This window comes from Netta rufina (genome assembly GCF_964035555.1).
Source record: "Netta rufina genome assembly, chromosome: 3".
NCBI lineage: Eukaryota > Metazoa > Chordata > Aves > Anseriformes > Anatidae > Netta > Netta rufina.
Genome location: NC_140125.1, coordinates 63564400 through 63708578, shown reverse-complemented (window position 1 = coordinate 63708578; position 144179 = coordinate 63564400). Strand labels below are relative to the sequence as shown.

The 144179-nt window shown below is 42.8% G+C and overlaps 3 protein-coding genes across 5 annotated transcripts; all 3 read left to right on the top strand.

The window, feature by feature from the left end:
* The first annotated feature begins 41482 nt into the window (after positions 1–41482).
* Positions 41483–60678, top strand: RRAGD (Ras related GTP binding D). Of its 2 annotated transcripts, XR_014618317.1 has the most exons (8): positions 41483–41754; positions 46605–46900; positions 47319–47518; positions 48537–48651; positions 53581–53723; positions 55367–55515; positions 57370–58570; positions 59465–60678. XR_014618317.1 is itself a non-coding variant. In XM_084284847.1 (7 exons), the coding sequence occupies exons 1-7, from the start codon at positions 41580–41582 to the stop codon at positions 57519–57521; spliced, it is 1230 nt and encodes a 409-aa protein (XP_084140973.1). In that variant the 5' UTR covers positions 41483–41579; the 3' UTR covers positions 57522–60678. The 2 variants fall into 2 exon arrangements, 1 of the variants encoding a protein (XP_084140973.1); XM_084284847.1 differs by having other exon boundaries at positions 57370–60678.
* An 8995-nt stretch (positions 60679–69673) lies between these two features.
* On the top strand, positions 69674–95194 carry UBE2J1 (ubiquitin conjugating enzyme E2 J1). Of its 2 annotated transcripts, none has more exons than XM_084284311.1 (8): positions 69674–69755; positions 78534–78607; positions 79719–79850; positions 80531–80615; positions 81439–81544; positions 83830–83959; positions 87670–87801; positions 92906–95193. In XM_084284311.1, exons 1-8 carry the CDS (start codon positions 69725–69727, stop codon positions 93173–93175), a joined length of 960 nt encoding a protein of 319 aa, XP_084140437.1. In that variant the 5' UTR covers positions 69674–69724; the 3' UTR covers positions 93176–95193. The 2 variants fall into 2 exon arrangements, with proteins under 2 accessions (XP_084140437.1, XP_084140436.1); XM_084284310.1 differs by lacking the exon at positions 69674–69755 and adding an exon at positions 77080–77268 and having other exon boundaries at positions 92906–95194.
* Positions 95195–96025: 831 nt separating this feature from the next.
* LOC311207533 (gamma-aminobutyric acid receptor subunit rho-2) lies at positions 96026–120137 on the top strand (the record flags this gene model as incomplete). The annotated part of the gene is made up of 9 exons (XM_084283628.1): positions 96026–96138; positions 100120–100226; positions 108889–108956; positions 111788–112011; positions 114142–114224; positions 115730–115870; positions 116152–116304; positions 117839–118035; positions 119829–120137. 9 exons carry the CDS (start codon positions 96026–96028, stop codon positions 120135–120137), a joined length of 1395 nt encoding a protein of 464 aa, XP_084139754.1.
* Positions 120138–144179: the final 24042 nt, after the last annotated feature.

Genomic DNA, 144179 nt, shown 5'->3' with positions numbered 1-144179 from the left:
CTGCTTTAGACCTCACGAAGGAAACCCAGCCCACCTGGAGCTTTTAGGTCCAAAACCAGGATTCCTTAGAGATCTTTGAACAGCAGGCGCAGAGGCACTGGGAGGAACCGATGTCATTTAGTGAACTCCTTTTGTCTGTGATTTAAGAAAGGTGAAATCGCAGCATCTGGTGACAATGAAGGCACAGCAATTTGCAACAAAATCTACACTTTAGGGTAAAGTTAGAAATATCTATTTTAGCATATTAGATTTTCATAAAAGTGTATTCAGTAGAAAGTATTAGGAAATAGTGAAATGTTGGGTATATTCTTTGACATAACACAATCACTACTACTCGTGATTGTGCAGAGGTGCTTTTAGAGGTACATGACATTTCAATTACAATGTTGAAATATGGTGGTTTTAAATAGTTTTGTTCATTATTTCAACATCACTTTAAACATTGGTTGACTCCTCCTTGAATTAGCTTCTCCATTCTGGATTACTTGGATATGAAACTGAACTAAGCTGAACAAACTTAAAACAAAGAGTCCATCCGTGTATCTGCAGGAAAGAATATAGTTCCCTGAAGCTTATTCCTTTTACAACGTCGACATCCATATCTATAGTCTCCAATTTTCACCACTCATGGCCTGTCTTTAAAACTTCAGCAGCAATTTGACATTGCTTCAACATTTATACTTGAATTGTCATTACCAAATTACAAGAAATTCAGGTTTTAAAATAGATTGCAAATTCACACTGACCTATATTTATTCTTCTGAAATTATAACCAAATTTTAGAAATACTGACTTTTAATAAACAAGTAAGATTCAGCTACCCTGTGAAGGATAACTCCTCTTTTCCTAATACACATTTTCCTGAAGGAGTCCTTGTGGAGCTGAGACATTTTACCACAAGTGCTGAGTGAACCTGGGGAAAATCATTGCTGCTGCTGTTAGAGTGCTCTACACAGTACACCCACATGTATTTGATTGGTTATCCTTCTTGTAAAAATGGCTAAGTCCAACATCAACTGAATCCCCAAGTAACAGCTATTTTGTGAAATGAATCAAAACCATACATACCAACTGACCAAAATCTTCCATACCCCGATTAATCAATATTTTTTTTTGACTGCACTAGGAACCTCAAAAGAACTAGTAGAAAAAGTAGTGAAAACCCATTGAGGCCTTTGAAATGCCTTTTTTTTTTTTTTTTTTCCCCTTAAAGGTTATATTTTGCTTTGAGTTTTGGTGTGTTTTAGGTGGACTGGTAGTTTACTTTTAACTGTGAGTACCCCCCTGCATATCAAAGTACCCTGTGAAGAAACGCGGTACCAGTTCCATTTTGCCACGCTGTCTTTGAAACGCAAGCCCAGCATATACGGTTTGAAGCCCTTTTTTCCCACACAGTAGCTTCTGACACTCTAAACAAAAAACATTCTTATTAAACTGAGCAGACACATACTAACATCAGAGATGTTAACATCAGAGATCAGAGAGCAGGTGTCATGCCCTCTACTAATTACCTACTATGGAGCAAAACCATCTTCTCACCAGAAAAAAGGAAAAAAAAATATAAATATATATATTTATGTATATAAATGCATACATATCTGTTCCACTAGATCAGGCTGCCCAAAGGCCCATCCTACCTGGCCCTGAACACTGCCAGGGAAGAGATATCCACAGCTTCTCTGGGCAGCTTCCCTTGGGGAACCTGGGAGCAGCTGCTCCATCAGTGGGAGCTCTGCTCTTCACTTCTGGGAGGTTTCGTACCTCTCTGTCTTCCATTTGATTTCCAAACAGGTCCGTAATGCCTCCGTATTTCTCCATCCTGCAACCCAGGCGAGGGCAGGAGGGGGAAGGAACCCTTTTTGTGGGATTGTAGAGGATTATATTTAGACACGAGAGCCCCAGTTTGATCCTATTGTTGGGAATTTGGGTTAAAAAAAAGCTTCAGCCCTGCTGGGGGCAGGGAAGAAGGGAGCATCTCCCAGTGTGTCCAATTCTGTTCTAAGTAAACCAAGTAATCCCCTTCTGTACTATTTTAGGCCCCCTGAGCAATTATTTTAGATGCTGGGCTAGGACATCAGCCAGTCTTTATTTTGACTCTGGGGGGAGGAAGGCAAAGGCGAACAAACACCTACTGACTGCTTATGCCTCTGTACATGTGCTCTTGGTCATATTCAGCAGGCTCTTGGATAAACTCTCGTATTTCTTTCATGTCCTCACTGATACCACTAATGTGCAGGGTCACCTCTAAGTGAATCTCCACATGAATATAAAATTGGTAATGGTCCAGAAAGCCTAACCTTGTCATTTATGCCATGACACTGACAGGGAGAAGGAGAATTACAGGGGAACAACACAATATAAAGGGCATTAGGGGCTCCTGATAAACCTAAGGCAACTTAAGAGTCCAGAGGCAAGAGATGTACACTGATCAGCTTGTCAAAACCTACAGTACAGCCAGGATTGTCAAAAGGCAGATGAGAAATCAGGTTAGAGCTGGGAGTCCACCCACGGTGCATCGCCTACCCCTGCTCTTATTCCCAAAAGAGCAGAGAAAAGGTGACAAAAAAAGCCCTACTGGGTCACTCCATCTGGCCAAAGTACAGCGGAGTAAGCTAAAGACAAAGTTCAAAACCCAACTTACATTTTGTTTTCTAAATTCAGACTTTTCTCATAAAACAATTCAGCTGCCAAAAGCTTGCCTCATTAGCTGGAGTTTGTTTGCCTTATGTTTCTTTAATTCCTTTCTCTTTGCAAGACAATCAGCTATGAAATACCCCTTTCCTCAAGAAAAGCACTCAGGCAGAATAAGTAGAACAACTAATATAAACTGGCAGCTGTAAATTAATCTATATAGTAGGCAGTCCGGAAGGCTTTGTTCATCCTGACGGCTTTGTTGGCTACAAACCAGAGGAAACAAAAACAACCTGAAATATTCTCTCACATCCGCAAATGAAACATTCGTGCTGTTCATTAAACAGCAGCGCTAATGCTTAATCTCACCAGATGCTGGCATGGAACAGGCATTACGGTCTCAGTGCACCAAACGGCTCCAGTGCCAGCCCAGTGTCACTGCCACAGCCGTAGGACAAACACGCACACAAGAAGGCAAACAAGTAAAACAGTTCTTCAGTCACTGCTTCAGTCATTTCCTTCCAAGTCTCTCATGCTTCTTAAACTGGCATCACTTGAGTCTGCTACACACAGATTCCAGGCTACATTTATATTCTATTTCTCCAAATACACCTAATTCACGCTCTTGGGTTCTTAATGCAGAATCCTTAAGTGTTTATACATATTTTTGTCAAATTTATGTTCATGTTCTTATAAACATAAGTAAAGTTGAACACACACAAAAAAAAAGAACCGGGTTTGCACAGTACACCACCCTAATTTATAACCTCTCCACTATGTAAAGCAAAAATACAGCTGTTCTGTAATGGCTAGTATAGCACTCTGTTATTAAGTGCTTTGTATTCAAGCCTATCTCAAACACATTATTACACCTTAATTACTCAGAAACCTACAGGAAAAAATGTTTATCATTTATCAAAGCTCTGATGAAGAGTTTTATAACTACTACTTTAACACAGAGCTAGGAATGAGAATAAAAGAAGGCTTATTCTAAGAGTTTCCTATATTGAGGTGGCATAGATATATTACCCAACACAAAAATATATTGTTCTACTCAAAGATAATAATGCACTCATTTGGAGCATCCAGATCTAAGCTCCTCCTGGGTTCTTCAGAGAAGAAGGTGATGTTACTAAGAGAACTTTTTTTTTTTTTTTTTAAACCTCCCTCTTGATTTATGGTGTCATATGAAGAAAACAACCCATTATAAATAGCTGCTCATCTTACATACTGCAGGATGCAAATATCATGGGGATAAACGAACAAAATAAATCACAGTCCTCTCCTTCACTGCAGTTTAAATGTATTTCATCCAGGAAAGTAACCTCTAGCTGATTACTTGCAGTATCATTATGAGTAAGAGCATGCCACAGCTCATTTGGCAAAGCTGCAAGAATTTAGCTCATCCTATGCTGGAGGTCTATCTCCCTAAATAAAGGGAAGCAGCACTCATGCAAATACCCTCTCTCTGAGGTCTGACTTTTGTTTTCTTGATCCACAGCATCACTGCCAAAGAAAGATCCCAGTTTCAGATAGCCATAGAGTTTAAAGCATTAAAAATAAATAAATCTTGAAATGGACTTGTAATTCCTAACCACACCAATTCATAAAGCAGTAGTGTAAGTTTTGCTGGGAGATGCTGGGATGATAAGAGCTTGCATTACCATGCTTAAGGATTAAAACAGAAGTAAGATGAACTGAAGGGTAAAGGCAGGCATTTATGGCCACTGCTACCTTGTGATTTGGGGTGAAACCAGTACATTTCGAAGGCAGTGCAATGCCAAGGCAGTGGACACACAGGTGCCTTTCATGAAGAAAGCGATCGCATGTAAGCTGTTCTTCAAGTACATGTCCTCTTACTCAGATTCTTCATGTCACCTGCGCTGATCTTCAGCCAGAGGATCTTTTTCTTTATCCTTGCTTCTGTCAGACACTTGATTCACAAAAGCAAAAGTCTGTCAAGGCTAAGCAAGAAGGAAATGCAGAACCACAGCCAGCGCAGCTACGCTCAAAACAGGCATTAGGCAGGAGCCAGCTCCAGCCATGCTGCATGGGACTGAGCAGTCGAGTCCCTGATATCTGTGCAGGCTGGTAAGGTACATAGCAGCTCAAAGTATTTCTGGATGTTTCTTAAGAAGATTCTGGTTTGTATTTTTAAGGAATGAACTAAAATCAGAACAACCTATTTCCGCGGTGCAGTTCAGAAAGTCCCTGATATAATCACTTGTCTAAACAGGTGTATTTTGCTGTCGCGGCTTTTATAAGGAAATGTTGGTGCTCATGCTGAATTGGTTAAGCCATGAAAAACACTCTGATATTTTAGCAAGTTTCAGACACAGAGTTTGGCAGGGATTCAGCATCAAGGTTTGTTTCTGTGCCAACACAGACCAAAGGCCTGCTGTAGCTGATGATCCACCAACTGTGTCAGGTGAAGAGCACAGGCTTCTGGTGCCAGCACAGCACACCGAAGGGAAGTGGTTACCACCTCACAGATGCTTGAAATCTGTGATCACACTTTCTGCCAGTGAGGAAGGTGACAAGAAAAAGCTGCCTCAGCTCCACAGGGAGATGGTTTGGGAGATGTGAAGGCACTACATAAAGCCAGGGTTTATTTTTTTCCACAGAAGATCTGAAGAACATCAAGACATCTACTTACCTGCACCCTCAGCCTCTCTACTTCAAGGGCCACAAGAGCTTTTCCTAAGAAAGCCCATCCCTAACCCCAACACCTTGCCCAGGTGCAAGATAAGCCCACCACCAGGGCACATAACCATCTCATCGTAGCAGAAAAAAAAAAGGCTTCTGCTCCCCACCAGCTCACAGCTGGACCCAAGTTGTCTCTCCTCAGAGCAACTTCCACCTCAGCTTATTTTCTTGGGCTTTCCACCACACCTCACATGATTGTCCTCCCACCCAGCGAGGTGCACCTCAACTGAAGGGAGCTGCAGAAAGAAAGCATCAAACGCCAGCTCTGGCATGGCCACCAGCAGCTCAGCAGGGAGGGGACATCGGGACTGTCCTCTACAAGCTCTAACCCTAGGACAACCACTGCAAATACTCTGTGTCTGGAAGGATTCAATCACAAAAAAGCAGAGAAAACTCAGGATAAACATTTCTGACACTTGACTAGCGACTCTGTTATCTAACAGCAGTGGCAAGCAGTTATCTCCTTAAAGACATCAGGAAAAATTGTCAAAAATTGCTTAGTGATGAAGTCAGCACAAAATGTTTCATTTTAGTACAGAACATTCATATCAAATTAGTTTGCATGACCAAACTGAAGTGAGAAACATTCATTTGTCACCACCTTGCCTATGTGAAGTACGGCTGACTACCTGATACCCTTTCCCTTTCTAACCAGGCTTCTCTGATGGACTCTACCTCCTGGGAGAAGCACAGCTTCCCCCTTTTCTGACTTAGTACCACCTAAATGTGTGATGAGAACTATGTTCTAACTAAGAATTTAGTTATGGTTGGAGATAGGAAATTATATTAAATGGGAAAATACATTTGGCATCATGAAGATGATGAACAAACCATCTAAAACAAAACTCCCAAAGACACGCTGGCAACTCGGAACTAGTTCAGTATCTGATCAAAAAATCAGGAGGATTTTGATTGCGTATGACAAATTAAAAGGCATCTTCCTGGTTGAGTCTTCTTTATATGAAATGGCCTCAAGTTGCACCAGGGGAGGTTTAGGCTGGGTATTAGGAAAAATTTCCTCACTGAAAGGGTTGTGAGGCACTGGAACAGGCTGCCCAGGGAAGCGGTTGAGTCACCATCCTGAGGTCTTCAAAATACGTGTAGATGGGGTGCTGAGGGACCTGGTTTAGTGGTGGACATGGCAGTGCTAGGTTAACGGCTGGACTTTATGACCACAGAGGTCTTTTCCAACCTAAATGATTCTGTGTTTTTATGGTTCTAATGGTTACAGCACACTACCAGCATACCCACGTCTAACTGAGTAAATTGTGCAATTTCCTACAGCAAGGATTGTGTCTCGAGGGCATCACGCCCTGGCCAAAAAACACCTACACACATTTCCTTGCACTGCTTCTTCCCTGGACAAACCACAGTGAATAAATACTCTCTCTGCTGACAGTGTGCTGTCGATGTGCTAGTGGAAACGCTCCGTAGCTCTTCACAGCAAAACCATTCAAACCTTCAGAGGGAAAAAAAAAAAAATAATTGCAGACTGCCGTGTGACTTTACCAAAACACAGAAACAAAACAAAATCATACACAAACAGCAACCAAGACCAGTTATTTTGCGCTCATGTGTACATGCACACGTGTGTATATATTTCACTGCTGTCTGTCAAAGGCTTCCCATAGCAGCTGCAGAAGGCAAATACATAGCCTGCTTAATCCCCCCTCCACGTGGGAAAATAGCTCATTTTACCAGCTGAATGCATGCTCTACATTTTATTTATCTGCGTACACGTCTGCTGCAGCATTAGGCATTCTCTTCTCAGTGCCATGAATGAATCGGTGAAGAGTCACTGGTTTTTAATGGGGAGGAGCAGAAAGGCAGAATGACAATGAATTGGCCCTGTATTAAGCAGACGTCCAGCCCAGACAGCTCTGTTGTTGAAGCTTTGGTTGAAGCTTTCACTCAGAAGAGAGAGATTTCACGTAGCAGGTGTTCCACTTGCTGTTGAAGTGAAAAACTCTGTTATCTCAGGCACTGGGTGAGTGTTAGGAAAGAAAGAGCAAAAAGTAAAAAGTGAACAATACAGACAGCAGCCTCAATACAGAAGGAAGCAGGAGAAAAAAAGGATCTCTTGCTAAATTTTTGCATTTTTATGCATTAACAAATTTAAAAGAGACTAAATAACACGATGGGCCAAAACACCTGTTCTTGCCTGTAAGCAAATCAGATGAGCCAGCTACAGAAATAGGTCTGACAGTCTTATCCTAGCCTCTGAGTGAAGCTTTGTCTGCCATGTTGCATTTTGGCACTGCTTTCCAGAATCGTGTTGTCACTGCTGGCACAAAACTCTTCTTTTTGCAGCTCGTATCATCTGGATGAGCCTTCATGCATCTCTCTACGTCGCTGAGTTTCCAAGTCATTTTAAACCCCAGGTGAAAATGTATCTTTCTTGCCTGAGCTTTTTAATTTCTCTTTTATTAATTATCTCTGCGACATTATTAGTAAAGTCACTGAAGCATTTTGGCACAATTATGTGAAAGACTCTAAAAATGACCTGCTACAAAAAAACTATCCTGTGACTCTATCATATTAATATATATATTTAGGTAAGGAAAGGGAAAATTCCTGTTGATTATTTACACTAGAAATTCAGTCTTGTCTCTGTCACTCTTTTAGGATGTCCCATGAAAGACTGGCAATGCCATATCAGAGTAATAAGCATCACTGAAAAAGTGGCAAAGGAAAGGAAAAATCCATCCTGCTATTTCCTTTGTTTTTGGATAATGTTCAGGAAGATGCATCACTATGGTGCAACTGCCCATTGCACTCCTTGCATTATTGCAGCTTGCAGTTTAGAACTGGGTAAACTCCCACCCTAACCATGCTGGTCCTCTCCATGGGGACCTCCAACACAGGCAGAAAATACAAGCTTTGGCATTTGAAATACTGCTATGGCAGATAGCAAAGCAGCCAGGATAAACAGCAGAGCCTTTGGGGCTTATTGCATGCATCACTGCCACAAAATACATTTTTTTTTTCCCTTCACAGAGTACGTAAAGCGGCACGATTCCTAGAGCTGCTGAGTACTTCGCAGAGCCTAACTTTCCCCGTCACCGGTTTCACCTCCTTTATAAAAGCACAGAAGCAACGCTGACATTTACATCTCGCAGCCTCATCTCTAAGACCTGTACAGACACACAGCTCTCTCCTCAGCACACAGCGCCGTGCCTTCAGTGCTGTCACACAGCTCTCCTGAGCGTGCACGCCGCGCCTTGTACTTCTTCCCTTCCACCCAAATCTGTCACCGCTCTGTCATCACTCTTCCCTAAAAGCTGACTATTAACCACGGCTCATTTGAAATATAAGCAGTGCTCCTTAACCATTTTAGATATGTTCATATCCCCCAAATAACGTTTCAGTCATTCAGTTCACATACAATATATAAGTGTTTGCATCAGCTCTCTAGGCCGGATACACTTCCAAAATAATGCCACAGTTTGTAAGAAAAAATATGACCCACAGCTACAGCACTGCGAGTGTCACAAAAGGAAGATCACAAGCAGGTTCTGCTGGAGACATAAACAATTGTGTGAATATAGCCTGACAAAATATTCAGCATCAACTACACTGCAGTAAAAAACTGGTTCACCTTAAGAAATTAACACAAACATCTGCTTGTGAAATTTAGGAAATAGAGACTAGGCCATTGCTGATTGTTCTTTTGGCCAGTTCCCATCACCATGTGCAGTCCAGTGCCCAGGGAAGACTCACGTACAGCTGAGGCTGTGCACGAGCAGAAGCTGTGGACGTGGAGGGAGGAAGGCAAGGGCAGGAGGGTGTTTCCCAGAGCTCTGTTTCGAGGACAGAAGGGTAATATCTAATGATTAAACACCTCTCTGGCCAGCAGTGGTCCTTGAGGTGCAAATGTGTTTAGCCAGACAGCCATCGATTTCGACTGCCAAGTGCTTTTTCATTCTCCAGACCCTAAAAGCTGAAGAAAAGCATGCAAAAGGCACCAGGTGCAGGTTGCAGGCAGCCCACCCCTCAGGAGCTGGGGATGGCCCTCTCTGCCTGGGGCTGGGCTAAAGCCACATTTTAAGATTTCCATCCAGCGAATAGGGCACAAAGCTTTCAGGAAACCTGAAGTGAAAGAGAAGCCAGCTGGGTGAACGTGATAACAAAACAACAGGACTCGCCGTGCTAGGAAATCAGAGTGACAGCCAAACCCTGCAAGCACATACCTCAAATCCTGCGTGCAGCCCCAGGCTCCCCACCCAAAGGAGAGACAGCAGCTCCCATACACCGAGTGTCTAAATGAGCCAGAGCTCCTCAGAAAGGGACGGAGGAAACTTGGCAGGGAGCTGACAGCTCAGTGCAAGTGGCACATGGATGAACTGTTCACTATGCCCTTTCCGACATAAATAAAATAAATAAATAATGAGAGGAAGCTGGGAGAAGCCTGTTTTAAAAGCAAACAAGAAGAGGGTGAGACCTTTGCAACTCTTTGACTATGGACACTGAAAGATTATATGGGGACAAGGAAGAGAGGTCAAGTACGAGGAAAAGAAATCTACCGAGGGATGACAAACACACAAAACCACGTGTGTCTCTGAAAGTCCCTGAACTGATAATATTCTGGAGAGAGTTGGGAGGAAATAACACTTCTGCTGTTCTTTCTTCTTTCTCTTTCTCTTCCCTAGCCATCCACTTCTGGTTACTGTCTGAGACAAGGTAAGAGAGAAGCTTTTGGTCCTTCTGAGCATGCCCAGACCCTCATTTTCCTGCCTTGTCTTGCTGACCCTAGGGAACACACAAGAGAAAAGCTGGCAAAGGTCAGGAGCAAGGACAGAGGCAGGAACTGCCCAGATGATGTTTTGGGGAAGCACACAGAAAGCGCAGAGATCTGCAAACGGGGCAGGACCACTGCTGCAGGGAAGCTGCTGGTGGACAGGCAGCTGGTGCTTATCCTGCAGGTCTGGCACAGCCCTCGCTGCCCTTCAGGAAAGGTACACAGCCTGCTCCTCGGAAATGGTGGGGCAGCGCTGATTTTGCATGTAAAAGGGAGAATAAATGCAGTGGTTACTGAAAGCGGCCCTATTTATTAACGTAACGCCAAACCCATCCCGACAGGTACAGAAGGCACGGAGCAGAAATGAACTTTCAGGATCTCTGTAGATGGAAATCAGAAATGAATCATACGAAATACAAAGACAAGGACAAGCACAGTCATGCTGGGATAAAAATCAGACAAGGATCAAGTTCAGAAGAGGCTCAAAAACCAAGTATCTAATCAATGCTTTAGAACTAAGAGGAGGAAGTACAAGAGATGATGCAAGCAGGCCCATACAATCTCATGCTTTATTCACTAACATCTGTAGAGTATCAACTGCAACCAAAGACTTAACAATTAATTCAGGTAAGGATTAGCTATAGGAACAGCAAAGATAAAGAACAGGTCCAAGAATAATTAACTTTACTACACACTACCACATCGGCAGGGCTTAATGAAATCCACCTTAGCGTACCTACAGAACATCCCACTCAGAGGAACTCACTGACAAGAGGGGAGACAAAGTCTGCAAGGGTAGGTTAGTGCTGTCACTGAGAATGTGGAGAAACTAAAAGAACTACAATTTGCCATCCTACCTTAACTGACCACAAAAAATTGCTGAGCAGCTGCAATGTGAATACAGAAGTGGCAATAAGGTAACAAAAACCAAACTGCACAGGAGTTGTCAAAAGATTAAGCCTGATCTAATGCTCTCCTTTGACAGCGTAATCTGACAGGAGGCAAGAATAAAAGCAGTGTCTGTATCCTGACGGTTAAACTTTTGACACTGACACATGAACTAAGGAAATAAAACGTATACATGCAAGATAGGTACACAAGTGGTTTAAATCTGTACTTGGTAGCTATCAGTGCTTCCTTATCAAGCTGTCTGGCCATTTCTAACAGGGTCCCACATGCATCACATCTGTTCTGGGTTGAGTTTTCTTCAGTAGTCCCATTTGTGACCTAGGGAACAGAAATCACACTTCTAAACTCTGTGGGTGACACTGGAATGGGCAAGGTTTCAACTCCTTTGGAGAGAGACAGGATCCACAATTCAGAGTGATTTCAAATTGCAGAACTGGTCTGAAATAGAGGATGCAGTCAATGAAGTGCAAGTTCCGTATTTAGACGGGGATAATCAACGGTACAAATGCAAAAATAGGAATGAACTGACTAAGCGGCATGACCGGAGGCAACTACCAGTCGGGCACAGTGAATCACAAACAAAATGCAAATAAAGAATACAAAGCTGAATGATAAAATATACCTTTCAGGCTGGGACACGTTACCAGTGGATAGAGGACTGTGGATTTTAGTAGGCAAAGCAAAAAAATACAGAGGCTCGTTTTTGTGAACAAGATATGCCGGTATGACTTAGGCTGTGATTTAAAACCCCCTTAATTAAGCTGATGTACAAAGTAAAGCACTGCTATTGTAAAGTAGGCCATGTTTAATTCATTTAGCATAGCTTAATAAAGAAACCTTAGGCTATTTATTCAAGTTACTCGTGTTCCTCCAGATCTCTCCACCTCAACAGGGGACAAAGTGACATATGAACACTGATATTTGTATTTTCAATTTAAATAACTTTGCATATGATCACGAGAATTAAATTACAGTAAACCTCAGCAGGGTATTTCTCCTCTAAGAGAAGTAACTACTACATCACCCCATTTCGGGTAACCAAATTACTTTACAAATAAGCATTAAAAACTGAGCATTTGCAGCTGCTTTTCAAATCCTTTAAGCTGTCTGTAGAGGACTAGTAGAGAAGTACGGCAATTTACATCAGAAAATGTTTGTTAACATAAATATAAAAATCTGTATCGATGATCCAGCACGAAAAAGCAACGTTTTTCTCCAGCACCTATCAGTGTTGGCTCCACCATAGACATAATCACAGAATTGTAGGGGTTGAAAGGGACCTCCAGAGATCATCGGGTCCAACCCCCCTGCCAAAGCCTTTTCCTCAGAGCAGGCTGCCCAGGCAGGCGTCCAGACAGGCCTTGAGTATCTCCAGAGAAGGAGACTGCACAACCTCCCTGGGCAGCCTGTCCCAGTGCTCCGTCACCCTCACCATGAAGAACTTCTTTCACATGTTGGTGCAGAACTTCCTGGGCTCCATCTTGTGGCCATTGCCCCTTGTCCTGTCCCCACAGACCACTGAAAGGAGGTTGGCCAAATCTCTGGATGCACCTGCTCCTTCTGCAGGCACGGGATTACAGCTCCCAAGATGTCAGCACCTTCTTGAAGAAAGACAAGAGCTGAATTTTACCACGGAGATAGGTGATGCCTGAATTCACTGTCAAACCCACCAGAACTGGAGTGAAGAGAAACAGCCTCAGGCAAGTACTGAACCTCTCCTGCGTCTGCTCCAAAACAGCACAGGTCTCACTGCTTTCAGAAGAGCTGAACAAACATTTTTATTTCTGGGAGAAATTGTGACCATCTTCACCAGAGAAAACTGGGTTTAGTGTGCTTTTTGTCTTATAATTAGAAGCATTCAGCATACACAATTATTATATTTATTACTGACCACAAAAACTTTAAGTTAATCCCTTTGGCAAAGGGATTATCAACATGAGGGAATTTGCAACAAAATGCCAAAAACACTCTTTCAAGAAACATTAATTCTCTAAATATAATAGTGCACATAATTCTTCCCACAAATTGGAAAAAATCCCAAAACTCCTATTCTCCATGGTCAATAATAGATCTGTGTTCTATAATCTTCCTTAATAGGTATTTTGTCTAAAATCACACTATATTATTATCGAGCATATTTATGCTATCAGAAAAAAAAAAAAAACACAAGACAGCATCCTGCCTGTGTTATTACCACCATGGAAAGCATCATGGAGAGCCAAGTGAAGAGGCTCTTCTGTGCGTACCTCCAAGCAATTGCAGAGTGCCCAGGCCTGAAGCAACCTTTATCGAGCTCAAAGTACGAAAAGAAAAAGGACAAAAAGCTGAAAAGGTCAGACAAAGAAGTAAAGCAGTAATTAGACACAGAGGTCGCAGGGTCCAGTGATGTGACCAGAATACCTGTATTCCATTCTTAGGCTCGATGGCGACTTTCTCTGTGCTGTTAAGAAATTAATTTAATTTCTTTATGCTTCTGTTTTACAAGCTATAAAGATTCCGGCTCCAGATTTACTGTGACATACAATGGCACTTTGAAAGGCAATTCGGTACTGTTTGCACCTAGCTATGGTTCTTAAAAGGAAATATAAAAGATGAAAGAGTCAGAGAAAGTAGCTTAAGGAACAAAAAAAGGACAAAATGAAGAAGAGCAGAAGAAAAAATGGAAACAGGGACAGAAGTTTGAAATTGACTCTTTAACTCAAGCTTAAAATAATGAAAAAATACTAATGTTTCTGAAATACAGACTTATTTTTAGTATGTGTAACATTATAGCCTAGGGCAAAAGCTCTGAAACCTAGGGCAAAGCAAGCTGCCCTCTTTGTACAGGCTATACAAACAAATATGTAAAAACACAGAGTGCGTTTAAGTTGTATTATACAGGATCCTTGTACTGACTGATCACAATGAGTCAGGACTCATGTTCTAGGAAAAGAGTGTATTGAAAAAAAAAATAATCAAATAAACTAAAGGCAGTACAAAAATTGCTGATTTGCTTTTTGAAGATTTATTTAGGATACATTATCAAATTAGCCCTGTGGCAAAGATTTCTCCTTGCCATAAGACATCTCCACTCCCCCAAACTTCAGGCATATTTTCAGGAAGAAGGAACACTGTGTGAATGTCCTGAAAATGGGCCTCGCTGGCGCAGTCTTCTACCCTGAACGGAGCAAAGGCTCCTCCAGAAAATAATATCAGAAATGACTAATGCTACTCACAGTAGCATATGCCTCTATTTTTACACTGTCCTCTGTTGTTCTGCCAGATGCTTCTTTTTGTTCATCTCCTTAATGAAGCTCAGCTATTTAGCCCCGGTGCTTTGATTTTAGAAAATGACGTAAGAAAATACACTGTCATTTTTATTAAGACCGATGGCCTCAATGGAAAAAAAATATAAATTAAAAAAAGGAAGAAGGAAAAAGAAAACAAACAAAAAACCAACCTAAGTAACATTGAATTTTTCTGTTCAGAGACTTGCCAATACCCCAGCCTCCAGAGGCTGAAACCAGCAGCAAATCTCCAGAATTAAAACCAGCACAAGGTACTTACTCGTTCCAGATATGATCATATGCATAGGAGCGTGCACGATGTTTTGTCTCCATTTGGGTGGGGGTCTTCTGCACTGGCAAAGAAGTTTCCTGAAGAAGCCAGAAAAGGTTGGAAGTTCTCATTTGGGTATTTCCTGGCATAATGAGGAACGCTTTGATAAAAACAGAGCATGGCAGCCACCAGAAGCTGTCCTGCTTTGGGTACAGGAGCAGGAGGCATGGTGCAGATGCAGCCTGCATAAGGAATCCTCCCAGCCACCAGCTCTCTCTTCAAGAAGATACTACCAGCACTTCCACGAGGGAAGAGGCAGGGCTGGAAGTAACCCACATCTGTAGCTGCTCAGGATCCAGAGCCAGCAGCTGCTGTTACCCCTGTGGGGTTGGAAAAAACAGTCCGAAACTGGACCCAGTGCCCACCTCATGGCTGAAATCCCTAGGACCACACAACAGCTCAGGTTTGATAGCATCTTCTAATGCCCCAGGCAGCTCCCGGGTTGTACAGGGGATGTGCTCAGGAGAAGAGAAGAGCTATGGAAGTTGAAATAGCTACAGTTATTAGGGTTTCAGAGCTACCTACTCATTCCTGATAGGCAGACAGGTTGCACTTCTAATACTGTGCCATACTATTCTATATATAGGGTAAAATAATACATATATATATATATATTATTAGGTGAGATAGGCTTTCATATTTCAGAGCCTGGCTGTTTTTAGTGACAACTGGGATCATAAAGACAAACTAAGTTTCCTGTATACAATAACACAGGTAAGAGAAACGAGGTCCCTGAGGGCAGCAGGGAGCAGAAATCGCACACCTCTCCAGACGCTGCTCAGCGTCGGTCTGTTTACTTTATGTTTAATAAACCATGGAGCAGCCAGCAACTCTGGCAACACTTAATACTTCCACCCAGCACATACCTGAAACAGAAATAGCACAGGGAACAGGTTTACTCCCAAGGTCAATCTAACAAGGGGAAAAAAAAAAAAAAAAAAAAAGTTAGGCATGCGTTTGCATTGCTCTGGTCCGGGTGTAGCACAGAGCTGGGCCTGCACGAATGGTGCCTGCGCAGATGTGCCCAGAGGGGCAGCGAGCAGGTGCTACAAAGGCCAGAAAAAAAAAATAAATTAATAAAGAGCCTGCTAACAGGAGGCTGTGGGAGAGGTTTCACAGCACGCAGTGACCTTCCTTCCTGCCGCTCCTTCCGCTGCCCAGCTGGATGTCGGGAACAGGCACGAACAGAAAAAGCGCCGTGCAGGACACCGAGCAAAAACTGCAGAAGGCTGTAATGCCTTTCTGGTCTGTTGGCTAAATATGGGAATTCAGCAATTTGTTTTCGAGAGGAATCTGTTTTGAATACCTCATAACGTCGGTACTGCAGATAAAGGGTATTGCAAGAAGTCCCCTTAGCACGTGGGAATTCGTCAGGGCTCTTCCCCTCTCACTCAAGGCTAATGCAAAGGTTCCCTAATCCCAATCCACAGACTGCGTCCAATTCATATCTAAAAGCAAATAATCTCAAGCACTTGCCTTGAGGGTCTGTAAAATACCTCAGACTATTACAGTTATTATTTCAGCTCTCATATGCCCATGGTGATGTTTACCATCAGACCATGCAGCTCTCTTCACTGGCCGCATGGATTCAAAGCATCTCTCCTCTGCTGGATCCAAATGAATTTACCATACCATAGGCAAAAAGATACACAGGACAGGCTGTAAAATCATTAATGAAGTAACAACAACCCAGATTAACACCCCTGGTTACACATATGAGCACAGGTGTGCTGACGAGCCCATTTTTGGGGGACATCCTGCACCTCCTGCTAGTCCTGAGCAAGTCAAGTTTTGTGATTTACCACCCCAAGCTTTCTGGTCCTGGAGAAAGGAACACAGAGCAAGCTGTGGTTGCAAGACCGCACCAACCTTTTCCTTTAAAGGGCACGGAAGGAGAATGGGAATCCTAGATTTAACCCCCTTACAGCTTGAGGGAGTGGAAATGTACACCTTCTACACTAGCCTTCAGGATGCTGGCATTGAAAACTCATGAAATAAAACATGTAAGCACTGTCAGAAGCTCTTGTGTGAAAAGTCTGGATATGGCTGGCACCCCACCTGTCACCCTACTCCTCTCACCAAATTTATGCTTCACTATCCCAATAATTCTTTTTTCCTTAAAAAAAATATTAGGAAAAGAATTTGCACCTCCTTGCCAATATACGAATGGAAAGTGAGAAATTTCAAGCTGGATAACTTGGATTTCAAGCCGGATAACTGTACTACTGATCTGCATTTGTGTCTGTGCCATGATTTAGAGATAAGCTGTTGGTCTGGTGTCTGATACACGCCCTGAGCCCGTAACTTGGCATGGTTGCCTTAAGCCCTCACAATCCTTCGAGGGCTTACTTCTTAACAGCACGACCATTAGTGATCTGACAGATAGCAAAGCAACTAACACGAGACAGGAGGGAAGCCCTACAGTGACCTGAGATTCACACACAGTTTCAAGCACAAATGGCTCATAGATTTGCTTCACCTGTGAAGCTGAATCCACAACATCAACCTTTTGGTGCAAGCATCCCTGCTGCCTCCTTCTGAACATTTTCACTGCTGTCATCACCTTCACCAGATGCTCAGCGCTCCAAAGCTCGATCAAGGGTGACAGACAAAGAAAGGACAATGATGTGAGGGTAGCTCTGAAATGATGACTGGACACGAAATCAATAGTGGCGTGTTACTATTTGGGGATCAGCAGCGCATTTGAAAGCTTCTGAACCAAAAGTGGTTTCCCTTTCAGTCAGCACAGCACAGCGTACGAGGATGTAATTCCCTCCAGGTATTTAATGTGCTGTTCTAATATGCGGCGTGCAGCCTCCTCAGATCTCCAGAGGTCCCTCCCAAACTCAACTACTCTGTGAAAGAATGAGGTTAGAGAATATTAATAAGCGTGTATGTCAGTAGATTATGAGAAAAGAGCCACTTTTTAAATAAATTAATTTGTACTACGAATGTAGCAAGAATTCACTTCTGAGACATGAGTCGCATATCATCTTCTTGACAGAAGAAACACAAGATACCAGTGAGCCAGAGGCTGGTTTCATACGGGAATACGATTACATCCAATGATGGTGGAATCCTTCTTCAGCAAGGGAATATTTGGAATAAATCTTTATAAATATACCTACATACCATTTGACAGAAGAAGAAAGCCACACAGATGTATTTCTCTGAGAGAACGGTATGCTGAGGCTGCTAACTCATTTTGAGAAAGCTTTCCAAATCCCAACTCCTTAAGTGGCTTAACTGTTCAAGGCAACCACTGGCAGCGCCTTATTTTAATCATATTTTTGGAGAGGAGCTCCAAGATGAAACCAATCTTTAAAGACGGGAGAATGAAGCTACTTTTCCCCGTGTTATGCATGTGTTTGTCAGACTTTCCCTGTGCATTAAAACACGCTTTACTTCCAAAGAACAACACATGCTTCACAAGCCACACTTCCAAAAATGAAGACAACGTGTTCTGGTCATTGAATTTGCCCACAAAATGATGGATGTGTCTTCCAAAAGGCAGCTATGAAGAAATAATTAGATCAGTCCTGCTTTATTTTTCCATCCGCCACAAAAGACAAGGCTGTAATCAGTTCAGGCTCACTTTGTGTAAAACAGAGGCGAAATAAAACCAGCAGGAACACCCACCTCAGATGACCTGACCAGCAAACTAAAAGCTCATGCTACAGTAAAACCTTACCTTCCACCTTCCTAAGGGGTCAAAGACAAAATGGCCCTGATTATTTTATACAGCAAGAGACCTGTCAACATCATTTTTCCTCATGAAAAAAAAAAAAAAAAAAAAAAAAAAAAAAAAAGTGGTCAAAATTGGGTCTGGAGGTTCTTTATGAGATTTCTTACCTAGACAGTTGGCCAAATCAACTTGTTGTGAGACCCAGCTCCACATGCAGCTGTGTGTGAGCAGCAGGCATCACTCCTCCCCAGGAGGTTTAGAAGAACATTTCTCACAGCACCAGTCCCATCCACTTGTGGTCCCTGGGAATGCACGTGGCTGCATGTCCAGACTTAAAAACATACAAAGCTTTAGCTTGGGCAGAGAATTCCTCCCCTCTGCACTGCAGAAATTGCAGCTTGGGGCTGTAACCTTTCCTGGGCAGCTGCACGCTGTGATTTTCACAACATTTGTTTTTTTTTTGACTTGAAAGAATACTTTCTACAATTCCATAATAAACAAGGGCAAGGTCTGAAGAGAACCTCCTCCACCCTGCCTGGAGATCAGAGGGTCCATCTTACAGTAATGTTATCAATTTGATTCAGGTTGAAGGAGTCTCCTCGCTGGGAGGAGAGCAAGTCACCTGCTGGCACAGGAGAAAAGGGTATCTCAGCTCACCTGTGGGGAACCTCCCGTGTCCACAGCTCCTTTTTCTGCAACCATCTGTGGTCTGCTTCTTCCCTAAAACTCGGTGCTGTGCTCCCCAGCTAGAGGAGTGGGCATTGCAGTGGATTCTCCAAGTGAGCAAAAGCAGCACTGCTGGTTCATGACACATCATTCATTCCCTTCAAAGCATTTTATCCCTGCAGTATCAGCTTCAGTAGGGCAGAGGACAAACCAAGCCATGGAAAGTGTTCTGAGGAGAGGAGCCATCATCTCCCCTCAGCAGGAGAGGAGGCTGCTTTGCCTCTGAATCCTTTCACATCCACTTCTGGTTTCTCTCCTTTCTTGCTTGGGAAGGAAGAAAAGAGGGAAGAAGGTCTCACCTAGCCAGCCCACAGACCTTGCTAAGCTCCCCAGCAAGCCCCCTGCCAGGGCAGGTTCCTCCAGGACTGAAAAATGATGAGATATTTGCCTGTTAAGTGTGTTACTGGGTCTCCCCCTGAGATCTGAAGGGCTGTCAGCTGCTGCAACCAGTCAGAAGAACAAACAGCACAGAGGGGCAAACTTCCCAGCCAAATCCCTCACACATCACAAAGTCAAAGGCTGAACTTGGACGCAGGATGGAAAGAAGCAGCCTAATTGCCGAGTTAGACATTTTGTCCAAAAAAAAATTTAATAGGAAATATGGGTTAGAGCCTTCTAAAAAGCTCTCCCAGGTGAGAGTGCCTGCCAAGCAAACACGCCAGCAGCCAACACAGAAAGCTGGCAGCAGCCTGTGCAGACAGGGCAGCCCCCTTGAAGCAAGGGACTGGCAGATGCTGCAGCGTTTGCTGTAATGGAGCTGCAGAATTTCACTTAAAAAGATGGAAACATCTCGCATCACACCATAGGAGCTCTTGTAGGGCCAGAAGCACTGAACTATTAAGAAAGGGAACTTCTTCCTTTATGTGTTTACCACCACAGGAATTCCATTTGATGGATTAATATCCTTGTCAGCATTACTCCCCAAGAGATATTATGCATGACAACAGGTCATACCTAAGGAAAAACTGAAGTTTATAGACAACTTTATGAGGCTTATTCTGCTAACTGCAAGCTTTCACAAGCGAGGACTCCTACAACAAGCAAACCGCAGGCAGCTCCTTCACACAGTTCCTCCACTGCATCAAGTTTCCCGGTGTATTCTGGAAGTTACAACCCCCATGTCTGTGTTTGTGTGTTAATTATTACCTATTAGTAATCAGCTGTTATTATTTAAAGTGTGATGCATCATTTTCCCAAGGTGTATGTGTGGGATACAGCACAGCTCCCCAGCCTTGACCATGCACCCCTTATCGCCTTGTTCTCTGGGAACTGCCAGGGTTGTTCTCCAGCTGTAATTACCAGGAAGACTGTAAGAAATGTGCTGTCTTCAGCAGGGGGAGACTGTATATTTGGGGTTCTGACAGCCTAGATAAAAATACACACACAATCCAAATTCACCATGGAGGAAGCTCCAACTGATGTACTGACAAAATAAATCTTCAAACAACATTGTTGGGAAATAGCTTACTAGTGAAAAAAACAACAACACACACACACACACACACACACACACAACAAAACAAAACACTCAGTTTCAAGAGATTTATTCCAAGGGACTGGGAGTCAACAGGACCTGAATGTCTATTAAATAACAATTTTAAAACTGAAGGTTTTCTTTATCATCTCTTAGCCCAGTATAGATCAAAAGCAAACTTTCAATGTAAATTTAAATTTCCCAAACCAGGTAGTTTTAATAGTGAAGTAATACCACTGATGTATCTACAGATTTAAAACAAGCAAACAAAACCAGAGTGAATCAACCTCCTCTGCGTTTTCCCCCATTCCTCTCCCAGCCCCAGTCAAAACAACCCATCCCTCCGGCAGTTCAGGTAGGCTAGAGGCAAGTGTCACAGGACAACACTGAGCATCTCCTCCTCTCCCCTCTGCTTCAAAAGAAGGCAACAAAGAACTCAGTAATGGAGATTCACTCTCTGAATGAAAAGGTCCAATTTTACAAGATTCATTACAAAGCCTTTTATTCATCAGCAACCTTGGCATGCTTTTTCTTCTCCCTTGCACAGACATTTCTGGAACGTGTTTCAGGCTACTGAAAAAAATGGTAGTTCAGCAGGAAACAGCTAAGGCTATATAGAAATGCAGAACCTAAACCCAATCCTGCTCCAGTCTTAAGGAACAGAATTTCTGCCAGAACCATCCAGCAGACTGTACTCTTAATGAGCAGTTTTCTTTCTACTTTGATATACACAGAAATGTTGAAAAGCTACTTATAGAAGAGAAGGGTGTTTGTGGTTTTAAATCATCAGGCTTGTAGATCTTCTCTTAGGCATTTGTGATTTTACGTTAAACAGATTTGGGGGCTGAGACCTACTAATCTGTATTTTCATCTCCTTAGGAAAAGTTCTGCTTGCAAAGCTTTCTCCTTGCCAGAACACATGTTGGTTTAATAACAGGCCCGATATGATGAGGACAAACAGAAATTCACTTCAGAAGTTTCAGAAGGTTTTACTGTCATTATGATGAGAAGGATGTTGCTCTTGCTTGTGCTGATTCAAAGCTCACAAAAATCAATTAAGAGATTGAAACGAAGTCTGCAGAGCTAACAGAAGCAAGAAATTCCTTAATCAAGTATTGGACTTGGCACGTTGGCAACTCTTGTAGAAGAGCACTGGTCTCTTCTCTATTAATACCTTCTCTGCACTTCCAGAGGACAGTTCTGTTCAGTATCAGACAAGGGACACAATCTGGTTATTATTCCGTTCTCCTGATTTAAATTGATGTGAATTGACTATCATTAGTCTTGCCCCCCAAAATTTCCCCAGTCATCTAACCTCTCTATTGTGGTAGTTATTAAAATGAGAAATTTTAAGAAAATTTTAAGAAAGTAAAAAAAAAAAAATAAAAAAAATTCCAGATTTATGTGATGTAGATTCACACAATAGAAAAAGAAAATGGCAGGCAGAAAATGATCCTGATCTTGGTGGATTTGTTGGCTTAGAACTGCAACAAGAAACCAGCGGAAATGCTTGCCCTGAAGGAGTTAATAGGACACCAAAGTTGAAAAGTAAATCATAGGCCAGGAACTACCCCAATTAGTCATCCATTGTTTCTAAGGGTGCCAGCTTGCTCTTGGGTTCCAGTTCATGGCTTCTGCACAAAAACACATTCCTACCTCTCCAGAGCTCTGCCCCATTCAGTTTATCCTGTACACACACAAGGCAGGTCTCCCACTGAGCGACACGTAGATGATCATGTCTTGAAGATTTGCTCCACACCATTCTTTTCTTAGTTTTTCATGTTTAATTTCCTTTTTAAATAAAAGCCAAGTATCCAGCAGCACCCCATGCCTCCACATTCTCTCTTGCTGCTTGCCTATGCTAATAATCCACAAGATTTGTATTGGGAAATTTAAAACCACAGTACACACCTCCTCCACTACTTGAATTACAGGGGTAAGTGCTAGAAGAAATACGCATACAAGACAGGAGAAGTGGACCGGCCAGTGGTGAGGAACACAATAAGCTTCTTGCCAAGGTACACAGGTATTTGCAAGACATGAGAGGAATGTTGGGAGTCAAGGTTTTTTTTTTGGAGGGAGGGAGGAGAAAGGGAGGTGCTATCAAACAGTGAGAAATGATGTCTGCTGGCTGGGTTGAGCGTAAATGAGAACAGGTTTGGCACTTTCTGGAAGGCAACGTAGATGCAGATAAGACTTAGGGCACCTGGCGTAATAGGTGTCCTCAGCACAGGCTGGAGTGGCTTTTGATATCAATAAACTGCAGAAAGATAGCACATGGAGTGGCATTCGATATCCAGAAAGATAGCACAGGCAGTGCTTCTGTGGCTGTAATATAAAGTCTAGCTCAAAAATGGAACCAAAAAAAGTGAAATTCATACATTAATACAGGGTTGAGGAATGGGGACTGAAAGTGAAGACCTGTTACCTTGTTCTTCTTGCTTTGTAAAAGTTACAGAAACGAAGGAGTGAAGCAAACTGCTCAAAACATTTTCAGTGTTACTTCTGACAGATAAGTTACAGGAAGAGTTTACAGAAGACATCCAATGCTGAAGTCCTGGCTGCTTATTTCTTCCAAAATTTAAAACAAAGACCTCTAATCCTATAGCTTTCCACTTCTCTCCCTCTGGAACTGTAAAGAAAGAGTCTACAGTTGTAAGCAGAAAACAGGCAAGCATTTGGCTGTTCAATTTGCATCTGCAAAAGTTAAGCAGATATCACCATTAAGTAGAATGCAAACACTTTAATAGGTAAGAGGATACTGTCTCTGTGATACATATATTTTTCTCTTTCCTTCATCAATCAAGCCAGGAATTCTGAAGCTGTTCTCATTAAAAATGCCCCTCGGGTTCTCCGAAGACATGTGCTGACACGACAGGAGGATTTTTACAATTGCAGACTTCGGGGGGAGAAAGGAGGGGTTATGCTTGAGAAAGTTGTTGGCTGGGACAGAATGCACAACAACAGCAGCAGGTTTTTGGTACGAGATCTTGTCTTCATCGAAATGTACTGGGCTGAGTATATTAGCAAGAAACATTTGCTGACTCAGACGTTACAAGCTGGGAGTCCAGGAATGACTTCAATTTATGCATTACATGCTGATTTCTGAAGACAGTCCCAAGGCGTGGGGGAATAATCCTGTTGACAGAGGTCTTTAGACCCACCTGCAAAAGCCCTTAGGCTGCACTGACCTGCCTCATACCACGCTGCCCCTGCTACGCTTTCAGAATAGGATCAGCAAAGGTTTAAGTGTTTGCCAAGGTCCCGGTCCTTTCAAACTCCTTAACACTCAAATACTTTAGATACCAAGCATTAAGCAACATCCTAAACCCCCAAAACACACACAGTGTGTAGAGTCATTTCTTGAGACACTCTCCCCCATGCCCTCCAGCCCCATTCTTTTAAGCCATACTTATGAACCCACCTTTTAAATCAAACCATCCGCGTACCCATTAGCTGCAGTATTTACAGACTGTACAGTACCAAAATTGACATACGATCTTGCCTAATGGAGCACTGTTTATTGCAAAAACTTGCCATGATTTTGCATCCAAAAAGACGTTAAAATATACTTCTTAAGCACTATAAAACCTTGAGATATGGGTACCTGGATTCCTTTAAAGATGCAGAACATTGAAACATTTAGATATATAACCCCAGTGTAAAACACAGACAAGAAACTGAGGCTGCTGGGCAGCCTGCTCTGGGCGGCCCTGCTTAAGCAGGGCCCTGGACAAGATGGCCTCCAGCGGTCCCTTCCGACCTCAGCTGTTCTGTCCTCCATCCTCAATACATCCAGTGACTTTACACAGTACAGATTCAGGATTTTTAGTTAAGCATATCAAAATGAATAAAATGCGTAGCTATGTCAGAAATCAGAGATTTGTAAAAATGTATTCAAACCTTTATTCTCGTGACTAAACAAAGACAGTCACCAGGTAAATAAGGACCAGTCCAAAGAGTCCCACACAGGTAACCTGAACCATTTAACTGCCTCAATTCATTCTGATTTAACTATTGACAGAGAAATGGTACAAAACTGGATGAAAATGTTCTGTTATTTTGGGTGAAGTTCTTTTGTTTGGCTACTGAAGAAGACCACAAGCCTTTAAATGACTGCTTAGTTAACTATCAGACAAGCAGGTCCACACATACTTATTTATTGGCATGTTCCCATAAGCAGGTTGTTTTGGGTCAGTTTGCCTTTGACAAAGGAGAAATGTACACACTGAAAACATCTCCAAGTGTTTTTATCTGTTTCCACCTCCCTGCTGAAGGCCACAAGACAGTCAGGTGGCAGCAGCAATGGTATCTTCAAAGCACACACCCCACCTGTCCCAGAGCAAGGCAATCTCCTTGCAGCAAACACAACCAAATCAATAATTTGAGTAGGCATAAAGTTTATTTTCCTCATGAACCGTTCTCATGCCAAGATGCAACACCATGATGCTTAGATCTGTGTTACACAGGGTTTTTGGTGGTGCTTTACAAGACAAAAAAACACAGGGAGGTTAGAACAGGGGAACTGGTCTATGACTTTGCCCTGCTTATACATTCATTTTGTAAGTGAGGTTTCCAAAGCGTCAGCCTAAGGGACCTAGGAATGAATGACAGGACCACAGTAGGTATAAAAGGGTTACATTTGCCTTTGTAATTCCTAACGGATTTGTTACTGAAACAAAGAGGTGGCACAAGTGATGCAAAGAAGCAGAAGACTGAAACTGAAAGGGGATTTATCCCTTAAGCTGCAAGGGCAGACTACCACCATGGGCATTATCCTATGCTTAGAGATAAACTTTGCAATTACTACCTGAAATATCGGTTCTGATTTTCTAAGTTGGTGGATAATTTGCTTTGGTGTAGAAAATCACCTATCTGGGTGGTTGAAATGATCCAGTAAAAACATACCCTTTCAGAAAGTCTGACAAAGCACGTGGATGAGACGTGCAAATTACAGAGAGGGAACGCATGCCTGCTCTTTATGTCCTGTATCAGTCTGAAGGTTTTCTGAAGCCTTTCTCACTGAATGCTTCAAACAGAAAAGAACAGCTTAACTTTACCCCTAGGTAATTACAGAGTATCGGGGAAGGCAGATGTCTGAAGTAATTAAAAAATGGGGAAGGATCAACCAGGTTGACAAGTCCGGGTACTTGACTGGAGACTTGATTCCTGAGAGAAGCAAGATTTTAGTGCTTGATGTGCTCACCATTATCAACAAACAGTCAGGGACAGGAAGAGTGAGATGCCACACAGACACTAACATGCTCCAAGGTCTTCCAGAAGGAAGACTACTATAAAGAAATATTACCTGCAAAAAGCACTTTTAATCCTCCTGTGAAGCTGTAATGCTATAAAACATCTGATGCTTATCAATAGAGCTCTTTTTTTTCATCTTTTCTGATGGATGGTCAAGCTGCCCTCCACAGCAGTATCTGCAGAGATGAGGTTTGTGAGTAATCTCTGTGGTGCTGGTCATGACATGCAATCCTTTGGAAATCCTGACCCTGCTGCTCGATCCCATGGCAGACACAGAGCTGAAAGAGCTCTCGGTGGGTCATGGGCATACTCTCCGCTTACTTTAATACTTGCTAAATTCTCTGGAAGCTCTGCGGAAGACTTCTCCCCACACCACACTGGAGGCCAGTGGTGGGAATCTCAGTCTGGTAACTGAGCCCAACTTACGGCCACCAGCCCCAGGGCTCTTTTGGTCCAACCCACTAACTAGCTTAGTTCCCAAAACATCCTTCCTCATTTGTTCTGGCAGTCTAAGGCCACGCAGAGCAACAGCCTGCTGCCTGCCACTCAACATCTGAATCATTAGGAATGCCTCCGCACCACGCTTAAAATAAACTAAATCATATATGTGTCTGTTCTATTCTACTTATGTTGCAAACTAGGATCTCAATTAATTAATTTTAAAAAGCTGTGTGTTGATAACAGGCACTTTTAGGCAAAGTAACTGAAATTAGTATTACATAACCTCTCTCAATGCAGGCTACAGCTCAATTAAACACAACTCACCTTAAATACCACGTTGCTCTTACATGTATCTATCGACAGTCTTGCCAGCTGTACAAATAAACAAGTAACAGAAGAAGATAGCTATCCCAAAAGCTTGGATCTTGCATTAGGTGACTATAATGAGCATTGCACAAAGGTGTATTTCAGGTGATGCTACAAAAGACCACGGAAAATGCCGATGGTTCAGGGTGTACTCTCACTATGTTTACCCTTACACCAAAAGCCATTTGTCAGACCCATGCCATCTGCTGCATGGATACGTGATACCCAGTCAGGAGAAACAAAAATCCCCTGTAGCAGAGGCTCTTAGCACACACAAAAAGTAAAACCAAAAGAGTAACAGAAAAGCTGTTTCAGGTGACTGAAAAGACTTTGTGAGAGATGGCTTCTTTTGGAAGCTGCTCCTCCTTGCAGGACAGAATCACAGCTCCTGCTGAAGACTGTCTGAATGGCTACACACAAATGACAGGTTCCTCAAGCAGGCAGAAACCAGAAATGTTTGTGTCATATAAGGGAAGCTGATAGGGCAGAGGGCAAAGCTTCACTGTGCAGGCCAGGCACTGCCCCTTTGTAAAGTCAGGACCTCCTACAGCAAACCAGTCAGCCACTGGCAGCAACTGTGGAGGTCGCGGCTGCTGCACGTGCTTCAATCTCCTTATGTTTCCAATTTGTCTACAGCCCAAACCAGATGTGCTGGCCTTACTTTGAGTACTGGAAGGGATCACGCAGCACAGCATACCTGCTTTATAGTTAATAATTATTTTGAAATTTCAGCATTTTTTCCTTTTGTACTACTACAAGGAACCAGGTTGTGCAATAGCGTTACCACATGGAGAATATCCAAACCATCTGTCCACAAAGACTGCCCACGTCCTGGATGGAAACATACAGGAAAAAAAGAAAAGGTGGAATTATGGAGAAGGGCAGGCCCATGTTACTGGGATTTCATGTGCCTGGACTTTGTTCCCAGAACCAGGCAGGATTTTCCTTTTGGCCTTCTGCTTCCCTGCCCTCATGAAGCTCAGCACACGTCTCTCATATTCCAAAAGACACTTCCAAGACAGATCCCATTTTCATTCTTATCACATATGGGGGAGAAAATACTGAGGGAGGCAGCTCCTGTCTGATAGGATAGCAAGAGATACTCCTTTACCCGTGACTCCTATGAAGGAGCACAGCAGACCAGTGTTATTAAACCACTGCATTGCCAGAAGCCTAACAAAGCTGGATCAACCACCAGCAAAGCCTATGAGCCATTATGTTGCAAGAGGCAGAGTTAAAAATAGTCTGAGATGGAAAAGTGTGCCCCAAGACCTGAATATACTAAGGTTGAAATGAAAGCAGAAAAAAAAAAAAAAAAAAAAAAAAAACAGATTGTAAATTAAGGACGATAGCATAGAAGAGAGGGTGAGGAGGAAAATGCTGAACATGGAGGTAGCTGGCCTTTAACAAGTCTCAGAGCAAGTCATACAACAACCACTGTGCTGAAGAGCACCTGTAAGAGGATCTATGTCTCTCAAGCTTTCTTGTTTCCTCACAAATTCTCTTGTAAAGGTTTGTTAAACCACCTCATGTTCTCTTCGTGACTGTCTGGGTTCAAAGCTGTGACTCAGCACTCGGTAACCACTGTAAGGAACACGACTAGCAAAAAAAAAAAAAAAAAAGGAGATTTGTATGGGAGCAGATCAAAGACAACCAGACAAGTCTTAGATCAAGGATGAGAGAGCACGTCTAGGACAAAAGAGGGGAGAAGAAAAAAAAGGTGAAGAACAATACAGAGAAACTCTTGGAAGTGGCAAGAGATGAAGAGGAATTTGGTGTGGGAAAATGAGATAGCACCGCAACAGAGAAAACGTCGAGGGGCATCTTCATTACCTTGAAACCACGACCGAGGCCTAATATGGCTAAAACACACTTTGGCATTTCAGCACAGACAACTTCAAACTACATTCCCAAACTAGGCCAATCCATCTTTGGACTCGTGGCTGCTCAACGTGATTAAGGAGGAGTTGCGGCACAGTTTTGATCTCACGGCACTACAGGAACCATACCTTATCAAGGCTGGCGTGCTGCCACACAGCCATCAGCCTCTCGATGCATAACACAGAGAGGAAACCACAGGGAAGGAGGACTGACTTTGGTGCCTTTTTCTTTTTCACGCAGTTAGGCTGCCCATTTATCTTCAGCCCAATACAGGGAGGCAGAAAGCAGGAGAAAAAATAAGATGGATGTATTACATATTTGTATCCTCTTTCTTCCAGTCCCACCCTAAGGCCAGTTTTGTAAACAGAAAGAAAGTTGTTTTTTTTTTTTTTTTTTTTTTTTATCATGTTAACTACTCCTGTGATTGTGACATATCATACAGTCCACAAGCATTTATCTACTGCACATTTTCCACTGAGAAAGCGTATCAGCTTTTGCGACACGTGTCATTTTAGTCAGGCTATCTGCACCCTAAAACACTCAGTCTATTGTTTCAGCAGCAGCACAGACCTGCACGTTGAGATACAGAAATCGTCCAATATCATATCATCTTGGCCGCAGATTTAATGTCATGGAATGTGAGACTTCACTGAAAATCCTTATACTATGAGACAAGGAAACCCAAGCTGTGGCTTCCTTTTTTTTTTTTTTTTTTTTTTTGTATGTGTGTTTTGTGTTTTCTTTTTAATATTGAGTGCAAGTCCATTACATCTCCTTCTGGAAAGATGTTTCTCAGACTAAGCCAAATTCCTTGAGTATTACTCACGTGGACATAATCACTGAATTAAATGAGATTGGTCACACCAGGGGGTAAATCAGGTTTTGATCTCATATGGCAAAAATAGAAAATACGGCATAACATTTCATTTTAAAGAAGCCCACGATAATACACATACATCTTTAAGCCATCTAATCATGCAAAGTCTAGCTGAAAGTTTTGTTTTTCAGGTCTGAGTTTTAATACAGTAAACTAATTATAACTCTACTACACACAAGTTGTTGATAATTACCTATCTATGGGCAATAATATTATTCATGCATAAACTCGTGCAATTTTTTTAGAGTAATTATTTTACTATCATTTTATTCTTAATTTTTAATTAAATTCAATGAAATTTAAAAAAATGAAAACGAAAATTCAAGTTATAGAGCATAAGAAGTGTTGCTTTTTTAACAGTACGTAGTGAAATCTGCTAACTTTTGCATTGCAAAAGCTTTTGTGCTATCCTGTTTTACTTGAAAGACCATGTATATTTGGAGAACTAGTAGGTTTAAGATACACAGACCAGAGAAACTGCTCTGTTGGCAAAGAGGAGGGAATATTCATGTATATTGCTTCAAAATCCAAAGCGTGAGAACTAGTAAACCAAGGGTTCATTTGTTTCTTTGTTTTTTGTTGTTTTTTTTTAAGTAAAAAACACCGACATGCCACAGATACCTGCCTGCACTATTAAAAATCAAAGTGCTAAGTTATCAAAACAATCAGACTGCGACACTACCTGTGCACTTTTCAAAATCTTACTATTTTGGGGAGGATGACAGCATACAGCTCCAGAGAATTACAAGGCAATCCATTATCTTAACATTAAACACTCTAGCACATGTTTTAATCACGTGCCAAGAAATTCCTCTACAGTACCACTCTGCTCTGCTAACCTTTCCTGGCTTAGCTTACTTGAAAAGTATATTTTATTTATTTATTTTTTTTTTCCAAAGTAGAGTAAACATATGTTTCACAAGCACTGCAGAGGTACAAAAGACACAAAGATTTCCATTTCACTGACGCTTTGCTCCATCTCTGGGAAACACAGAGGCCAGATCCCAGATTAAACTGGCTCTTTACACGGCAACCTAAGACTTCACTATACACATGCTTCAGCTTAGTCAAGGGGAGAGGTTCTTCCTTTCAAATCATGAGGGGAACAAATAAACATTTAAGATGTTTTATTTAAAGTGCTGCGCTCAGTTCTATTGAATGCACCACTACCTGTTTTCCCGATGTGTCTGTGTGTGCTACCAAAATCAGCTTATCCCATGTAAATATACTCAGACACTTGCTGGATGTGCAAAAACCACGTACGATCTATAAGCAAATTCATTCTAATACAATATTTCAAAAAATAATTATTCTTAAAAGCTGGAAACACATGCATCCAAATTCTAGATGCTAGGTTTTGAATAAAATATGCTTCTAGCTTCCATGCCAAGTACTCTACTTTGAGGATTAAAAACAAAAAGAAGAAAAACCCGACATAATTCTAATAACTGAAGCAGGAGCATCCTCATTTGTGTGTCTGCAGAGTTACTAGACATTAAAGGATAAATTCTATGAAAGAGTAATGGGGTGTGGAATCTAGAAATTTCAGACTTCCCAAGCACATGTGTTAGTGGACTAGAATAAAGGGCAACGGAGAAGAGGCAAAAAAAAAAAAAAAAAAAAAAAAAGTTGGGTTTTGTTGTTTTTTTAACTTAATTTACACCTGTAGGCACACAATGAATCTGGGAATATATATATTTAATATTTTCTTTTCAGTTAAGAAACTCCCTCAAGGACTGTATAGCAGAGTTTCTAACTGCAAATTCAGTTTCAATTTGCTGGTATGGCATGCTATGTAGTGCAAATATTCGTTCTGATTTTTTAAATCCTGCCATTCACTTTTCCTGTTGTGTCTCATCTTGCTTCCAAATAAATGAAGTGCAAAATTCTCCTCGAGAACAGGATTTGATACATTCTGAGCAAGCAAGAGAGACCTACATTTAGAAATGGTAAACTCGGTCTGAAAAGTAGAAGGAACAAGGATTAGAAGTGATTTAAAGAATTATATTTGTCTATTTGTATTTTACATTTTTTAAACTTCATAAAATTTGTATTTGAGACATATTAAATAATTTCACCAAGGGAATTTGGAATAGAATTTGAGGAAATTCAGTTTTGACCAAAACTAAATCCCCGAATAGCTGGGATGTAGTTGCAAGGTTGGACTTGTTACAGTTGAATGCTGATTGTTTGGACACAAGAAAGATGTTTGAAGTAAGATAATTCACATTTACGGTGAGCGTGCTACCTTCAGTGGCGTAAAGCTGTTCCTCAAGCCATGGTAACTCACGTCCAACCCCCAAATACACATGCTAAGAGCAGCCCCAAGGGGCATGGTCCGTTCCAGCATCAAGCAGCTCTCCCATGTGCTTAGAAAAAAATCACCTCTTCTCTGCTTTCACCTGTAGCTATGCCATTCTCCAAGAGGGTGAGGAAAAAAGCCAGGCACTGAAGGCTGGAAGCACCACTGCAGTCTCTGAAGCTGAGCAGATGAACAACGTCCATTTCACTTATTTCCTGTTTGGAAATTTGTTCCCTTAAAGGCTTTAGATCAAAGTTAAAAAAATTAAAAAATCAGTATTATAAAAACTAGGCAGCTATGGAATAATAGGAGAAGTCTTCATCTGTATAAAAAAACAACAACTAGAAGACACAAAATAAACAGTACAAAGAAAGAGCACTCACTCAGTCATCACAGTGGAGGGCTATTAACCACGCAGCCCCATAGCCATCTGCATCATGAACACTGTGTTCAATATCCTTGTGAATGAATCCCAACAGGGAGACAGAGAAACACTGGAGCAGTTAAGTGACAAAATTCACTGGTAACACTAGGTTATGCAAAATAAAGGCAAGCGCTGATTGCAAAGAGATACAGAAGGACTTAATGACACCAAATAACCCACTGGTAAAAACACAGGCAAAAATCAGTACAATTTAAACACGGACTGATGTTCATAGCAGGAAAAAAACAACACCTCAACTTGCTACGCATAGCGATGGGCTCTAAATGATTCAGGAATGAGATCTCAGATTTATTACACATTATTCTACAAAAGCATCAGCACAGTCGAAAAGCAGAGAGTGCACTAGCAATTTTTACAGCAGAGATCAAAAATCAAACCCACCTTTATTCAGTACTGTAAAACATTCAACTGCATCCTGAAAGTTGTAATCAGCTCACACTCCCTCAGAAAAAAAAAAAGCAAAACTAGAAAAGTTTCAAGGAAGTAGAACAGACACAACCAAAGGCCAGACACAATTTCCATTTGAGGAACAATTAAGTAGAGGAAAATCAGCTTGGAAAATACTAGAAAGCATCAGGCATTTGTCAGGCTCAAAGCAGGTGAGAAGAAATGGCTCTATTTCTCCTACTCTAATTCCCTCTAAAGGTTTGTTCTTGCTGATGTTGAGCCTAGCAGTGACCAAGACATCTGACATCAAGGTCCTTTCTTGCCTGGGCTGTGCCCCAAACCCTGCCCTGCTTTCCCAGCCTGCTGGTAGCCCTCCCGTCAGCATGCAGACGCATCCTCGCTTACCGTCAGGGCGCCAGAGAAAGCAAAGTGGATTACAACCTCAGCCAGTGCTCGCCAGGTCGGCATTTCATAAAGCTGGGCTCCTCTGAGCTGGTGAAGTGGAGCAAAAGGACCCAACTTAGCAGCTGATTATTCACTCATAAAACACGGTACTTAAAATTCACACCTCAGCTTACTCCAGGCTAGAGTCTCCTGGTTGTATCTACCAGTAGCCTTGAGCTGTAGCTGCACTGATGCCAGGCGTTCAAGCACACTGAGCAGCTGTCCCTGGAAGAAATGCACACACCTCGAGAAGAAATCATCACACGTTACAGCTGAGGTACCTCCTCCCACGCTGAAGCAAGTTTAAATCTGCTCCAAGGGCCGTGACACGATCCTCCATGACCTCTTTTCTGGGGGACGTCTGACATAACCCTGGTAAGTCCAGAGGCGAGATTTCAGACAGCCTAAGCCCATGGAAGAAGTGGAAATTGTAGGTAGTATGATGCCAGGGTGGGAAGAAAAAAGCCTTCTAGCTACTTCTTGCCTCAGAGCTTTTTCCATACCACCAAGTGTTTTGGGCTGACGCTCTCCCATGTGCCTGCAGGGCACCACATGACAGCCCATAAAAATGATAACGTGATACACACCAAAGCAAAACATTTATTATTATGTTTCCTAACTACCTCCAGACTCGAAAATGAAAAAAAACATAGCAGCTGCTACGATGCCTGCCTGCAACACTTCCTTGCAAGGATTCAGAAGCTGCTACGAGGTCTGGAAAAGACAAAATGATAAGAAAGCACTGTACTTTCAAAATCTGGATTTAAACCAGGACAATAATGTCAATAGAAGGCTGCAGATGGCAGGTGGATAATACCACAGCCCCCGGCCCCCAACCCTAATCCTCTTCAGCCAGACAGTCTTCTAGCAAAAGCGGTCAGAAAGAAAACGAAGGGAAATTACTCATAAGGAGGATTCCAAGCAGGCTGCAATTTCTGCAGGTGGTGGCTTCATCTTAAACCAAACACAAAGCTGGCACCTTCCACAGTGACTGACCCATACGAGAAGATTGAAGGGGTTTTGACTAAGAAGAGGTCACCACAATATAAATGGACTAGCAACAGGTCTTGCTAAGATGTCACGCTGCAGGTGCTGATAAAACCAACAGAAAACACTCTCGACTCTGGCTTAAACTAATTGGCAGCTCAACCTGGAAAAGAAAACAAGCCCACTGCAATGCGGACACAGCAATCCGCACCCTTATAGAATTAATTTCCATCAAATCCAAATGTATTTTCCATAATGCAGATGAAAGTGCTTTCATCCATCTCCTTGCCAGGTCACGCACCCAAAAATGTTACCTTCAGTGACTCTCTTCACAGGAGCAGATGGTGTTTAGGCGAGGAGGAAGGCAAGTCACGAGAGAGAAAGGGAAAGTAAGAAACAAACTCTCAGAAGAAGCTTGGTTTAAATCAGGGTTTAAACAAGATTTCATGATTTGAAGAGCACTTAAAAACACTTTTAATCACATGATAGTTTTAAAAAGCCTTGCCTTTCATGCCTTTTTCCCCATGATTATGGCAGACCTACATTAAGCACATCGTGCCCCCGCCACCCTCTGCCCTGAAGGCCACCAACCACTGCTCTGAACTTCCATCCACCACTTGCCCAAACCCTATCCCCAACCACAGCCCAATTCCCCCATGGGCAAGTTTCCCCTGCAGGGTCAGAGAGCTCAAGATTCAACCCTTTGGTAGCCTGAGATGCACCTAGGGCTTGGAGAACAGGCAGAGGGCCCGAGGAATAAGGAGGGAGCCACAGAGGAGCAGCAGCTGGACAGGAGTGCTGGCAGTCGGACAGAGCCTCCCTGTTGCTTCCAAGGACCTTGCATTTCAAGCAACATGTGGCAGAAACACTGACAAAGAGCTAGGAAAACATTTGGTTGTTCTCTCCAGGCTGCACAACCTGGATGGAGAAGGCCCCACAGAGACCTTACAGAGGCCTGCCAGCCCTGAAGGGGCCTACAGGAAAGCTGGGGAGGGACTCCGTGCCAGGGAGGGTAGGGATAGGACAAGGGGCAATGGCTTTAAGCTAAAAAATGTTAGATTTAGATTAGCTATTAGGAAGAAATGCTTCACTGTGAGGGTGGTGAGGCCCTGGCACAGGCTGCCCAGAGGAGCTGTGGATGCCCCATCCCTGGAGGTGCTCAAGGCCAGGCTGGATGGGGCTTTGGGCAACCTGGGCTGGTGGGGGGTGTCCCTGCCCATGGCAGGGGGTGGGACTGGGTGGGCTTTGGGGTCCCTTCCAACCCAAAGCATTGGGTTTGCAACCCACATCCTCCAGGGAAGCAGTGCTCCAAGAACATCCTGACATGCATGCATTTGAAAGCTATGCAACAAATAAGGCAGGAATTCACACGTGTTTATTCTGGCTCTTCCTAACTTTTGAACACCTGCCTTCACAAGCCCAGTACTTTTTTGGATGACAGCATGAGATAAACCAAATACGGACAAGAGGAAAAAAGAAAAAAAAAGTTTAGAAAGAAGCCACAACATGCAGCTCAGCAAGACTTTCCACTCCCTCACGCTCTTGCTAGTTAGAAAATGATCTGGATTTGTAGGTTTAATATCAGTTAAAGAATCAAACTTTAAACTGAAACATTCACAAGCTGTATTCAGAACATAATTATAGTTGGGTAAGCACAGGTGACAAAATTTAAATAGCCCTTTTCATCATCCTATACCAAAGCATACAGACACAATTTAGGTTCAAGAATTGAGAGCCAGAAACAGAGGCTCCATGGCATCACCAGAGCTAGAAGCTCCCAGACTGAACTGAGTTTTAAAGAAATACTTTTATTACTGTAAGGCCTATGGCAATTGGCCCACACGTAATTATTTGAGCTCAAATAGGCAGGAATTAAAGTATTTTTCTGACTGAAGCATTAGGACCAAAAGAGCCTTTGGTTCAAGTGCAACAAAATATCTAGATTAAATTTCTCAGCAAGATGCTAAGCTCACATTTGCTTAAAAAATATTTATTTCTTACTAAATGGGTGGCTGATTTTTTTTCCAAAGCGATACACTTTTGGAGGGTAAACTGTGAATGCAGTCAGAATATTACGGTCTACAATATGCTGATGAGAGTTTTTCATTACTAATAATTTTTGTCTCTTTCATTCCTCAGACATATTATGCCTTTGAGCACCAAAGCAGTAAAAAAAACAACCTCAGCAAACATCCCTTTAATCTACTACCACCAATATTTTAGAGTTTTCTCAGTCTCCTTCAGAGCATCTTAAGAATTAAACAAACTCTAGGAGCAAGTGCACCTGTCAGAGATACTGAAATTTCATCTCTACTTTGCCTCATGTAATTACTCATCCAGACGATAATCTGAGTTTTGATTAGAAGGTTGGTTTTGTTGTTTGTTTTTTTTTTTCCCTGAGTAGCACAAAAAAATTAGAGACAAATTTAAATCCATAAAATCCTGGTACAAAATTTAAGCAACCTGTAATTGCATAACAAGTAAGGCTGCACTACATTTCTCCTTGGTACTAAAGGAATTTACACCTTCAACAGATTCAACTATGTACGACACAGATTTCTGCAAACCTGTCAATAATTTTATACAGGATGCACACCGTATTTTTCTAGGAGTATAACCACCTTACATGCAACTCTGCTGACAAAAGCCTTCAGAGTAATTTCTGAGTAAAATAATAGCAAATATTCTTGCATACCATTGCTAGATGGTGGACCATTTAGGAACAGCTCAGTTACTTCTTGACTATTCCACTCCCTGTTAGCTGGTACTGCTGAAGGACAGTTTGTTATAATAAGGTTATACCATCCATACATATATACTATACATACATATATACACATATATAAAATGCTGAAGAGAATGGAGGTGAGACCTGGTTGCTGGACACAAGGCAGGGAAGGTAATTACCCCCTTGCTACACACTATCAGTGCCTGAGGTCCCTCCAAAGTGCAGGTCTACACCTTCTATTTTTGGTTGGACCATTTTTAAAGTCACATGTTTAAATTCCTTAATAAACAACGAGATAAAACAACTTAGTTCCCCCACCCCAAGCAATTACAATTCATTATTGTCTTCTACAAATATCTCCCTAGGCCAATCTTGCAAGTGAAATATGGTACCTCATTTGTTGTTTTAAATAAAATACTGCCTGTAGTGACGTGCTGCACTGATGTATCGCTAAGAAAAGGTACAACTGTGAGCTCTCTGGAAGTTTATCTTAAGTCCTAACTGCTGAATGACAAATCCCAAACTAATGAGAGTAAATAAATAAAACACCGTTGTCAGATGGCGTAATTAATTTAAGAACCTAAAGTGCTTTACAAACATTCTTTGTTATGCCATCCATCCGAACAGATAAATACTGTTAGTCCTATGGCATGAATTTAGCAAGGAAGGGGCAGCAAGGTTCCTTCTTACATCACAACATGACTCACTGGCAAAGTGCAAAGGTGAAGCTGAAGAAATACAACTTGGGGCTTAATCACTACTACCATGCCCCACAGGTGCCTCATTCCTGAAGATATCATTCATCTAATCAAGTGCAAGAACATCATATGATTGACAACGTGAGCTCCAGCACGCGCCACCTGGGACAGGGCACGAGCCAGGTGCTGCAACTGCTCCATATTGACTTACACCAACATCCTCACCACTTCTGTTCCCCCAGAAAAGAAAAAAGAGCTCTGCAAAAAGCTTGCAGAAAGATCCTGGATGAAGAAGAGGCTGCTCACTTTATTTTTACTGAGCCCTTACGGATTGTTTTATTTCTAGCGCTCAAAGTCAGTCTCCAACATGAGGTCGAAAGCGCAATGTGGGTAAATATCAAGAAGTAGGGGAAAGCAAAAACCTTTCCCAAGGGAATATCACCACAAAGTCACTTTTGAATTTGATTAAAGTTTCTTTTCAAACAAACAAGGAGGAGAGAAGCAGCGAGAGCACTTCTGTTCCAGAATTCCCATCCCCTCCTGCCAGGCTAACGGGGCCTCACCAGCACAAACCAGCACGCACCACCTCAACACCAGGCACCTAAACATGGGCTTCACAGACCTTCTGTCCCACCGAAATCTAAAGGCAGGTGCCCAATACGTTATGCAGGTAGTGAATGGTACTTTTGGTACATTCAGGGGACGTAACTTTTCTGCTCGGAACTTGTTGTTAAGCTCTGCATTAAGCCATTACGCTACGTCTTCCTGCCTGCGCTGCAGCTGACGATCGGAAACGTGATCGTGCATCTCCAGAAACAGCACGTTTTCCGAGTCTCCAGAGAACGGAGACTACCAAATACCTGGAACTTGAGCCTGCCAAAATAAGTTGTTACAAGAGTAGCTGCACACCTGGACGTATCACCTGGAGAGCAAGCAAGTTAAGTAAATAACACTCTCTTCCTCAAAACAAGCCATGCACTCAGACAGTGCTATCAGAGGGTCTGCACCATGCCCAGCTAACGCTGCGTGAGCGTTTAGTCCTTGATAGATTTTTACGTGTTCGATTTATAGATAGATTTGTAGATGTTCCCGGCAGATGCTGGCGTTAATGTTGGTCGATCATTTTAAGATAATGTGGACAGGCGGTGGGGGGAAGATCACCCACCCATCCTCCAGCCACTTTCTGTGCCTCCAGGTCTTCTCCTCCAGCACGAGGGCGCGGACAACCCGTCCTTTGGGACGGGTGCGCTCTCCAAACCCCGATCGCAACCCCAAAGAAACACAAACCCAAGAGCAGGCGGGTTTCGGAGCAGCAGCAGGGCAGCCTCGGGCTCCCGGTGCTGCACCCCAGCCCGGGGGCTCCTGGCACCTTGGCGATGCCGGGTCCAGGCCCCGCTCAGCGGGGAGCCCCCCGGCACGGCGGGGCCGCTTCCAGCGGAGTTTTGGGGTGCTGCCAACAGCGGGGACACCACCCTACAACTTGGCAGCAGGGCGCTGCGGCTCCGCAAACCCGACGAGGACCCGCACGGGCGGGCAGGCAGCGCCCTAACCCCCCCCCCCCCCCGGGCTCCCCTTCGGCGGCGCCCCCGCCCCCTTCCCGGGGCTGCAGCCCCCTCCCCGGCCCCGCTTCCCCTCCGAGCAGCCCCGGGACGAGCCCTACCGTCTCCTCCGGAGCCTCCGCCACCGGGCTGGGCTCCCCCGGGCCGCCGGCCCCGGAGGTGGTGGCGGTGGCGGCGCCGGGGCCGTGCCCGCTGCGAGGGCGACACCCAGCGGCAGCGCCCCCGCGGCCTCGGGGTTCGCAGCGGGGAAGGGGGGCAAGGGGATGATGGCCCCCAGGTGAGGGGCCGGGGGGACCCAGCCCTCTCCTTGCTGCAGGTGCAATGCGAGCAACCCGTGTGCTGTGTGTTAAAGAAGTAATTCAGACAGCCACTTTTGTATTTTATTTTTTTTTCCTGTTAAGAAGAGGAATTCATGAATTCCCTCAGTTGCCTGAGACAGAAAGTTTTTGTCTTGTCTGTGAAACAGGGCTCCTCTCTGACAGAGTCCAAGCACATGCAATGTTATGCACCGCGTATGTGCAAAGACTCAGCCCCGTGTCTACCTGCCCTTACTACCAGTCCCGTGACTGAAGGCATGGCACAGTTTCATTATGTGCTACAGGCTGTGAAGTTAAATGATGAAAGATTTAAAAATAAAAAAAAAAAAAAAAAAAAAAAAAAAAAAAAAGAGAGAGAGAGAAAGACAAAAAAAGAGAGAGAAAAGGAGAAAAAAGAAAGAGAAAAAGCCAAGTGCAGCGGGGACGCAGAACAACTTGGTGGCAAAGAGACAGAGGAGGAGTAATTCCTGAAGTTGATGCAGAGCCCAGGTCAGATTACATTGCCGAGGGGTTGGCAGAAATGCTTCAGCCCTACTCAAAAAACCTATCTGGAGTTGAGCCTGGAGTTTGAGTGGCCCTGAACCTGCAGCCGTAGCCAAGCAGGCAGTCGCTGGCATTAGATTTGTGGGAAGAACTGCATCGTAATCAGCCCTGTCATTCCTGAGCTTCTACACCCTAATTTAGCATTTTAATATCTCCAAATTATTCTCAGCGACTGGTGATGTTTCATAGCTTTTTGTACAAAAGAAACCTAATACCGTCAGTCAGGTTTGTGGACAAGGCTTACTTCCCCTCGCCAGCCTTGAAACCTAACAGCCCTTTCGGTGCAGATGCGATCAGCCGGTACTGGAGTGAGACAGACGGCCCTTTATGACAGACCTGGAAACTTGTCTCCGCTTTCAGTCAGGAGTTTTCAACAGACTCATGTCCCCCTGGGCTGTCCCACGACAGAATGCTAGAAACTTCACTGGTAAAAGCTCTTAGTCCCAATTCCTGATAGCAGACTTAGCTTCGAAACACTTCACGTAGCCTTTTGGGACACTGTAAATCTGTTCAGGCAAAACTTCCAAGCTGATGGATGAGCTGAGGAGAAAGAAAGGCATTTCAACACATTTGCATATGGGTAATTTGTCATGGCATGGCATAAAAAGAGATTTCTCCCCTCCTTCCCCTATGGAAAAAAATGTTCCTCCATTATCTCAAGTGGATTAGGGCAGCCTGGAAAGCCTCCTGATAACAGCGGCATGAAGGGGATAGAAACAGAAAAACATGGAGCTGGAGCATGGCAAGCTCAGCTCCCTGTGCGACCTTCTCCAGTCCTGTCACCGTGGGGTGATGGCTCCAGTGCCCCAGGTGGAGCAAGACATCAGGAGCAGCACCAGGAGCTCCTGAAGCAGGAGCCTCACTGAGGGCAGCGGCTGTGATCTGCCTGTAGTGCTGGTCCGGGGGAGCCATGGCAGGCAGCTGGCTGCAGCTCAGCCTCCTGGGCGCTGAAAAATCCCATCCTCCCGTGGAGTTTTTACTACTACAGCTTCTCTGAGTCGTCCTGCATAACATGCCTGACCGTGAGCCGGCAGTGTGGCCAGGTGGCCAAGAAGGCCAACAGCATCCTGGCTTGTGTCAGGAATGGCGCAGCCAGCAGGAGCAGGGGGGTGATCAACCCCCTGTACTCTGCTGTGGTGAGGCTGCACCTCGAGTGCTGGGTTCAGCTTTGGGCCCCTCAGTACAAGGACATTGAGGTGCTGGAACATGTCTGGAGAAGGGCTGTGAAGCTGGTGAGGGGTCTGGAGCACAAGTCCTGTGAGGAGCGGCTGAGGGAGCTGGGGGTGTTTGGTCTGGGGAAGAGGAGGCTCAGGGGAGACCTCATGGATCTCTATAGGTACTTGAAACGGAGGTGTGGGGAGCTGGGGGTCAGCCTCTGCTCACAGATAACCAGTGATAGGACCAGAGGGAACAGCCAGGGGAGATTTAGGATGGCAATGAGGAGACATTTCTCCTCAGGAAGAGCAGTCAGGCACTGGGACGGGTCGCCCAGGGAGGTGGCGGCGCCTCCACCCCTGGGGGTGTTGAAGGAGAGGCTGGACGTGGTGCTTGGGGACACGCTCAGTGGGTGACGGTGCCGGTAGGAGGTGGTTGGACCAGGGGGATCTCGGAGGTCTCCTCCGCCCCTAATGGCCGCGTTTCTGCCTCACAGGACTGCCTTGGTGGTGGAGGGGAGGACTGGGAGGAGAATTGGGGCGCCCCCCACCACTCGGCGGCGGGGCCGCGCGTGCGTGCCCGCGCGCTGAGGCCGGGCCGGGCCGCGGCGCGCTCCGCCCAGCGGCGGGGCCGTGAGGGGCCGCCAGGGGCCGTGAGGGGAGCGGCGGCCGCGCCGCACCCGGGTCCCCCCCGCAGGCAGAGGGGGAGCGGCGGGAGCGCGGCCGGCATGAGCCAGGCGCCGAGGAAGCTGCCGGAGGAGGAGGAGGAAGAGGGGGACGAGGAGGAGGAGGAGGAGGAGGAAGAAGAGGAGGAGGAGGAGGAGATCGCGGGCTTGGGCGGCTACGCCGACGGGGCCGGCTCGTTCTCGGACGGGGACGCGGGGAGCGGCGGCGATGAGGCGTGTGAGTGAGGGAGGGAGTGCGCGGGGCCGCGGCCTGCCGGGGACGGGCCCGCAGCTGCGGCTGTCACTCGGCGGGGCCGGCACTGCCCTGCCAGGCCCCGTCCCGGGGCAGCTCCCCGCTAACAGAAAAAAAAAAAATGCTAAAAAAATCGGCGTCGTGACGCTGTGAATCGTGTGCCTCGTAGGAGCAGCCCTGTGCGTCCCGGCTAGCAGCAGGCAGCCCGTGCAGGGAGCTTTCTCGGCCAGGATTAAGGCGAGGCTTATTTTAACCCTCCGGATGCCCCGGCCTTCTGTTAGCTCCGGATCTGGGGAAATAGGGGTAAAAAAGGCAGCGTGAGATTTGGATCGTTTAATTTTTATTTTATTTTTTTGTACCTAACTGGGCTGCAGGGCTCTGGGGCTTTCCTTTTCCCAGTTTCTGCCCTAGCCCTTCCCAGGTCTGTAAGGTGAGCAGTCCCAAATCCAGCGTCACAGCCTCGCAATTCAGCGTTTCTCTTCCATTTCAGAAGAATAATGGGAAGGGCAGTGCGAGGAGGACAGCCCCCGTGCGTGGCTGTTGAAAGTGAAGGGGGAAGCCAGACCTGAAAGTAAAAATGTAATCTGTGCTTGTGGGCATGCTGGAAAATTCAGAGCTTCGTGTTGGCCATCTCTCACCTTGTGCTGGTTTCTTGTCTCTGACCTGAGCTGAAATGACTGCTTCATCTTTTGCCTTTACACATGGGTTACTCCACTGAAACGTATTTGCAAGCAAGGAAACCTCAAAGGTTACTTCCTCAGACACTCCGCAAGTCATATCCTTGCTGAGTGCCACACTTGTGGCAGGGGAGAGCCAGGTCTTCTGGTTCCGAGTTTTTCTTTGGCCACAAGAATTTCCTTCCACCAGGCATTTCGGCAATGTTCATAAACCCACAGGAGCTGTACAGCATGGGTGATTGCATATAAGCTTTTTCTGTTAACTCCTTAGGCTCAGACCATCTTTAATGCTGAAGATGTCCAGTGTATGAGTGTCTGTGTTTTGTAAGTTTTGACAGCATGCTAAGGTGCTGCAAGCGTCCCAGCTGCAGACAGTAGCACTGGAAATGCCATGAGATGAATGGGCCTTGTAGGCACAGGAGTGGGAAGTATGGGACTGGTCGTTCTCCTCTGTGCAGAAAGGGTGAAAACTTCAGAATAACATAATTGAATTGCATTAGTGGGCAAAAATACAACCCTACCATAAATCATTATTAGCTCTATGAGTTGAAACTAGACTCAGGCTTGTTATCTTGTGCATGATAAAATGAGCAAAAACTTTTCTTTTGGTCTGGCATAGCTTGAGCAGGTGAGCTGAGAACTGGAGCCTTGATACTGGTGAGATCTCAGAGTACACCTGCCACCACAGCATCCCCTTCACATACAGCTGGGAAGCACTGATAGTCACAGGCTTCTGAAAAGTAACTGAAATTGATATGAAGTTTGGGACAGGTTTCCAAAAAATCAGTGAACGTCTTGAATAATGTGAAGGAGATGTTGGATGATTGATACTGTGTGTGTCATGGTGAAACAGGTCGGGACTGCTACGTGCAGCTCTCGACTCTTCAGAGCTGGGCTCTTCTGTATGTTGCAATACACACGAATTACGCTCCGTAAGCAAGGACATCACCCAATTCCTGACCAGATTTTTGTAACTGCAGTCCTTTTGTGTTGGGAAAGTGCTTTGGGGTTTGTTAAAATTAATTTGTGAATACTTCAAAGGCTCTGGCCTCTAACCAGCAGTTAGAACTGAAGAGTTAGAACCAGCAGCAAGACTTCTGTTCTTAATGGCTGCTTAGAAAAGTTGAAATGTGAAGGGCTGCTGGTAAGTGTTAGCAACTGCCATTTTATGACATTTTTATTCTATGCAAAAGTGAATGAAGCAGGAAATGTGTTTCATCTAATGAGATGGAAAATTATCTTACCCATTATGGGATAGAGCACAGTTCAGTGTTTCTCTTACACTCATTATAATCTCACTCAGAAACCTAGTCTGGGGAGTTGCAAGGCTACATCTACTGGCATTTCTATGGCAAATTAAAGAAGGAGTTGTCATGCACTCGGGAAAGGAATGTGGGCAGGCAGTGCATCATCCAATTCCTTTACATATAAGGTAATCTCTTAACTCTCTCTCCAAGGAAAGTGCTACAGCAGCACTGCTATCTAGTCAGGTTTGGATAATATTAATTTACATTTCTCTGTCTTCAGCTGGCAGAATTTCAAAGGCTAAGTAACAGGCTTACTAGCAGAGGAGATGGCATTCTGCTTGCTAGTAACTGTTTGCACTTGCAGCTCTGCTTCTTTACAATGGTTTTGGGATAAAGCAATTCCTTTCTAGTAAGGATTATGATCGATAAAAACGTATCTGCCTGGAAAAATGTAATACAGCAACAATATAAAGCCCCAAGTTATTTAAAATATTTTTTTTTAGATAGACTTGAGTTTTTAGCTTATCCCTTAAAGGAAAGGGAATGATTTATAGCTGGCTTCTCTTCTACTTGTCTCATGACCTGTCAGCACTTTGGGAACTGCTGACCACCTTCACCAGAATTTGAAGGCAAGAAGCCTCAAAGACGATCAAGTTCATGCAAGTGTGGTGAAAACTAGCTCTCAGAAGAGAGGAGAGACCCCAGTGAAAGCGTCCTCAGAGAGACAGGCAAGCAGATGCACACGTTTGCTGTGGCAGCACTTGGCTGAGCGGAGCACACGCGCGTTGTGCCGAGCCAGTCAGCGCGTGTCTAGCTGCAGGTCGGCCACAGCACGCCGTATCTGTTACTCGGAGGATGTGTCATAAGATGTGCAGGGGAAGTTGGTGGTGTGGTGGCGAGAGGGAAGGGAAACAGAGTACAAATCCATGGCAAACTGGGCTTCGTAAGTTCTGGTGTGGACAGAGCAAATGGGAGTTTCTTCATTCTTTGAAACGTGCAATGAAGCATTGACCCAAAGGCTGTTTTTCTTATATAAAGGATTACTTCTTTATAAAAGAAATATAAATGGCCTTTATAAAGAATTTTCTTCAAACCAGGTCTTGTAAAGCTTGAATAAATATTTTCCCTCCTGACAGTCAAGGTGCAAATTGCAGGATGTATGGATATATGGACGTTAATGAAATATTGGCTATAGTTCTGGCAGCTGTAGAGAATTTGTGGGGTGAAGAAGAGAGTGGGGTGAAAGAAACTGTTAAATCCCGTGACTGGTTTGCTTCCTTGACAAGCCTGTGCCCCGCGGAACATAAAACACTGTCAGATTGTCCTATTTTTATCCCTGTTATTATTCCTCTGCAAGCGTGAATTATTGTAGGCACATGCTTCTTGCAGTCCCAGAAAGATGATACTGGTGGTGATGATATTGCAGTGTGCTGTCTGGGGTTTATTACTTCCTAAATGCCGCTGCCTGTGGATCAGCAGGACCTGTCCCTTGCTGCGTTACCAACACCCTGCTGCTGTTTTGCTTGAAGGCTTTCATCTGTGCACTGCTGCATCCGTAGGTGGCAATTGACAGGAGCACAGTAAGTGATAAGACCTGGCAAGGCCTTGCAAATGTATTTAAAACGCAGAGGATCTTACAGATAATTAGTTCTGTCCTAATTGCCTGTGCTCTCCATCACTGGGGTGCCCTGGGCTCACGCTGAGTGGCGTGGCTGCTCGTGAGCCAGCAGGTGGTGCCAGGGGGATGGATGTTGTGCACACACTGCCAGTCGGTTGTGAACCCCAGTTCCTGGATAACAAACGCTCAGGAGGCACAAAGGGACACAAACAAGATTCCGGACATTCCTGGTGGGCACATCCTGCTTGGCTTTCACGTGAGAACAGATTTGATAACTGCGTGTGGGCGTAAACTGTTCTCCTGGGCAAAGGGCCCTTCCAAGCTTTCTGCGTTCTTCAGTCCGCAGGGCTATGTGATAAATGGGCAGCCTCACACTGCTGCTTCTGTGCTGCTGCTTCTGGATTTCGGTACTCTTGGAGTAAAAATGATCCCTTGGAAGTATGCAGGGCATATGGAGGAAGGATGTTTGTTTGAACAAATGTGTTTTCCTTTTCCTGTAATTCAAAATTCACCTTAGCAGAAGAAGAGCAAGAAATACAATTACGCAGTGCCCTGAGTTACGTGGAATAGTCTGTTATGTGGTAGGTGGGAGAAGGCCTGCCCGACAGCTACTGTGTTCAGCCTGCCCAGCACTCAGAAATGTTCTGCTTCAGTCACACCAGTTTCAAATTAGGGCAGGTAACACAGCTGAACCACTTAATTCCCAAGCATTTGTTTTACACACAGGCGAGGGATATGCTGTAAACTTACAGTCTGTAAGATGCTGTTATCTGATAAGTAACACAAATTATTCAACTGCGGGTGAAATCTTTACCTTACAAATGAGCTCAGTGCTATTTTGAGTTCCCATAGAGGAAATGTCTGCCTGCTGAGTTGTCTTCTTCCAATAGCTCCTGGGATGTGTGATTTCCTTTTTTTTAAAGGAAGGAAACCTTCACGTAGCTTTTTGAAGTCACACAAACATAACTAACACAAACACGCTTCTTGCTTTCATGACCTAGCTGTCAGTTGACAAGGATAGCTAGAGAGGATATTCTTTTTTCAATAGAAACTGAGCTATCATACCTTCTGCAGTCTCTGTTACAGGTGAGAAGTAGGTTTTATGATGGTGTGTACTGAGGGGCAAAGAATCCAAGTTAAAACGTCTGCAGGACCACTCCCTAAGTTTAAAAATCAGCAATATTTGCATAAATCCAATAAAAATGGTCAAAAAAAGATGTCGAATACATATTGTCTGGCAGTCACTAATTATGTTGTTATAATATATTACTCTTCTTGCATGATTTTATTCAGTTTTGGATTTCAACGATCCCTTCAGTACCGAAGTTAAGCCAAGGATCCTGCTCATGGGCTTGAGAAGAAGTGGGAAGTCTTCCATTCAGAAAGTTGTCTTTCACAAAATGTCACCGAATGAGACCCTCTTCCTGGAGAGCACAAACAAGATCTGCAGAGAGGACGTGTCCAACAGCTCCTTCGTCAACTTTCAGATATGGGATTTTCCTGGGCAAATTGACTTCTTTGACCCTACGTTTGACTATGAGATGATTTTCAGAGGCACTGGAGCACTGATATTTGTTATTGACTCTCAGGTAAGAAGAAAAAGGGGAGGGGGGTGCATTTAAACTACTTTTGTCTTTTCTTCCTTCAGCAACAGGCAGATAGATTGGAACGTGTAGATTTTTTCAAAGAAAATAAATAACTTACGGTTACAAACACACATTAAAAAAAATCGTTAAAACTTGAAAAGCTGCTAGGTTATTTTTAAGTCTGTCTCTCTTTGCAAGATGTCTGAAACAGTTAACTAGGTTGCTTTAGCATTTGAAGGTTCTTGTTCAGACTCCCAAATGCTGACAGCGAGAAATTGGTGCAGTTGCTAGATATAGGCTGCTGTCTGTCATAAGAAATAAAATACTCGTTGTTGAGCTGTAGCATTTTCTAAAAGTAATTATTGTAAAATTTCAGTTATTTTAAAGAACTTTCCTAGGTTTTCTGTTTTTCCTTTATTAGGATGATTACATGGAAGCATTAGCTCGGCTGCATCTTACTGTGACCAGAGCCTATAAAGTGAATCCAGACATCAACTTTGAAATCTTTATCCATAAAGTGGATGGTTTATCTGATGATCACAAGATTGAAACGCAAAGAGATATTCACCAGAGGGCAAATGATGACCTTGCAGATGCTGGATTGGAGAAAATTCACCTCAGGTGAGAAAAGCTGCTGTACAAAGAGCCTTAAGTTGAAGAAAAGCAGTTTATTTAACAAGTTATTATTTTGCATTCTCTTGAAGTAGTAGGAAACGAGATTTTGACATGCGGAGGAAAAAATTAGTCACAGATACTGTATTTGAGCTGAGCCAAACAAAGTATTTTATTTCTGAGTGTTGCCTTGGAAGGCAAGATAAGGAGGGGAAGTGCCTGAAAGCACAACAAATATGCCGAAGTCCTACCAGTATTTTTGCTGCAGCTGCCGTCTTGAAGTAAGAACCATGGGCAGTGGAACCAGCTGGTAGTGCAGATGCTGTCTACATCACTTTTGTCTCCTTCAAAACCCCTCCTCTGCCTCGCAGCTCCCTCCCAACCACTAGTCCTCACTGCTTTGGCCTTCTCAGAGCCACTTGGGAAAACAGGTGTTCTCTCTTTTCCTTGTGTCTGGTGTTAAAGCAAATTATTGGAGCAAGTAGTTAAAAACAAGGGACTGATGCAGACCGGGATACTAGGCAACATGAAGTTTTCATGTCATCCTTAGCCCTTAAAGCCAAGTAAAAATACTCATGTAAGCAGAGAGACCTGTTTTGCTGACATGCCACCTCATGCGCTCATAAAAAATGGTGTTGTTGCATTGTTAAATTGGACCACAGCTTTCAAAAAGTGAGTCACAACAGACTTATTCAGTAACGTTCCTCTCCTGCAATTTGAAAAATATTTTCCTAAGGTTACCAAGGTGGGAGTTGCGTCATGAAGTTCTCCATCAGGTGCTAATTTGCAGTGTCTATTTTTTTTGTCGTGTAGAGATGCGTAGACCCATGCCAAGCGTAATCCTGAGTATTTAGTTTCTGTATGAAGTCCTGTGCTTCAATCATAACATGTGACTTTATCACAAGGGGTAATTGTGTAATTGCAGGCACTTGCTGTTTGACAATATTTCATTTCACTCGTAGTATGAAAGGTACGTCGTGTTCACAGTATGTGGCTAAAAGGAAAATGTGGTGACGTTTTTTTCCAGCTTTTATCTGACAAGCATATATGATCATTCTATATTTGAAGCATTTAGCAAAGTGGTACAGAAACTGATTCCACAGCTCCCAACACTGGAAAATCTGCTTAACATCTTTATTTCAGTAAGTACTTGTTACATACTTTGTCTGTAGACCTAGCTATGTCCAACATTGCATGTTCAGCTGTTCTGTTCACTGCCTGCTGAGAGATTGTGAACACTGTGAGCTTTCAGAGAAATGATCAAAGCTTAGATGGAAGGCGCCCACCTGCAGCTAGGCCTCACCTCCCTATTTGTCTAACAGTGCTGCTGAGACTTAGTATTTCCTGAGGGAAAATGACAGTGGGTTAGCAGCCATCACTTTTCTGCTCATGTATCCAGGTGAATGTTGCAAAGGTCTGTGCTGCACGCATTGCTTAAGTGCTACTTGGAATTTGTGCAGATAAATTCTTAAAGGAGCATCATCTAGTCTGACCTCTAATGTAGAGCTGGCTATGGTACTTCCTAGAATTAATTCTACTTTGAAGTTTACCTCTCAAGAAAATCTTCTTATCCTAATGTTTTTAGAGGTAGAGGCCATGACAGCTTTCACAGCTTCCACAGTTACTCCTGAGCTCAGTTAGGGAGCTTTGTGTAATGGCTTGTTACCACTGTGGAGGTAATTGCTTGTTCCACTGTTCCTGGCCGTGTGCTCCCTTTACCTCTTTGTGCTGGTTGTGACACATGCCTGTTCCCTTCTGGAGTCACTCTGACACATGCTCACACAGCAGAAGGCTGTCCGGTTCTTCTGATGGTTTAATTTAGTCAAAAGCTTTTAATGGAAGAGTCCAACACGCTCCTGTTTGGGCACAAGATAAGAGATGGGGCCATGTGGCCATGAGCAAAGGCGAACACAGTCAGTAGTTCGTGAAAAAGGGGAACTCCTTCTGGTGGTCATGGATCCAGCTCCAAAAATGGCACCTTTTCTTCTCACAGCACTATGATTTTGCACCTTGCATCTGGCATTAATTTGTCAAACTTCAGTGTCCAAGCAAGGCGTTTTGTTTTGCCTTTTTGTGATTCTGAAGTAATGAAACTTACTTAATAGCATTCAACAGCCTGCAAGATAAAATTAGACTTCACAGTTTCTCAGTGTGGGGTGTGAAAATTGAGGGAGAGGGAGTTGGATGTGCTGCTGAAATGGGGGAGCTAGGAATGTCTTTCCAAAGCTTATTCTCTTACTATTAGGCAATCGATGATGACATTTCATAACGAAGGTTTTATTACAAGGATCTGGTTCCACCAAAATGGCCAGACTGTATGCCAGTTATCATCCAGCCACTTAGGATAGAAAAATAATGAAAGGAGGATGATTATAGCTCTGGAGCAATTCGATATTATTCTGAATATGCTGCACAGTATTAACGAGGAAGTTGTCTGAATGGTAATTGTCCTGGTGCCAGAGCCACCCCAGTCACTCATGCCGGGAGCCTGATCTCTTTATGGGGTCTCCTCGCCGTTTGGAGCTGAAGAGTTTGTACCAAACCACTACATGAATTGGGCAGGAGCAGTTTTCTGGATGATGGCAGTTGCTTGTGCGTCTGGGGCATGCATGAGGAGGGTCCCATAACGTGTAAAATATCAGATGTAATTGGTAAGGAGGAGCCACTCTTTCAAATGAATGGGAAGTTCAGAGAAGTGCTTCTGAGAGAGATATTTCCCCTACACGATAAGGGCAGGAGTCTCAGACTGTGTTTGTATGCTCCGAATAGAGCATAATCCAGTTTGGTAGTGGCATAGAGCAAGACATCACCGCATCGCTGTGTCCTCAGTGTGCTTGCCTTCTGTTTTTAAGAGCATCTTGTGTCTGTAGACAGGAGACTTGGAATGACTCGATTTAATAAGAAGTTTAGGAAGACTAAACATCATCCTCCAGCGTAGCATTAGTGGGCGCCTCTTTACTTTAGCAACTTACTGACAACAAGTCAGGTTAGGAATCCTGACACAGATTTTGGTCATGCCTTGCCTCGGGAAGCCAGTGTGTCGGGTGTCAGTGTGGGCGTGTTGGTGTTCCTGTGCGAGTTGTAGCAACACTCATGAGGATGTGCTTTCATTTATGCCACGAACACTTCCAACACAAAAGCTGGTGACTACAGAAATAGATCTACGATCACCCCTGAGTTCACCTCAGGTTTTTACACCACTTTTACAGTGGCACAGTGTGTTAGCTCGTACAGATTGTATATTTGAGCATCCATCAGCATGCTAATACTGCTGCTACATGCTTTTTTGTCTTAACTGTCTGTAAAATGTGAAGCAATAGGTGGTTTGGCATTCAGAACCCATGTAAAGCTTGGCTAACATTCTACCAGCTTCTTAGAGAGGAAAGTCTGTTTATTTATTTATTTATTTATTATTCCTATGGCCTTAGCAAGCCGTCAAGTTGTGTGACATGGGAATGTGGATTTTTCTTTTTAAGTGCTGTTAAAAACAGTAAGCTATCACAGTGAATATAAAGTTCAGTGTAATTTTGTTTAACAATTTAATAATCTGTAAATTAAGCTATAGTACACAAAATCTGTTTCCCACAAAACCTGTTTAACTGTCCAAAATTCATTTCTCTCTACAAATGACTAGTGATATCCTTAAGGTGCATTTCAAAACTACATATTAGGGCCAAAGAAGGAAAGGGATAGGCTTGTTTACCCAACCTAACAGTTGCTTTCATACTGTCATTTTCCCTAACTGATTGTTAATGATATAATGTCTCTTTGAATAGTGTTTTTTATTGTTTTTTATTTTTTTATTCAGTGTTTCCTGACTTCTTATGACTTCATAATCACTGTTTGTACTGGTATTTTTTTTTCCTTGAGAAATTTCCTCATAAACATTCTGACAAATTCTTTGCTTTTGTAGTTAGAGGCATAATATAAACCCTGACAAACGAAATCAGTGAGGTCATGTGGGTACAGTTCAGTGGTCACTGATACTGCCAGCCTGTCCTACCCTTTCACAGAGGTTTCTGTCACCATACAGAGTTTGACAGAAGCAAATGCGTGCCGGTTTCCCAGCAAATCCCACCACAATGTATTAGTTTCAGCTAAAGACAATGATGGTTTAAGTTAGGATGCCGAGCTACCAGCACGTGTAACCGCTGGCATGGCAGACTTCTCCAGATGCAAACCTTTTAAACTGTCACTGCAAGTGCACACAAGCTGCAGCTGCTAGAGCTCTGAGATGGGTATGCCACCTCTCATTCTTAGATGCTACAATATTGTCACTTCAATACTATTGTACTTAGAGCAGGTTGGATATAGCTAGGTCCTGTTCAGCTTTTTTTTCTTCCGTATGTCCAAGGATGGAAGCTCCACAACCTCTCAGGTTGTCATGCTTCTAGTGCTTGATGATCACTCATGCCAAAAAACATTTTTTTTGTCTTGTATCAAGTCTGAATTCAGCTCTTTTGCCTCTTGTCCTTTGACACCGTAGCTTGGAGAAGAGATGTGTTGCCTTCCACACACCCTCCCATTAGGTATTTGTAGACAGCAATGAGCCTTCTCTTCCTCAGGGTGAACAAACCCTGTTCTCTCAGAGTCTCCTTGTACGTTGTGTGCTTCAGCTCCTGGACATAAGGTATCCAGAAGGTGTACTTTGTCTTGAAAAGTTATTTTTTTATTAATGAATTACAGAAATGGGCCATACATGAAGTTCCATAAAGAACTGCAAGAATGTAATCTGTTACTGCTATTGATTTATTGACGGGTGTTTCCAACCTTAGTTGTGTGTCCAGCAGTAGAAGAATTAAACTTTAAAATGAAAATATCCAAAGTAATGCTGATCAATGTACAATGGCATACCAGGGGCTGGAATCTTTCTGCTTATTGCAGAGGAACTGGAAAGTGTGAGGGTTACTTTTTAGTCTCTTAATTAGGTGTTAAATGGCTCACTTAGAAAAGAAAGAATAAGGAAAAGAAAATTTCTGTAACTACAAAGGAAACAGTAACTAATAAAACTTGTTATGGCTTTTCAGAGTGTTTGTGACAGTTACAAAACTGCTGTGGCAGCAGTCCCAAACCATACTGAAAGGGAAGCCCATATATGGGGAAAAAATATTGTTTGATGGGAGAAAGTGGATTCTTTTCCTGTGTATTTGGATTATGAAGCATGTTTGTCAGCTTGAGCTTTAGCAATACTGGGAAATTGTCCTTTGTGTTCATCCTGGGACAGCTGCCCAGGTGCAAACCCTTGATATCAGCAAGCAAAGCTGCGGCTTTCAGTTAAACAGTACACATTTTCCTTTTTTTTTCTCCCTCCAGGAAAGAGAGGTTTATGATAGTTTACCTTATCTGCACAAAGGGTATGAGCTGAAACAACTAGCATTCCTGCCTAGCCTCTGAGAGCTGCAAATACGATACAGCTTCAGCATGGAGAGTCTTGATCAACTTGGCAGGATGACAGGAGCGTAGATGTTGTAGTACTAGCAAGCCTTGACATCATAAAAATAACTTTAACCCCCCAGTTCCACATGAAAAATGAAAGAGTGCTATCGAAACAATGGTCTTTCTCCTATGATCCTAAAAGATCTAAGGAACAAGGCAGTAGAACAGCTACAGGCCCTGATGAGACTGCTTCTCATTTTCTTTGAGGAATTAGTTCCTGACTCCTACTGCCTCCTTTGTCCTCAACTTTTCCTTTTCATTGTTTCTATCAGCTTACGTGTTCGGTTTTCTTTTTATGTCCATTCTCACAATCAGAAACAAGAAGCCAAAATCTTGGTCTTGCATTTTTCACTGAAAATAAATGTAATTTATCCAGATGCTTTCCAGAGAGGAAGCTGGGGAGTCTGACTTGGCTCAGAGGCAGAGACATTGAAAGATCTTCAGCCATTACAGCTTGCTACAAATACTTCAGTGCTCTAAAGTTCTTTGAAAATGAGCTTGATTGCAAATTAACTCCCGCTTACTCAGCCTAACTTTTTGTATAGTAGGCAAGCAGGGGAACAAAAAAAAAAAAAAAGCTTGGTAGTAATTTGTAGATGTGGCTTACATTTTCTTTTTCTTTTTTCTTTTAATAGAATTCTGGGATCGAAAAAGCATTTCTCTTTGATGTAGTCAGTAAGATCTACATTGCAACGGATAGCACTCCAGTGGATATGCAAACTTACGAGCTCTGCTGTGATATGATAGATGTTGTGATTGACATTTCGTGTATATATGGGTAAGTAAATTGTTAACAGCTTTCATGGAATCTGATCTCAAAATTGGAATGCTGTGGGTGTAAACAATAACGAGGAGGAGTAATTTATCAGGGCAGGGGAGAAGGAGGAAATGGCAGGCCTCTGAGGTGCAGATCAACTGCCAGCAACAAACTGTTCCTTCTTCAACCTCTCATGTGAGGACCTTCCTCTTTCTATGTATATATTTTTTTTTAATTTTTTTTGTAGGAAGGAGTGGTGAGTAGTTTTGTAGTAGTTTTGTTTACTTTAATAGCTAGTGGCCTCTACTGCAGAGAGCTGCTTCACTCTTCCTTCAATTGTTTGCCCTCTCTTCCCTGTGTTATGTTGGTATTTTTCAGCTTCCCCTCTGTATCCTTTAGCAACTGGAGAACTCCTGGAGTAGCTTACTCCGCTCCTTGCAAGTTCTATTGGTGTTTATGGCTTGCTCCAGTGCAATGTCAGCTGCTCCTGAGGCAGGCGGGGGCACACTAAGAATTAGTGCATTACTTGGGGGCTAATCCACAGTATGCTTATAAAAGCGTGGTAGTCCTTGTTAGTCTGGGATTCCTACCAGTTTTTTGTTGCAGTCTTAGAGAAAGTATGGTGCACAATAAACATCAGAACTTGAAAAGAACAACAAATTGTTCAATACCTCTGTAAAACTTTTAAAGTTGTGTATCTTTCAGATACTGGATTTGGTCACTTCAGTAACTGTACAAGAACTTGTGTTTTCGAGAGGTGTGCAGTGAAGGATTCTGACTCTGTAGCTTTTTTATTTTTATACAAAGATACAGCTGTGTAGTTCAAATGACTGCGTTTAATTATTATCTGCACAACATCACCTGGGGGGCACTGTAATCCCCAAATGTCTCTCTGCCACTGACTTTGTGTGATCGTGTAGCATTTGCCACCAGAAATCTGTCACGTTTTTTAGGTATAGACTGAAGATATGACACTAGAATTAATTTCTTGTTTTTCATTCCTGGAGCATCTGTGGATTTTGCTATTTTAATATATTATTAACTCTAGCTATTCTGGGAGACTGATGATAACTTCTCATTTAACAAGATCTGTGTGTGCATTCAGGAATGAAGGTAAAATTACAAGGTCCAAAGCTAATACAGTGATCATCATGAGGCATCATCTGTGAAAGAGAAATCTCTTCATGATATGATGCTGCAAAAGCCAATGTGTCTCATGAGGAAGGTCTCATGATGGCTTAAATTATCAGTCAGCTGCCACTGCTTAAGCAAGGTTGTTGGATTTGGAATTATCAGTACAGATTTAGTGGTTCACGTGTTTTAGATGAAGTTGCAATGCAGTGCATTGAATAAAAGGCGGCAGACAGCCTTGTAGTAAATGGTTTGCAAAAAATAGAGCTCCAGTTCAGATACTTGGCAATCTGATTTCTAGCCCCAGATCTAAGATCTGTTGTGTGTTTGGATAAATTATTTAATCTCTGCGTCTATGTAGTTTACATAGTTTTTACATAGTGGGTGGTTTAGAAAAGAGTTTCCCTGAAAGATAAAAAAAAAAAGTCTTAAAATTTGAGATTATTGGGTGAAAGAACCAATATGGAAATACATTTGTTAATACACCTGGTGTTTTACCTTGTTTGTTTGTTTGTTTGAATATTGCCCTTTAGGCTTAAAGATGATGGCAGTGGAACTCCTTATGACAAAGAATCAATGGCAATCATAAAACTGAACAATACAACTGTCCTTTATTTAAAAGAGGTGACAAAATTCCTTGCTCTTGTTTGCTTCGTCAGAGAAGAAAGCTTTGAGAGAAAAGGTATTTTTCCCTTTTCTGATATTGCATTGCATTTACTTTATACTAATGAATTAATGCATAACTGTGTGATTGTCATTAGCTGATAAAGTCTCTAGCTGTACAGCAAATATTGAAGGTACGTACAACTTGATAGAGCTTACATAACGTGTTTGAAAGCACGAGGTATTTGTGCTGGCATTAAGATAAGATGAAATCATAAACGTATTTGACAGCTTTCTAGTATGAAAGCACACAGTTTACATCCAGTGCAATAAAGCTTCCATCTGCAACAGGAGAATGTGTCAATTTATCTTGGCTAACGTCGCTTTGTACCTATCGGTACCAGCATATGCATTTGGAACAGCTTGAGTGCCATAACCAAGGGAACTTTACTGAAACTGGCTGATAGAAATACATGCTTGCTTTTTCTTTGAAAGAAGGCTTTTAAGAAGCAGCATATTTGGGAAGCATGTTTCATATTTTTCTATTTCATATTTTGCAGTTAAAAGTGTGTAACGTTTCTTGGTTGTATTGATCTGACCCTGGGCAAGGTCAATACTGAGCGCTTAGTTCATTATCACTCTGCTGACTGTCGTGGTCACTGAGTTGCTGGCCTCTGTCACATGTCCTGAGACTGAAACTGAACAGTGGAAGAATGAGCCATCATTTTGGCCTGTGACCTCCCCCTCCTTGTGAGATTAATTCACCAGTTGCTGTGTTTGTGAATGCAATACTCCTCTCATCTTTGCATTAAGAAATGTTACTTTAGCATACCCACTGACAAGGCTGCTTCAGAAAATACACCTTGATGAGCAAACGCTCATTAGGCTTTGTCCACAGTTGTCAGATTGTTTTATTTACATAGTTTGGGACTCTCCATGCAGTAGTCAGTACTCCTTAACAGTATAATTGTAGTATTGTAATGCAGATTAAATTTGGTGTCTGGAAACTTCCACATAATATTTTGTCTGAACTTAAGGGAGAGGGAAAACAAATCCTGGGGGGAAAAAAAAAAAAAAAAAAAAAGTAAATCAGCATGACATAGTGGATTTAAACCATTTCAAATATGGATCATCTCCTGTTAAGGAAATTTAGGTGGAAAACGCTATGGTATTTGATTTAAGAAAGCTTAATTAAGAAGGCAATTACCTTGTACGAGGTCCTAAGCCCAGTACCAAAATTCTAAAAGTATATTGCTGTATTAGACATTTTGTAGCACCCAGCAAGTCTTCGGAGTGACTACCAATATGGCTTTACAGCTTTTCTGTGGGATCACGTTCAACCCACTCACACGGTTAATATTAACTGCCTACTATGGATGTATGTATAACAACATAGCTATCGTGTTATTTTTCAATTACAGTGTAAAATGAAGTATAACTGGCTGCTATTTGGGAATATGGCTATCGAGTATCCATTTCAAAGCCTGTGCATTATCAAAATGAAAACTCTTTGACTACTAGGTGCTACTTATTTTTATCACAGTTCCTATGTAATGCAAAGTCACAAAATGACACCGTAATTTGGAAAATAATTTTTATTGTAGCATGCTGAACACTTCTCCAATGCTCTTAAGTTAAAGCTTTGTAATCTGCCAAGGCACTTCTTCTGTGTATCTTCTCTTAAGACTAATATGTGTATTTAATACAGGATACAGCATGGAACTGTAATGCTCACTGAATTGCTTGTATTTATCAAATATACTTTTGCTTAGCATAGAAAAAATTGCTTAGAAAATTCACAGCTTGTGACTTCGAGAAAGAGGAGTGTGGTATTTCAGTAAATGTAGAATATAAACAAATCTGTCATTACTTAATTTGTGTAAAATTTGTGCAAATGTCTTTATTAATATGGAAAACATTTTTGTCTCTGTAGGATTAATAGACTACAATTTCCATTGTTTTCGGAAAGCCATACAAGAAGTATTTGAAGTGAGAATGAAAGTAGTAAGATCTCGAAAACATCAAAGCCACATGCAAAAAACCAAGAGACCCACTCCCAATGGGACACCAAGAATGCCACTGTAACTGAGGTTTTGTAGACTGTGGCGAGCAAAACTTTCATGAAGTTGATGTGACTTCTGCATCTCATTGCACTGCGTGGAGAGGAAAACCAGTGGGACTGATGTATTATATGAATTTCCCTGAATGTTCAGAAAGCACTGTTTAAATATTTTTATCCGATCAGTTTTTTTAATATAGTGAGCACTTTGAGCAAAATGTTGTATATATAAGCATTGAGGTGAACACTTGTAAGAATTTTCTTAATATATGCTGTAAACCTTTTTCATGCCATATTAAGAGAAAACAGCTGTGACAGAAATACTGGGTACATAATTTGCACTTTTTCATGTTTTCCTTGTGGAGTTGGACTTTGATAAACTTAGTTTTTATGGTGATTTTGATGCATGGTGTCAGGTAAAATGTATGCTGTAGTTTATTTACCTGCTACAATCGAATTGGTTAGTAAACAATTAAGAAAACTTGGTACAAGGCCTTTTAAAATTTGTGACAGTTAATACCTAACATTCATACAGATCTAACTTCATATATTTTTTGATTTATAATCTGAAGAATAATTTTGAAGTATTACAGCAATAAGTACCTTACCAGGGATCATAACTGGTAGGTAAATATTAGCTTTTATAAACCAGGTTTTTGGCCAAATTTCATCTAGAGTTCTCCATAACACTGGTAATGCCCTCTGGGTCTATTTATATTATTTACCTCAGCACATTTACCAGTTAAATACCTTTCTATAAAGACAACTGTTTTGTAAAATGGCTCTATGTTGCACTGGTATTTTTATAAGGCTTCGGAGGAGGGTGGTGTATCTGAAAGGTCGAATTTACATTACTAAATTTGTTTTGAGAGCCTGCACGTCTGCAGCTGGTGCAGTGAAGAATCTGTGCGTGTTTCCTTTCCACCCTGCCATTCAGTTCCTAGTTGGAAGAAGAGCTCTTTTTTTTCCCCAGTCCCACTGCAAACCAATTGCACATGTGTTCCAGCGGTGTTGCTCTTGGGAGTGGGAAGAGCCTGACTTGCATGGAAGGCAGCTTGCAGTACACCAAAAACGGGTAAGGGGAGCTATGCTTTACTCAGTCCTACAATAATCTGCCCCTAGCTGATCGTTTGGGAGACAGAATTTGAAAGTTTTGGCTTAGCTAAGGCAAGGCATAATGCTGCATGTCTAGCAAGCAAAGAGCTCCCCGTGTTTGCTGGTTTTTGTTGAGAAAGGAAGGGTTTAACCTGCGGTAAGCAAGGCTAAATTTAGTGGTGGTTTGAATGCAAATGCAAAGTTTCTGTATGCTATATATGACACATGGACAGACCTTGAGGCTCTAATACTGCACTGAATATAGGAACTAGGAGGGCTGCGTGGCACTGAATGCAATGGCTCTCTTCACAAACATCTGCCGAAAGAAAAAACCACAGTAGTTTCCAAGCCCTTTACTGCTGCCTGATACACGTGACTTGCTTATCTGTCTGGAACAAGTTGGCCATTTTGGCATGAGGCTATTGAGTATACGTGGAGTTCTTGGAAATAGCTGTTAGTCAATAGAGGGATCTAGGCTCCATAATGTACCATTTGATCAGGAATGCAGCTCTGAGTGCTGAGGAAGGTGAGAAGCGTTGAGAGTAGTCAGAAGTATTGGTCCTGGTGGCAGTGTGAAGAGTAATGACTGTAGCTGTAACGAAAGCAGAACACTTCAAAAATACAGAGTTCGGTTTTGGTCCTGTCACCACCTGCTGTAGGTGAGTGTGGCTTCTCTGACCGTGCCCCTCAGTTAAAGTAAAGCTCTTTTCAGAGCTCACCCCAGAAATGGTGGGTAAGAGCTGCCTTTTCACAACTCTCCAGTCCCCAGGACTTCTATTGAAGGGCGGAATTTTCCACCACACATTTGTCTTTTGTTTTGTTGAGACCCACCGTTGTGATACAATCTCTGTTTTTCTCCCTTCCCTCCATTCAGGTTTATGTGAGATGAAGAACAGCTACCAGCGTGCATCATTTGTTGGGCGAGACATTTAAAAAGTGTCTCATACTGGCTGTGGTATGAATGCTACCTAAAGAATGGAGTTTTCTCATGTTTGCCCTGAGATCTATATAGTCATGCATACCCGTGTACTTAGAGAGACTATCAACTTAATTAAGCCTTTCATTTACCATTAAGTTCCCTTAAGAATTTGACATTGACTACGTTGTATAATTTAGTGGAGGTGGCTTTAGCTAATACAAATCTTCTAATTGGATATTATCAGAGTAAGAATGATTTTCTTCAGATTTGTGTTTCAAACACGTTCAATTACGAAGTCGAAAGAATGTGAAAAAACATTAATTTTACTCTAACTTTGGTGTTTTTCGGTTTAGGCAATGACTCGTGTGTTTCACTTTTGAGTAATTTTCTGTTTAGTGACTCAGATTTTCATGTACTAGTTGAAGTGATTGAGCACTGAGGCATGCAAGGGTTTGTTTTGTTTGTCTTTTAAAGAACTTTTTTCTCATTTTCTCATTCTCTTCCTCTTTCTTTCTAAATTTTATTGAGGTTTTAGTTTTAAAGGGATGAAATACCCCATGTGCTTTAAGAGCTAATTCTGACAAATCAATGTAGAGAGACTTTTTTTTTTTTTATTAGAATTCATGCAAGAAGTAAAGAGTTCCTGAGTAGTGTGATACTTCCAAAATGTGTGAGCTTTGAGTCTCCATTTTTGAGTGTCATCTGAGTTGCCCAAACAGGGGGAGGCATTACTAACCTAGCCATGTTTCTTTGAAACACTTTTTTAGAATAAACCCAAACCAATTTAGTATCTCACAAGCACTTTGAAGTCAGGAGCTGGATAACTCTAAAACATTGATTCAAACAACTTGTAGTTGAGGATGTCTCTAAGTAACTCTATAGGCAGCAGCCCTGAGTAGTTAATGACATGGGTTCTCTGAAGAGTTAAAATGCATCCCAGAACGTGCAGTGGGAAGTGGTTATTTAAAATGCTGCAGTACTGAAGCGTCTTTTTAAAATTCTGTGGACACTAACATACTGTGCATTAGCATGGAAGTGTAATCAACAGGAGAAAACTACTCTGATAAAGCAGAATTCAAGTGCATCATTTGAGATCTCGTGTTTTGTGCTGGAACTTTTTTTTCCTCATTAAAACTAAAATTCTGCGTTCTCTTGCGTGTGAAACTGCAGTACTGTGGTGAAGTCTCAGTTCATTCTGACTGCAGCGGTTTCTTTTCTTTGAAGAAATTGTTCAAATGCTATATTTCCAAAATTGCTGACCTATAGCCTCCCTCCAATTTCACACATCAGTTTAAATTGAAGAATTAAAGCAAATAAGCCCAAACAGGTCATTGCACACAGTAGCAAATGTTTGCTTTAATGACACATGTACTGTCCCTTTGATTTGCAGTAGTCATGGCAGATTATTTTTGTCTTAAATTGAATGTTGGGGTATTTTGTCTTAAATGGGATGTCAGCATTTGCCTACTGAATGATATGCATGACATTATTATAGTGATTTTTGATGCTGCTGCTTTATCTATGTCCCGTTCTTTAGGGAAATCAGATTGTTGACAGCAAAATCTTGTTTGGATTCTAAATGTTTATTGATAGAGACATCTGAATTTACCTCAATTACAGACAAACACATCAACCATTTCAGCCGTGTTGGAAATGAGAAATAACCCAGCTTTGTCTGGGGGATTCTTGCAGGCTCCTCTGATTCTTTATGGTGACATCTGTTTGACATCCCACTTGGTTTTCCACTGTATTAGTATTTGCACATTAGGTCCTGTACTTATCCTCTAATGGCTGATTTCAATACTTTTGTTTCTGGTTCTTTTTTGGAAATGGTAGGGGACCAAAAAAAAAAAAAGACAAACAGATTGCTTGTTTTCATTTGCTTTCTCCCTGATAGTTTCTGCAATTTCTTTTCTGATTTTGTTATCTCTGCGATGTATGTTGATGTTTCATTGTAGGCAGGTCAGACAACCAGTCTCCTTGGTCTATTTTCTTTGGTTTATAAGCATTAGGAGCTACGAGCTAGGTCTTGAGCAAAAATCTACTGAAAAAATAGTGAGTACTAAAAATCTAAGTTGCATACAATCCATTAAATGCTACTAACATCCTTAAAACATACGCTTATGAAATATGGGTGCGTTTGTACACCACACAAATACAGGTTCATACTTAAATTACAGTTTATCCTGGCAGTCACATTTTAAGCATTTCCTAATTGGCTCCGGAACATCTATAAAAAGAAAAGATTCATATAGATAAAGATGTCTAAGGAAAAAAAAAAATTCTAATGTTGTCTCTTGGACAAAACTAACATTTCTGATAACATAACAGATTTTCTGGGGACTCGTCAGGGGAAATACTCTGCTGAATATTTTCTCTGACGGTGATACCAGGAGCTGCTACCAGAAGGATTATTTCTTTCAGAATTACAGAGTACCGGTAGGTAGTGAAAAAAGACTGATGCCACACCTGCTCCCCCCTTTTTTTTTTTTTACCTCGAGACTAAAGATGCTCTAGCGTAAATTGTGAAGGGTTGGGGTTACTGCTGTTGGGTACCTTATAGGTGGGTATAAACATGCCCAAACAAACCAACTACCACCACCAGAAAGACTGGCTTACCTGCAGTATGTAAGCCAAGACACTTCATGGTATATTCCAAGATGCCTTCTTTCACAAAATGCTGGGGAAAAAAAAAAAAAAAAAAAAAAAGACCATGGGCTTACCACAGTAGGATGCACGTTAAACTATGTGGAGGTGGGCTGGGTGAGCTCAGTTGCACCATATGGTCCTCAAAGGTCCATGTAGCTGTATCCCAAAAGTAAGTTACAGAACAGTATCAGAGCTGCCTTCATTATTACAGCAGGATTTATTCTTTGTGTAGGTTTTACTGTCTACTTGGTGTGGACTAAAATCCTTTCTGGACTCTACTGAACTAAAATGTAGTGTAGGTACAAATACAAGAGAAAAAAATGGGTATGAGCACACTGAGAGTAGAAATCCATTCCCAAATCCAGAGAGCTGTGATGTTCTGGAGCCTCTGCTCAGCGCAGGGAGAGCAAACAGCCTTGCTACTTCCAAGAGGAGCCTCAGCTTGTTGATGAAAAAGCTTGTGAGTTGTGGGGACTGTATCAATTTCCTGAGAGTGCAGGCATTGGGGAGTGCTGTGGTCCCAACTCACTTCCTTAGTCCTTGATAAATACTGCTCTAGTCCTTCCTCAGCTTTCTGTTATTCCACGTTACCCATACACCGTTGGGTGGTTGGTTATGCTTCCAGTAAGTATTGACTGGTTGGAGTTGTGGATGTCCTAGCAATAACATAAAAGTTTTTCACCAGAAACTCCTAGGGTTTCTAGAAGCCGCACCATCTACTTCGCACTGGTATTGCTTGGGAACCCTAGGACCTGTGCTACGTTCCCTGTGTGCGCAGGGGTTAGATCAGCTCTACTTTAATTTCCCAGTGTTGCTCATGCCCATCCACATCACTTTTGTGGACTACTTTGCTGATAACCAGACGCATCTGGGTGGAGGAAACATCTGTTCCAACTGCTTTTGCAAAACAGCATATGGAGAGAACAGGAATGGGCCTTCGGGGTGATCCAGCAGAGCCAAATCAGAAGGAAGTCACCCAGTCCCAGGGGCTAACATCATCTCTAAATCGTGCGCGGGGGTGCCACCGTACTCTGCTTCACTGCAGTGCCCTTTTCAAGGATTGAATCATCCTCTGGTGAGTCAAATCTGATCCACAAATTTTGTCTTTTCCAATACTCCTTTCACAGCTGCTTGAACTTCTGCCAGCTGTCAGTATGCCATTCATCAAACTCCTCTCTCACAGCCTAAGTGCTGAACGCAAGCTCTCTGCAGCAGGGACACACGAGTCAGTTCAGCCCCTCCAGTCCTGTTCCTCTTGCTCAGCACTGTTTCCAGTCCCGTTCCTTCAGTAATTTCATATTTCAGTTCCACGTTTTTGTACCTGTAGACCAGCAGGCATTGTTCCAAGTTGTGCAGTTTGTCATAAAGCCCATAATGCAAAAACTTGGGCATTGGCTTTAAACTCAGTGTTCTCTTGACAGCTTACGAATGCCTTACCTGCTTTTCTCAGTGCACCCCCGCCCTTAAAGGCTTCCCGCTGCTATGAACTGAGGGCTTCCTTAAAGGTTCCTCAGGGTGGGAGAAGCTCATTCCCCTTCCCTCCCTCCCCTTTATATTGCTACCAGTAGTAGTCCCCGTAAAATCCAAGCTATAAATCTCAATTTTCAAAAGTTACAACAACAACAGACTGCGTAATTGTTTTCTGCTTTTGTTATTCTGCTTTCAGAGTAACAAAATCCCCCTGCTGTCTGCATCCTCTGCCAGTCTGCACTCCCCCAACTCACAGTGGTAGGCGTGCAAGAGAACACCACCTCTACAAGTGTGTATACACAATTTAAAAGTGTAATCATGTCATGGTTAACGCGGATAGCTAGAAGTTACTAGGCCAAGCGTTAACATGCTCACCTCCCCTTGCAACAGACTGTACCAGACCTGGATACCCAGCGTCACCAGACTGACCTCTGGCTCTTTTTTTAGTCTAGTGGCTTGTAACTTTTCATTGGTGTTATCTTTCCAAACCCCATCAGAACCACCCAAACAGCGGGAACTGCAGCAGGAGGTGGCCTGTTAGTAGTAGGCAGTCGAGTAAATAGTCACGTTAATGCAGTGGGTTGGAGCCCTGAGAGCAGTTGAATTGGCCAGGTGGTAGAAATTGACATTTGGGCAGCAGAGCCTCTCTCTAGGCTCTCTTGACCTTTATGATCAGGGATTTAGTCCAGCTGCCCCTACAGGTCCCTCATGCCACTTCCAGTGCTTTATGGCCTTCAGCTACTGCCTCCTTCAGGGCAGCACCAGTATCCTCTAAGTTTCCCATATCGTACCTCTCTGCTTACATGGATGTCTTGCGTACCATAAGGTTCCTCATGTGACATCAGATACTTGTGTGTGCATTGGAATCAAGCCCTGGGTTTCCACTGCCCACCTGAGAAACTCCTGGGTGTCCCAGATACCTGGATGGGGTTGGCAGACATCTGATAACTAAATATATCTCGGTTAATGACATAGTAAGCTATAATCATCCTTAACACTGGTTGTAAAACACTTTTTGAGGAGCTTTTAATTAAGCGCCTGCTCATAAATCCTTTACTGGCATTGCTGAGTCAGTAGTGGCTGTATGCAAGTGCTTGTGTGCGGGCAGGTACGTGCAAGAAGTTCACGTCAGAGTCCCAAGGAGCATTTCTGGAATGGATGGGATAGAAGGACTGCTTGATGGCAGTCCACCAGAGGTAATCCTGACTGTTTGGCTGCTTTGTGAAGACAGACGTTCCCTTCCCAGCAGGAGGCTTATGGGAGTCAGTTAAAGCGAAGAGGCATGGGGAGCAGTTCACATAATGAACACGTGGCGAAAAGGAAAAGTAACTCTCTGCTTGTGCTTGGGCCTGAAGAGGGGAGTTCACGAAAAACTGGCTGTGTGGAAGGAGTCAAGAGCTGTGCCTGGCATTTTCTCCCTTGGCAGTGGCATAGGAACAAAACAAGTTTAGATTGGAGCAGTTCACATCTACTTGCCAACTATCCATCTCTCTCTGCAATTTTCAGGGTAAAGAATATGAACCAGAGAAAATTTCTGCCATTACCTGTACTTACTGAATCTAATAGGTAGATTGGTGAAGCCAGGAGTCGTGCACAGCTGTCGCTCGGCAGCTTTAGCTTTGACATACGCCTTTGCAGGTTTATTTTGAACCAGGAAACAATCTGAACTATTACAACTATGGTGCCAGTGGGGAGCGAGTGAAGTGACAGGTGTGATACATCTCGTTCTTCAGGGGAACAAAAAGGTGATAACGCAATCAGCGTGCCTTTATTTTGATGTCTCATCTTCATTTTGATGTCTCTGGCTACTGTAAGATCCTCCACAAACTCGTCACTGATGATCCTCATCAGGCATTTGCTTGCCTGAGTGCTTACAGTGATCTGGTAAATTCTTCCCTCATTCTCTTTGTTCCATTTCTGAAATAACGCTAATTAAAAATCAGTTGGCAAAGCCACCAGTTTTGTGAGATAGTTGTTTTAGAACTAGGCTCGATGAAAAGGCAGTAATTGCTTTCCTGAGAAGTTCAGTGCATCTGTGTAATTATTACAGGGCACTTTGTTACACAACGCTACGCTCGTTTTATCAGCGAGGAGGAGGTGCGCTGGTATCCCGATTTACCAGGTCCGAATTCACGGAAAGGATTTAAAAGCTAAGGCTGTATTAGTCATCAAGGAGCACAATGATGATTTCTCCTCCAAGTGAGTCATAGCAGTTCCCACTGTTAAGGCAGACACAGGAATATTATATTCCTTAATTCCATTAGCGTTTGATTCTGCAGCCAACTGTCTGCATCGAAGGGGTAGCATTATAAATGAAGCACACTCGTCTACATTTTGAGAGTTTGTGAAAGAAGGGTATGAATGCTTCACACAAAGGACTATTATATTTTCCTCTGTGATCTCAGGCTTTCTTTAGAAGAAATGATTTGTAGCTGAATTTATGAGGTAGCATACAAAGCATATAAAAACCACTACGAACTGGCTTTAAGCATTCACTTAATGTACAGTATACGCCTTTGAAATATAGCTTACCTCACACAGTTACATGGCCTGCACAGATAAATAAATAATAGTTTAATGCCATATTAGCCAGTTAATTCCCTAAGATCTACAAGAATATACAATAGAGAGAGACATCAGGAGTAACTCACACTTCTTGGAGTCCATCTTCCCCCAACTCCGCACGCAGAACTTCGTGATCCCCATCCCAAGTTGCTGAACTCCCTTCTTGGCCCTTTAACGTTAGTTCAGCAGGAGTCCTACAGTTAAAAATAAGTTAAATGTTTGTAATTCTTCTAAACTGAAGGGAAATGCATTTGTATCAGATATAGGGAGCTATATATATCATATACAGCTATGCATACATGTGAAGATACCTAACTATCTATAGCATTAGGCTGCCTAAGCCCCCTTTGTATAATGCAAAGAACCCCGGTTCCATTAACTTTTAACGTGTTACTCACTGGATCAACATCTAACATCTGTTTCTGGTCGCATTAACTGAGCTATAGATGTTCCTGGTTCTCTCCACTGTCCATATAATGAGCCTCTGGTAGTCTCAGAAATGTTTATCCATCATCTGCAGTTGTCCAGGGGAGTTCTGCCCACATTTACGCTCTTTCTTTCAGAGTAAGAATGGCTGCATTTGAAGAACTCTGCCTTTTATCATGTGTTATGATTGTCGTTAATGCTGTAGCATCTTTTGCAACAGAAGGGTATGTTCCTCTGCTCTGAAGCTAGGTGGCCATCTCAGCATCTTTCATCCAAAAGAAAAACAGTTCAGTACTTCACAGCTGCAGAAAAGTACTTAGAAACATGGGCAAAAACATTTTTCTTAGAAACTAGAAATTAAATACATCTTAGAAATTAGTGGTGGTTCTTTTGTCAAACTGAGGGCGTGCCTCACTGTAAGGATTTACTGAAGCCAAGCAGTTTTTAATATATTGACTTGTCAAAGCTGATTATTCTAGCTGTTCTGTAACCAGTTTGGTGAGGGTTGTATAAAATCTGTCTGCAAGGATTTAGCGCAGTATTAAATATGGAAATATTTGTCGTAGCAGTGGTCAGGCAAACTTTCAGTTTCCATACGCTTCAGCTGAGCATGTTTAATTTTTCACCAAGTTTGATCATCTGACAGGATATACAAGCTGCCTTATGTGAAGTGCTGTTAGCGCGTGGGATTCGACTGCAGTTTTGCTACTATATTTGGCGTTTTGTTTTAAGAAAAAATGTTCCAGAACAAAATGGCCCCTCCGTGCAAAAGCCTAAACAAAAGGGAGGTGAAAACACAAACCCAAACGGAGACAGGGCATTGGTGGTCACATGAAGGAAGAGGAGGGAAGCTGACTCTTTGTGTTGGCAACACTGACTGTGCCAGAGCCCTGCGCTGCTTGCTCCCAGTCTGTCACAAGCAGCTGGGGAGCTAAGCCCCAGATTTCTGTCCGTGCACTGAGTTACAACACCGCCTCGCAGGTATCAGGGATTTCAAAACCGTGGCACCTGGCAGCATTCATTGTCTGTCATTCCAGACTGCTAGCTGTGTAATACGTCTGGAAATAAAAGCAGTCTCCTGCTGCTGGCTCTGTGGGATTTCACGTGATTGCCCAGCGCCAGAACAGGCCGTGATGTCGCTTAATTAAATGGAAAAAACATACAACCCGTCAGTGAATTTCTGTTACTTCACGTTTATGTCTGTTCAGCTTATTTTCAATAGTGTTTAGCTGCTACGTAGTCACAGTGACTGTGTTTCTATTTTGGGCTAAAAAACCCTGTTTCATGTTAGCTACAGGTGCTTCCTCTTCAAAATATATAAAATTACATCGCTGCCAGGTTCAAAACCAGAGCCCAGGAGAGAAAGCTGAACTCTGTATTGCTCTAGTATATATCTCTATAATCTCTATATATTGCTCTAGGATGTATCACTCCTCAATTGATGCCATTATTCACATTATTGTGTCATTATTTGAAATACCTCCTATCAAAGTAGATCCCGAATTCTTTTTACATAGAATTCCAGATTTCTGAGTGCAAAATACTACTGCTGTTTTGAGGCAGGGCAAGATTTAGTCCCAGAGAGTCCCAGAGCCCTCCCACTGCACAGCAAGGTGGCTCGGACAAGTGAGGAAAGACGGGACATAACAGCTAGAAATGACCAAAATGGTCCCTAAACGTGACACCCAGGGCATTCAGCTCACTGTCTCAGGAAGCTGTGTCAGCCGTTGTTAATGAGAAAAGCTGAGATGTCACCGAGACTTGTTGGCCGTTAAATATCCCATGGGGTGCTTTTGGAGTACAAGGGAATCCCAAAGCCATTCCTTCCCTTCTGCTACACGTCATTTACTCGTTATTTGTAGAGTTTCCCCCTGTAAAAAGGAAGTTCACATTTCCCTTTTGAAAATGCACTTACTCAGTCAGATGGAGTCAGGTTACTTTTTTTTTATTTTTTGCTCTTACCACAATGTCACTGCACAACAGAACAGGAAAGGGAGGTGTAACACCTTATTTTGCAATGCTGAGAGTGCGAGGAGGTATGCAACTGTGTATTATTCTCTGCATTATCTGTATGCAACTTTTTTTTGGTTTACAACTGTTTTTTGTTGCTGTTCTAGCAAAGAAGGAAATGGGAAAAGAGAACTACGACATCAAAACGCACCAAAAATTAGTTTCATGTGGAAGAAAGGGATATAAAAGTAGCCTAGACAAAATTAAGGAGAATTTCTGAACTAGAAACAAGGGTGTCAAGCTCATGTTGTTGAAGACAAGCCACGTAAAAGCTCAGACATGTTTCTTCATTCGCAGGGAATTAAAGTGAAACTGAGACTGCTGAGAACATGAACTCTTTAATTTGGTATGCATTTCCTTAGCTGTAAGTTGTTACAAGTGCTATCCCAAGTGGATTGTGGCTGTTACCAGGCAGCTGAGAGACCAAAATTGTAGATGCAAACAACAATTCCTCTGGCCCTGTGACATGGGAAGGGGGATCTGCCCATCAGGCTGAGCTTTGCTTTTGCTGCTAATTCTTGCCTAAACTAATTGGTGCGTGGCACTGTTTTAGACTTGCGTGATAAGCAAGCAAACGTGGTGCTAGTAAATCTTACAGCTAAATCTTTCTGGATGAGGCGTTGGTGGGGCCTGTGAGGGCTGGAAGTGTTTTTTAAACCACTCTGCTCTTGTTATGAGGTCCTTGGGCTCCTTACAGCCATTAGGGTCGGAGGTGACCTCCGAGATCCCCTGCTCCACCACCACTGTCACCCACTGACCATGTCCCCAAGCACCACTTCCAGCCTCTCCTTGAACACCCCTGTGCCACCTCAGGGATGCCACCTCCCTCTCCCTTCCTTCCAGAGGAATAAAAACAAAAACAAAACAACAACAACAAAAAAAAACAAACACCAGGCGCTATGGCCGCAGCCCGGGGGCGGTGCTGCCGAGGCAGGTGCCTCCCTCCGCGGCCACGGCGGGGCCGCTGCCACGTCAGGGGAGTTTCCCGGGGCCGGGCTCTGCCTTCCTCCTCCTCCTCCCGTCCCTCCTTCTCCTCCTCCTCCTCCTCCTCCTCCTCGTCGCTCGTCCCCCGCTGCCTCGGCGCTGCCCGCCGCCATGGAGGGCCGCTACAACCTCAAGAACCCCGGTAAGGCCGCGGGCAGCGCCGGGGCGGCGCAGCGGGGACCGCCCGAAGGGCTTGGGGGGGAGCCGGGGCCGTGCCGCAGCCGCCTCCTCGCCTTTATCTCCTCTCCTTTATCTCCTCTCCCGGCTCGGCTCGGCTCGGCTCGGCTCGGCCCGGCCCAGCCCAGCCCAGCCCAGCCCAGCCCAGCCCAGCAGCCCGGTGCTGTGGGGCCGGGCTCTGCCCGTGCTCCCCCTGCCCGCTGCAGGTGCTGGCGGCTCCGTCCCGCAGCCCTGCCGCCGCGCTGCGAGGCGGGGAGGGGCTCGGCCGGTGTCAGTAGCAGGCTTGCTGCCACAGCAAGCTCCCCTCCCGGGTGGCCGACCTGTTGCTAAAGTGTGTCTTCTGCCCCCTCCCTCCTCCTCCTCCTCTTCCTCCTCCTCCTCTTCCTCACGCCCAGGTTGCATAACCGGGCGATGGGGAGCGCGGAGCAAGCGGTGCTCTCCTCGCGTTTATCCAGCACCGCGCTGTTCCCAGGGGAAGGCTCGGTGCCCCCTTCCCTGCCTCCCCCATGCTGGGCATGGTGGCTGTGGGGGCTGCCAAGGCCACCCAAACACTCTCACCACCCCTGGTGTGCCACGTCACTGGGGACGGTGGCAGTGACCTGCGTGGTGTGCCCGTGGGAGCTGGGCGCAGCGGGCACAGACGCGTGGGTTCACTGGGGAGAGTTTTTCCCCTCCGCTGGTACCAGCTCCTCTGTATTTCAAGGCAGAAATCCCTTTGCTGAAATCGCCACCTGTGCAGCTCCACGGCAAACAAACCTCGCTTGGGACAGGCAAATGATTCATACGGTGGGTCAATACCACTTCCCCGAGTCAGATGTGCTCTGTGGCATATGGACGGTGAAGGTCTATACGAAGTCTATACAAAGTTTGTTTTGTAAAACACTTCAATATTCACTTAACATGTTGGAGTCTTTCATTAAAAATACAGGAAAAAGGTATTCAATACCCAAAAGATTCAGAATAAATCTTGTTTCTTCAACTGTTATTGGCCTTTAAAATGAGTTGACTGGGTTGTATACAGCTGTTGCCCTTAGCCTACCACTTCTTTTTGCTAACCAGGTGGATACGTGTATGCAGTTATTTAATGCTTCTATCTATTTTACAGATCTGTTATTGTTAAATGTGCGTTTTAATATCCATTTTTACACTTGCCTGTTCAACCGAAGGCTGAAGACAGAAATGTAGAATGCCGTAATCTTACAGTGGCTTTAATTAATGTAAACATACTGAAATACTTAATAACAAATCCACCCTGTCTACCATTTCAAACAGTGACAGAACCTAACTGCTCTGTACCTGCAGGAGGGGCTTTGCCTGTTGAAATCTCGTTCTGGACTTGAGCAAACTCTGATTCCAGATGGTGACTTCTGCCTGCTCAGTAGTTTTAAAGAGAGCAAATACCACCTACAGCGTTCAGCATTTAGTATGGTACTTTAACAATTATGGTAGTTTTTTAAAAAATTGAGTACAATTAGAGAAAAACATTTTAAATAGGAAAACTTTGTTAGCAGAAACCTGTGCTTTTGTTGATCTTCTGAAGCCAGATTCTGCTGTAAAGCTGTGACACGAGCTGAAGTTCGTCAGTGGTGATACGTGGCTGCGTGGGCACCTCTTCTGCGAGTAGGTGTGCTAGACTGGGTTTGTGAACAAATATGCTTCCAGATAGACTATGTAAAGAACACCATTGCTACACAGCTTTGTCCTGCTGTCTGGCTGCTGCTAGGCTATATATTCATCTCCTTCCTCATCAGGGTTTCTCCAGTAGATGTTAGCTCATCCCAGCGCATCTACAAGATGGTGTCTCTCCACGAGGCAAATCAAGTTGTTCCCTACCTGCTGCCTCTCTGCCGAGTGCTGTGGGTGCTCTGGCACTTCTGCCTTATCCAGGGTTGTGTGGTGTGACTGCTGAGGGTCTGGGTTTGGGATGCTGACTTCTCTCGGTCACCCTTTTAGGGCAAAGGGGTACAGAGACATTCACCTGAAACTTTCTACTCCCACCATTAATTTTTGGAAGAGGAAGAATCACACACGCTGTACTTCAGGGGTCTTTGTATTGCTTCAGCAAGGCAAAGCTTTTTAAGGTTTTGCTTCATATTTTTATATCTATTCTTGGCACTTCTAAAAGGGCAAGCTGTTTTCTGTCTTTAGGATTCCGCAATGGATTAGTCAATGTATACGGCCTGCTACCGTATGGCCAATAAACCTCTCCTAGCAGTATTAAAGCTCGGCTGACTACAGCACAGACTTCATCCTCGCCATGCTTCAGGAACAGCCCTGTTGCTGAAATTTGTAAGACACCTACTTGGAATAAGCGCTTGGCTTTTTCAAACGCTGTGACCCTCAGGCTGCTGCGGGGCAGACCCCAAATCTTGTAGTCGTGCTTTCGTAGCGACAGGATTCCTTGGCCTCCTCTTTCACGTGGGATGTTACCAGGCGTCTTAGCAGGTATTAGCACTGAGATGTGTGAGGAATTATGAATAGCTACTCACACAGAGCCTACAAAGAACAGAGATATTTTGTTTTCAGTGTGTTTTTATTTGTTTTTAGCAGACTTCTTTATCTCAAGGCTGCCTGGTGGGGCTGCGGAGAGCAAATGGGGCATACGTACGTCCTGCATTTGCCCAGGGACAGTGCCTGTGCATCTCAGGCATGCAGGGAACACAGCGTGCCTAGATTGTGATCCTCTTAGCCATCATCTGTATTGTGCTTGCTGCAGGGTAAATAAATGCTTTTCCGATGAACTGTACTTTTCTCTCTAGTCTATATTTTTGACAAGTAAGGAGTATTCCCCGCCGCCAAGCGTGCATCAGTTCTTTGTGCATAACAACCAGTCAATAGGAAATAGCCGGTGGGTGCTGTGCTGCTAAGTGTCTTCTGTGAATGAAATAAAGATTGATTTTTAGAAAAATAGAAGGTTTAATGGACATTAAAATTTGATTAAACTTGAAGATGTTGTTTGATCTTAGTGTTTTCAACCAGCACTTTAAATTTGATAGACTTTATCCTGTTCTGTGTTAAGTTGACTGAACAGTTTTGAAATGTAGCTGCAGAAAAAGTGCTGTACCAGGGAGACAAAGAAAAAAGGCCCGTCCTTCCTGAGGATGAGAGCAAGGAGAGAATAGTTTAGTTAAAAGTACTTTTTTTTTTTTTTTCTTTCTTTCCTTTTACTTTGTATGAGTGCAGGAACCTTGTGGGCCTTGGGAAGGATGTATCCGAGGGCCTGAAGATGTACAGCAGCTGGCTGGCTTCTTGGCAAATGGTGTTTCTTGGCAAGTGGTGCTTCCGTTTGTTATTGTAGCAAAAGTTAAAGCAGCTGTCAAACTGGGTTTTAAAATAAAAGCAGTTTGGGAACCTGTGTCTCCTCCAGACAATTGTTATAGTTCTGCAATTGCACGTTTCAGTTTTCTGATACTTTTTTGTATTATCTCAAAAGATCAGCATGAAATGGGAACTTCTCTAACAGAGAACGTAGCAGAAGCAGCACGTGATGCAAGCAGACCTGATTGTCTCCGTTTGCTTTTATTTAGACAGAGGAACGTGACTTCTGTAATACAGAGTTAGAGAAATTGTTTTCCATAGATTCAGATGTTTAGAGTAATGTTGAAACTGTAGTAGGCTTCAGTTAGAGATGACTGTGAAACGGTGATGCAGTTTGCTTGAGACCAGCTTTTTAATTTCTTCTTCATTTTGCACATTCCTTCATCGCTGGAGGATGAAGGTTTGATAAGGTGATCACTGGTGCTATGGGATGAGTTGTTAGCTTTATGGGTTGCTTCTGTTGTTGGCTTTCTAATTTTAGAAGACTCAAAATCTGGAAATCCTTGTATGTAAATGAGCTTTGGGCTGATGCAAGGGCCTCCTGTTGTTGAGTTTTCAGAGTCCGCTGTCCCATCATAGACTGAGGCAGCAGGAAATTTTGGAGAATCGTTGGAGAAGAGTATTAAAGAAACAGAATACGTAGTATATTCTCCTCATTCGTGGTTTAAGGACTTGGCCAGCTGTTTTCCAGGAATTTGATTTTTGGATGATGTAAGAAAAGCTCAAGTGTCCCCGTCACAAAGAAGTTCCACATAGCTTACTGTTTAGGAAACTTTAAATGTGGTCTTGATTCAAGGCTAAATGACTATACAAACCGCTATGCAAATTTTACGTGTTAAGTGGCGTTTTTATGAAATGATATACAAAAATATAAATATATATTTATAAATATTTACAGGAGCTCAAAAACCTAGTTGAAGACAGATGTGAACTCAGAAAGGATAAGAAAAACGGGAGGGAAATGAATAGGGACAAAGAATGTAGAGGTGGAGGACAAAAGTGTAAGTAATGTGCAGTTTTATTTCTAGAGTAGATGCTGTTTGGCACTATTCTGCAAAAGGAGAATAATTTTTATTTCAGGGTACTCTGTCTCCTGTGCCTTTTTCCCCTTTTATTGTATTTTAATTCACTATGATCATTCGCATATTTTAAGCTGTAGAGGAAAATGATGTCTGTAAGGGAGCAAGTAGCATGCAGTTATCCGCTGGCACTGTGCAGGTAGCTGGTGGGAACCTGTTGCTGTCTCCTTATGTGTAGTTGTAATAAACCAGCTTCTAGAGAGTACAAACACTAAAAACTATGATTAAAAGTGTGATTGTCCATATTAAACAGCTGTCATAGAAGTATTTCATAGCTATCCAGCCTGGAAAGCCAGATATATGAGTCAAATATGACTCTTTGCTTTAAATGCTTTCTCGGTGCTTGTTTAGTGACCACACCACTCAGTGATCTTTTATTTTTGTAGCTTAAAATGTGAAAGCTCATTGAGTGTTGTTGTCTTACAAGAAATCCTGTGTACTTAACAAACACACACAAATTTGGATCGTGCAGTAAAAAATGAGCCAGGATTAGTGTCTGTGCGGTGGAACCGCCAACTGACCTCACTGATATTTTTCCATTTAGCTGAGATTCAGCTTGCCTTTAGCAACTTGGCTTCTCTTTTCCCTACAAATACAGAATGGTCCCTGGCCATGGGACAGGGTGATGCAGGGGGGAAAAGCAGCTGGTTTTCAAAGGACTTTCCCAAAACGTCATCCATCTAAAGTTCATCGAGCAATTTTGTTGAAATACGATACGCTCTTTCGTTCTGCTAATGCTATTTTCTTTTATTATTTTCTAATGGTATTTTTCTCATTGTAGGTAGTGGTGGTATTAATAGACACACAGGAATGAAAATGGCCTGCGTTTTGCTAACAGGTTAAGTGGGCTCTAGGTAGTAGTTCTAAAACCCTTCGTCCCAGAGATATTTTATGGGACTTTTATTAATAAAATTAATGGGAAAACTTGGATTTGATAAGTAAATTACATCTTGCCTATCTTGGTCAGCAGAGCCGTTGAAAACCAAGGATTGCTTTTCCTGTATTTCTCCTGTGTAGACCTCTAAATCTCATTAAAAATGGAAAAAATATTTATAGCTGCCATCAGACAAAAACGAAACAGAAAAAGCAGGCAGCATTTCCTGAAGCAGTAAAAGCTATTAGATTGTTTTATTTCTCCTTTTCCAGATCAGGTAAGTCAACTTGAAAGACTGAGATCCCTAGCTTTATGCCAGCTATTTTTGGGTCCTCGCTTTATTTGTCTCTGTACATTTTTTTTCTTCCCCAAACAGAAGAACTGAAAATGGGTAGAATTAACTGGTTGCTATCCATTGGAGGAAGATATTGCCACATGTGAGCCTGATCACAAACACAGACTTGTTTCACTGACAATCCAAGTGTTAGAGGCAGTTGGAACTGAATTGCTTGGATCACATTTTCTGGACTTTCAGTGAGGAAAAGTGTGCCGACTTTGTTATGTGAAAATACAACTTTTTGCATTGTTATGTATTATTGCCATTAATATCACACGGTGATCTTGATCAACTCAATTTCATTGCCCTACGTAGCCTTCATTGATAATGTAAAAATGAGCTAAAATTCCACCTTGTTAGATACAGAGCTTTGCTTTGTTAGTAGGCTGCTGTAAGGCTAGATGGAATTGCTTTATTTTATGGCTATTTGTGTTTTCATAATAGCAGTAGAATATTACACCTTATTTTTACAAATCTAAGATGAACACCACAGATGTTCAAATCCCATCCTTTCTTTAAGCAGTAATATTTACATTTATGAAGGCTGATCATTTGATTTTTTTTTTTTATTATTATTATTTTTTTGTACAGAGTATTTTTTTGGACTACCGGGTGCAGACTATTCTGAATGGGCAAAATAGCACGTGAATGTGACTTCAGGGCAGGTTCAGGAGAAGCCATTGTGTGTGGCAAAGCGAAGTTGTGGGATGGCTTAAACATCCCATGAAGCAGGATTTGACCAGGACACATCTTTTTGACAGAAATAAAGCTGCAAGTCATCAAGTTGTATATGTGTACATCACACAAATTCTGCTTGTTAACTGTGTTATCCCCCCCAAAAAAAACAAAAACAATGGATGCTTTTTGACTTGATGACAGTTTGCAATTTTTATTTTGAATGGGGCCAAAATGTTCTCATTTTTCAGAATTGCCACTGCCAAACTTTTCCTTGGATGACTCAGTGTGATTTCAAGTGGGCTGAAATGCCGCGCTTTGCATCACAATTCTTTTTAATGAAGCCTGGATGAGTGTTGGGTACTTGTTGCAGGCAGACTTTTGGAAATGATTTTCATTTTTTCCACTGCGGTTTCCATTAGCCAAAGGAGGGGCAGTGTTCGTGAATACTGCAACTTGTATTTAACAAATTTAGTGGGTTTGAAAAGCGTTATGTTCCATGTTTTCAGGGTGAATCCTTGGTGATCAAGCCAGATCTGGGCAACTTGCGTTGACATTTCTCAACCATGTGGAAATCCACGTGCTGCTTTTTCGGAAGACGTGTTCGGTTGTTTAATACTGAAAACTTCATACGAGCAAATTATCTCTATGGTGTACAAAAGCTAAATGATGTATTTTGGAGTATTTCATGTTCACAGGGTAGAGCAGTGTTTCAGGTTCTTTCCTATATATTCTACACAGGCTCATTAAAATAGAATAGCTGTAGCCTGGCTTCTGTTTTCAAAACAAACAAACAAACCAAACCATGCTTTAAACTGCTTATGGTTTTGAATCCTGCCTACCTGCAGCCCAGCTGCTTGCAGTCCACACCTGGCAGCCGTCTTGGTCTTCTGATGGTTTTTCTTGATGGGATTTGCTCTGTCTCCCACTTTTCTTTCTTCGGCTTGTGAAGGGAAGTATCCAGACAGACCTTTTCTTGTCTAGGCTGACTTTTTTCCTTATTCCTCACTAATGAACTGGTAAACCTCATTGCAGATGAAGGAGCCAAGTTGTTCTTGGTGGATCCCAGCCACTGCTGCCTGCGGCGGGACCTGGTGGGTTCTGCAGGGCTTTATCGACACCTCCTGGAGGCCGTGGCAGGAGGAGGACGGCTGGCAGCAGCCAGTTCCCATGGAGTCTGTTTGCTTTTTGGGCTGTAAGAAGTGCAGTTTTCAAACTTTATGCTGTCGTTTATAGCTGTCAGGTAGTGCAAATAAATAAAAGGACTCTTCACAGTAAATTGAAATTCAGATTACTCTGTGGGAAGGTTAGAGTAGCTTCACTCATAGCACCAGGAAGGTGAGTAAATCCATGGAGTTGGCTTTGTAAATCAGAGTTATGGTTCATTCGCAGTGTTACCAAACACTGTTGTTAAAAGGGACTTTGGGCAGTCTTTCTCCCTCTTTTTATATAGGTAATTACACAAGTGAGAGGGACATCCATGGTTTGAATTGAACATGGGTGATGGAGTAAGGGTTCCTGCTCCCATTATAGCTTCTTAAAGAGGTGACAGAGCTATTTTCATTTCTTTTTTCAGTAATTTGGGGATAGTAAGGACATTCTACCTAACCTCATTCATGGGGTGACATCCTACATTTTCTTGTCTGTGATTGCTGTGTTTAATTTGCTTTCTGATTTGGCTGAGTTTATTAGGAGTTAATGCACGATGCTCATGAGAGCGCCTGGCTGGACAAGTGATGGGACAAAACTTACTGAAGGGAAAGGAAAAAGGTGATGCAGAAAATAAAGATCATGATGCTGGTTCTGAAATGGACGGTTGGAAAGGGTAGCTGAAGACTAGCCTAAATTTAGGACAGAAAAATACCTTTGTGTCCTACCTCAGTAGCAGGTTCAAATTACAAAGACCTGGGTCAGTTTTTTCTAGCTGGGCATGTGCGTTATCAAATGTGGTATAAAACCACATCTCCTTCTGCTACTGATGTGATGGTTTTTCTCAAGTCTTACTGTCACCTTTTTTGGATTAATTAAGGGACGAGCCATCTAACAGTCATGAGAGGTGTCAGGAAAAAGCTTGTTATGATAAAATATTAGGTTTGGTGGTCGTGTACATCTTCTATTTAAACACTGAAGCTCTGTCAATGACATTTGGTTTTCCTTCAGTCTTTGGTGCAATTAATAACACAATGCTGCTTTAGCCACAGTGTTAAGGGTTTCTTTTGAGAAACTTTGAGACCACACAGCATATTTTTCATAACTCTGTGCTACATGACTCATTTAAAAGATTTATTCAGTGTGAGTAATCGATATTTTGTCTCGGATTATTAACTCCAGTGAAGAAGCTGCGGTGAGTTGAAAAAACTTAGCTGAAGGGAGCTCTTCAGGAAATGTTTACGCATTTTTGTGTGCAGTATGCATTAATTTTCTTCTGTCTTTTCATGTTCTGTGCTTTCTCTTTTTCAGCCGTCAAACGTTTGATGAAGGAGGCTGCAGAACTGAAGGATCCTACAGATCATTATCATGCACAGCCCTTGGAGGTTTGTCTCTCCATGTGTTTACAGGCGCTTGTAATGAGGCAGTGTGGTGTATACTATATGTTCTCCATATGCAAATGTATTTAAAATCTGACATTTGGATACATGCTTGAAGCTGGTAGCATGTTTCTAGGTGCTATAAAATATATGTTGTTATTGACTAGCTTTTGTTATTATTGACTAGTTTTGGTCTGTAACTTGTTTTCTACTTTCTGAGGTGAAACTTAAGGTCTAGTTCATGCTATTGTAATTTAAATGAAAGTCTTATTTTTGGGGGTTAGAACAGTGACTTACTGGGAAGAGAACAGTGACAGATGATGGGAAGTGCTGGAAATGTCGACATTTCCCTTCCATCCTTGAAAAAGTTACAGCTAGATGGGCAGTCACAGCCATGTGATACCAATGTTCAGCATTAGTTATGAGATCTCATTCACCAGCAGCAAGCTTCATTGGACTCATGTGGTAACAGTAAGAGTTGTTCTGTGTGTAAATATTCAGGGAGTTGTGAGCATCCCAAGGTCTGATGCACAAAACCAAACACAGAACCCCCAAGAAATAATACTTGAGGAAAAGTTATTTACATGCCCAACAAAAGCGTTCCAAACTCTGCCTGTTGCAGTAAGGCAAGGTAGATGTTACAAAAGTCTTTGTGGAGAAACAAACGAGGATGGAAGTTCTCTGGGACCTGAGTTGCCTTGGGCACAGAAGGGACCTTGACAGGGGAGGCTGTTAACGTTCTTACTTGGAGTGGGCCTCTTCTCAGTTCTGTAGAAACTACTATTCAATGGGGCAAAGACCAAGTTTTCCTTTATTTGTCTTGGAATATTCCATCTGTCAGGGAGAAACTCTTGTCATAACTGGTGCAAGTAGTATGAAAACCTTGAATAATGAATTTGAATTTACCAACAAAGCCCTTTTGTAAGAAAACTACCAGGAAGCTACACCATTTATCCTTTTAGGCAAAATCTTTGTATACTGTTGGTTGTCTTACTCTCCATTTGATTCTGTTTTCCTAAAACTCCGTCTTTGCTTCTTCTTTAGCCTGTCCTTGTTGCAAGAAAATGGTGATTAGATGTCTACTTCTTTGACATGTTTCTTTTTGTGGGCATTTTAGGATAATCTTTTTGAATGGCACTTTACTGTTAGAGGTCCTCCAGATTCAGATTTTGACGGAGGAATTTATCACGGGCGAATAGTATTACCACCTGAGTATCCCATGAAACCACCAAGCATTATTTTGCTGACGGTAAGAATGTTTACAAGTTTTTCTTTTTTATGTTATTCATTGGTTTTACCTTGGGTATCAGAGAGAGGTTCCTGTACTTAAGGAATTTACTTATTTTTGTAAGAAAGAACTTATTTTTGTAAGAAGGGTGACATAGTACAGTTAATGCTGCCAATTTAATATTGGAAGTCTTTCAAGGTGTTCAAGAATTTAATACCAGAAGTCTTCCAAGACTTTGGTGTTCTGTCATTACATGAAAGTTGGCACTTAGTCTTCCCCAGTTGTAATCCCAATTGCTGATGTGGTTGTCGAAACTTTCTGTTGCCTGCGTGGGCCCTCTTGGTGTCTCTTGGCATGTGTAAAGAAGGCCTATGGTATCAGTGAAGGCCCATATTTCTGTCTAGTTTCACAGACCTATGGCTTTGCAGGCTCTCCAGATTTGTACGGATTAAAGGAGTAACAGGAAAGCCATTGTGTTGAATTGGAACATATGAGGTATCAGTTAAGGGTCTCTTCATGCATGAATAGAGGCAAATGGCAAACTTCTGTGTTCAAAAAGCCAAATGCCATTTTTGTGAGATTGGCAGTGATACAATTGTCAAGTATTGTTTGTGTATAGACTTATTTGATGATCATTGTTATAACTTGTACAAAAAAAAAAATCAAGCACATTTTATGATATCCTTATTCTTCCTTTAAAGGCCAATGGCAGGTTTGAAGTGGGGAAGAAAATTTGTTTAAGCATCTCAGGGCATCATCCTGAAACATGGCAGCCTTCATGGAGTAGTAAGTAATAAATTATTTAGAAAATGTTACCTGCACTGAGCAACTAGATTTTTAAACTGAAAAATTATACTGCAGTACTACTTCACCAACAGTTCATCAAGAAAACTAATTCTTAGTGATGTAAAGCAGAACTCCTGTGTGCCTACGTGAATTCTAAGAAACCCTGGAATTACTGTACTTCTGGTCTTCACCGAGGAGTGAGCAGAAATAACACTTTGTGCTTTTGCTTTTTTGTTAATTGATTTATTTGCATAGATTTATTTGACAAAGCCCAATTGAATTACAAGCTACTGATTCTATTGTCAGGATTTTTTTATTATTACGGTATTGGAAGAATAAATGGAAGTGACATCGACACTGCAAATCTTAAGGAGAACTGAAAGATTATCACCCTCACGTTGAGTAAGAATATAGGATAAGAATATAGGGTGCAATTTCTATTGCTGGTGCTCCACCACATGCACACTTATATTAATATCTGTCTACCCATTTTTATTTGGAGCCCATTTTTGAAGTTTTGGTCTCTAACCTTTATGCAGCATTGTTGTAACAACTTAGCTTTCTTTCTCTGTGTTGGCTGATGGGAGTATAAGACCTTAACTTTCATTTATAATTTGAAGCTCAAAAAAAGAGAGTTCTTGTTCCGTATAAAATAAAACAAACAAAAAAGCCAACAGTGCTGCTTGTACGAAATTCAGACTGCTTTTTTGGACAAAGTGAAGTTTTATGGGCAGAACTGCAACTTTTTATTAGTGAGTGAAGAGTAAGATGAAGTAACCATTGTTACTGCAACCTTATTTATATCTCTGTTTCCCAATTTTAGTAAGAACAGCTTTACTAGCCATTATTGGATTTATGCCAACCAAAGGTGAAGGTGCAATAGGATCTCTAGATTATACACCAGAAGAAAGAAGAGCTCTTGCAAAGAAGTAAGCACTAATTTTGTTACTGTGGGTACATACATATGTATCTTTTACAGTAAGGCATTGAGTAAATAGGAAAAGTCACTTCAAGACTGTTCTCTCACTTTCATTTTAAATTAAAAGACAAAACAAAAGCTTTATGCCTTGTATCTGTATTCTTTTCCTGAATATTGTGCAAGCTCAGAACTTACAGTCAAATGAAATACTTTGAGAGGGCTGTGTTCCTGCCAACATTGTGTGGTCAAATTAGAGGTTCATCTCTAATTCATTCTTTAGAGATATAATTAATATTATGATATGGTGGTAATTGTGCTGCGGAAGGAAAATAAATGTGATGGAGGTGATAGTTAGTGTGAGTGATGGAGAAAACAAACATAATAATGAGGCCTCGTTTCCCTCAAGTACATAATGAAACAGCAACAAAAAAAAATCTGAAGTAACAGCTTCTGAATAATTTTAGGAAATTAATCACAAATCTAATTTTAAGTTACAATGGAGCAATTAGCTTGGTGGACAAAGGAAGAGCAGCAGATGTTGTCTGTCTTGACTACAGCAAGGCTTTTGGTGCTATCTTCCTTAATATCCTCATAGAGAAATATCACGAAGCACAGCCTGGGTCAGTGCACAGTGAGGTGGGTTGAGAACTGACTGATCCGCGTGGCTCAGAGGACTGTGATCAGGTGTGTAAAGTCCAGCTGGAGGCCAGTGGCTGCTGGTGTACCCAGGGGTTGATACTGGGCCCCGTGCTATTCAGCATCGTTAATGACCTGTGTGATGGGTCAGAGTACACTCTCGGCAAGTCTGCAGACAGTACGAAACTGGGAGGAGTGTCTGATACTGCAGGGGGTTGTGCTGCCGTCCAGAGGGACCTGGGCAGGCTGGAGGAGCGAGCTGAGGGGAATCTCATGAAGTTCAACATACAGAAATGTGAAGTCCTGCTCCTGGGGAGGAATAACCCCGTGTTCTAGTATGTGCTGTGGGCCAAATGATGGGAAAGCAGCTTGGCAGGAAAAGAATTGCAGGTCAGGGTGGACACCAAGTTGACCACGAGATAGCCAAGTGCCCTTGCAGCAAAGAAGGCTGGCAGCCTTCGGGGTTGGATTAAGATGATCATTGCCAGCAGGGTGAGGGAGGTGATCCTTTCTCTCTACTCAGTGCTGGTGAGACTAACTTGGAGCACAGGGTCCAGGCTGGGGCTGTGTCCAGTTCAGGATCCAAGATAGGTACAGAATTACTGGATTGGGTTCAGTGGCAGGCTGTGAAGATGACTGAGGGGCCGGAATATGTTTCATATGAAGAGAGACTGAGAGAGCTGAAACTGTTCAGTCTGGAGAAGAAAAGGCTCAGTGGGCTGTTAGCAATGTGCACTAATACCTGAAGAGTGTAAAGAAGGCATAGCCAGGCTCTATTCAGTGGTGCCCAGAAGAAGCAGTGGGCTGAAGCAGAGAACCACGATATTCAGTTTGAATGCAAGAAAACACTCTTCTGTTGTAGGGGTGATCAGACACTGGCGCAGGTTGTCCAGAGAGGTTGTGGAATTCTTTTCAAACTTAAAAGTATTCAAAACCTGACTGGAAATGGACTTGGGCAAATAGTTTTACTTGACCTTGTTTCTAGCAAGGAAGCTGAACTAAATGATCGCCAGGGCTCTAATGCCTTATTTTGCAGTCAGAGGCAAGCTTATTCTACTATACTTTGAGCTAATCAGAAGCTGCAGCATGGCACTGTATCAAAGCTTATAAACCCTGTGTAGGGTTTATAAACTTGTTGGGTTTATTGGGTCGGTCCAGGTAGTATAATAAGTGTATTTCTGGTCAGCATGAAGAGCTGCCTTCAGTATGTCCTGTAGACAAATATGCGTGCAAGAATAAAGGTGATGCTCTAGCAGAAGCTGAAATTCCTGAACTTGAGGTGCAGACTCCTGAGTATCATTTAGTATTTGTAATAATAGTTAACTTTTTATAATGTACACTTTTAATTTGCTTTATATCTAAAATAAGTTTTAACATAGTTAAAATTTATTAATATAGTACTAGGTAGTCGTAGTATGTAGGTAAGCTAATATTTTCCTAAATGTTGGAGGGAATATGTATTTATGATATAGACTATTCTTAATACATTTCATTGCCTTTTTCAGGGTAATGCATTTTTTTGGGGAAGAAAGGTACTTTTAAGCTACTGGTCTTGAAACTACTTATCTTTCTGTGGATTGTTTTGCAAATAGTTTGCTTAAGCAAGCACACGAGAACATTGAGAACATCTCATTCTGAGCTATGTCATTCTGTGGCCAGGTCACAAGACTTCTGTTGTGAAATGTGTGGCACATCGATGAAGACAGCCCTCTTACCACTAACATCAGGAAGTGGGTCAAGCCAGGCGGACAAGGAGGCTAAAGAACTTGCCAGACAAATTAGCTTCAAGGTGTAGTAACTGTTTAAACTTTTTTCTTTGCTGTACAGAATATGAAAAAAAAAAAAGTGGATGAAAAATTTGTAAATTGAGGGAAATACGTTATTTTATAAACCTTCACAAATCACTATGTGGAAACCTGTTTTTTTAGGAGAGACTGAAAGAGAAAAATGAGAGTAGATCTCTGTGAATGTGACAATAAATAAACTCTGCATCTCAAGCAGTGATTGACTAATTATAATTTCAGAGGTGAACACTACAGTAAAAATAGTGTATGTTAGTTTTAGTTCCGTGTTTTTAATCACTAATAAGATGATTAAATTCTTCAGACTTAGTTTTATCATAAATATGTTAGGAAAGTTTGGGCAAAGCTAACCTAAATTTTTTTTCCTTTGTGATTTTTTTTTTCTTTTGGCTTATGAAAGGAATAAAACATATTCCTACTGAAAAATGGTTGCAAATTCTTTTGAGCTACTCTGCAGATGAAGATACTGAAAGTTGAACTCTGGTATGAAAGTGACTCTTACCCAAAAATGTGTTCTCTAGCTTGTGTTTCAGTACAAGTAAGGTTTGTTTAGCCAAATATGTGCTGTAGAAAATTGCATGTCTTGCATGTACAGGTTTTTTTTTTGGGGGGTTCCACTAAACTCATCATTCTTCCACTCAGGAAGAGTGCTGTGCATGAAGGCAGGGATCTACAGTGAAATACAATATGGCAGTGTGGCATTGGTGCAGAATGCATCCTTGCTCGGGGTGGGAGTGCTAGTATGTCCCTTTCATTGCCAATGTTTTTCTAACACTGTTCCAAAAACTGTGTTTTTTGTGTTCCCTGAGAATGAAGATTGCCCGCTAGTGAGCATCACTGCCAATTTTGCAGGATCTGCGTGTTCCTTTTTGATCTCACATCTACACATGTTGATGTGGTTGAGTTTGTGTGTACTACTGCTTATGGTAAAAACACTTCTAAATATTTTTACAAGGATGAGGAACTACAGACACAGAGTTTTCAAGCTGAGCTACCCAGAGAAACAGTTGGGACTTAGCTGCTCTTGACTCCTTTACAATATATAAGGGCTAAAAAGTATAGGATTAGTTTTTGAATAAGCACTGCTAATCTTCATCACAGAAATATTAGAAATATCTAAGCGTAATTTCTTTTTAAGAAAACTTTTCTTATGCTTCATACCTTTTTCATTTTTAACCTTAAAAACTTAAGGGCATCAGTCTCTAAAGAATATTGATGCATTCCATGTATCCACATGTTTAACTCCATCTCCTAAGAGAAAGCATTCGATGAGGAAAAAAATGGACAAAAATTCAGGTTTCAACAATCTTTTTGCAATATTTCATTCTGTTTTGCTTTAATACAAGGCAAATTAGTCCTTGTCGCTGGGTGCTCTTTCCCTCCTTTTCTCAAGTCAATTTTTTTAAGCTTCCTACATTCTCTGCTTTGATTGGCTTTGTGATATTTTGTGATGTTTAACATTTATGTGATGTTAGACCGAGATATACAACTTACGAATTTGTAGCAAAATAATAGTATGAATAAGTACCAAGGAATAAAAACATTTTCAGTAATTTGGACATATTCCTTATCAATTTGTGGGGTAAGATTTTCACATCAAATTGCAGGTTGGATGTATAATTGGGTGAGCTTCCCTACTAGCATTTTAGATGCTATATACCGTAAATTCCAGTCAGCTGAAAGAGAAAAAAAAAGATATGACTAATAGCATTTGTATTTCTGTAAAACAGAAAAAATGGTATATCTACATGGTGCCATCACAAGGCATACTCTAGTACAATTTGTTCTCCACCCACCCTAATTATTATGTTTAAATATGTTGATCTTTCCTTGAGGTCTGTATTCTCTCTAGCTTTTCCAGAAGCAGAGGTAAGAGGATCCAGCAAAGGATGGAGAAAAGAGACTAGTTTGGAAAAAAAAAAAAAAAACTCAATCTGGGAAACTTTGAAGTACCTTTTTAAAATGTATTTATTTTTATATATATATATATATATATGTTTTTAATTTTAGTATTACTATATTTAGCGTACTAGAAATCCTTTCATAAATTAATAAATCAAATGCACACTGCAGTGTACATGCTTCATAGAGATTAACAGAAAAGATTAAAGGAACTCTTCTTGGAAAAAGCAGAAGTATTAAAAAGAGCGGTCACAAGTTTGAGGAAGGGAAGTACCAGCTGGACATAGGAAAAGAATATTCACCATGTGGGTTGTCAAATGCTGGAGCATGTGGCCTGGAGTTGCTGTGGTGTCTCCAGCTTTGGAGATGCTCCAAACTCAAGTGGACGTGACCCTACGTTGAGGAGGGAATTGGACCAGGTGACGTCCAGAGATCCCTTCCAGCCTAAATTATTCCATGATTCTGTGTTGATTTGGTTTGGCCCACATTTGAGTCATAATTTGCACTATCCTAATAGTAGAGTTTATAGTAGATCAGTGCAAAAGGAAGTATTTTTAAATCTTTAAACCATCTTCAGATCATTTCAGTGACATAGTATTTCAGGAAAATGAGAAATTATATATCAAGAAATGGGGAATTTAATCCACTCTCTCCTCCCCCCAGATAGTAAAGTGGAAGAATATTATCCTGTGATCTTATTAGCTTATCTACATAATCAGTTTGTTTCTAATATACTGTTTGTATTTCTTAGTAGCATTACTTACATCTGTATTTGAAGACAGGTACTAGTTCTTAGATTTGGAATTGTAATTTTTGCAGGAAAAAAAAAATAAATCCAGATAACGTGATCAGAGAGGTGTAACACTACTCCTGAGGGAGAAAGACTAGCTTGCTGGTTAAAAACTGACCTGGTCCTATGCCTCTCCTCCTCTTTTTTTAATTAAATTTGGATACGTATATGTTGTAAAGTGTTTTGGTTCAGGACTATGATGTGATGTCCTCCATTCCAAAGGGATTATTGCAAGCACGTGTATTGTTTTAGCAAGGGTCTTGTTAATGATCCTCGATGTGTCACTATAGATCTACCAATGTCTCAAATTTCCAAAAGCATGAGGCCTAACCTCTGGGAATTGGTGCTTATTAGACATTTTCTAAATCATATAATACAGTATTATTAAGACTGGTATTTTTACTTTTGCTCTTGTGCTGAAACTTAAATACTGAAAGCTGAGTTCTGGCTGCCTGACACAGAATCAGGCCATGCACGTGCACCCATTTTGACTCTGAGGCAATTTTGGGATTAGAACCACTATAGATTAACATTTAACATAGCACGCACCTGAGGCTAATTATCCCTGCTGAGAAACAGGCTATATTTGTCCACATGTGACAGCATTAGTCAGCCCTTACTTAAGATCATGAGAAACAGAAGTTTTAATAAAGTTGTTATTTCTGGCATAATTTTGGCCTGGATCTTCTGAATATTTTTTGTAGCTCCATTCATTTGTGTTTTTTTAATGTTACACCCATTATTATGTACAAACAAATAGAACAACAAATGCAAAATAGAACTGGGATATTGTCTGAACTGATGTTTGTTCATCTATAGTCTTTTTTCTTAAGAGTTAGTTTTTCTTAAACCTGATGATGAGTTGAAATGCAGTTGACGTACTTGATCACTTCAGTAAATCTTACATTCAGCATGCCCTAGAATGGGCATTCCAAGAAGAGCCAAGTCTGTTTGGAGTAATTTTGATCTCACCTCTGAAGCGTATTTATGTACTATTCCTTGTAGGCAGAAGTCAATTCATCGAGGAAGTCAGATGCTGAGCCTTCAAACTCATCAGGATCGAACCGCTCTGCCACTTCGCCTGAGCCCCAGCAGGATGGTGCAGCTCGAGCATTCCAGGATCCAGCCAGTGCAATGGTACGGCCTGTGTTTGAGCTTTATCTATGTGCATAGTCTGAACACGAAATCTGTGCTATTAGCTGATAGGAGGCTTCATCCCGAGCATGGAGTCCATATGTTTCTTGTAAAATTTCTGCATCCATATAAAAACTTCAGCAAATAGGATGCTGCTTTTGGAAATAGCGATCTTTTGTTTTCACTTCCTTCTTTTAAAAAACAAACTTCAAATAGCTTTCTTTTATCCATTCATATTCCCAGTAGATCCTTTAATGTATGAGGTAACACTTCATTAAAGTATCACGGTGTCTTAGGTACTACTTACCCTCCGCATAATAGATCACAGATGTTTTTCAATAGAATTCTTAGCTAGAGGCAAAAGCTGCTGCAGTGATAATTTGTAGCCTTTAAATACTAAGAATATCTTCCTGCTTTTATGGTCTAAGTAAATTTGACTAAAATATTCTTACTGTTTGAAGTAAATGATACGAGATTCAAGTCTTAATGCCGGTAGGTGTAGGGTTTACATAATAGATTCGGAAGTGACCGAGGCCTGGTAGTGGGCCAAGGCAGCTGCTGTTCCGACTGTGGCAAATGCAATCTAAATTCACTGATAAATTGCAGACAAATCCCAGCTAAGCTGTGTTTTTTAGAGAGGATGGGGCTGCAGATTGGTTAAAAAAACTAAAACACGTCAAATAACGTCAGACCATCTGTTGCATGTTTGCAACGTATTTTCAAGCTATGTAGAAATATAAACATGCTAATAGCATACGTTTTTTTCCATGAGAAGGGTTTTTCCAGATTGTTCAGGATTTAATAAACCATTTTGTTTTATTCTTCTCAATACAAATCCTGGCTAATATAGTAGAACTGGCCAAAATACTGGAGCATCAGTAGCATTTTCTTGAGGGAGGGGGAAAAAAAGAGACTTCAGAAAAGGCTGATTTTGATTACTCCCATTTCTGAGAACAGTTTCATTCAATTATGCCGGTATAATGAGTGATGATGAACTTAACTTACAGCAGAGCAGTCCTATGTGAAATGAAAGCTTTAAACGTTGTAGAAATGTATATTAAATGTTTATATGTCATACATATAAACATGTAAACGATGAGGAAGTGGATTAATGTTTTAAGGGAGCTGTTTCATAAGCATTCCTTGAGCTTAAAGAAATACCTGTTTCTCTGAGTTGCCACCTTTTGGATGCTAGGAATTTTCTGGAGCCATTATTCATGCTAAAACATACAGAAATCTTCACACAGTACGCACAGGCCGGAGGCCTAGATGTGCTAATAGGCATGAAAGTGTCCGTGCAAATCTCAGGTTCTTTCTGCTCAGATGGGCTTCTTGAACATATAAATTTCTTTTAAGTTGGTGGTTCTTGTGGAAAGGCCTAATTATGCCTTGTTAAGTTGAAAGTCACAGATGGGACAACATCAAAACTATTTTCTTCTCTTTTTGGATAAAATGTTTACCCCTTATTTCACAAGTGCATGTTTAATTAAAAGCTATTGGAGAAAAGTTGCTGTTGTGAACTTGAAATTTATGCACTTAGATAATAAAAAGAGTGGAGGCAGACCCAGTGCTAAATCCTTGAATTAGCTTGGGTAATTTTTTGTAAAATAGTAGATGTAATATGTGTGACTCTGAAGTCATGGGACCTTATGTCCTGTTACACACTACGGAAGGGAAAAAGTAGCAGTAATCAAGCAGGAAGAATGGAGTATATTGCCTGTGTCGTGTTGTCTTTCTTCTGGTCTTGGGACACTTATAACAAATAGATGCTAAGGAAAGGGTCTAACTGTAGGTGAAGAGGTGAAAATCAGCAGGCTAGGTTTTACACTGGGAAAGCAATCGCCTACAGACTGCTTCATGGGTGAGTTTGTTCTTTTCTGCAGCAGTTGTCCTGTGATTTGTACCTTTAAGCTACTTGAATAGATGGGGGGGGTTTGCAATGAATTAATAGCAAGGCATTTGCGAGCACGGTGATGCTTCTTCTGGGGTAGGTTTAGCTGAATTCTTGCATGAAAGAGCACTCTGAAGTGGTGCAGGTCACTGGCATGGGCACTGCTTTGAGTCTGCTCCATCTCTTCTGTGTGGGGCTCTTATTGCTGAAGAATTTCTCATCCCATTAGAAGAAAAGATACTTTGAACTTACTTTCCCTTCTGTCAGCTATCACTGTCAGGAATACAGCTTACTAATGAGCCACCAAGACTTGAAATATTTCACAGTTAACCACGGTTTTTACGTCAAATTAAGTTTTAAAACCTAGTACTTTTGTTTTAGCAATGGCAATTATTTATATTAATGGCAACACTAGTACATCTCTCCTGTGTGTGTGTGTTATTTTGCCATACCAATAGCCAGTGTTTTGATGCCACACTTAAAATTACTACCCTGTCCTCTTTGTCCTGTTCTCAAGCTGTAAATGAAGTACATCCCCAGTGCAATATTGAGTGTATGTTTCCTGAGTTCCTGTCGTTTAAAAAGCAGATGGAGGGATAGAGATGGTCTCTCCAGTGCAACACGTGGTGATGAAGATGGCTTTTCACCTAGTACTGTGTACTTGTGAGGACTGTGAAGCCAATGCAGAATGGTCTGACAAAGTGCCTCTGACTAGGCTACTCATGAAAAAAGTGCATGTTTTTTTATTTTATTTTTAATTTTCAGTAGTTATTGATATCTCCTCAGGGCAAAGTAATGGTAGATTACTCCCAGATTACTCCCATTTGAGTTTTCAGACTGCAAGCAAGGTCCTGCTGGAAGCTGACGTGATGAAAGTACTTGCCCTTTTCATTAAGAAAATGGGATTCTACCACATCTGACAGAAGAATGATTTTGAGTTAAGGTATACTAGATAGTCAGCTCGGACTCAGCTACAGATGGCCACCTGCCATCCCAGTGACCACCTAAACATCGGTGTCTGTGCTCTCATTGCGGTCTGTGGGACTGCTCGGTGGAGGCTGGAGAGTGGTGCAGCTCTCTGAGCAGCAGAGGCTGAGACCTAGCCTGAGAGAGGGATATCCCAGTCCCTGTGAGGTCATGCTAAGAAATAAAACCCGGGGAAGTGGTCGGATGAAAAAGTTATGTAGTTATGAGAGGGTTGAGGTCCTGCTTCCCAAGACGCAATTGAACATTGCTTGCTGATAGGAAGCAGAGAATAACTGTCTTCTCCTTTTGCTTCTGTGTGGCCTTTGCTTTTTCTCTTTTCCTTTAATTAAACTGCTCCTTATCTCAACCCACAAGCTTTTCTCTCTTTTTTTTCTTTTTTTTTGGTTGTGTTTTCTCCCCTCTCCCTCTGAGGAATGAGAGGGGGAGAGCAGTGTGGTGGAGCCCATCGGTTATTAAACCACCACAGCTGCTTGTGAAGTTCTTGGCTGTCTCTGCTGATAAACCCCCAGGTGGAAATGAATCCATTTAAAAATATTTTTCTTTGAAGCAACACAGGCTGCTTGCTTGCTTGAGAAACCTATGTAAACAGGCAAGCTGTCAAATGTGGCAAGGAATTACATCGGTGCTGTATTGCTGATAAGACACGGGGGGAAATACTGGTGATGGGTAGGGAGGAAAGAAAGGTCTCTTCCCTGGACTTGTTAAATCACTCACCAGGTGACAGTTTGAAGATTTTTTTCCCCCCAAATACAGAATATGTGGCCAGAGTCACGGGACTTTGTGTGGCTTACTGTCTTGTGCATCACCAAACTTGATACTCAGCGGAGGACGTTCCCTCTCTGGCAGGTGTGGGAAGGATATCTTTTGTGGTTATAGCAGCTCACTTGCCAAAACAGTGCTTAGGGTTATGGATACTGTGTCATTAAAAAGCTTCTGTTTGGAAGCAAACAAACCCTCCTGAATTCCCTTTTTGCCTGCTGTAATGATAACCTCTTTTATTAGGGGGGGAAGCTAGCTTTGCAAATAGTTGCAGGTTGGATTACAAGGAAGTACCTGCAATCTGCTCTGAGAAGTGAAAAGAAGACTTTATATATAAATATATATATATATATATATATATATGTCATGTCAGCTACCTGATTCAAGAATTAAACATCTTGACAGAGTTCAGTTTTAATTTCCAACAGCGGTGCCGTGTCACTGTTTTAACACTGTAATGTTGCAAGTTTGAGCCTTTCAGCATCAGGAGCAGGATCAGGCCAGTGGAATACCAGAGCCCGTGGCTTCAACCTTACAAACTGAAGGATGATTCTGCTTTAGGACGACACTCTCCTGAGCTGCGTAACAGCTGCTGTCGCTTATTTTGTCGCTGCCTGTGGTGTCGCAGCCCAACCTGTGACCAGCAGAGGGCAATGGGTGTGTGCGTGCATAGGTACAGAGCTCAGTGACTTGTGCAGGAATCTGTGTCCAGGGATTTTGATTTGTGTTTTGCTTCCCCAGTGGTGGTGATGAGAGCAGAACCCAGCTGTCCACAGGAAGCAGTGCTTAATTACAGGCCTCTGGACTTCTCTCCTTCTTATATTGTCCTCCCCAGCTTGCTTCCTCTTCAGTGTAGGTGACGTTACGAATCTTCAGAGACTCTAGAGTCTGGAGGATTAGTACAGATTTGTTGAATGGCAAGGAGTTAAGCAGGTTCTAGACAAAGATATTTGATGTATCTTGATCTGAAACTAATCTAGAATTCAAATATTGTTTGACAGGCTTTCTTCAGACTTCTCATGTCCATAGAACTGCTAATTAGGAGCTTGAAATAGACTTCTCAAGGTTGTTACATACATCAGTTTTGTCCTTACACTAACAGTAATAGTAGTTATCTTCTAACTACTAGTGATGTTTTTATCAGACTTTCAAGTATTAAGAATTATCTGGAGAGTACATTTTAGTTCTGATGATTTTATTCATCACTAGTTTTATCACACAGAATCACAGAATTTCTAGGTTGGAAGAGACCTCAAGATCATCGAGTCCAACCTCTGACCTAACACTAACAGTCCCCACTAAACCATATCCCTAAGCTCTACATCTAAACGTCTTTTAAAGACCTCCAGGGATGGTGACTCCACCACTTCCCTGGGCAGCCCGTTCCAATGCCTCACAACCCTTTCAGTAAAGAAGTTCCTAAAGTTCTTATGTACTGTTTTGCCTCAACTCTTTCTGTTTCTTTTTCAGTCCGAAACTCAGAACAGCAGCGCAGCGTCCAGCCAGGAGCGTGCTCCATCAGTGTCCACTAATACGTCTCTGAGCCCTCGGCAGCGCCGTGCCCAGCAGCAGAGTCAGAGACGGGCTCCGTCTTCGACCGACTTCAATCGGGTGCAGCAGCCAAGAGTCAACGCCAACCACACCGGGTCAACTGTTCTGATCGTCCTGCTGACTTTTGCGCTGGCAGCTCTTATATTTCGAAGAATATGTTTGGCTAACGAGTATATATTTGAGTTATAAGGCTGTTTCTCTCATAAAGACCTGTGACTTGAAGGCTTCGTTGAACATTCTGTATTGGGTTTGACATAAGAACTGTTTACAAAAATTACTTTTGTATTTACGCGTTAAGTCCTTACGAATGTTACTGTACCTACAGGTACATTACTTGTAAGAAAAGAAAAGTCTGTTTAACTACAGCAAGTGTTAATTTAGTGCCCACTATATCCTTGGAGAAACAGTGTGGTGGAATAGTAAGGTTAAGGCATGTGCGAGGGGAGTCAGTTTCAGTAATTTATTAACTAGAAAAAAGACAGTTTTAAAAAGTGGTTGATTCACTTTTTTTTTTTTTTTTTTTTTTTGTTAATAGAACATAAATGCAGTTAATGACCCAATCTAAGTTAGTATAATATCTAACCTTGGAGACAGAATTAAGAAGTGAAACACTACGATGTGTTTGGGCCCCAGTGAGCTCTTAATTTAGAGGGGATACAGTTTTGTAACCACGTTTGTTTACCGTGACACATTTCTAGTTGGGTGGGAACACGTAAATTGGTTGAAATTCTGGTTTGCATGTGTGAAAGGGGGAAAGGAGTAGGGGAGGTGAGAAGGGGCCAGAAAACTATTTGCATTATTTTGATTTTTATTTTTTTGGGAAATAAGATTGGATAATCTTATTTGCAAGATTTGAATGTCCTCTTCTAATACTCTCAAATGTATATCTTGCTTTTTTTTTTTAAATTTGAAGATTATATAAACATGTCTATTCTTGCAATAGTTATAAATATGTAATATAATTATTTACCCAGAGCTATTGTCTTTTAATTATACCAGAAATATACATAAGGCATTAAACTGAATGTTTCATATGTGGTTTTATTTCTTAGAGAAAATTTAAACATTATTATACTTAAACTCTCATATATGTGAACTTGCTTAAGAAGAAATATTTATTAAAACCTTGGTAGTAATAAACTGTTTCAAGCCAACCTTTGGTTATGTTTCAACTATCACAGGGGTTTTATTTGTTTTGTTTCAGTGGTTTGTAACCTGGAATCAGTATTGGACCCAGAGGCTTTTTCTGTATTATTGGTTTATTAAAAATAAATAACGGTTAAGATATTCATGGATGCTGTGAAATCATACATTTGGGCGGTAGACTGAAAGCTGTTAAGGTTTTAAGAGGGTTTGTTTGTGGAATCTTAAGTATTGCAGTGAAGTAGAGGAAAGCAATCAGTGGAATAATTTTCCACCTGTGTTCTGATGTTAATGCACTCTAGAATGTTTATTTAAATGACAGTGGAATTCAGCTGATCTTCTGTTGTTGTTGTAAATAACACTGAGTTAAGCTAGGTTTTCATTGTGGTTCTAAGCCAGTATTTATTAAGCTACCTACAGCTCTCTTAACTTTCATTAAATGTAGTGTGTATTAGTGTTTTGAAACATTAAAGTAGCTATAACAACTTCTAAAATAAGTAAAGCCCATTCTGTGTTTAAGAGGGGTTATTGAAATCTAAAATGAAAAACAACAACTTTTTTTTTGACACTTGTGGATTGTTGATAGTCCTGTTTGTGGAACAAAGATTAAAAAAAGAAAGGTTTTATTAAACAGTTCACATTCCACTGCAGAACAGCTTGGTGTCCTCTATGTAAGTGATGTGTTTCCTATTTGTATATTTACTTTGTTAGAAATGTTTTTCTAAACAAAATTACAGGTCCCGTAGCCTCTTAAAATAAAAGTACTGTATTTCCCGGTTGGTTTCTTGTTCGAGTACCTGCTCCATTCAAAAATGGCAGACCTGGGCTCACAGGAAAGCGTTGTGAAAGGGGTTGGGCACACAGAACAGCAGAGATGGGTTTTGGCCTTCCTGCTCCTTGGGAAGCTTTGCTTTGAATGCACGTTTGTTTTTTTTGTTTTTTTTTTTTTCCTAGAGCCACACTGCTGTTCCAGTCAGATGTCTGCTCTTGTACCCATTCGTCACCTCTCTCATGACCAGGGCAGATAAGTCCTCTGCAGAGAGGCCATCTGTGGAGGTGCTGTTAGGAAAACAACTTATAATGGTTTCTGAAAACTGCTTCTCTGTTGTGACTAATAAAAGAGCTGCTTTGGAGCTTTTCAGGTTTATTTCAAGTTTTCATTTCAAACAAAACACCTCGCTGTACCACTATTTTTTTGGAAAAATAAATGGTAGCTGTTAATTTATGTGAAGAATCTATTGCACGTGTAGGTACTTGGGGGCTTCTGTTTTTTCATCTTTCTCTAAAAGTTAACAATAAATAAAACCGTTTTCAGTGGAAATTGCTCATCTTTTATCTTCAACAGCATAAAGAGCCAGGCTGACTAAACTGGAAAATAAAAACCTCAACTGGTGTAAAACCACGGCAGTACGTATGTCACTGTGAAACATACTTAGCTGAAACACGATGGCACAGTCGCTTCCCGGTTGAAAAAGTCACCATGTGAACGAACAGAAAAGCTGGAAAGCCTGACGAAAAGGGACAGCACGGTTTTACACAGTCTGGCAGAAGGATAGCACCGTCCTGAGATTAGGGGATTGAGCAAAAAGCCGGCGTGCCGAATTGCGGTTTTTATGTAATGGCTTTAGCAAATATCCTCTAGGACCCAGCGGGAATGTTTGGCGAGGCAAACTTTGGGAGCGGTGGCCAATCGTTAGGCGGTGGCGAGGGGAAAGCTAGGAGGGAGAAGCCCTTGAAAGCCTGTCTGAAGTATGAAATCGGGAGCGCAGCGCTCCTGCTGCCGATGGCTGGCAGCCAGGCGATGCTGGAATTAGCGGCGCCCCGATGCTCGCAGCCGGGGGGACTCGTGCCGCGGTGGGTTACGGCAGCACGGCGTGTCTAGCCGCTTCCAGCAGCATGCCTTATTTCACAAAGCTCCTTTTATTCATCTTCTGCTTGGTTCTTCTTGTGGAAAGCAGAAAGCACAGGAGGAGGAGGTGGACAAGCCAGCTGGAGGTGCAGAAAGCCAGGTACGGGTTATTGTAATACCTACGTTTCTCTTCCTGCGGTGTGTAAGTACAGTATTGCACAGTCCTAAAACCTGCCCTGTCAGTGTGTCTGTGTCTATAGCGAGAACAGCTTCACAAATCACATTTTTGAATACTTTCTGATACCATATTCGCTTTTAACTGTGTAAGGATGCGGTAAATGAGGCGGGTTTTGTAGCCTCCTTGACAACTTCTGCATGCTCTGTGGTAAAGGTGTTCTTAGACGTGTGTGAATAGCCCAGCTGCAGAGAGAATTCGGGGATGTTGAACGTGAACAACGAACAGAGATGTTCAAATCTACCTGTTCCTCAGTGTCAGACCAACGCAAGTGTTTCCAGAGGAGGCTGTTTGCTCTGTCGGACTGTCTGAGCTGCTTTTGTTCACTTGTGCTATCACCAAACAACCTGGGGTGTTGCTTTGCATGCACGGCATTAACAACACACAGAAAATTACCCAGGAATTGTGAAATTCTAGATGTATTTTGAAAAAAATATGTGGAAATTAAAAATTTGTATATATATTAAAGTCAAGCAAATGCACAAGAAAGAGTTAAAGGTCTTGGTAAACTTTATTAGATTTAACGCTGCTGAGATTTGACCAGAGGTTTACATTAGAAAAGATAATCTTCCAAACCTGCCAGACAGCCCAAAGGATGTTATCCTTTTTTGTGGTTATGTCATCCAGGGGCAATTATATCTTACAAGATTGTTCATTGTTCCAAGGGCTCAAAAATAAAATTGGGTTAATCCTTATTAAATGGCTTCTCTATGGCTGTAAAGCTTCATCTTTTTATTTATTTTGGTGTGTTTGTTTTTTTTTTTTTTTTTTTTTCTGTATTACACTGAACTTTTTTATTTTAGAGGGAGCATTGTTACTTGCACACATTGCAAAGAAATGTTGTGATACAACTGAAAGCAGAGTCCCCAATGTGTTCTTAGATTTATACAGCTCTTTTGAAAAATACAGTAATCTATATGCTTTCAGTGACATAAATGTTATTAAGCTGAAACAGCTAGGGCCTGATCCTGAAATCTGAAAGCTGTCTGAAGTTTTGCCAATGATTTCAACAGAATCTCAATTATTGAATGAAATCTTTCGTTTAACTCTGAAAATTTTTCTATTTCTGGGGCATTCGAGATTAGCGTTTTCTTGCAAACCATTCACATACGGTAGAGATCATCTACTTTGGAGTAACAAAATAGTACATATCCTTTGAAATAGCAAGCAACGTACTTATTTAAAAGTATAAAATAATCAAATATTTGGAAGTGTTAAATATGAATTATATTTTAAATACAGAGAATTCTGCTATACTGCCAAACTGAGTGTATGGAGCAGTGACATAGATAGCTTAAATTTCCAGTTACCTATAAAAAATAAAGTGTCTAAATCAGCTATGAACAGTGGCCTGCTCTAGTAAAAGCAAATTACAACCTGTTCCCATGCTGGTTTTCTAATCGTGTAAGAGAAATGAGAACAGCATCCTTATTTAGTAACTACATCACATCTTCTGCTTCGTATTTCTCTTGATGATTTACCATGAGGAATATAGCAGATTTATTTTACAGCAGTGACTTAGCCAAGAAGATTTATTCCCGTGTTTGGGAGCCTACGTTTGAGAAGTTTGATATTTTGTGCCTTTTAATGTGATACATCAACCTGATCTGAAGCTCTTTATGGTGTTTTGAGAATCTTGCTTGAGTTGCGTGAGTGCAGGCCTCCCCTTCGCTGCTTGAACACTTTGTAGAGGTTTTTGCCAGGGATTGCTGAGTGCTTGGCTTCACTGCTCCTTCAGGCTCTGGGACAGGTCTCCTCTAAGTGTGTATGGAGAAGCTGTTTGTTGATCCTGTGCCTCCACAGGACAAGAACACGCTGTGGCAGAGTTAGGGCTGTGAAGTTTGGAACCAAATTAAGAAATGCCAGCTGAACAGTTGCCTCTGCATCTTAATCTCTTCTTTTGCTTGGTGTTACATTCTGCAATGTGTTATTTTTCCCTGTGGGAAGGGAACCTCATTCACCATGCTGAGTGGGTAACACTTGCTCAAGGAGAAGCTGCTCCCCTGACTTTCCCTTACTCCCGCACCCCCGCCTCACGTGTCAGCCAGCAGAAACGCTGTGTTTGAGTCAGAAGTTGCTTTCAACTTCTGTTATCTAAAGACCTCCTACCAAGATTTTTGGAAGCAGGTAGCGATTTGGAGGATTTCAGTAAATTTTCTGGGCATGCTACGCCACCGGCCTTGGGCTGGGTCCCAGAAGCAGAAGACAACCACCAGGGCACAGCAGCACAAAGCTCGCTCCAAGCAAACTAAAAACATGAACAGCAATAGAACAGATTTTTTTTATTATTACTTATTTATGGTTAAAAGACATTCTTCTAATTGCCAAGCAAAAACGGAGAGTCAAGTGCAAAGAAGGTGGGTGGCTTTAAATGAACAGTTGTACACTGCAGAAAGCATATGAAGAAAGCAGAAAGAAACCCTGCCAAACCTATAATCAGATATGTTAAAGACAGCGAGCACTGGATTTACTCTATGAAAAATCTTTGTAAAAGGTTTAAATGGATTCGTAATTAGATGACAGACCTCTGCATCTGTAAATTTTGAATCATCCGGGATGTGCAGGGCAGGGATGGGGAGGACCTGATGATTGTGTGGTGGCTGTTAAACACCACCCCTTTCTCAGGCAGCTCCTGAACATCTCCACCTTCTCCCTAAACCATTGCCAGTGTCCCCAGCCCCTCTGCCCCCTGAGTTTTCTTTGCTACTCCTGTGTGCCCTTTGATGGTTTTAAATGAGTTGATGGGAGCTTGGTGCTGCCAGGAGGCTGTGCCATCGATTTACACGATGGCCTTATGATGCTGTCAGGGTTTTTCGTACAGCATGTGATCCAAAGTTTTATCGGAGTGTTTACTGCTTTATTACTGTTGTTGTTGGCTTTTCACCCTTTGGACAGAGAGGTTGCCCTGAGCAGTGTCTCACCACTACTGGGTCTTTCCACGGGGGTTAAAGTTGAGCAGACGCGGTAAGATCGTTCTTCGATGACAGTTTGCAGGAGAGGCAGGGTGGGGTGCTTTGTCAGCAGCCCTAGGTTTTCCAAAAAATGCATCATGATTTGTATTTTAATGACTCCTGAGCACATGCACAGGCTTTCCACAGCCATGCTTATAAGAGTGGAGGTTGTTTTGTAAGCTCTGAATTTTTGATCAAGATTAGAATCCTAATTTACTCTTGCTTTTTGTACCTACTAGAGTAATCCCTTTATTTTTGTCTCCAAGATGTTTGTTCTTTACCAGCCAGTAATATTCCTCCCACACAGGCGAATGCATCTTAACCCTTTTGTATGTAGTTCTTTTTATTTATTGTTTAAAATAAATAAAAGCCACTTTTACTAAGTGGCTGACCCATGGTATATTATATATTGTGTCAACATTTACAGCTGTGTCAGAACTTATGCCTCGAGCAAAGGGGTTGAGGAATTTGATGGTTCAAGCCCTCCTTCCTGCACCACTGGGGCACGGCCAGGGCTGCTGAGTGGGGTTTTCTGAAAGTGCTTACTTATCCACTTCTGCCACTCCAGTGGCTTTCACCAGGGGCTTGCTTTCATCCTTATTCTATTGTCCTCATATAATCCCTGATCTTCAAACAAAGAGTTGATTATTTTATACCTCCCCCTAAATATTCAGAAAAGTGAAGTGTATCTTGCTGACTTCTTTATTACAAAAACTCTTTTCCTGCTGCTGTGGATGGAAATGAGTGACTTTTTGTCACTGTTTAAAGCCAGAAGACAGAGCTCTGTGTCTGCACCAGCAGCTGATACTCATGGGGCAGATAGCCCCAGAATAACGTATGACATTGTGTGACCCCTACCAAAAAATCATCCTTCTCATGGTACCGTAGCACCGACAGCCTTAGCAGGGCCCGTGAATCCTGGCAGGTGGCAATCAGCCGCTGCTCTCTCTTGCAGCCACATCTACAAGAAGAACCACGACGTGACCAAAACTCGGAAAGGGAAGACGGAGCAGCTTCTCAGAGTCGATGACCATGACTTCACCATGCGGCCGGCCTTTGGAGGTGAGAACAAAACAATGGTTCTGTTAATTTTGTGCTCATTTATTTAAAAAAAATAATAACCATGCCTCTAGCCAGATGTCTCTCCCTCACACCAGTGTGAAGGGGGAGGACGTGTATGGTTTCAGGAGATACCTCAAGGTGCTTCAGAGAGGCCTCACCCCCTCCCCGTTGCCTTCTGCGCTCTGTGCAGCTGCACTCCTTCCTGCTGCTAACGCCAGCTCCTTTGTGCTAGTGTTCCCCAGAGTCTGACTGAGCTTCCTGGCAGGTATTTCCCTCTTTTGGGAAGACGCCCAAGCTGCAGGTTTTAATGTCCACTTGTAGCTGTGAAGTCACAAAAAGCTTCTCAGTTGACTCGGTTGAGCTGCATAGTAACAAGCTCGTTAGGTGGGTCTCATTGCTAGGAAAAAATGAAGTATTTTTGTCCAGAGGAAATCTTGTCTCAGACTCCACAAGAGCAACCACAAGATCAATAGGGAGGCCTCCGTCACCTTTGCTTCTGTCTCATGTTGTATCCAGCTACTGGAACATGCTCACCTGATCTTTCTAGGGTCACTACTGCAGGTGTAGGGGAGTGCCAGAAAATGTGCCTGGATGAAAAATGTGGTAATACACCAGCAAGAAAATCCTTCTTGGCCTCCTTTTCTGATTCGTTCAATAACCAAGCCCCTCCAGAGCTAAAAACAGTTTTCTAAAGCTTTTGCTAAATGGCTGATACTGCATCCTTTGTCATCAGCCTTCTCAAAGGAAGCACAATGTTACCCTGTCCAGTTTCTAAAGTAGAAGAGTTTGCCTTAAATTGTCTTCAGGGTATAATAGAGGGAAATCTCCCCTGGGCGGGGTTGGTGACAAACCCAGACATGCAAATCCACCTCCAGGCTGAGGTTTGGGAGCTGGCTCAGGAGGCACTGGGCATCCCTGCTCCTTTAGAGGGGGCTGCATGTGCTGCTTAAGGTGGGTCTCTTCACCAGCTGGTTAGGGAAAGAGAGATCATGGCTCAGTGCTGGTACCTCCTCTCCAGCCAGGTTGTATGCAGTTGTAGGTGCTGGTAAATAAACACACAAAAGTATAGAGAGATAATATTTCTAATGGCACAGGTAGTAGAGAAAAGCTTCAAAGCACGTGCCTTAAAAACATTAGAAACCCTAATCATTAAAGATTGGGATGCTGTGAGCATCCCAATGATGAAGGGACTGGAACACCTCCTTCAATGAGAAAATGCTGAGAGCTCAGACAGGTCAGCCTGGAGAAGAGGAGGGTCAGGGGGTTCTCATCTATGTACAGAAATACCTGAAGGGACGGTGCAAAGAAGATGGGGCCAGGCTCATCTCAGTGATGCCTAGTGGCAGAACAAGAGGCAACGGGCATGAACTAGAATACAGGAGCCTCCATTTAAACACGAGGAAGCATTTGTTTACTGTGCAGGAGTCAGAGCACCAGCACAGGCTGCCCATAGAGGCATTGGAGCCTCCTCCTTGGAGATCTTCAAAAGCCTCCTGGATGTGGTCCTGGGCAGCCTGCCCTGGATGTCCCTGCTGGAGCAGGGGCACGTTCAAGATGACTCCCAGAGGTCCCTTCCAACCTCAGCCATGCTGGGGTCCACCAGGGGAATACGAGGGGTTTTGTTCTGCTGTGCTGATGGTGTAGATTTTGATGTCCAGTGTCATCACTGCACAGTATTTCTGCAGACATCTCATTTTTACTGTTTTTCAGTGTCACGGAGCCCATGAGGATTATCTCTGTGCCTAGCTGACACCAAGCAGACATAAACAGTTACACGGGGTGTTTTGCTATGCACTGTGAGTTCCTTCAGCTTTTTACTGCAGTAATGCCAGTCAAACTGAAGTAGTCTGACCTGCATGTAGTAAGAAGGCCTTTTCACTGCTGAAGCAGTGTAGAAGAGCCACTGGGATGTGTGTGACTGCAACTGGTCACTGCCCTGAGACATTTTCTTCTCTCTGAGGGCAGCTCAGGGGCCATGGCCTAATGGAGAGTCTGTCCCTGTGACAGTGCGCTGGGACTGGGATGTTATGTTCCAACTGGGAAAAAGCAGCTCAACTGGAAAAAATAAACCAACCACATCATAAGGAAATTGTGAATATGTTAGTTTATTTAAAAAAAAAAAAAAATCCAATACTGTAAATGTGATGGTTCTGAAGCTTAGTGAAATAATGTGCTCGGCAGTGAAATAATGTACTGTTTTGAAGGCTGTTAGCCTTCAAAAATTTTGGTGGACCAGCCTACAACTTCATGAATGCTATAAAAAGGGGATGGAGCCTGTAGCTGCTTTATCATGCCTACGGTGATGCTTGCTGGTCTGCAGAGGGCAGCCAGCAAGCTGCCAGCCCAGCACAGCTGTGACCAGGCTGTGCAAGATGAAACAGAAGAAAAACATTAGAGGAAAGTGAAAGGATTTTCAAGAAGAAGTATATTTTGTGGAGAGCAAGCGAGCAGGCGAGCGTTGTGTAAGTTGTGCTGTTAACAGCCCAGTGAGCACCACTGTCCTGCCTGCTCTCAGCCCATTAGAGACAGGCCATTGGGTACGGTGGTAAATGACAAAGATTTTTGCTTTGCTGGTGCCCAAAGTAGTGTCCACAGCCTAAAATAAACTGTGTTTGGTTTGACCCTTGGGGAGTTATCTCCATGTCAGTGACCTTGTACGAGCTAGCAGATGTTCAGGTATTATTTACTAATATTAATATTTAAAGATTATGTAAATGTTTGTTTTGCTGCCTTCCTTGAACATCCATTTTAAGCATTTCATCTATGACATCTCGTATTTTACAGGGAGCTTGTGAATAAGCAGCTTTAGATGATACTTAAAATAGCCGTATCTTTTTTGCCTAGGAACAGCCCCGTGCTGTACTTTTATCACATTTCTTCGTAGCCTGATAGCCTACCACCGCCCTGTCCTCGCTGCCCTCCGTGGGCAGTATTTCTGTCAGGGTGGATGAGTGGTGGGATGAATGAAGCATCAGCCATTCACTTGGGGTTTGTGTCACGAATACTGACACAATGGGGCTGGAATAAAACTCACCTCTCCCTCGATGACAGGCCATCAGTGAGTTTGTGGCAGCTGCTGAGTGCATGAAGGCCCCAGACATAATATACACACCTGTGTGTTATGTATACACAAACACGCAGGAACCCTGAAGGCTTTTACAGCCTGGGGATCTCTTAGGAACATTTACAAGACTTTAGGCATTTGCAAAATCCCTGGCAGCAGAAAAAAGTCTCAGACCTGCTTGTTTCACATGTAGATATTTGTATCTCGGGGCCTAAGTCTGCCTCAGTCCTTCAGAGATAGAGGAGGGGAGGGAGAAACTGACTCACAGAAACACACCAAGCCTTTGAAAACACTGCCAAAGAGATAAATGAGAGATGTCACGAAGCTTTAGTCTCAGGACAGGAATGGAAAACTGTCTAAAGGCATTTTCACGGTGCTTGGCACGTTTCCCCCAATCTTCCAAAACCTGCTGTAGTGTTAAAAAACAAAAACAAAAACCAAACAACATCAAGTTTGTGGCCAGTGCCTGCTTCTGCTGTGTGAGGAACTGATTGGCCCTTTGCAGTGTTCTTGCTGCTCCTCAGTGGGTGGTTTTAGAGGCCAAGATGGTTGGGATGTGACAAGCTTTGACATTAGGCATCTTCTGAAGTTGTTCCTCAGCTGGACTTGTGGAAACTTTCTGTGCTCCCTTGAGAGGTTACCTAGCCCCAGACTGGATGTCCTGTGTACCCTGGGACAGAGTTTGGCATTCAAATGGAGTTTTTGCAAGGTGAATCAAGCCACAAAGTCACCTTGGTGTCAGGACCCACCCAAAATGGTGGCTTGTTGTGTCTGAGCTTTGGGTTGGCTGTTCTCCCCATCTGACCACTGAGTGCAGGTGCAAAGTGAATCTTCTGTTAAAGGCCTTCTGTATTGGGTCTTTGCTATGGGCAGCACCTAACCTGAATGTTTAGTGGCTTTTGTTGAAGAGTAGGTCACAAAACTCAGCACCTTTCTGCAAAGGGAAGAGAAATGAGGGAATGCGCTCACCACTGGTCCTCAGGATATCAGGTCATGCGCTTGGCAAAGGAATAAAGGCCTATAGAGCCACAAATGCCTTGACAGGCTGGCTCCTCCGTGTCGTTCTAATACCCAAGTTTGGTATGAGACAAAGACACTGTCACAAGGGAATTTAGAGAAATAAGATGTTACTGGAGCAGTTTTGGAAGGTGTACATCTACAGTGATGGGGTGTAATGGTGCTCTGTCATATCACAGAATCAAAGAATGGTTTGGATGGGAACAGACCTTACAGACCTTCTAATTCCAGCCCCTGCCATGGGCAGGGACACCTTCCACCAGCCCAGGTTGCCCAAAGCCCCATCCAGCCTGGCCTTGAGCACCTCCAGGGATGGGGCACCCACAGCTCCTCTGGGCAGCCTGTGCCAGGGCCTCACCACCCCTGAGTAAAGAATTTCTTCCTAATGTCTAATATAAACTTACTTTTTTTTTTTTTTTTTTTTTTTTTTTTTTTTTTTTAGTTTAAAGCCATTCTCCCTTGTCCTATCACTCCACTCCCTGACACAGTCCCTCCCCATTACTCCTGCAGCCCCCTTCAGGCACTGGAAGGCTGCTGTAAGGTCTCCCTGGAGTCTTCTCTTCTCCAGGCTGAACAACCCCGGCTCCCTCAGCCTGTCTTCACAGAAGACATATCACAAGTAAATCCTAAGTGCTCTCATCAGCCTCAGATTGCGCTGCAGATCGCTTAAATCCCCTCTCAACAGGCAAATGTAAATATCTTTTTCAAAAAGATGATCTCCAGTTTTCAATTTTCGATGGTAATATTGTCAAATTTGCTAATGACTTGCACAAGTGTCTTGAGGTTGCTTAGAAGCTGCCATTGTGCGGTGTTTGAGATGCTAGGGGAATAGTTTATAGATGGATATAGATTAGTTCATTTCTGTATTGTAAGTAGGAGTCTGACTTTTTTTCTTTTTTTTTTTTTTTTCCCCTTTCTGGCTGTGTCAGTCCTGCTGAATTAGGATTTGTGTTATGCAAGATATTGCTGTGGACAGTGATGGAGATGACTGATGTTGATATGTTTGCTGTTTCTGGAAGAAATGTCAAGGTTATACAATTTATCTCTAGACCTTGATCTATAAATACTTGAGCTCATGTTTAGTTTGAATAACTCCATGAATTTGGCTGACGCTTCTCAGAGACCCTTCAGCATGATCTGCAAACCTTGCTGGGCTACAGGCTTTGAGCAAAGCAGCCTTGCTTCCTCTCTTTGGCTAAATCCACCACTTTTGCAATCCATTTGGCTTCCTATCACTTGTGCTAGAGAGAAGCCTGATCTTTGAGATGCCTCCAATGTTACAGTGTCTAGGTCTTTTCCTGCTTGTGATCTCCAAGCTGACCCCTTTGTATTTCCCATCTCTGAAGGGGAAAAAAAAAAAAAAGAGGAAAAAAAATATTGTCAAAATATTGTGTATGAGAAGTAAACGCTAGGTGATGAAGACTTTTTTCCTTTTGGTGCCAGTTACTTGTTACCTGTATACCTGCTCGGTGTGACAGGTGCAATCTCAGCTTTTTTTTCCCTTCCCATTCACACCTTCCTCATCCTCTGCTCCCTCCCAGTAAAGAGATTTTGTCAGTTTAGTCATCCCTGGTGGCATTTGGCGATGAATTTGGGGAAGAACTTGGAGCCCCAGTGGTTGAACAATTTAGTTAGCAGAAAGACAGGATTAAAAGTCTTCCCAGGATCTCACAAAGCATCTCATTTTCACACCTCGTTTTCTCAGTCTGTACAAGCATGGGTGATGTCTCTGTGCACATCCCTTGCATGCCACGTGTCCCTGCCTAAAGTTCTGTCTCTCACTCACCCCTCTCTGCCTACACAAGTTAGCTCGTGCTGCACACTGCTCTATTTGCACAGTGGTTTGTGCTGCCTGCTCACTTTCACTCCCAAGCATCAGCATCTTCCTCCTGTCACCCTTGCAGTAACACTGACAGCAATTAGCATTAATCATCATTTGAATTAATCATCATTATTAGTTATAGCCATCACCTGGTGAAGGGACTTGCTGATTTGTCCTTCATCCTGCCCAGCCCAGCCTCTTGTTGCAGCTTCCTCCTTGGGGTCTCGGTGTCTCAGCATCCCCTTCTTACTGTTTATGTGCTTTCTCATCACCTCGGCCCCACATGCTGAAAGAGGAGAAGGGAAAACCAATGGTTTCTCCTGCTGCCTGTAGTAGGAGTGTGCTAAAGAAAGGCAGAGTAAATATTTCCACTGATCAGTAAGTTCTACAGTGTCATCTTTGTACTGAGTTAAGGATTTCGTGTCTGAACACAGAGTTCAAAAAATTTTTCCATCTCTGTTCTACTCCTTGTTTTATCATCCATCAAATTAATAATTAATTGCAGGGAAGAAAAAACTACTTTCACTGATGTACAACACAGCCTCAAGTTTTTTCTTTCTAGGGCCTTCCAGACTGTCCAACTTCACACTGGATACACTTCATTTTAACAAACTGTAAATAATAAATTGTCACGGCAGCTTCAGGATGAACCTTGGGCTTTTCTCTTGCAATGAGGTAACTGCTGCTTATCTAGGAGCTGAGCTAAACGTTTGTTGCAGGAACATGAAAAAAGAGAATTGTCTCTTCTGAACATGGACATGGTCTTTTATCTGCAAGTGCAGATAGGGAAGAAACAGAAGAGAGGGACAAGCACCAACGTGGCAGGGTTCTTCTGTTGTTGGTGTTCTTTCTGTTTTTAAGTCTATGATTAGCGCTCAGTCAAGCGCGGAAATTGCAGCAGTAAATAGACTTTGGATGGCTGGCAATTTCCTGAAAGACGGCTAAATTAAGCATCCACACGCAGAAAGTGCCTCTTGCAGTCTGGAAGCTGTGGGGTGTAAGATAGGCAGGGTTTGTAGTGAGATGTAACATCACTTCTTAGGTGAACTGAAAGGACCATAATTAACCAACAGACTCCTTAAAAACAGCACTCAAAGAACTCATTTGCTTGTTAAGGCTTATCTTCCTCCACAACTACTCGACTGAAGAGGACAAGGCTATTGGCATGGTATTTCCACTTAACAAAGCCACTGCTATCTCCAGCCACACCAGGAGATGACGAATTTGTGGTGTGGCAGAAGGGTCAGGTGCTGGTCATTGTCTGCGGGATGCCACGTTGGGAATGACACAGCTGCAGGGGACCTAAGCCATTTCTCCTCCCAAGGAAAGGAGCAAGTCAGGAGGACTCGTGACAAGGGTGCCAAGGAAAAGATCTCTCTGATTTAGCTGTGGATTTGCCTCTCTCTGATGAGTTATGATGTTGGTTTTGGATGGGTTAATTTTCTGTGGGCTTGGTGAGCTGAGCCATACTCTGTGTGAACCCTCCACTGAAAGCTGTCGACAGTGTAATCTGGGGACCTGTTCCTACCTGTTAAATGAGCACTCCTGGACTGTGAAGCCTTGTATGCAAGAGGAATAACCATCAGCACTTCTCAGCCCTGCTGCTGGAAGCAGTTGTGACACCAGGTCTGCGGTTCAGCACCTGATGCAGGCAGGGGCTTTGTGGGTTTTCCCAGTTTCAGGGAGTATGTGGGAGAAAGAGAACTGAATACCAGCAGGGAGACAATTTCCTCGGCCTCCAGTGATTCCTTGGAGTGGATAAGCAGCTAAAATAGAGCCAGGGAAAGTGCACGGCAGTGTGTCTGACTGTGACATGCAGGCATTTGTAAGCATTTAGGAATCGTCTGAAGGTGCTGGGCTGGCTGTGTTTCAGCTTCACTGCTGGGGGCAGCAGTCACTTAAACTGGGACTGGTGGTGCTGAGGAGCCGGGGCCTGCTCCGCAGGGCCTGCTGCAGGCTGCCTGCACCCAGCCCAGCACCGATGGCCTGTGCGGATGCACCAGGTGCTAATATCGATCTAGATCCAGAAGAGGACTGTGGTGCCTCTTACTTGTCATGTAGCTTCTGGTCAGGTTCAACATTTAAGTCCTAAAAATCCTTGCAAACCTTCGTGAAGGCCACCATAGTTCTTAGATGCCTCGTTTCTGCTGGGCAAGTCCCACACATCTGCAGAGCTGCAGCAGTCTACAGTGAAATTTTGATGCAACATTTCTAGGAGCAGAGGATTTTCCCTCTATTATGGGATGCTTTCTGCTCATTTACTCTTTGTGAATTCCCTGGTTGCTAACTTTAGAACAGCTGTGAAAAACCCTTAACATCATCAGTGGGTCATATGAACGAAAATGGTGATAGGCTCTTGAGGGATTAATGTAGCACATGTTGTTAAGAAATGAGAAACCCACAAGGAAGATCTCGTTGCTTGCACCTTTTCCCTCTCAGCTCCCTGTTCTTGGGGCTAAATTGGCTCGTATAAAGATGTAAAATTTACAATGAGCTGGCTCGGCTTTTAAGAACAAATGCAGATGTTTTATCCAAGCTGGACAGAGTGCATGCTAAGGGGAAGAGAATCGAGCATTTCACAAGGGCCTCGCACTGCTGTCATTCACTGACTCTGCTCCCTGCCCCCCTGTTCAAGGATCATGGGCAGGAAAGCATACCATAAGCTCAGAAATGTTCTGCACGCTACCTTGTAGTGCTAATTAAATGCAGCTGATATAAAAGAACAGTTATTTACATATATAAATCTCATTCTCCTACAGGCCCTGCAATTCCTGTTGGGGTGGATGTGCAAGTTGAAAGTTTGGACAGTATTTCTGAGGTTGACATGGTACGTAATCCTCTTTTAAGGCTCGATTATTCCTAGCCACAAAAGTCCCTCCCACCTGAAATTCAACGGGTTTCAAATTATCGGTCACATGAAAGTGATGGCAGTGTTTGGCAAATACAAAGAGACTTGCTAAAACCAGATGGTGATTAAAGGCTTATCTCTGTACCTTCAGATGAAGATTTAAACTACAAAGGAAAAAGGGACTGTAAATAGGAGAATAATCAGTGCTATGAAGACTCTATCACAGCTAAAAAATTAAACAGCTGCACATGAATATTTGAAAGTATATGGTCAGGTTCATGTAAGCCATGCTATTTCCAAGAGCTTTCTTCCTTAGGGAACCTTTGTGTTCATTTGCTTCAAATGCATGATTTGAGGAGGTGCGTTAGAAAAATAAATTGGTGTCATAGTTAAGAAAAAGCTGCTTCTGTGTCTTCATCACTAGGAGTAACCTTGCTGGGACACATGGCTGGGAACTGTCAGGAGGGAGCTGAACCATTTCTGCCAACTGGAATTTGGTGGTGGGGAATTACTCTTCAGTCACTGTCCCTGTTCAAGAAATTTGCACTGAGTTCAGCTGTGATTCAGTATCTTTGTTTTTATTACTTAAAAAAAGGAAATGATATAGGCAGCTTAACCCTCAACTGGTTTCAAGGTGTTTTTAGTGAAAGGAGCAAGCATTTTCCTTTTGTTTGGCTGGTTTTGGATATAGGAAGTGGAATAAAAAGACTGAAAGCAAAGTGGGAAGGGGAACATAGAGGAGAAGAGGAAGCTTCTTGGTTTCTTCCTCCTCCTGCTGTTTCCTCCTTGTTCTTGGGCACCATATCTGGAGGTGTCCAGGCAAAACATGAAGATTTCAGGGAAGAGCTTTAGGTTGCTATTGCAATGCAATTACATCTTCACAAGAATGGGGCTTGCCTGCCTGACTATTGAAAGAGAGGGTTTGGGGGATGCATGCAATGAAGCATGTGAGGGAGCTGTAAGCACAGGAAAAGGCTGTTGCAAGATTTGGAGCATTAATATACCAGGACAATGTCACAGCTGCACAGAGGCCGATGTAGCACAAGTAAATAGCTTTCAATATTTTCTCTGAGGAGTGTCTGATTTCAGCAGAAATCTTGCCCGTCAGAAAGTTGTGAGGCCAGCTCTCTTTCCCTTAGCTATCTACAATAACTCTGCATCCCCATTTCCCAGCGCAGGACAAGCACTTCCCACAGCAGCTGCTGACTTGCTTTTGGGGTGGAAGGATGCCCTGCAAAGTCGGCCTGGGTTACCTTAGTTTGTTTTTTCCAGCGGTCTGTCCCAGCAGGTGAGTGGGTGTTTGTGGAGAGGACAACAAGCTGTCCGCATGGGCAGGGAACCGGGCTGGCTGTGTGTGCACCAGGCTGCTCTCCCCATCTCCATGCTGCAGGCAGGGCTTTTCTGAAGCCCTCTGAAGGTTAGCGGTCCTAGAAATTGGCTGGCCTTGGTCAGGCAGCCTTTACCTACCCCAGCTTTGGTGCCAAGAAGCAACCAGACCTAAGTATCATCATCTACAACCTGCTGCACCTGCAAGACACTGCATGCCAAGGAAAGCAGCCACGGCTGGTTAAAGCATGTGGTCTTAAAAATGGTACTGGTCCATCCAGGACCGATGTGGGATAGGGGATAGTGGGGGATGCTCTCAAGGCTGCCCAGAGCATGGCACAAACACAAAATGTGCTGCCAGATGCAGGGCGTGTACTTCTGTATGCTTGCTGTGCCTCCAGCAGGTATTATTGTTCTCCTGGTTCTCTACAGAACTTGTTTCCTAAGGGACTTTCCTACTCATGGGCTGTGACATAACCCCCTTGTTTCAGGTTGTGCCGAGCATGTGTGCTGGTCAGAAGGGAACAAGCTGCCAGTGCACATGGACGAGCAGAAGTGACCCTCTGGTGGGTCTCCACTGTGGTCGGAGAGGAAGCTGGGGTGTCCTCCAGCTTTGCAAATGTGTACATATATTGATATATTTGATATATTCCTGAAAAACCCACAGGCAGTGTGAAACTGTTGCCAGAGGAGCCCTCTGAAATGGAAAGTTGGGTTAAATGATGGCTTGTCGTCAGCGAAAGGAGGAGGTGGTGGTGGTTTTAAAATGCGTTTGCTGAGTGGTTAGGAAGAGATCTAAGCCTGGGCTGCTGCTTGCCCAGGACTGACAGCTACAGCCCCTGTAACCACTTGCTTAATTGGGAATATAAAGAAAAAAGTGTATTTGATCTCTCAGCATAACGGAGTAGGTGCAACTCTGAATGCAGCAGCTGCCAGGTTGGGATCAGCAAGCAGATGTTTTCCTCCATGTGGCTGTAGCTCCTGCCCCCTCAATGAGCTTAGCAGAGAGCTTTATTTATACGCTTGTTTGGTAGGGAAAACGCTTCCCCCGCTTGGCTGCTGCTTGCAACAGTTCAGTTCTTGTAGGGGTGAGTTACGTAGCATTTAGCCTGACCATTAAGCTTATTTTGAAAGGTTTTCCTCTCCAACATACTCCCAGGGCCATAGTCCTTGAAGATAATTTTGCTGGGATTGAAGAATCCTCCCAGCAGAGCAGTGCTTCTCTCGGGGCATGTTCGTGTCTCCTTCAGGACCGCCTTCCTGGGCACTACAATCCACTGCTTGTGGATTTATGCCTTGTTTTGGCTGAAATTATTTTGTCAGAACTATCTATTCACAACGAGCATTGCTCCAGAAAATAAGCAGAAGCCCAGAGGGGATGGATTTCATCTGCCTGCTGGGAGTGAGTTTTCTTTCTGGTGTGTTTTAGATGTGAAAAGCAGCTCTGACAGCCCTCTCTCTGGCTCTCTCCCTTTTTCCTGAAGGACTTCACCATGACTCTGTACCTGAGGCACTACTGGAAGGACGAGCGCCTCTCATTCCCCAGCACCACCAACAAGAGCATGACCTTCGACGGCAGGCTGGTGAAGAAGATCTGGGTCCCAGACGTCTTCTTCGTGCACTCCAAAAGGTCCTTCATTCACGACACGACCACGGACAACATCATGCTGCGAGTCTTCCCCGACGGGCACGTCCTCTACAGCATGAGGTAAGGGCACAGCCCCGTGCTTCCTGGACGCTCCCTGGAGCTTTGCTGTGAGTTTTGCTCCCAATGTGGCTACCATGACCACCAAAACTGCTGCTGCTGACTCTGCTGCTCCCACAGCTGATGCAGAGCCCCATTTCCAGCATCTCCAGTACCAGATGCTTTGCAGGACACTGCGAGAGACCACGTTGTGGGCAGTAACAGGATAATCTCCCTGAGGGAAGCATTCCCCTAAGTCTGTGCAGTCAGAGGAAGGCTTAGTCAAGCAGGGATGTTCATCCTGGGGTCAGTGTGTGATTAAACTGGAAGCTGCAGATGTACCAGATGGTGACCTCTATAATTATCCTATTCTGCTTCCTGTTTGTCTGGAAAAAGGTTGTTTTTGTTTGTTTGTTTGCTTGTTTCATTTTTATGTTGATGTAAAGGTTTAAGTTTACTGAAGCTGAAACAGCAGTACTAAAGACACACTGGAGTCCCCAATTTTCTAGCAGATTTGTTGGCTGGAAGAATCTGGAGGCACAGCCCAGCTGATTGCATTTCCTTCAGATGAACGCAAAAAAGGACGCAAAGAAAAATACGCTGCCAGAGGAGAAAAAATAAAGAACCCAGACAAAAGGACATTCCCCAGGACAGGAAAATTGCCCTCAATGTACAGCGACCTTTTAATGTTTCATGGCACAAGGATTTCCTTTCTAGGACCTTTCTGGAACTTACTCACTTTAGTTATGGTAAAATATTTCTCAAAAGCTATGAAAGTGTTTTTACTTATTTATTACTTTATTTATTTATTCAATTCAGTCAGGGGGCTATTTCTTTTGAAAGAATAAGCATAGTGTATGGTATCTTCCTAAGTAGGACAATATCCAACCAAACCAGGGTGCCCTAGAGTTCACTGGATCCATATTCCAAACACAGTTCTAATTTATTTGAAAAACCCTCGACAAATTATTAAAACCACAAAGAAACATGTGTAAGAAAGAGTGATGTACTATAAGGGCACTCCGTTTTGCCGAGTCCTACTGAGCTACAAAATCCCATCTTGTCCAAACATCTAGGAACACTTTCCCTCTTTTGAAGCCATTTATTGCATGAAAGGTCTGACTGCTCACAACTCAACTAAGCACCTAAAGATGTTAAAGATACTTTATTGGAACTGGAAAGGACAAAGGTACCACACAGAAGTTTTTAAGTTTGGCTCACATGGCAAAACTCTGCTCTAGTTTATAGTTAAAAGAAACAGCATGTGCTTTCCTGGGGTGATGAATACGTAGGTTTTGGATCACGGTCCCTTGAACAAAAGAACAGCTGTTTATAGACATCTGCAACGAATCTAGAAAATGGTCACAGCCAAAAGAAGTCAGCTTCTGTAATGATGACTCACAGCTGATTTGCCCCTACTAAAACTGGGAGCTCATCTGCAAAACCATCCACGAGAGCAAGTTCACCGACCCACTGAAAAACCTGTTACAAAATCTTCTGCACAAGTGGACTCATTTAAAAACTGGAGCTGTGATTTTTGCAGCTCTTTAGCTAAGATGTGAACTTAACAGAGGCAAATCTCATGCCTTGAAATACAGCTGCACCCATCTTACACCCCCTGCCACAGAAATGCACTGCACAGAGATAAAGAATTGGTCTGAGGACAGAAATAAACTATTTTTGCCTTAATAATATCTATTCTGGAGGAATTTTTTGTCTTGCAGTAAGGCTGGTCGTGCTCCTCAGGTTTGGGTTATTGTTGGTGTGACTAGAGAGGAGAGTGATCAAAGGGAAAATGAGGAAACCTTAAGCGAACTGGACATTAAAAGACCGTGAAACACAAATGGTGAAGTTATTCTTTTGTTTTTGCCTTCTTAGGGAAATAGTTGGATATAAGACATGGTGGAAATATCTGTATTGACATTAGTATTACTGTAATGTCCAAGACAGTACTTTAGTTCCTTGACAGGTATTGAAATTACAGTTTCCACTGGAGTTTCTGAGTATAATCCATCTCCCTACTACTTGAAGAATTGCTAGGCATTTTCTTGGGGATTTTTGCTGGCTTTAAAGATGTAAAGTTGCCTGTGTGTCTTAATGCTCTCCCTTCATTGCTCCTCATGGAAAACAGCCTTTCTCGTTTTTGCCTCCTAGGATCACAGTGACAGCCATGTGCAACATGGACTTCAGCCGCTTCCCCCTGGACTCTCAGACGTGTTCTCTGGAGCTGGAAAGCTGTACGTGGTACCTGTGTTCCTAGCTAGGCCTGCTCCAGAGCTGCTGCACTCACATCAACTGGACATGTTTCAGAATACAGTCTATTTTAAAGCCTGAAAAAAAGCTCACCAAAGTCACTGATAGTCTTTGTATTGACTCATTGGCTTGTACATCTGGACCTTATGCTGCAAGACATGGGAATTGGCACAGAAAGCATTCTTGTATGAATTTTGGTAGATGGCACTTTCAAAACAAAACAAAACAAAACAAAAACCAACCAACCAACCAACCAAACAAACAAAATCAATAGAAGTGTTCAATATATACTGTTTCTCAGCAGCTTGCTGATGAGAAATTTTGGGGGAGAAGTTGGGTTCTGTTCATTGCTGCTGACTGGCAGCTGGTGCCTTCAAGTGTCACAGCACAAAGTAGAGTATAATGATCATTGATTTTCTCTAAATTTCATCAGCCACGTGGCTAATGTATGATAATCGTGATCCTGCAAACTCTGTGGCTTGGGGTCAGCTTCTTTGGGAAGGAGTTGTTCTGTGGAGAAAATGAACAGTAAAATTTTCATGGCTGTTCTGTAAACTTTCTTCAGGTTGGGCCAAGACTTATGTCTAACTGTTTTGAAGTCCTCTCAGCCATTTAATTGAAATTTTCCTTTAGAACCAATAGAATCACAGAATTATGCAATAATTTATATTAGTTTTTAGGTTGATAATGAGACCAGCTGGTCAAACATGGTCAAAGCAGGGAGAACTTTAGAGTGGCTTTCTGAGGGTTGTGTCTCAGTGGGTTTTAAACATCTGCAAGGTAATAGGGGCTCCACAACATCTCTGTGCTACATATTCAAATGTTTGACTGCCCTCATCATGAAAAAGTTGCCTTTTACTTGCTTGGAAAGAATCCTTTGATGCAGCTTTGGATTTTGTGGAACCCCCCTACACCTTGTGCTCCAGCACCCAGCCACCTTGACAACCCCTTCATTCCCCATTCCTGTCACCAAATATATCAAATAACTCCTTAAGATTTTCACTTACAGTCTTCAAACATTTCTAGATTTTTGCTTCAAATCACACTTGTTGTTTTTTGCCATTGTCATTCCAAGACAGCTTGAGGTATCTGCATTTCCCCATTCCTCTAAATTCAGCCATTTTACGCATAGCTATTTCCTGAATTATTCTCATGAGTTAGCAATACTTTGATCTTTGATATGTGATGCTCAGAAAAGTATCATATTTTCCTGTAGTTTTACCAATATAGAGTAAAAAAGACAATGTGTTTCCCTGAATCAGGATGCCATGTTGTTTTGTTGTTGTTGCCCTGCTATATCATATGGTAAGATCATTTTCACTCACTGTTATTAGAAAACTTTTTTGTGGTATTGCTTCACATTAAAGACCACTTTCTGTTTGTTAATCTGTTGTCTGTTGTTCTCTAGATCTATTAATCCTTTTTCTTTTCTTTTTTTCCCCCCCTCCAAGCTAAAACCACACTACATTGTGTTTTTTCTTTCCCTAAGATGCTTACACTGATGAAGATCTGATGCTGTATTGGAAAAATGGGAATGAATCTCTGAAAACGGATGAGAAGATTTCTTTGTCTCAGTTTTTGATACAAAAATTCCACACCACATCAAGACTAGCTTTCTACAGTAGCACAGGTATCGGACTTTTCTGATTTGCTGCTGTTGCTAAAGCTACTGCTAATGCTATACTGGCTGCTAGTGAGAGGGCTCTTGTCCAACTCCTTCTTGCACTTGTCTCCTGTAGGATTGCGTGACACTGAAATGCAGCCTCCACTGTCCGGACAACTCATGTTTTGAAGGATCAGTGTGCCTTTTCTCTACCCTCTAGAAACGAAAGATCAAAAGGAAGATCTTGCCTAGCTGCACCTGCCATTTGGGCTGTTCTCACTGATTCTGCCTTTCCTCCTTTCTCACAGGTTGGTACAATCGCCTCTACATCAACTTCACGTTACGCCGACACATCTTCTTCTTCTTGCTCCAGACCTACTTCCCCGCCACTCTGATGGTCATGTTGTCCTGGGTGTCCTTCTGGATTGATCGCCGAGCAGTTCCTGCCAGAGTCTCTTTGGGTAAGAGCAATCCCGACTGTGTGAAAATCTTTGAATGTGAAAGTTTTGGCAGGAAAGGGAACTGTTAAAGTTTTTGGGGAAGCAACTGTCTCTTATCTGATGATTAATATCTTGCAAAACTTGCAGTTTGTCCGTCATTGCCAAGCAATCCTCTATATTTAGTTCAGGACAGAGAGAGCTGTGGTTTAAAAAAGAAAAGTGGGCAGAGAAGAGAGGTTTCATAATTCATGCGTCAGTGAGCCAAGATTTTATCCCATTGCCCAGTCCTGTAGTGCTGAGACGCGTGCTGCTGTCAGTGAGGGTCATGTTTTACAGTTTAAGCACCTGAACAGAGGTTAAGGCTTCTGTTACAGCTTTCATCAGTGCCTAGAGTTGGATCCAGAGCAGAATCCTGCCCAGGTGTGTGTCTTCTCAACCAAGTGTGCCTTGTGTTGAGGATCCAGGGGTTCTGGAGTGGGGATGTCTCTCATTTGAAGGAGTGGGAAGGAGAAGGCTTGAAAATCCTGCATACACCACTTTGCATCTTTGGACATCTGAAGACCCATCAGGAGGAGCTTTGTCTTTGCCAGAGCTGGAGGAAATGCTTTCATCTGAGAATAGAAATAAATGATTTGTTTATTACTCTGTACAAAGATTAGAGAAAGAAAAATATCTGAATTTTGATATGTAAGGTTTCAAATACTAAAAACATAAAACAGTATTTTAGCCCCACACCTTGTCTCAATTAGAAAGCTGTGCACTGCAGCAAACATATGAGAAGAGGCAGCCAAGAATCTACTCCACTGAAAGAAGTCTGTTCAGTGGATATAAAAAAAAAAAAAAAAGGAAGAAATAAAAGAGAAAATGATGATAAAATGAACAACACTAACTGTATTTGCAGAGGTCACTACTTTGAAAAGGTTGAAGTAGCTGTCAATGCTTTTTGGCTACATTTCTCTATTTAAGTGGCTTTGACAATTTGTAAATATTTTTGTCTCCATGACTACCCAAAGTAAGCATATACTATTTTGCAGGGTTTTATCTATATCTATTGAAATATATATACATACACACACACACACACACACATATATATTTACAAATAGCTACACATGCACGCATCTGTATAGGTAGCATGGGGGTGGTTTTCAAAACTTTTTAATTCCCACTGCTCAAACTGCAAAGTATTAGAGGTAAAAACATCATGCCATTCTTTTGCACTCTTTAATATAAAACCTTTCTACCACACAATTAAAAGTACTAATTTTATCTTCATTGCACACCTGTTATAGTGCCCGTGACTTAGATCAAATCCTCTTTTGCTGTGACCAGAGGTCAGGTTGCTTTCTGAGTTTCCTTGAAACTCAGCCCTTCATATGCACAAAGTGCAGGTGGTAAAGCAGTTTTGCATCACCAGAAGAGATACTTATCAACAAATACTTCACATCTATTATCTGCCAGAACATTCTGTAGAGCATAATTCTATTTTTTCTTGAGGCAAAAGCCCTATGGACTGGATCAGCTAGTAACATTTATTTCTCTTGGTTCTTTCCAGGGATCACCACCGTGCTGACCATGTCCACGATCATCACGGGGGTGAACGCCTCCATGCCCCGTGTTTCCTACATCAAGGCAGTGGACATTTACCTGTGGGTCAGTTTTGTGTTTGTCTTCCTCTCGGTGCTGGAATACGCGGCCGTGAATTACCTGACCACTGTGCAAGAGCGGAAGGAGAGGAAGCTCCGGGAAAAGGTGAGGAAAACTGATCTTGTTTAGCCATTTATTTATTTATTCATTTATATTTAAAGCTGGCCTGGTCTTTCTGTTGCATTCAGTAGGTGTATTAGCAGCATTGTTCTGTGAGACCAAGCATACTCTAACAGCCAAGTTTATGCTCACAATTTTTAAAGTGCCCAGCTAATTCACAAACCAAACACAGGATTGTTTTGGAGCTTGTTGGCCTGGATAAAATTGAGGCCAGAGACCTTTCTGACACTTCAGTAGTGTTGTCAGTTAAGCTCCCATGCCTAGGGACACTCTTTGGCAGTATTTAATTTATTGATGTAGACAGAGACTAAAATTGCTGCAGGGTGAAATTATGCAGCGTCCTTCTGTGTGTATGTGTTTGTGGAGACAGGTATGATTTAAGACTGTGTGGAGGTGGCCTTCTAGTACATTAGGCTCCCTTGTCCACTTGGGTGACTGTCAGCACACAGCACATGAAACCAAAGGAACTGCAACAAGGGAACTGGGGGCTAAAAGTACATCTGCAGAATGTACTTCTTTCTCTGTTAGGTCCTGCAACAATCAGCCTGCTGCCTTTAACTGCTTTCCCTTCCACCCACCATCTCCCAGATCTGTCATCAGTTGATGATAAAGTGTCTAACATAATTCTTTCCTTTTTTTTTTTTTTTGGTTTGGTTTGGTTGGTTGTTTTTTTCTTTCTTTCTTTTCTTTTTTTTCCCTTTTTTTTGTTGTTTTGTTTGAGAGAGGAGGATAAAAGAGATATGATTTATCTTTGAAGAGAGATAAAACTAAGCTTATCTCTTTATGCAACAAAAAAACCCCTCAAGTTGCATGTACACCTGCTTTGCATAAAGTATGTCTTAAAACCCAGTTGTTCAACTGTACACATGAAGTGCTCCAAAAAGTTCCCAGAGTGATAGGACTAACATGTTAGAGCAAACGGGCTACAAACTTGTCAGATTTTTTTCTTAACACCATCTGCTGCTATCAAAGCATTTGGTTATGACTGTAACACAGAAAACAGTTCATAAATCATTTTCCAGGCTTTCAGTAAGCAATACGAGCTGTTGGTTAAATTGAGGAGCAAGTCTTCAGTGTGGAGTTTTCCAATAGTATCCTGAATATACTGTTTTTGTGTGTATATATCCTTTACTACATTAGTTGAACTTATATAAACAATTCCTTGAATAATCCAACCATCAATGCTGGCAGAAGAGGGAACTGGGGGCAAAGTGTTACTGGGTGAGGAAAGCAGACAGAACAATCTGTGGGGAATCAGAGGCAGCAGCCCCTCACAGAAAGGAGGTTTTGGAATCCATTTTTATTTCATATTTCATATTTCATATAATCCATGTTGCTGAGAAAGAAAACATACAGATTTTAATTGTGCGAATATAGTATTTGCTATTCAAAATTCTACCTGTATTCACTGTGGGATGCACTTTGGCGCTGCTGAAATCAATATGAGTTTTGACATTGACTTAAACAGAGCTGGGATTTCACACTGGACTTCTAACTGAATCTTGCCTTCATTTAAAACCAGTTTTACACAGGAAATGCATTTATCTGTGAAACAGAACTTGGCTCTTTTTCCATAACATGTACTGTATAACCCATTGACACAGATAAAACTGTATCTTGCCTTTGAATGTCTGTAAGCACAAAGAATGCAAAACAAGGAATCTCAAGATAGCAAGGCTGAACAGAACTAGCTGAGAAAACTCTTAAAAGAAAGACACCATTTCTGTTGTTAATGTGCTCTTCCAGTGTTCAGCTGTGTTTCTTGTTTGTGTTCCTAGTTTCCATGTACATGTGGAATACCTCATTCAAAAACTATGATGCTGGATGGAAACTACAGTGAATCTGATGCCAACAGCCTGGCAGGATATACAAGAAGCCAGATGGTCCCAGAGGAAGAAAAACAAGAAAAGATGGTTGTGCACTTAGCCATGAGCAACGCATCTAATTCATCAAGAAAGAGAGGCCTGAAGGGCCATGTGGGCTTACGCATCATCCAGAACACTCATGCAATTGATAAATACTCCAGATTAATATTTCCAGGCACCTATATATTTTTTAATTTGATATATTGGTCTGTCTTTAGCTAGGCACGACTGCACAGCAATGACTGAAGCAAAAGACATTTACAAAACTCTCTTGGTTGGTTCTTTTTTAAGTTCAGTTTGGATGCAAAGCCAGAAATCTGAACATTTTACAACTGTTTTGGCGGGTAAAGTGAAGGACACGTGCCAGTGGGCAACTCCATGCACATCATGGAGAAGCCTGCTGTGCCAGTTGCTTTCCAACCCACTCCCCATCTCCCGTTTGCTTTGTGATACATGCTGTTTCTCATACTTGAAAATATGTGCTCATTGATTGCTCAAAAGGTGCTGTATGTATCTTTGGGGCTGGCAACACTGGAGCTGCCTGCTGTGCAATGGACAACCAGAGAGTGCGTTGACACAGGCTGTCTTGGGGGATTTGACGTATGCAACTTGCAAAGAGCGGCCTGGGCAGTGCATCTCCTGAAAGGGGTCTGAATGAGGTCTCTCCTTTCAAAAATCTCTGTCTTTGACCAATGACTTTTATTTGGCTTATGAATACCATGTTTCTTTCCATTGACTTATGAGGCAAACATCCATTTAGGGTCAAAATTGTGTTCTCTCTGGACAGGACCTACTTCAATACCAGCAAGACTGTTGGCTGTTGAGGATCCACAGGGCTGGTTACAGAGTGCAGGTGGTATGTTTGAGTGAGTGGATAAAACAGAACAATGAATTCATAGCCCATGAATTCACAGCAGATGGCTCCCAGGGTATGTGCATAATGAAAACAGGGAGGTTTAGGCATGTGTTTCCATATAAGCTAAGTGCAGCACGTGATACGTAGCACCTCACCTCTAAAATGAGAAGGAAAACTTGTGAGGAGCATGCACAGTCGCTGCGTGGGAATGAGAATCATCTCTGGGACCATCATTTTCTTCAGAAGTAGAAAACATTGTTGAGGGAAGCACAGGTAACTATCGAAGATTTTCCTCACCCCTGTGAGGAAAGCGCAGCCCATGGAGAAACAGTATATCCCAACATGCCTCTCCAAATCAACACATTGCCCTTCTGATTAGGGATTTTGGATCAAGTGGGAGAGATGCCTGTCAGAACTTCTTTCCACAGAAATATAGACATGTCAGAGACTGAAGTGGCAAGGATAATACTGTGGGATTCAGTGAAACCCTGTCTGGCCTCTGGCTACAAGGTCAATGTAAGTCCTTTGAAGATATTGGAAAGCATTGTAACCAACTACAGAGCTTGGCATTTCATTTTCCATCCAGTGATATCTGCCCTTCCTTTGCTAACAGCACTGATAACAAAACCCAAATGTTTCTACACAATAGCAGCAAGACAATGATGGACTAATTTGCATGCCTTTTATTTAAAAAAAAAACACCATGACTTTTTGGCTGTGGAGGAGATTATATTCATCAAAGCATTTGGTTGCCAAGCTGAAATTCAGCAGGATGGGCAGAGCCTGAAGTATGAAGATCTGGGACTGAAGTTAGAAAGCAATTCAATGATAAGATTCAATTACACATCAGACTAGGGTTGGGCCAGGAAGATTCATCTAAATCACATTAATACAAGAGAAACAAACAAACAAATAATAAAACTGTAACTGTTCGTTGGTGTGTGAATTTTCCTGCTTACTGTCGCTGTAGATCTTACATCTTAAATCTGAAGAGATGTAGAAGTGGGCTGGGAATTGTCAACTCCAGGCTGTCAACAACACCCAGAATTTTCCTTGTGCCTCAAATATTGCTGCCTAAGTCACACCGATGGTCACACTGATTTACTGGAAACAAAATTGATCAGAGTAATTAAATTAAGAACGGTGTACCCTTTTCATCAGCCATGTTAATAACTGTCATTTACGGAGTCCTGTGTGGTCATGAAAGCAAGAAAACACAGCCCTGAAATCACTACAGAGAAGGGAAGCAATGGAGAGGACAGTGTCTGAGAGGAAGCCTTGTCCTCTCCTCCAGCCTGACATTTCTCTCTTGGAGCCATCAGCATTTACCACACCCTACTGGACAGTTCTGTCATCAACAAGTGGGGATAACCACATTGAAGAGGCAAAAACTATTAAAAAAAAAGAGAGCCTAGTCAACTTTTGAGATGTTAAAGCAGGAAGTGTCCCAGCACTGTGATGGGGCAGGGGAGCAGGGCAGGCAGGGGCCTTTGCTGGGGCCATGCGCTGCAGGAGGCCGGCAGGCCTGCACCACCAGGCCCGGTGCTGCCATTCAACTTCCCGGTGCCTCGGCTTCTCCATCTGGAAGATGGGGGGCAATGACATTTACCTACCTCAGGAGGGGCTGAAAGGCTTAGCTAGCATGTGTGTGGAGCACAGTAATGGTTCCTGAACCTTCCCGTTATTGTACACGCCTGTGTACGTGACTGACAGATTGGTATGTGGTGAAACATCCACATCTGTTTCTACCAGACACAATTATACAGCCTGCAACATCATCAAGAGGAGTATTTTTCCATTAAAGGAAAAAAAAAATCTCTATTGTGGGCACTGCTTATAATTATTACTCATTAAAACAACAGATTAAAAATACAGTTGTGAATAAAACCAAGACATTTGCTTCAGGCAGCTTATGAAATGTGTTTTTCTGCTTATTAGGAGGAATACGGCTAGGCACGAAGCAAGAGCAAATATTAAAGTATGATATTGAGAATGTATTTCACTTTTCATCTCTCCCGGTTTCCAAGAGACTTCACGGGCAGTAACGTACAATCACAAGAATCACACATCCAACCAATATTTTGAAAAATAGTGCCTGAAGCCAGGCTCTGACCACTGTTTGATGGATGCAACCCAGTTCTGTGATGCACTGAGCATCTGGACAATTAACCTACTGAAGGACAGGATTTTCAGAAGTGTACAAGGGATTTGGGCAAATAAAGCCCATGAGTACACCATCTCTGAGTAACCTGGTCCAACCACGAAGAGACAAAATGTTGGCTCCAATCATTCTGTGTCTGCCTGCATTATATTCTTACTACTGTCTAATCAGATAATGTCTTTGAATAAAAAACAACAACTATATATATACACACATATATATGTACACATATGTATAATGTATATATGGGTAGCATATAAAAAAGGAAGACACTGGGATGTGTACCTATGTCAAATAGTGTACATATGTGAAATTGTAACATATAGTATGTAAATTAACATTTATTATGCCCAAGAAAATTTACAGATTATGCTGATTTGAAGAAAGTCTTTTATTGACAGCCAAGGGCCATGAAATGAGGCATTCGCAAGTTATTCCATAAATAAAAGTTATGGGTTCTCTCACGTTTTCCTTCTGAAAAAGGACATGTTGAGAAAGCTTGTGAGGAATGCTGGTGCTAAACCTGTTGTACAAGGGGTACAAACCACTGTGCTGATCACTGTAATCAAACCTGTTAATAAAACAGAAAATGGAAAGGATGGAAATGAGTCCGTTTCATGGTGTGAACCTTAAAGTGTGATTTAAATTCTGTTTGGAGATCTGCTAGCTACAAGTTAATGCCCAGTGGTAGAGGATTTGAATAAACACCTCATTTGTAATTGATTTTAAATAAAAAGCATTTCAAAAGGTGGAAGAAATTCAGTGGAAGCATTCAAGTACTTTGAAATACGCAAAGCTCCTTGGAAAAACTGAGCCATTAATTACAGCTATAAGCTACAGAGACCTTTTGTGAAAATTGCAGCCCACAGCTGAAGAAATGTTAATAATTACTTTAAATTTCAGGGCACGTTTTTCAGGGCAGGTAGATTTCTCAATCTCCATTTGACTATAAATGAGAGCTTTACATATAATTCATCCTTTGTGTCTTGAAAAGATTCTCTCCACACTTAGTAATGGAAGATAAAACTGCCTGTAGTTCCCAGCTGCCCAATCTTTGCTATTATCCCTAACGCAGACAATACAACTGAAAAGAAATGTGCATGGGCTAAACTGATACCAGAACCACTGAATAATGGCTATTGTCTGTCAAATTTCCACATTGAAAGGATTAGAGTAAAGCATGGTCTAACTAAGTGAGATGCTGCCCTCCTGAAATTTAAAGAACTGCAAAATGCATTTACAAACAGCAAGACTTTAGCACTATAAAAATTAAAATGTAATCCAGTATCACAGTAAGCTGATTAATTCCTTTACAAAAAAAAGACATTTGAAATAACGCATTGGGGTCATTATTCTCCTGGTTAGAGGAATTACTGTTTCAGATGAAGTGAGAACAGTGGGGAGAGACACCAGACATGAGCAGGATGAGTTGCTGCTCATTGTGTCCAGCTCTTGTGGCCATATGGGGTGGAGGAGGTGAGGAGGGGAGGACCCAGCTTCCCAAGGCAGCTGGTGCCATCACATGTGGCATGCTTTGATTTGGGCTAGAAGAAGCCATCCTCTGCTGTGTGGGACAAGTCCTTCTTCTGGCTCCCTTTGCTCAGGCTCTACTCTACAAGCCAAGCAAGGCCCTAGACAGTAAATGCCCTCAATAACTTCCCATGGCCCTCAGCAGAAAAGCTCCCGTCTTTTGGTTCCCAGGAGATGCTCAGCCACAGCTGTCCATACAATGTTCTCCAAATGAACCATGCCTTATGCCACCAGCTTTTGATGCTAACCTTCATTGCCTCTATAGAAGAAGACTTCACCTGCTCATGTATATCAGCTGTGGGGTCACAAGTAGCGAGCAGCACAGCTGGAAGCCCTGCTGTGCTATGCTGGGATAGCTGCTGTGGACACGATGTGGTGGGGCCCAGCCAGTGACTGATTTCCAAGCAGATTTGATGGCCTACAATTGCCTGTGTACGGCTGGCAGCAGCAGAACCCAGCCCTGAAGTGGCGGGATCCCCACAAGCCATGGGGCAGTGGAGTGGGGTGGTGGCATGTGGTGATGTAGCTGTTTTGGCAAAAGGTTTGGATTCGGTTCCAGCCACCTGTGTCATTAGCTGGTCCTTAGCCAGCCTTTCACGGAGCACTCATATGACATTGATGTGCCATGAAGGGTATTCCCCATGCCTGCCTTTGGAGACCCCTTAACCAGTACACCTACGTGTTGCCTGTTCCTCAGAGCAAATAGAAAGCCCTTAGAAGATGACTAGAAGATTGATTTCTGCCTTTTACTAAACATACATGACTCGTCTTAGCCAGCTGTCCAAATGGGATTGCTCCCACAAGACTTTCGGGGTGCTCTGAATGTTGATATGTGCCCTTGCAACCAAAGAAATTAGCTTAGGAAATGTGCCTGGGAACCCAATCCGTGGAAAATGCATATAAATGATGTGGAAAAAAAAATAAAGATTTTACTGCTCTACTTGTCACACAGATTTATAGAAGAAAATTGTGTGTTTAGCTTAGAGGGAATTCAGAGAGGGAAATGAAAGAACAAGTTAATTGTAACGACAGTTTGAATTACTTGAACAAATATATTTTGGGAAATGGGACAGAACTCTACCCTCCTGGCTCTTTCCATTTTATCTGGATTTTTATTACGGTCCAAATTCATTTCAACCATAAAATTTTAAACCTCTCTTATATAGGTGCATAATAAACACATATTAGAGGTAGAGCTGGGAGGAGACCTTCAATGCCTCAAGCTGACTGTAATCACAATGGCCTCCAAGTAAATATGTGCATTTTTGTCATCTACAGTTTCAGCTATGTTGTTCCACAAAAATAGGAAAGGCAGAATTAATCAGCCCAGAGGTGGGGAGACAAGACACTTTCCAAGGAGCTGGACAAGAGAAAGACCACATCACTGCAGCAAGAAGTGGCCTTGGCACCTCACGCACGTTGCTGGGTGCTCGATGTGGTGCTGAGGAAGACTTTGTAAGACTATGTGGGGAGGGAAGCTCTGCTCAAGCTGGGTCTGGAGACTGTAAGCAGCTCAGATGGTCACCCCCAGCTGTGAGCATGAAATGGCTGCAAACTGCCACCCCGGGGGTGGTAACAAAGAACATTTCCTCAACCCATGGTCCCACACGCTGTGCCCCTGCGGGCCCCCTTTCTTTGTGGGATTGGTGTTGCCAGATGGCTCCGATCTGCCCCAAGGATGGAGGGTGGGAAGAAAGGTTTCTCTTCCTCACAGGGCAGGGTGGGAGGCTCTGTCTTTGTGTTTTGTCCATGAAGGAGATCAGTGAGTGTCTGCAGATGTGATGGGTGTTTGCAGGATTTTGCTGCCAGATTCCTGGCACATCAGAGCTCCCTTTCCTCATGCTGATGGCCCTGGGAGGAGGAGGAGGAGCCCTTGCTTCACAAGGCTGGCTGGTTTGGAGAGGGGCAGGTGTACGGCACAGAAAGCAAGGACAGGATCGAAATGGGAGGCCCTGCTGATTACGTGGGGACAAATGGTCTGCCCCAGGCTCTCAGGCACTCTGTGCCCTAAATGACCAAGGAAGTGAAAACTGTAACTCAATTAGGAACTGAGCTGTTAGTTGGAAATGGCACTTGCCGAGCCTCCCGGAGCCCACCCCAGCATTCATACAGCATGAGGCTGGGGCACAAGCTCGGTGTGTGTCATTCAGACACGTCTGGTGCCTGGCATGATGCTGCCCAGGGCTGATGCTGCCCCTGGCTTGCCCTTCCCCAAACTCAGCCTCCCACAGAAGGGCTCTCCCACCTCCTGCCCACCCTCGTACAGGCACAGTCTTGCAGGGCTTAGCTGAACGTGGCTTTCTTATAAAAAAAAAAAAAAAAAAGGCTGTAATGTTTCTGCTTTCTCTCCTTTAGTCCTCTGGGAGCTGACATAAACACTACAGCGTGTCAATATTCTTCCCACGTCACAGCTGGTGACGAAAGTCATCCATCAAAATGTGTGACGAACAGCTCCAGTGCTCTGCCAGAGGAAGAGATCACCGAGGCTGCTTTTCAAGTACAAACCCCACCCACAAGGCTACATGTACTTCCTTATCACATCCATCTATTCAACCAGTTGGTTTAAGCAGGCTAATTGGTAGGAGATAAAACGACTTTGTACAAACAAACAAACAAACAAAATATTATGTCTGAGGCACTTGAAGTCCAGAATTTCATGCCTGAGACTCTCAAGTGTGTGGATGCTGCAGTACAGCCCGGTGTTGACACAGCTTTATGTGCCACCCTCTCTCCACATGTTTCAGAGGGCCAATTCAGGCTTATAGATCTTGGTTGTCTAGTCATGCTCGGCACTGGGGTGTCTGAACTGCCTTTTGTGCCAGCTCCCATCTCCCTCCCTGAGCCTGGACATGCCCAAACACCACAAGCACTTTGCCCATGCCCTCCCCTCTTCCTGCTTTCAGGTAACCAGCTCAGCGGGGAGGACTTCACACTTTGCTGCCAAGCAGCCTCCCCTCCAGCCATCTTCTGCTGTCTGCCATGCCCCTTGTTTCTGCCCAACATGAATTTGATTATTTATTTATTTATTTATTTATTTATTTTTCGGTGTATGGGTTTTTAAACTATTTCATTAAGCGCTTTGTTACGCTGCATGGAGGTGATCACTCATCCGTGAGCAGCATCCCTTGTCTCTCCCGTAACACCTGCTAACCTCTCCTGGCAGCCCAGAAGTGACGAGTTGCTGAACATTTACAAAATTACTACAGGGGAGACCAAATCCTTCTCCTGACTTGAATAAACTCTCACACAGAAGTGCCTCGTCCTGCAGCCAGGCAGCACAGCAGAGGGCAGAGGGCCGGGCCCTGCCCTCACCCCCTACAGCACTGCTTGCGTGGGCAGGCAGGCTGCAAGCTGGGCCTCTGAACGCCTGGGATATGTATAAGTGCATTTTCATATTACATCTAACGTAATAAGTCAGCTAAATGCCCCTAGTCCGGGGAGGGTGGCATGTTAATAAACCCTCGTTACCGACAGTTGACAGTTGGTTAGCACAGATTAATCCTTAATGAAGAAAAAACCTCTTTATGTAATGTAACGCTTCTGGCCATGGATCAGGGGTTGCAATCATCCACCCACACCTGACCTCTAAATCCGGCTTTGTTCCATCACAGGAAAAATAGACCCCAAAAATATGTACTTGGAGCTCAGGCAGCATCGCTTGGACCCAAACTCCACAATATGCTACAGAACAGCACAGGGAGGCAGGAGGGGACCTAGACACACCGGGGTGACACCAGCTCCCTGACCATCGCCACACACATGTGAAACAGCCTGCAGAAAGCAGGAGGCCCATGGGGTTTGGCAGGGGACACCATGGGGCCACCCTGCGGGGTGAGGGTCCAAGGCATTCTCCCAGAGCTGTGGGATGAAAAACAAAACCAACTGGAGAGCCAAACCCACTGAAACATCATTAAATAATGCCTATAATAACTCTGGTTGTGAAGAAGTAAAGTTGCTATGGTTATCCCAAGGGTACCAATACAATAAAAGTGACTCACATACAAGAAAGGGAAAGAGTTACACCTGTGAGTGCTGGCTTTTACTGCTACTTCATCTTACTCATCACCTGGTAGGAGCCGGCCTACTGTTTTTCTGATGGTCTCACAGAAAATAAGTGGAAGGAAGGTTGTAACTGGAGTATAAAGCAAGAATTACTCTATTTTACTTCACTGTTTTGTATTTTGCAATGCTTTGACTTACACAAAATGAATGCTCCTAAGGTGGGAACCCCCCCAGGGTGTGCCATGTAGATAGGCGAGGACAGATGAGACTCATCTCTCCTGAGCAGGTGAAATGGGAAGAGACAGGGACGGCCGGGGTGTCTCAGATTATGTCTGGGTGTTTTTTCTTCTTTCCCTTTCTCCTCGCATTCCTGCAGTGATGCCAGGCTGCAGAGAGCGGATTAAACCTGGAGGAGGTGTGAGGACAAAGCCAGCCCTGTGCAAGCGAGGACTTCAAACAGCTAGAAGGGCTGGCGCGGGGACGCTGTCACGGCAGAGACTTCCAGAGAGGCTCAGCGGCTGATTAACGCTGCCGCTAATTGCTGCTGCCATAGAGAGGCCGAGTGCTGCATGTCTCTGAGACACTGGGTCGAGCTCTTTCCATTTGCCTACATTTGTGGGAAGGAGCCCTGAATGGTGGCAGCACGCAGCACAATCCGGCTCCTTTTTGCCTGCACGTGATGTAGTGGAGATTGCAGGCCTCACTAAAAACCATCAGCAAATGTTGTGATGCTGACACAAGGTGAGCAGTGAGATGGAAAACATCGGTTATTGACATCAGGGATGGAGCAGCCGCACTAGATCGTCTTAATCATCTCTCAGAAATGCTGGATTTCTTCTAATTTGGGATCTATGAAAGATGTTGCTGTTCGCAGGCTGCCAGCCTGGGGACTGTGAAGGGCTTTTGTGGGCCTGGCACACTGGCCAGTGTCTGTAATGCTGCATGGAAAGGGGAGATCTTCTAAGGAGCTGCAGAAGCCATGTGCAAAAAGCATGCACAAATTAATAAAAGACATTTTTAAAATGTTCTCTGGCACTAGAGGAAGACAAAAAAGCACAGACAACATTTGGCAGAAATGCCAATGTCTTCTTGGGCTTTGGGGTTTTAAAAGAATCAGGTCAACGGGAGCACATCCCAGGCCTCTTGGTAACTCTTACAAAGTACACTTTTGGAAAAAATGCACAGTTCCATTTTCTACGGTGACTGCAGGCATATAATACAGGAAAAAGAGTTATCATATTTCCATTTTTGAACTTTTTTTTTCTTTTCATCTCAGAGAAAAAAAAAAAACTCTCTCAGAGTTTTCCCACACTGCCCCCAGTTTTATGGGCCTTTAGCATGTTTCCTCTCCTCTGCCTTCCCCAGAGGGCACCAGAAAGGTGTTGTTTCCTTCCAGACACAAGTACACATCTAACTATGGTCTCTTTTTCATGCTGAGGTGCACTCCCTTGATACACCAAAGCACCCATCACCTCCCAGACAGGAGGCTGGGGGTCTGGAGATGCCCACCAGCTCTCTGCCCTGGGAAACCCTCCTGCTGGGCAGCCAGGGAGGGTTGTTGCAGAGCTGCCTGTGTCCAGCAGGTGGGAGCCTGCCTGCACTGCTGCCTGTCTGTATTTCTGCCTGCTCAACCCAAAAACCATTGGAAACCAGCGCTCCTCTGGCTGCAGGGAGCTGGCAACACTGGCAGGGAAAAAAAGTACCAAGCTGGTGTTCTGGATGGAAAAGCACAGGAAAAATAGAGTGAACAATATTACAAATTCCCTCTTTTGTTTTGTTTTGTTTTGTTTTGTTTTGTTTCCTTCTCTTTTATGCATTTGTACCCCAATGGAAATGAAAATTGCAGATGATCCTGACTGTGATTACAGGAACAGACAAAAGGTTTGGTGCTGGGTGTAAGAGCCATATCCTGTCCCCAGGACCAGTGCCATAGGGGAGCAAGCAGCCAGCACTGGTGGCAGAAGCAGGGTGGTCTCAATGTAGACACACATCCTAGGGCACAGGCAGTGACTCAGGGCTGTGTTGTCCTACTGCTGCTGCTGCTGCTGCTTGTCCCCTCTGCGTGCATGGGCACCACGGTGCAAAGAAATGAGAGCAGGAGGTTGAATTGGAAAGGCAAAATGCTGTCAGTGAGATGGTAAAGAGAGGACAGACACAGGAAGAGAACAAATGATCAGAAAGCAACAATGTAAGAACCCACAAAACAAATATTCATTATTTTAGGACATTAGTTGAGGCTTTCCTCTTTTATGGGTGTGCCTAATGAGTCTTAGCTCCACCACTCTGCTAGCGTGCTTGAGAGGAAGGGAACATCCAGTTCTCTCCATTTTATGTGGCAATTGAGCAATGCGAGATAAACACTGCCTGACAGACCTTTTGTGCCCCAGTTCCCCCAGCACTGCTCTCTCATACACTCCAGTGGCTCTGCAGTGGCTTCAGCATGTGATCGCTTTAGTCGGATGTGTATAGATTTGTATGACTGGCATTGACCTGGTTTGGAAGGGAAAATAAGAAACAGTGGAGAAACCACGTGGGTCAGTAGAAAGAAAAAAAAAAAAAAAGAGTGTTATTTTCTGCAACACAGCTCATCTACCACATTACAATCCCAACACCACAGCTCCTTCCATTTCAACATCTGGCACTCTATTTTTCTGTGCAGCTTTTGCTCGTGGCAGGTCAAGGCCTCTCTGCCCTTGCTGAGCTGGCTGCCCCCTGCTGAATCACTGCTCCCCAGCCAGCATGGGAAGCGCTGCTTCGCCCAGTAATGGTGACAGAACATGGAGAAGGCTTCTGGAGAAGGCTTTTATGCTTTCCACGAGGGACAGACCCACTCTCAGTGATGCTCAGCAAGAGACAACAGTTGTAAGATGCAGCGGGGGAAATTCCAGCAAAATACAAGGAAAAAGCTGCTCACAGAGGCTGTGGAAATGCCACCCTTGGAGGTGAAATTCAACTGTACAGGGCCCTGAGAATCCTGGTGTAAGTTGAAACTCTCAGGTGTAAGAGCAGAAAGCACCCTCAAGACTTTCTTTTAGTAGATCATTCAGGAAAGCCTGTTGCTTGTCTACTGATCAGAGAAGAAATGCAAACATTAATACTTCACTTTAAGGCTCAGTTCATACTTGTATGAAGACTCAAATATCTTTGCAGACCAAATGGAGAAATTAAAACCACAGCATGGGATAAATTCATCTGCTCTAGACTGCGGCTACTTCAATAAGTTGTCTGGCTCCCAAACAGTTTCTTGGAATAGCAAGAAACCAGCTTCCAAGGCCGATGGTCTCGGATCAAAGCCCCGCTGCTTTATGACATTGATGTCATATCAAAAAAAAAAATCTCACTAAAACCACAATATTTTGTGCTGCAAAATGAATGTCAAAATTCTACCGATAAAAAATTGTAAATGAGATGAAGACCAAAATTAATAAAAGTTCTGTTCCAAGCACAACTCCGTGACACCACTGAGGCCTGAATAATAGGGTTGTGTGCTGCTCTCCCTTACTAACAGGACATTGAAAAATGAAAAAAAAAAAGAAGATTCTAAAGAGAATAAATGATATACCAGCAGGTACCAAGTGTCTTCCTTGGTAAAAGTAGGAAATATTATCACCTGGTCTAGAGCATTTGGTAAGACCTCATTTCCAACATTTTGTACAATTCTGGTTAGTTATGTTGAAGAAACATGTATGTGAACAGCTACAGGGGTAGGGAAGGACTCCTAGGATGGTTAGGGAAATGGAAAGGCTGTCTAACAAGGAGAGAATTAAAGAGCTTTTCTTGTTGAGCCTTTCAAAATCACAGCTGTGAAGGCATATGATTTCTGTCGGTGAACACTTCAGGAAGGATTATTGCCAGACAAGGAGAATGACTGGTGTCAAAGGGTAAGCTGGTACAGGTTTATATGAATCAAGCTCATCATGAATAATGCAAAACTGGAAACTAGAAAGCTTCTGACCATCAGTAATATTGAAGACCTGCATTACCCACCAAGGAGTGAGATCAGAGAAGCTAAAGTGTTCCAAGATGGGGCTTGATGAGTTTATGGAGAAGAGCTTGCAGGCTTTGGGCATACATTCTCTTGGTTTCTGTACAAGGATACTGCAAGGAGGGCTGGTGCAAGGGAAGCTAATGGGTGTAAATTGTTTGGATCACATGGATTTAAGACACACACTTCAGTATTGAGCTTGTCACCTTCGAAGTCTGGGACACTGCCGCACTTGCTCTTCTTCATAGGTGTCACTTGGGTGACAGAAGGGGCAGTGGGTCTTTGTCTTCTGATGGTGCTGGCCCCTGAGGAACCCCCTCATTCTGCAGAGGGACAAGCAGGATGCTCTAGTACTCCAGAAGCTCTACAGATATACTAAGCTTGCTCATTTGCCAATGGCACTGATCTCTGTGCTACATAATTGTCTGCTGATTCCTGCACTCTTGCAGTCTCTTGCTGTGAAACAAGACCTCTCATTAATATTTTATTTCAGTTAATTATTATGATCAGACTGATGTTTTACTAATTACAGTCCTCTGTCTTCCCGTATTACACCATATGCTATCTGCAGACAAAGAGATACAGGAGCAGAAGCTAAGCTGGAGGAAATACACAGTGTGTTTCACTGAAGATCCAGCCCACCAGTCATATAAAGACATTAACAAGAGCTGGAAGCCAAACTGGGCAAATGAATGCTTCACTAAACTGAGGTAGTGGGAGACAACAAAGCAGGCAATTCGTTCAGTTAAAATAAATAATAATAAATCTAAGCTCAAATCCAAGCGATATCTGGCATAAGCATTTCTGACAGGAAATATATTGGTTGAGAAAATAACTCCAGGACAGAGCCATGGCACTGCAGTGGGGTTACGCTTCTTGGCAGCAGGCTAAAGGGAGACACAGCTGGGCATGTCTGCTGTGGCATTTCTGTTTTGTTACACATCTGAAGACCGAGGACTGTTGGTACCTTGAGTGCCAGAGGCAGGAACCAGCTGTGGTGATGAAACTATCAGACAACTTTATCTGTGCAATTTGGTAGAGTCTTTTCATCTGCAACAGCACATCCAGAAGCTTTTAGAAGGTGGCCATGGAAATTAGAATGGTGTGATATAGATTTGTGGTTCCTATTTGCTGTTCTCCTCCTATTTATGCCATGCTGGTGTGTTTCTGTGCAGTTTATAATACACTTCTTTTTTTTTTTTTTTTTTTTTTTTTTTAATTGCTGCTTTGAGACATCAATGTTATGGTGATGAAGATCGGTAGCAGAGGAGAAGGAGCCAACTGGTAATTTTCCAAATGACTGTATAATTCACAGAGCTTCAGTACATCCAAGTGTCAGACTAAAGCCATTTCAGCACAGAAATTCAAGGAATACTGCTGTTAGAGCTGCCCAGATCTGCAGTCATACTCCAACGTCAGTCCAAAACCATGAAATACCTCAGAATTGACAGAGCTGGAAATGTTGCAGCACATTCACAGTGGAGAACAAAAGCTGCTGGATTTCTTTGTGCCAAGAGCAAAAGGCTGCAGTGACTCCAGAGAGGGGAAACACGTAGGAAGCTGCTGGGACATATTATCCGTGGACATTCAACATCTGAGACTCCATGAGAACAAAGCAAGAATAGAAGTATGTGACTTGCTAATGTTAACCACACACGTCATAGACTCTGCCCATTCAGAAAATAATAAAAAAATAAAAATAAATAAAATAATAAAAAGAGTAAATAAAATATTTGCCTATCTGTTAGAATATCCAAGCCTGTCTTAGGCTTGCAGGTTTTTGGGTTCAGGCTGGCTCTCACAAGTCCCCGAGGAGGAACCCATGGTGCAAATATTTGTGTGGCAGCCAGCTGCACCTGGCTGATGTCAGACAGCCACCTCCTGATATAACGTGCCGTTTCCTGGAAACTCTTCCCCCTCAGCCCTTGATGGTTGGCTTGGATGTAGCTATCAGCACTGCAGATAGGTAATTTGGACAGATGAGCCCCTCCATGGTACAGGCTGAGAGGTGCAGAGTGCTTTGGATGCAGTCCAGAGGCTGCCAGTCGACTCTGTCGCTCAGAAGTGTCTCTCTCAGTTGTCCCATTCATGTGCTTATGGCTGATGTTATGCAGATGGCTAGTGTTCGACTGAAAAAGTTAAAACTGATGCTGAAGCTGCAAGTGAAATGAGGGAATGCTAGGAGTGATGGCCAGGCAGATTTGTGGCTGGTTGGTGGGTCTGTCAGATGGATGTCCATGAAGTGGGTGATTCCAAGGTGATGGTGACCCCAAGGGAAGTCCTCTTGAGACCAGATGTGTAGACAGAAACTTTACATTGACTAAGGAAAAAGCTTGCAAAGATTTTAGAGAAAGAAAACATACTGAAGCACACAGAAACGTATGTGAAAAGCTGGTGGATTTTGGTAAAAACAGAGAGCTGAAAGTTAGCTTATGAAGTCCAGGTTCCTGTGCACAGGCAGCACTGAATGAATTGCCTCAAAACCAAACAAGTTTCCTGTAAGCACACAGACTGTGTAGAGAGCGTGTCCTGCTAAGGCCATCTTCAGGTCATATAAGAGTATTTTTGACAGAGCAATTGCAGAAAAATTACCTAATTGTGTTCTGCACAAAGCAACAGAAAGCCACAGAACTGGCAAGGTGCTCAAAGCTTGCTGGGAATCTCAGTAACAACACCGAGTTATCCAAGAGGTTTGACACTGGGCACATTTCAGGAACACAGCTCTAGGTCACGGGATCCAGCAATGGAGAGAACTTCTGTGCAGGCTTTCAACAATTATCACTACCAAATTCAGCAAAGGTTGTCAGATCCGAACAAATTTGTCTTTGAAAAGCATTGCTATGATTTGCCACATTAGCTGGTGCCAGTAAAGAATTGTTCTGAGCCTGGCTCGGTGACTGCTTGAGCATCCAACCTGCTCATTGCTGCATTGCCTGCTGGACTTCCCCAGATTTATCCTTGCCTGAGAAGCAGCCCATGTCCTTCAGAAAAGTATACCATCTTCAGTTAAAGAACGAACTGGAAAAAGGGGGGAGTTTTCCAATAAATTCTCCAGTGATTTTCAGAATTTCTCCTCCCTGTGCTGAAATGATAAGCACATTCTTGTCTTCTAGATGCATAGCTTTGCAATAGGCTGTAGCCAATGACACCAATAGTTTCTGGACTCCTTGCCAGTAATCCTTCAGTTTTTCTGGTCTGCTTTCTGGTACTGTAGGCTTAGTCAGGAAGCAATCCGCATTATATTCTTGCTCTTTGACAAGAACAGAACAGGATAAAGAGCCAAATATGAAGATATTTACTTTGCCTGATGAAGATTTGCCATTTACAATCACATTCAATATGTATTTTTATCCGGTTCTAAAGTATTTTCATTATTTTATGAATAACCTAATATTGATACTGTATTATTGTTGTTCTTTAATGAAAATGCCATATGGTGCAACATCAAATGCCTTACAGAAGCATGTTGCATAGATTCATTTCCTCCAGCAAATACATTTTAAATTAATTGAAAGAGAACTAGCTTGGAAAGATCTATTTTCTTTAAAGCCATGCTAATTGGCATTAATTAAATTGCCCTCTAACTCTTTATTTATTGAGTGTCATATCAGCCATTCCAATATTTTGGGATCAGTGTCAGGCTGAGAGCTGTAATTACTCTGGTTGTTCACTTAATCCCCTCCGAATATTGGCAGAACAACTCTTGTTAAGCACTTCTGCCTCCTCTGAACTGCTGCCGATGGTTCTGTTGCTGTTATTTACACCTGCATTAGCTTCTGCCTTGAGATGGCTCTGTCAGTGTCTGTGTTTGTGGTATAAGGATTTCTGACTCCTTTTTTCTTCCATTTCATTGCTGTCTATTTAAAGCACTTTGAGTTATTTCTTGATGGAAAAGCAGGTGCACTGAGCATAATGCTGAATAAATTCTGGATGGAGGTGATGCAGATGGGGTGCGAGTAGAGCAGAGGAAATTGAGAAACCCTTTTAGCTAGAAATGTACCTACTGAAAAAAACAAATAAAAATAAAAATAAAAATAAAAATAAAAATAAAAATAAAAATAAAAATAAAAATAAAAATAAAAATAAAAATAAAAAGGGGGAATGGTGTGGCCTCCATAGAAGAGCTGAAGACCTGAATCTAGCAGTCAGAGCAAAATTAGTCCCTACCCAGCTTGTACAGAGCATAGCCTCAATTCAGTCTGAACACTTTCATCTCTTTTAGTTCTGGATCTTCCAAGGGAGCAAATCTGGCACCCTTTAAGGGTACAGACCCTCCCAGTAAATGAGTGTGTTGTACACTCTGGGGATGAGGATGTATGGGAAGTGCTGGAGGAATCCTTAACACTCATAGCATCGCACCTCTGCCTCCTCCTAGCATATCAGAAAACAGCACTTTCCAATGGGCTGTGTTAGGCAATGAAGTGCCTATTTCACTATTTTAATTCAGCCCCTTAAAACTGCTCAGAGCAAAATATCTTTTTAAAAGTCTCTTTTATCTATCTTTTACCTTTTAAAGAGCCTTTCCCCAGTTTGAGCAGCAGAAGCTCTGTACGAAAGGCCTGGTGCCCACTGCTGAGCGCTCACGCAGCCGCCTAATCCAGCTCCGGGAAATCACAGGACGGGCTGAAACAAAAGGGCATGGCTCGGCACGCAACACACATAATCTCTCCAACAGAGTGGAGGACCACAGAAAGACACTCGTGAACTCCAGTGGCTCTCCCCAGGCACAAAACCACACTGTGAGGGGAGAAAAGAAAAGCATTGGGTGGACAAAGACCTCCCTGAGCAAGGAGCTGCAGTGAAGCGGGAGCGGTATGAAGGGTTTGCCTCGCTGTGGTGCTGTAGCATCGTTATTTGTTGCAGCAGTGAGGAACAGCAGCCAGAGGCATTAGTCCCAGAGCACTGCAATTCACTCAAGCACATTGTTTGCTGTAGCCTTTCAGGTTTCTGCCCAGTGCAGGCTTGGCCTATTTCCCTTTCCTTTTATACAGTGCACAATCCATTTAGGGATTTATAGCGGCTTAGAGGCACATGTACAGTGCCTTGTCTCTATCTGATTTTTATTCTGTGATAAGAAGGCCTTGGGGTCATGGGTTCATTGGCACTTCTCCCCTCCCTGCCATTCACATCGTGTTGAAACCTAATTATTTATTAGCGTTATGATTTCTTTCGGTCCACCAATGTCCTCACCACTCCCTGCAGAAGTCCCAGCGTTGGCATGAGGAGCATGTGAGCCTGCTCTGATGTGTTATAAGCAAGGTGCAAAGAGACAGGAGCATAAAGACAAATGCGATAATAAAGTGCAAAAGTTATTCGTGGTGAAATCCTTTGCGTCTATACAACGTGGCATGATCCCAACTTGGTGAACTCCTATGCTATCTCATTTACTGCTCTTTAACACTAAAAAGCAAAATCGTCTTCTTAGGACATTCCCAATGCACTGCTCTTCCCAGCAGCTCCTGGTCTCTGCTCCCCACAAACACAGCCCATCCAGTTACAGATTGGAAAAGAGTGCATTTTCCTCCTGTACCTGCAAAGGAAGTATTATCTTCTTTCCCTTTCTGTGCAGGCTCCTTTGGTTTTAGTCACCTCAGTGTACACAGGTGTATTCATACTCCTCTCATCCTCTCAGCTGTCTGGAGAGTTTGATTTCAAGTCGTTCAAAGAGCACACTAATGCTGGGAGCACTGTGGATAACCAGCACCTCTGCTGACACCACCATAGTGAGATGCACTGTGGATACACCACCTCATCCCCAGGTTGTCCAAATTTTGTTTGGTGTCTGTGCTTATATCCTCCTTGGAGCTGGTCCTGTATCCAACAAGTACAAAGTATCCAGCTGATGTATTTCAGCTTAGGCAGGGTGAGCACATATCTCTTGTGAGGGACCCAAAGGATGGAATACACTTGTTAGGAAGAGGCAAGGGTAATGGCTGCAGAAACCCCACTAACCTCGTATTAAGCCTGATTTTGAGAGTCTCTGACAACAACCATGACTGAATCCGCTGAAGAAGTAACAAACAGTACTCTGGCAGTGTGCCCTGGAGACACAGAGTGCTGTCTCTGAAAGAAACAGAGCTGCACAGGGTAAATAGCTTCCCAGAAGTCAAACAGCATCCTATCAATCACTCTGGTACCCTCCTGCTCCTTCGGCTATTGCAAAAGTGAATCACAACAGAGATACCATGACACATCCACCCGTGTTTGCTTTAAAAGCTCTTCAATAAAGGCAAGCGCCCATTAGGAAGAGGTAAGAAAATGTAAATGTGATGGGGTCTTTTACGTGTGGCTGTTGCAGTCCAATTACAGCTCCAGGGATGTTGGATACTGTGTATACTGTGCATCAGGGTGCAATTTGAAACTTTGTGTAATTAAAGACGAGAAGGCTGGGTTCATGATTTGGGTAGAGCTGTCATTGTGTCAGACACTTACACCGCGTAGTTCCTTGACCTCTTGGGCACTGAAAGCATTTCTGGTTTCCAGTGGTGGCTGCTGGCTCACAAGACTGCTCTTCAGACTGGATTCCTACTCCTGGCAAGGTCAGGAGCTTGGTATGCAGCTGAGTCAAAGGAAAAAGAAAAAAAGAAAAAAAAAAAAAAAAAAGGCTCATTTTTTTGTTCTGACTACACTCTTGTTTTGAAGATATGCTGGTTATAAATAGAATCAGGCAAAGAGTTGGCTTTTCTTTGACCAAATGGAAAAAGTGGGTAGTGCTAAGTATCTTTAGTTGGCCCAAAACTTGTTGATTTAACAAACCGGAATAATGTAGTTGGGTCAAACAGAATGAAATATTTACTTTTCTGACATTTCTTATCATTTGTTTGCGAAAACCCAGGAAACACAGGATTAGAGTCCCAAACAGCCTGGGAGGCCTGCACTTAGAGGCCTCAGTTACTAAGTAAAAGCCCAAGGTCCCACGGAAATCCTTTGAGGGTTGAAGTTACTGAAGTGATAAAGCCCCCAAGCAGGGGCAGCGAGTGTCGAGCAGATCCCGGAGCTCCACAGGAGCTGGAGGCTGCATCCCCGTGGAGGCCAAGCCTCCATCCATGGTATGGCTGCTGGGATCTGCCCTTCCCTTGGGTCGGGGATGGGCCTGCAGGGCTGCATGCTCTGGAGGCAATGAGAAAAATAGGAGCCATGCATTTTCTGCTGCTTCATCCCTCTGTCCTGGCTCAATGCTCAGCCCCGTGGGGAAAGGGAGGCAGAGCACAGCCACGTGAGGACATCAGCACCCAGCAGCACCCACCAATGTGGAGCTGGGCCTTGGGCAGCCCAGGCCTAGGGTGGGAGCCAACACCGAGTTTTCAAACCATATTCATTTCTGCTTAGGCAAGAACTCTACATTTTTTTTAACCTCTCCTGTTCAGTTTCATCTCTTTCAGCTGCCTGAGATTTTTATTTTTTTTTCTAGTAGATTAGCATTTGCATTCAACTCCTACTCTAACCCAGATAAAGTACTGAAGTATCCAACTTCAAGCACAAAAGTATTCCAGGAAAAATGCCTTAAAAAGGGAATAAATGACCTTTCCTGTTGTCAACCTCAACTTTGCTCACTTTTCTTCATCTCTACAGTCCGCTCTCATTTCTTGATTTGCTCTTGGATCAGCTACTGACTGTCTACAAGGGATTTAGTGCAAACTTCTCACATTCTCCCTTACCTGAGGAACTGGTATTGTAGTAATCAAAGTCAAGGGCATTGCAGCTTTCATATGACATTTTAAAATTTGCTCTGAGATTTTCCAGTGAATGTTGTCAGACGTGGGTAGATGTTTAGTTCTTGTACTTACGCTACTACTAACTGGGAATCTGGAATGCAGAGGATGTGTTTAATTTTATATTTGTGAACAGTCATTTGATGGGTGAACTGGAAAAAATGCATGGGATTATCAAACCAAGTAAAACTAAGCAGTGGTTCATGTTTACAAGGTTTTGTTAGGAATCCCTAGGAACGATTCCCCTCCCTAAACACATCAGCTGATAAACCTAAATAATAAAGTCTTTTGAGGAAACCGCATTCAGCTCACAGATAATCTACATGTTGTAAAGACAGATTAATTTGCTGAAAATATCTGTTCATTGAAAATTATACATTCGTTTCTGGTTCAGTATTCACGGGATTTCTAAATACTGAATGAAAATAGTGCTGTATCTTTCATTTTTTTCTTAGTCTCATAAAGAAAGCAGGCAACATTAACTCTTCATCTACTGAAGCTCAAGGTTGAGCAAAATTTAAGGATAATATTTAAAAATATATTTCATTTGAACACATTTTTTTGGCTTTCTCGATATCTTCTCATAGTAAATTCCCTCTGTTAATCAGAGGATGAAGGTTTCCCTTCTCTTACACGTAGCACCAAGTAACCTCAGTGGATTCCTGGTTCCTGAATCTTGGTTGATGGAAAGAAACTTTAGTGGCTTTCGATGTGTTGTTTTTGTGGATCCCATAGAAGTGCAAATGCTCACTGGAGTCAATAAAGCCACAGTGGCTTAGACCAGGTAGAGATCTCCCCAGGGTTTTTGGAGAAGGATTTTCATGAAAAGAGATGGGTGACTTGACAAACTGCTCTACAAGAACAATCCTTGGTTAACAAGCAGAGGAAGAAGTGCCTTGTCAGCAAAGGGATGGATGGGACAAGGCTGGTGGTGTTTACAGAGTACAGGGCAACATCTGTGAAGAGCAACCAACACGAATATTGTGACAAGGCACAAGTAGGACTAGGGTTGTAAAGCCTTGCAGGGAGACACAGAGGAGAAGGAGAGAAAACACGAAGCTGTGGGCTATACAGCAAGGGGGTGAGCTCCAAAGGAATGGACAATGTGGCTGGCTCAACCTTGTGTTCCTGCCCATGCCGTTTGATTTTCGGTAGCAAGAATGAGAATTTTGTTAGCCACATGGGACCCAGCACATCAGCCCTGGAGCTCTCCTGTGGCTCTGGCATAAAGCAGCTCTGCTTTGACAGGATCCTCCCAAACAGCCCCGTGCTCAGGCTGTCCTTCTCTCCCTCTGTGTCCCCACCAGGATGCTCTCCAGAGACCCTGCTCAGCAGTGAGATACCTGGCACAAGCCTTGCGGGCACTGACCACTCCAGCCACGGTACCACTGTTTATTAAAGTAATTAGAAAACCACAGAGGATCAAAGCTCACTCTTGCAGAGCTAAATGGAAACGAAGACTTCTTGCTGCAAACCCATATGTCTATTAACACTTTATAAATCTGTGGAACGCCTGTAACAAATGTCACCACGATGCAGATAAGTTCAGGGATTGTAAAATGACTTATGACACCTGTCTGATCAGCTGCACCACCGTGGTTAACCAGATAGAAATGCATATCTGCCACTTCTGGGAGGCACTAGAAGAGGGTTCAATTTAAACCAATTAATAAAATAGCCTGTTTGGGCAAAAAAAAAAAATAATTGTTCTCTGAGAATACATGCATTCAACACTGCTAGAAAATCCCTGCCATCTGACGTAGAGGGATTTATAGGTTTAGTGGAAATTGCTTTCCCCACTGTCCAGATTAAATACTGCAGGATGATTTTTTGTATGAGTAAACATCCTTCCAATAACGATCAGACCGATAATGTCTTAAAAAGAGAAACAGGATCTACGTTTTGCTTTTCTTCTTCTTGTATGGACTATTTCTGGATACAGAACATTCAGGTAACATGTTGACTGTCCATAAAATGCATTTTAGCATCTTTCTGCTGTTGTGGGGATGGGTTTTATCCACTGAATGCAGAGTCCACCGACAAGGAAAAGAAATACATGAAGCGTACAAAAAAGGCAGGTGAGTTTCATTTTTTTTTTTTTTACATTCAAATAGCTACAATGTGGAAAAATGTAATGCTACAGATCAAGATATAATGTCTGTCAGACAATTAGTTTGCATTTGCAGAGTGTGATCTCAGTCAAAAATCTTTTCTTGTGCTCGTTTTGCCGATGAGTAATTCTTAATGCATTTTCTATAGTGAAAACCATTTTTCCCTCCCCCTCCAAAAAAGAAAAAAAAATAGTGGGTTTGTGAGTTATCTCAAAGTTTGGAATGGTGCAGAAAAGAAGCATTTTATTATATTTATTGTGGTCGAAATATGCTGGAGTATTTACGTGAGAGTGGAGAGGAAAGTGAGGTCCTTGAGGACTGTTGTATGCTATGAGGATTAGATTGACTGGAGATGTGATTTGAAAAGATTCAGAATTTATTTTATTATTCCTTTGCTGGTTGTTTATAGAGCTTCTGAGAGTAAAAAAAAAAAAAAAAAAAAAAAAAAAAGAGTGTCTCTGCAAGCCTCAAGGCTATGGTCAGTTAACAGAGGAAACAGGGAGAGCGTGCAGGATATTGAATGGAGATATTCAAAGTGAATGGAAATATTCAGTCTGTTCTTCCCTTCCCTCTCTCCCTCTCTCAAGAAGGATACGTGATGTTTTTCTCCTTCTGTCTTGTAGACAGCCATTTTAGGAGGTTTTGATTGAGGAAGGTTTTTTTTTTTTTGCTACAATTGGGCAATTGAGTTGTGATTACTTATATTCTGTTTGGAGACTATTTGGGATTTTGTAGGAGGATTTTTATATTTGGGCACATCACAAGGTACACCTGGAGGAAAAACCCTTTGTTTGTGTCTGTCTGTTTTTGCTCTGTTTTGAGGATATAGCTGACACATTTAGATCGCTGTTCAAATGTTGTGTACCTCTGCTTGTGACAGACCGAACCTATGCAATTTCTGCTTTGCTATAGTCACTGTTTCTGTTCTTTTAAGTGAGGAAAGCGTGGTCCTTTTTTTATTTTCCAGTGTTCCCTTCTGCCTACTGCTAGGGAAAGCAAGGCAGGGATACAATACAGAGTGATAGCACTGTCATGGTGGCACTTTTGGGTCCCTGAGACATCTAAAACATAGGAAATGTCTTTAGCAGAGACACCACCTTCCTGGAGGTATAAGTGGCAAAATGGATGCAGCCACTCTGCCCATGGTCAGCCCCCAGGGGATGCCAGAGCCAGTCCGTGTGTGGGACAAGACACAAAACCCCTGTTTTCATAGAAGATTCATGGCAGTGACAGTGGAGGTGACATGCTGACTGTGGCAAAAGAAAAGGGTGAGATGCAGTGGTGCAATTAAGTGGCAATATAACAAACTACAGCAGAAGTGCTAAAATTATGTGAAAATGGGAAAGAAACACCTATTCAGTTCACACAGGAGCTGCCTCTTTACCTGCTCTTTGTACATGTGGTGTCACTGTGCCAGGACAAGCCCCTTGGGCAGCCCTCTGAGGGCCTGGGAGGTCCCTTCTGGCCTATTTCTAGCATGGTGCTGATGCTGAGGAGGACTGATGAGTAGAGAGGAGCAGAACTGGTGCGTGGCCAGAGGTTGTCCATTGGCAGTACACTGCTCACTTTCCCTGTGATGGGAGAAGCCACGTCAGACCTATGGTGTAACAGCCTTAGCTGCTGTCAGATCAGAAAGGACGATTCTGGCCACCCATCTGATTTCCTTCTAAGCTTAAGCTTAGATATCTCCTCTTAGATATGTTCAGCTCAAGCTTCTTAAAGTTCTCAGTGTAGGATGTTTCCCACACCTTGACTCTGCCCCTTCACTGCTTTTGCAGGGTTGACAGCAGGACTGGGTGCTGTACACATTAAAATGCTGATCAAATGAGAGAGCTTTGAAGAAGGCATGGTTCCTTTGCATTTCAAAGTCAGTGCCTTTTCCCATTGCAGAATTAGAGCCTGGGAGA

What these genes read in the sequence shown, in the direction of transcription:
- RRAGD (XM_084284847.1), top strand. Translation starts at nt 41,580, where the DNA reads ATGAGCCAGGCGCCGAGGAAGCTGCCGGAGGAGGAGGAGGAAGAGGGG. An exon ending in TATTTGTTATTGACTCTCAG is followed by an intron (nt 46,901 to 47,318) that starts GTAAGAAGAAAA and finishes TTCCTTTATTAG; the next exon opens with GATGATTACATGGAAGCATT. An exon ending in AGAAAGCTTTGAGAGAAAAG is followed by an intron (nt 55,516 to 57,369) that starts GTATTTTTCCCT and finishes TTGTCTCTGTAG; the next exon opens with GATTAATAGACTACAATTTC.
- UBE2J1 (XM_084284310.1), top strand. Translation starts at nt 77,109, where the DNA reads ATGAAGGAGCCAAGTTGTTCTTGGTGGATCCCAGCCACTGCTGCCTGC. An exon ending in ATGGCAGCCTTCATGGAGTA is followed by an intron (nt 80,616 to 81,438) that starts GTAAGTAATAAA and finishes TCCCAATTTTAG; the next exon opens with TAAGAACAGCTTTACTAGCC. An exon ending in CCAGACAAATTAGCTTCAAG is followed by an intron (nt 83,960 to 87,669) that starts GTGTAGTAACTG and finishes TATTCCTTGTAG; the next exon opens with GCAGAAGTCAATTCATCGAG.